Source organism: Passer domesticus, chromosome 34 (genome assembly GCF_036417665.1).
Source record: "Passer domesticus isolate bPasDom1 chromosome 34, bPasDom1.hap1, whole genome shotgun sequence".
Classification (NCBI taxonomy): Eukaryota; Metazoa; Chordata; class Aves; order Passeriformes; family Passeridae; genus Passer; species Passer domesticus.
The window spans coordinates 1,667,623-1,805,979 of record NC_087507.1 but is presented as its reverse complement, the minus strand read 5'-3'; positions in this window follow the sequence as shown (position 1 = coordinate 1,805,979).

Sequence of the window (138,357 nt, the reverse complement as noted above, 5' to 3'; positions counted from 1 at the left end):
CCACAGGCAACTGTGTCTGGTTTGAGAGTGCCAAATGCCTCCTGCAAACTGACATCAGGAACCTGGCCTGGTGAGTTTTGTTTCTCAGGGGAAAGGGCATCGTTCGTGTCCAGGGCCCGGTGGCCCGGAGTGGCCGGCTGCCTGCTGAAATTCCGCATGCTTCAGGATATCTCCCAGATGCAAGGTGCCCCCACAGGCAACTGTGTCTGGTTTGAGAGTGCCAAGTGCCTCCTGCAAACTGACATCAGGAACCTGGCCTGGTGAGTTTTGTTTCTCAGGGCAAAGGGCATCGTTCGTGTCCAGGGCCCGGTGGCCCGGAGTGGCCGGCTGCCTGCTGAAATTCCGCATGCTTCAGGATATCTCCCAGATGCAAGGTGCCCCCACAGGCAACTGTGTCTGGTTTGAGAGTGCCAAATGCCTCCTGCAAACTGACGTCAGGAACCTGGCCTGGTGAGTTTTGTTTCTCAGGGGAAAGGGCATCGTTCGTGTCCAGGGCCCGGTGGCCCGAGGTGGCCGGCTGCCTGCTGAAATTCCGCATGCTTCAGGATATCTCCCAGATGCAAGGTGCCCCCACAGGCAACTGTGTCTGGTTTGACAGTGCCAAGTGCCTCCTGCAAACTGTTGTCAGGAACCTGGCCTGGTGAGTTTTGTTTCTCAGGGGAAAGGGCATCGTTTGTGTCCAGGGCCCGGTGGCCCGGAGTGGCCGGCTGCCTGCTGAAATTCCGCATGCTTCAGGATATCTCCCAGATGCAAGGTGCCCCCACAGGCAACTGTGTCTGGTTTGACAGTGCCAAGTGCCTCCTGCAAACTGACATCAGGAACCTGGCCTGGTGAGTTTTGTTTCTCAGGGGGAAGGGCATCGTTCGTGTCCAGGGCCCGGTGGCCCGGAGTGGCCGGCTGCCTGCTGAAATTCCGCATGCTTCAGGATATCTCCCAGATGCAAGGTGCCCCCACAGGCAACTGTGTCTGGTTTGAGAGTGCCAAGTGCCTCCTGCAAACTGACATCAGGAACCTGGCCTGGTGAGTTTTGTTTCTCAGGGGAAAGGGCATGGTTCGTGTCCAGGGCCCGGTGGCCTGGAGTGGCCGGCTGCCTGCTGAAATTCCGCATGCTTCAGGATATCTCCCAGATGCAAGGTGCCCCCACAGGCAACTGTGTCTGGTTTGAGAGTGCCAAATGCCTCCTGCAAACTGACATCAGGAACCTGGCCTGGTGAGTTTTGTTTCTCAGGGGAAAGGGCATCGTTCTTGTCCAGGGCCCGGTGGCCCGGAGTGGCCGGCTGCCTGCTGAAATTCCGCATGCTTCAGGATATCTCCCAGATGCAAGGTGCCCCCACAGGCAACTGTGTCTGGTTTGACAGTGCCAAGTGCCTCCTGCAAACTGACGTCAGGAACCTGGCCTGGTGAGTTTTGTTTCTCAGGGGAAAGGGCATCGTTCGTGTCCAGGGCCCGGTGGCCCGGAGTGGCCGGCTGCCTGCTGAAATTCCGCATGCTTCAGGATATCTCCCAGATGCAAGGTGCCCCCACAGGCAACTGTGTCTGGTTTGAGAGTGCCAAGTGCCTCCTGCAAACTGACATCAGGAACCTGGCCTGGTGAGTTTTGTTTCTCAGGGGAAAGGGCATCGTTCGTGTCCAGGGCCCGGTGGCCCGGAGTGGCCGGCTGCCTGCTGAAATTCCGCATGCTTCAGGATATCTCCCAGATGCAAGGTGCCCCCACAGGCAACTGTGTCTGGTTTGACAGTGCCAAGTGCCTCCTGCAAACTGACATCAGGAACCTGGCCTGGTGAGTTTTGTTTCTCAGGGGAAAGGGCATCGTTCGTGTCCAGGGCCCGGTGGCCCGGAGTGGCCGGCTGCCTGCTGAAATTCCGCATGCTTCAGGATATCTCCCAGATGCAAGGTGCCCCCACAGGCAACTGTGTCTGGTTTGAGAGTGCCAAGTGCCTCCTGCAAACTGACATCAGGAACCTGGCCTGGTGAGTTTTGTTTCTCAGGGGAAAGGCCATCGTTCGTGTCCAGGGCCCGGTGGCCCGGAGTGGCCGGCTGCCTGCTGAAATTCCGCATGCTTCAGGATATCTCCCAGATGCAAGGTGCCCCCACAAGCAACTGTGTCTGGTTTGACAGTGCCAAGTGCCTCCTGCAAACTGACATCAGGAACCTGGCCTGGTGAGTTTTGTTTCTCAGGGCAAAGGGCATCGTTCGTGTCCAGCGCCCGGTGGCCCGGAGTGGCCGGCTGCCTGCTGAAATTCCGCATGCTTCAGGATATCTCGCAGATGCAAGGTGCCCCCACAGGCAACTGTGTCTGGTTTGAGAGTGCCAAGTGCCTCCTGCAAACTGACATCAGGAACCTGGCCTGGTGAGTTTTGTTTCTCAGGGGAAAGGGCATCATTCGTGTCCAGGGCCCGGTGGCCCGGAGTGGCCGGCTGCCTGCTGAAATTCCGCATGCTTCAGGATATCTCCCAGATGCAAGGTGCCCCCACAGGCAACTGTGTCTGGTTTGAGAGTGCCAAATGCCTCCTGCAAACTGACGTCAGGAACCTGGCCTGGTGAGTTTTGTTTCTCAGGGGAAAGGGCATCGTTCGTGTCCAGGGCCCGGTGGCCCGGGGTGGCCGGCTGCCTGCTGAAATTCCGCATGCTTCAGGATATCTCCCAGATGCAAGGTGCCCCCACAGGCAACTGTGTCTGGTTTGACAGTGCCAAGTGCCTCCTGCAAACTGACATCAGGAACCTGGCCTGGTGAGTTTTGTTTCTCAGGGGAAAGGGCATCGTTCGTGTCCAGGGCCCGGTGGCCCGGAGTGGCCGGCTGCCTGCTGAAATTCCGCATGCTTCAGGATATCTTCCAGATGCAAGGTGCCCCCACAGGCAACTGTGTCTGGTTTGAGAGTGCCAAGTGCCTCCTGCAAACTGACATCAGGAACCTGGCCTGGTGAGTTTTGTTTGTCAGGGGAAAGGGCATCGTTCGTGTCCAGGGCCCGGTGGCCCGGAGTGGCCGGCTGCCTGCTGAAATTCTGCATGCTTCAGGATATCTCCCAGATGCAAGGTGCCCCCACAGGCAACTGTGTCTGGTTTGAGAGTGCCAAGTGCCTCCTGCAAACTGACATCAGGAACCTGGCCTGGTGAGTTTTGTTTCTCAGGGGAAAGGGCATCGTTCGTGTCCAGGGCCCGGTGGCCCGGAGTGGCCGGCTGCCTGCTGAAATTCCGCATGCTTCAGGATATCTCCCAGATGCAAGGTGCCCCCACAGGCAACTGTGTCTGGTTTGAGAGTGCCAAATGCCTCCTGCAAACTGACATCAGGAACCTGGCCTGGTGAGTTTTGTTTCTCAGGGGAAAGGGCATCGTTCGTGTCCAGGGCCCGGTGGCCCGGAGTGGCCGGCTGCCTGCTGAAATTCCGCATGCTTCAGGATATCTCCCAGATGCAAGGTGCCCCCACAGGCAACTGTGTCTGGTTTGAGAGTGCCAAGTGCCTCCTGCAAACTGACATCAGGAACCTGGCCTGGTGAGTTTTGTTTCTCAGGGCAAAGGGCATCGTTCGTGTCCAGGGCCCGGTGGCCCGGAGTGGCCGGCTGCCTGCTGAAATTCCGCATGCTTCAGGATATCTCCCAGATGCAAGGTGCCCCCACAGGCAACTGTGTCTGGTTTGAGAGTGCCAAATGCCTCCTGCAAACTGACGTCAGGAACCTGGCCTGGTGAGTTTTGTTTCTCAGGGGAAAGGGCATCGTTCGTGTCCAGGGCCCGGTGGCCCGGAGTGGCCGGCTGCCTGCTGAAATTCCGCATGCTTCAGGATATCTCCCAGATGCAAGGTGCCCCCACAGGCAACTGTGTCTGGTTTGACAGTGCCAAGTGCCTCCTGCAAACTGTTGTCAGGAACCTGGCCTGGTGAGTTTTGTTTCTCAGGGGAAAGGGCATCGTTTGTGTCCAGGGCCCGGTGGCCCGGAGTGGCCGGCTGCCTGCTGAAATTCCGCATGCTTCAGGATATCTCCCAGATGCAAGGTGCCCCCACAGGCAACTGTGTCTGGTTTGACAGTGCCAAGTGCCTCCTGCAAACTGACATCAGGAACCTGGCCTGGTGAGTTTTGTTTCTCAGGGGGAAGGGCATCGTTCGTGTCCAGGGCCCGGTGGCCCGGAGTGGCCGGCTGCCTGCTGAAATTCCGCATGCTTCAGGATATCTCCCAGATGCAAGGTGCCCCCACAGGCAACTGTGTCTGGTTTGAGAGTGCCAAGTGCCTCCTGCAAACTGACATCAGGAACCTGGCCTGGTTAGTTTTGTTTCTCAGGGGAAAGGGCATCGTTCGTGTCCAGGGCCCGGTGGCCCGGAGTGGCCGGCTGCCTGCTGAAATTCCGCATGCTTCAGGATATCTCCCAGATGCAAGGTGCCCCCACAGGCAACTGTGTCTGGTTTGAGAGTGCCAAATGCCTCCTGCAAACTGACATCAGGAACCTGGCCTGGTGAGTTTTGTTTCTCAGGGGAAAGGGCATCGTTCGTGTCCAGGGCCCGGTGGCCCGGAGTGGCCGGCTGCCTGCTGAAATTCGGCATGCTTCAGGATATCTCCCAGATGCAAGGTGCCCCCACAGGCAACTGTGTCTGGTTTGAGAGTGCCAAATGCCTCCTGCAAACTGACATCAGGAACCTGGCCTGGTGAGTTTTGTTTCTCAGGGGAAAGGGCATCGTTCGTGTCCAGGGCCCGGTGGCCCGGAGTGGCCGGCTGCCTGCTGAAATTCCGCATGCTTCAGGATATCTCCCAGATGCAAGGTGCCCCCACAGGCAACTGTGTCTGGTTTGAGAGTGCCAAGTGCCTCCTGCAAACTGACATCAGGAACCTGGCCTGGTGAGTTTTGTTTCTCAGGGGAAAGGGCATCGTTCGTGTCCAGGGCCCGGTGGCCCAGAGTGGCCGGCTGCCTGCTGAAATTCCGCATGCTTCAGGATATCTCCCAGATGCAAGGTGCCCCCACAGGCAACTGTGTCTGGTTTGAGAGTGCCAAATGCCTCCTGCAAACTGACATCAGGAACCTGGCCTGGTGAGTTTTGTTTCTCAGGGGAAAGGGCATCGTTCGTGTCCAGGGCCCGGTGGCCCAGAGTGGCCGGCTGCCTGCTGAAATTCCGCATGGTTCAGGATATCTCCCAGATGCAAGGTGCCCCCACAGGCAACTGTGTCTGGTTTGAGAGTGCCAAGTGCCTCCTGCAAACTGACATCAGGAACCTGGCCTGGTGAGTTTTGTTTCTCAGGGGAAAGGGCATCGTTCATGTCCAGGGCCCGGTGGCCCGGAGTGGCTGGCTGCCTGCTGAAATTCCGCATGCTTCAGGATATCTCCCAGATGCAAGGTGCCCCCACAGGCAACTGTGTCTGGTTTGACAGTGCCAAGTGCCTCCTGCAAACTGACATCAGCAACCTGGCCTGGTGAGTTTTGTTTCCCAGGGGAAAGGCCATCGTTCGTGTCCAGGGCCCGGTGGCCCGGAGTGGCCGGCTGCCTGCTGAAATTCCGCATGCTTCAGGATATCTCCCAGATGCAAGGTGCCCCCACAGGCAACTGTGTCTGGTTTGAGAGTGCCAAGTGCCTCCTGCAAACTGTCATCAGGAACCTGGCCTGGTGAGTTTTGTTTCTCAGGGGAAAGGGCATCGTTTGTGTCCAGGGCCCGGTGGCCCGGAGTGGCCGGCTGCCTGCTGAAATTCCGCATGCTTCAGGATATCTCCCAGATGCAAGGTGCCCCCACAGGCAACTGTGTCTGGTTTGAGAGTGCCAAGTGCCTCCTGCAAACTGACATCAGGAACCTGGCCTGGTGAGTTTTGTTTCTCAGGGGGAAGGGCATCGTTCGTGTCCAGGGCCCGGTGGCCCGGGGTGGCTGGCTGCCTGCTGAAATTCCGCATGCTTCAGGATATCTCGCAGATGCAAGGTGCCCCCACAGGCAACTGTGTCTGGTTTGAGAGTGCCAAGTGCCTCCTGCAAACTGACATCAGGAACCTGGCCTGGTGAGTTTTGTTTCTCAGGGGAAAGGCCATCGTTCGTGTCCAGGGCCCGGTGGCCCGGAGTGGCCGGCTGCCTGCTGAAATTCCGCATGCTTCAGGATATCTCCCAGATGCAAGGTGCCCCCACAAGCAACTGTGTCTGGTTTGACAGTGCCAAGTGCCTCCTGCAAACTGACATCAGGAACCTGGCCTGGTGAGTTTTGTTTCTCAGGGCAAAGGGCATCGTTCGTGTCCAGCGCCCGGTGGCCCGGAGTGGCCGGCTGCCTGCTGAAATTCCGCATGCTTCAGGATATCTCGCAGATGCAAGGTGCCCCCACAGGCAACTGTGTCTGGTTTGAGAGTGCCAAGTGCCTCCTGCAAACTGACATCAGGAACCTGGCCTGGTGAGTTTTGTTTCTCAGGGGAAAGGGCATCATTCGTGTCCAGGGCCCGGTGGCCCGGAGTGGCCGGCTGCCTGCTGAAATTCCGCATGCTTCAGGATATCTCCCAGATGCAAGGTGCCCCCACAGGCAACTGTGTCTGGTTTGAGAGTGCCAAATGCCTCCTGCAAACTGACGTCAGGAACCTGGCCTGGTGAGTTTTGTTTCTCAGGGGAAAGGGCATCGTTCGTGTCCAGGGCCCGGTGGCCCGGGGTGGCCGGCTGCCTGCTGAAATTCCGCATGCTTCAGGATATCTCCCAGATGCAAGGTGCCCCCACAGGCAACTGTGTCTGGTTTGAGAGTGCCAAGTGCCTCCTGCAAACTGACATCAGGAACCTGGCCTGGTGAGTTTTGTTTCTCAGGGGAAAGGGCATCGTTCGTGTCCAGGGCCCGGTGGCCCGGAGTGGCCGGCTGCCTGCTGAAATTCCGCATGCTTCAGGATATCTTCCAGATGCAAGGTGCCCCCACAGGCAACTGTGTCTGGTTTGAGAGTGCCAAGTGCCTCCTGCAAACTGACATCAGGAACCTGGCCTGGTGAGTTTTGTTTGTCAGGGGAAAGGGCATCGTTCGTGTCCAGGGCCCGGTGGCCCGGAGTGGCCGGCTGCCTGCTGAAATTCCGCATGCTTCAGGATATCTCCCAGATGCAAGGTGCCCCCACAGGCAACTGTGTCTGGTTTGAGAGTGCCAAGTGCCTCCTGCAAACTGACATCAGGAACCTGGCCTGGTGAGTTTTGTTTCTCAGGGGAAAGGGCATCGTTCGTGTCCAGGGCCCGGTGGCCCGGAGTGGCCGGCTGCCTGCTGAAATTCCGCATGCTTCAGGATATCTCCCAGATGCAAGGTGCCCCCACAGGCAACTGTGTCTGGTTTGAGAGTGCCAAATGCCTCCTGCAAACTGACATCAGGAACCTGGCCTGGTGAGTTTTGTTTCTCAGGGGAAAGGGCATCGTTCGTGTCCAGGGCCCGGTGGCCCGGAGTGGCCGGCTGCCTGCTGAAATTCCGCATGCTTCAGGATATCTCCCAGATGCAAGGTGCCCCCACAGGCAACTGTGTCTGGTTTGAGAGTGCCAAGTGCCTCCTGCAAACTGACATCAGGAACCTGGCCTGGTGAGTTTTGTTTCTCAGGGCAAAGGGCATCGTTCGTGTCCAGGGCCCGGTGGCCCGGAGTGGCCGGCTGCCTGCTGAAATTCCGCATGCTTCAGGATATCTCCCAGATGCAAGGTGCCCCCACAGGCAACTGTGTCTGGTTTGAGAGTGCCAAATGCCTCCTGCAAACTGACGTCAGGAACCTGGCCTGGTGAGTTTTGTTTCTCAGGGGAAAGGGCATCGTTCGTGTCCAGGGCCCGGTGGCCCGAGGTGGCCGGCTGCCTGCTGAAATTCCGCATGCTTCAGGATATCTCCCAGATGCAAGGTGCCCCCACAGGCAACTGTGTCTGGTTTGACAGTGCCAAGTGCCTCCTGCAAACTGTTGTCAGGAACCTGGCCTGGTGAGTTTTGTTTCTCAGGGGAAAGGGCATCGTTTGTGTCCAGGGCCCGGTGGCCCGGAGTGGCCGGCTGCCTGCTGAAATTCCGCATGCTTCAGGATATCTCCCAGATGCAAGGTGCCCCCACAGGCAACTGTGTCTGGTTTGACAGTGCCAAGTGCCTCCTGCAAACTGACATCAGGAACCTGGCCTGCTGAGTTTTGTTTCTCAGGGGGAAGGGCATCGTTCGTGTCCAGGGCCCGGTGGCCCGGAGTGGCCGGCTGCCTGCTGAAATTCCGCATGCTTCAGGATATCTCCCAGATGCAAGGTGCCCCCACAGGCAACTGTGTCTGGTTTGAGAGTGCCAAGTGCCTCCTGCAAACTGACATCAGGAACCTGGCCTGGTTAGTTTTGTTTCTCAGGGGAAAGGGCATCGTTCGTGTCCAGGGCCCGGTGGCCCGGAGTGGCCGGCTGCCTGCTGAAATTCCGCATGCTTCAGGATATCTCCCAGATGCAAGGTGCCCCCACAGGCAACTGTGTCTGGTTTGAGAGTGCCAAATGCCTCCTGCAAACTGACATCAGGAACCTGGCCTGGTGAGTTTTGTTTCTCAGGGGAAAGGGCATCGTTCGTGTCCAGGGCCCGGTGGCCCGGAGTGGCCGGCTGCCTGCTGAAATTCGGCATGCTTCAGGATATCTCCCAGATGCAAGGTGCCCCCACAGGCAACTGTGTCTGGTTTGAGAGTGCCAAATGCCTCCTGCAAACTGACATCAGGAACCTGGCCTGGTGAGTTTTGTTTCTCAGGGGAAAGGGCATCGTTCGTGTCCAGGGCCCGGTGGCCCGGAGTGGCCGGCTGCCTGCTGAAATTCCGCATGGTTCAGGATATCTCCCAGATGCAAGGTGCCCCCACAGGCAACTGTGTCTGGTTTGAGTGTGCCAAGTGCCTCCTGCAAACTGACATCAGGAACCTGGCCTGGTGAGTTTTGTTTCTCAGGGGAAAGGGCATCGTTCGTGTCCAGGGCCCGGTGGCCCAGAGTGGCCGGCTGCCTGCTGAAATTCCGCATGCTTCAGGATATCTCCCAGATGCAAGGTGCCCCCACAGGCAACTGTGTCTGGTTTGAGAGTGCCAAATGCCTCCTGCAAACTGACATCAGGAACCTGGCCTGGTGAGTTTTGTTTCTCAGGGGAAAGGGCATCGTTCGTGTCCAGGGCCCGGTGGCCCAGAGTGGCCGGCTGCCTGCTGAAATTCCGCATGGTTCAGGATATCTCCCAGATGCAAGGTGCCCCCACAGGCAACTGTGTCTGGTTTGACAGTGCCAAGTGCCTCCTGCAAACTGACATCAGGAACCTGGCCTGGTGAGTTTTGTTTCTCAGGGGAAAGGGCATCGTTCATGTCCAGGGCCCGGTGGCCCGGAGTGGCTGGCTGCCTGCTGAAATTCCGCATGCTTCAGGATATCTCCCAGATGCAAGGTGCCCCCACAGGCAACTGTGTCTGGTTTGACAGTGCCAAGTGCCTCCTGCAAACTGACATCAGCAACCTGGCCTGGTGAGTTTTGTTTCCCAGGGGAAAGGCCATCGTTCGTGTCCAGGGCCCGGTGGCCCGGAGTGGCCGGCTGCCTGCTGAAATTCCGCATGCTTCAGGATATCTCCCAGATGCAAGGTGCCCCCACAGGCAACTGTGTCTGGTTTGAGAGTGCCAAGTGCCTCCTGCAAACTGTCATCAGGAACCTGGCCTGGTGAGTTTTGTTTCTCAGGGGAAAGGGCATCGTTTGTGTCCAGGGCCCGGTGGCCCGGAGTGGCCGGCTGCCTGCTGAAATTCCGCATGCTTCAGGATATCTCCCAGATGCAAGGTGCCCCCACAGGCAACTGTGTCTGGTTTGAGAGTGCCAAGTGCCTCCTGCAAACTGACATCAGGAACCTGGCCTGGTGAGTTTTGTTTCTCAGGGGGAAGGGCATCGTTCGTGTCCAGGGCCCGGTGGCCCGGGGTGGCTGGCTGCCTGCTGAAATTCCGCATGCTTCAGGATATCTCGCAGATGCAAGGTGCCCCCACAGGCAACTGTGTCTGGTTTGACAGTGCCAAGTGCCTCCTGCAAACTGACATCAGGGACCTGGCCTGGTGAGTTTTGTTTCTCAGGGGAAAGGGCATCGTTCGTGTCCAGGGCCCGGTGGCCCGGAGCGGCCGGCTGCCTGCTGAAATTCCGCATGGTTCAGGATATCTCCCAGATGCAAGGTGCCCCCACAGGCAACTGTGTCTGGTTTGAGAGTGCCAAGTGCCTCCTGCAAACTGACGTCAGGAACCTGGCCTGGTGAGTTTTGTTTCTCAGGGGAAAGGGCATCGTTCGTGTCCAGGGCCCGGTGGCCCGGAGTGGCCGGCTGCCTGCTGAAATTCCGCATGCTTCAGGATATCTCCCAGATGCAAGGTGCCCCCACAGGCAACTGTGTCTGGTTTGACAGTGCCAAGTGCCTCCTGCAAACTGACATCAGGAACCTGGCCTGGTGAGTTTTGTTTCTCAGGGGAAAGGGCGTCGTTCGTGTCCAGGGCCCGGTGGCCCGGGGTGGCTGGCTGCCTGCTGAAATTCCGCATGCTTCAGGATATCTCCCAGATGCAAGGTGCCCCCACAGGCAACTGTGTCTGGTTTGACAGTGCCAAGTGCCTCCTGCAAACTGACATCAGGAACCTGGCCTGGTGAGTTTTGTTTCTCAGGGGAAATGGCATCGTTCGTGTCCAGGGCCCGGTGGCCCGGGGTGGCCGGCTGCCTGCTGAAATTCCGCATGCTTCAGGATATCTCCCAGATGCAAGGTGCCCCCACAGGCAACTGTGTCTGGTTTGACAGTGCCAAGTGCCTCCTGCAAACTGACATCAGGAACCTGGCCTGGTGAGTTTTGTTTCTCAGGGGAAATGGCATCGTTCGTGTCCAGGGCCCGGTGGCCCGGGGTGGCCGGCTGCCTGCTGAAATTCCGCATGCTTCAGGATATCTCCCAGATGCAAGGTGCCCCCACAGGCAACTGTATCTGGTGTGAGAGTGCCAAGTGCCTCCTGCAAACTGACATCAGGAACCTGGCCTGGTGAGTTTTGTTTCTCAGGGGAAAGGGCATCGTTCGTGTCCAGGGCCTGGTGGCCCGGAGTGGCCGGCTGCCTGCTGAAATTCTGCATGGTTCAGGATTATCTCCCAGATGCAAGGTGCCCCCACAGGCAACTGTGTCTGGTTTGACAGTGCCAAGTGCCTCCTGCAAACTGACGTCAGGAAGCTGGCCTGGTGAGTTTTGTTTCTCAGGGGAAAGGGCATCGTTTGTGTCCAGGGCCCGGCGGCCCAGAGTGGCCGGCTGCCTGCTGAAATTCCGCATGCTTCAGGATATCTCCCAGATGCAAGGTGCCCCCACAGGCAACTGTGTCTGGTTTGACAGTGCCAAGTGCCTCCTGCAAACTGACATCAGGAACCGGGCCTGGTGAGTTTTGTTTCTCAGGGGAAATGGCATCGTTCGTGTCCAGGGCCCGGTGGCCCAGAGTGGCCGGCTGCCTGCTGAAATTCCGCATGGTTCAGGATATCTCCCAGATGCAAGGTGCCCCCACAGGCAACTGTGTCTGGTTTGACAGTGCCAAGTGCCTCCTGCAAACTGACATCAGGAACCTGGCCTGGTGAGTTTTGTTTCTCAGGGGAAAGGGCATCGTTCGTGTCCAGGGCCCGGCGGCACAGAGTGGCCGGCTGCCTGCTGAAATTCCGCATGCTTCAGGATATCTCCCAGATGCAAGGTGCCCCCACAGGCAACTGTGTCTGGTTTGACAGTGCCAAATGCCTCCTGCAAACTGACATCAGGAACCTGGCCTGGTGAGTTTTGTTTCTCAGGGGAAAGGGCATCGTTTGTGTCCAGGGCCCGGTGGCCCGGAGTGGCCGGCTGCCTGCTGAAATTCCGCATGGTTCAGGATATCTCCCAGATGCAAGGTGCCCCCACAGGCGACTGTGTCTGGTTTGAGAGTGCCAAGTGCCTCCTGCAAACTGACATCAGGGACCTGGCCTGGTGAGTTTTGTTTCTCAGGGGAAAGGGCATCGTTCGTGTCCAGGGCCCGGTGGCCCGGAGCGGCCGGCTGCCTGCTGAAATTCCGCATGGTTCAGGATATCTCCCAGATGCAAGGTGCCCCCACAGGCAACTGTGTCTGGTTTGAGAGTGCCAAGTGCCTCCTGCAAACTGACGTCAGGAACCTGGCCTGGTGAGTTTTGTTTCTCAGGGGAAAGGGCATCGTTCGTGTCCAGGGCCCGGTGGCCCGGAGTGGCCGGCTGCCTGCTGAAATTCCGCATGCTTCAGGATATCTCCCAGATGCAAGGTGCCCCCACAGGCAACTGTGTCTGGTTTGACAGTGCCAAGTGCCTCCTGCAAACTGACATCAGGAACCTGGCCTGGTGAGTTTTGTTTCTCAGGGGAAAGGGCGTCGTTCGTGTCCAGGGCCCGGTGGCCCGGGGTGGCTGGCTGCCTGCTGAAATTCCGCATGCTTCAGGATATCTCCCAGATGCAAGGTGCCCCCACAGGCAACTGTGTCTGGTTTGACAGTGCCAAGTGCCTCCTGCAAACTGACATCAGGAACCTGGCCTGGTGAGTTTTGTTTCTCAGGGGAAATGGCATCGTTCGTGTCCAGGGCCCGGTGGCCCGGGGTGGCCGGCTGCCTGCTGAAATTCCGCATGCTTCAGGATATCTCCCAGATGCAAGGTGCCCCCACAGGCAACTGTGTCTGGTTTGACAGTGCCAAGTGCCTCCTGCAAACTGACATCAGGAACCTGGCCTGGTGAGTTTTGTTTCTCAGGGGAAATGGCATCGTTCGTGTCCAGGGCCCGGTGGCCCGGGGTGGCCGGCTGCCTGCTGAAATTCCGCATGCTTCAGGATATCTCCCAGATGCAAGGTGCCCCCACAGGCAACTGTATCTGGTGTGAGAGTGCCAAGTGCCTCCTGCAAACTGACATCAGGAACCTGGCCTGGTGAGTTTTGTTTCTCAGGGGAAAGGGCATCGTTCGTGTCCAGGGCCTGGTGGCCCGGAGTGGCCGGCTGCCTGCTGAAATTCTGCATGGTTCAGGATTATCTCCCAGATGCAAGGTGCCCCCACAGGCAACTGTGTCTGGTTTGACAGTGCCAAGTGCCTCCTGCAAACTGACGTCAGGAAGCTGGCCTGGTGAGTTTTGTTTCTCAGGGGAAAGGGCATCGTTTGTGTCCAGGGCCCGGCGGCCCAGAGTGGCCGGCTGCCTGCTGAAATTCCGCATGCTTCAGGATATCTCCCAGATGCAAGGTGCCCCCACAGGCAACTGTGTCTGGTTTGACAGTGCCAAGTGCCTCCTGCAAACTGACATCAGGAACCGGGCCTGGTGAGTTTTGTTTCTCAGGGGAAATGGCATCGTTCGTGTCCAGGGCCCGGTGGCCCAGAGTGGCCGGCTGCCTGCTGAAATTCCGCATGGTTCAGGATATCTCCCAGATGCAAGGTGCCCCCACAGGCAACTGTGTCTGGTTTGACAGTGCCAAGTGCCTCCTGCAAACTGACATCAGGAACCTGGCCTGGTGAGTTTTGTTTCTCAGGGGAAAGGGCATCGTTCGTGTCCAGGGCCCGGCGGCACAGAGTGGCCGGCTGCCTGCTGAAATTCCGCATGCTTCAGGATATCTCCCAGATGCAAGGTGCCCCCACAGGCAACTGTGTCTGGTTTGACAGTGCCAAATGCCTCCTGCAAACTGACATCAGGAACCTGGCCTGGTGAGTTTTGTTTCTCAGGGGAAAGGGCATCGTTTGTGTCCAGGGCCCGGTGGCCCGGAGTGGCCGGCTGCCTGCTGAAATTCCGCATGGTTCAGGATATCTCCCAGATGCAAGGTGCCCCCACAGGCGACTGTGTCTGGTTTGAGAGTGCCAAGTGCCTCCTGCAAACTGACATCAGGAACCTGGCCTGGTGAGTTTTGTTTCTCAGGGGGAAGGGCATCGTTCGTGTCCAGGGCCCGGTGGCCCGGGGTGGCCGGCTGCCTGCTGAAATTCCGCATGCTTCAGGATATCTCCCAGATGCAAGGTGCCCCCACAGGCAACTGTGTCTGGTTTGAGAGTGCCAAGTGCCTCCTGCAAACTGACATCAGGAACCTGGCCTGGTGAGTTTTGTTTCTCAGGGGAAAGGGCATCGTTCGTGTCCAGGGCCCGGTGGCCCAGAGTGGCCGGCTGCCTGCTGAAATTCCGCATGGTTCAGGATATCTCCCAGATGCAAGGTGCCCCCACAGGCAACTGTGTCTGGTTTGAGAGTGCCAAGTGCCTCCTGCAAACTGACGTCAGGAACCTGGCCTGGTGAGTTTTGTTTCTCAGGGGAAAGGGCATCGTTCGTGTCCAGGGCCCGGTGGCCCGGAGTGGCCGGCTGCCTGCTGAAATTCCGCATGCTTCAGGATATCTCCCAGATGCAAGGTGCCCCCACAGGCAACTGTCTGGTTTGACAGTGCCAAGTGCCTCCTGCAAACTGACATCAGGAACCTGGCCTGGTGAGTTTTGTTTCTCAGGGGAAAGGGCGTCGTTCGTGTCCAGGGCCCGGTGGCCCGGGGTGGCCGGCTGCCTGCTGAAATTCCGCATGCTTCAGGATATCTCCCAGATGCAAGGTGCCCCCACAGGCAACTGTGTCTGGTTTGACAGTGCCAAGTGCCTCCTGCAAACTGACATCAGGAACCTGGCCTGGTGAGTTTTGTTTCTCAGGGGAAATGGCATCGTTCGTGTCCAGGGCCCGGTGGCCCGGGGTGGCCGGCTGCCTGCTGAAATTCCGCATGCTTCAGGATATCTCCCAGATGCAAGGTGCCCCCACAGGCAACTGTGTCTGGTTTGACAGTGCCAAGTGCCTCCTGCAAACTGACATCAGGAACCTGGCCTGGTGAGTTTTGTTTCTCAGGGGAAATGGCATCGTTCGTGTCCAGGGCCCGGTGGCCCGGAGTGGCCGGCTGCCTGCTGAAATTCCGCATGCTTCAGGATATCTCCCAGATGCAAGGTGCCCCCACAGGCAACTGTATCTGGTGTGAGAGTGCCAAGTGCCTCCTGCAAACTGACATCAGGAACCTGGCCTGGTGAGTTTTGTTTCTCAGGGGAAAGGGCATCGTTCGTGTCCACGGCCCGGTGGCCCGGGGTGGCCGGCTGCCTGCTGAAATTCCGCATGGTTCAGGATATCTCCCAGATGCAAGGTGCCCCCACAGGCAACTGTGTCTGGTTTGAGAGTGCCAAGTGCCTCCTGCAAACTGACATCAGGAACCTGGCCTGGTGAGTTTTGTTTCTCAGGGGAAAGGGCATCGTTCGTGTCCAGGGCCCGGTGGCCCGGAGTGGCCGGCTGCCTGCTGAAATTCCGCATGCTTCAGGATATCTCCCAGATGCAAGGTGCCCCCACAGGCAACTGTGTCTGGTTTGAGAGTGCCAAGTGCCTCCTGCAAACTGACATCAGGAACCTGGCCTGGTGAGTTTTGTTTCTCAGGGCAAAGGCCATGGTTCGTGTCCAGGGCCCGGTGGCCCGGAGTGGCCGGCTGCCTGCTGAAATTCCGCATGCTTCAGGATATCTCCCAGATGCAAGGTGCCCCCACAGGCAACTGTGTCTGGTTTGACAGTGCCAAATGCCTCCTGCAAACTGACGTCAGGAACCTGGCCTGGTGAGTTTTGTTTCTCAGGGGAAAGGGCATCGTTCGTGTCCAGGGCCCGGTGGCCCGGAGTGGCCGGCTGCCTGCTGAAATTCCGCATGCTTCAGGATATCTCCCAGATGCAAGGTGCCCCCACAGGCAACTGTGTCTGGTTTGACAGTGCCAAGTGCCTCCTGCAAACTGACATCAGGAACCTGGCCTGGTGAGTTTTGTTTCTCAGGGGAAAGGGCATCGTTCGTGTCCAGGGCCCGGTGGCCCGGAGTGGCCGGCTGCCTGCTGAAATTCCGCATGCTTCAGGATATCTCCCAGATGCAAGGTGCCCCCACAGGCAACTGTGTCTGGTTTGAGAGTGCCAAGTGCCTCCTGCAAACTGACATCAGGAACCTGGCCTGGTGAGTTTTGTTTCTCAGGGGAAAGGGCATCGTTCGTGTCCAGGGCCCGGTGGCCCGGAGTGGCCGGCTGCCTGCTGAAATTCCGCATGCTTCAGGATATCTCCCAGATGCAAGGTGCCCCCACAGGCAACTGTGTCTGGTTTGAGAGTGCCAAATGCCTCCTGCAAACTGACATCAGGAACCTGGCCTGGTGAGTTTTGTTTCTCAGGGGAAAGGGCATCGTTCGTGTCCAGGGCCCGGTGGCCCGGAGTGGCCGGCTGCCTGCTGAAATTCCGCATGCTTCAGGATATCTCCCAGATGCAAGGTGCCCCCACAGGCAACTGTGTCTGGTTTGACAGTGCCAAGTGCCTCCTGCAAACTCACGTCAGGAACCTGGCCTGGTGAGTTTTGTTTCTCAGGGGAAAGGGCATCGTTCGTGTCCAGGGCCCGGTGGCCCGGAGTGGCCGGCTGCCTGCTGAAATTACGCATGCTTCAGGATATCTCCCAGATGCAAGGTGCCCCCACAGGCAACTGTGTCTGGTTTGACAGTGCCAAGTGCCTCCTGCAAACTGACATCAGGAACCTGGCCTGGTGAGTTTTGTTTCTCAGGGGAAAGGGCATCGTTCGTGTCCAGCGCCTGGTGGCCCGGAGTGGCCGGCTGCCTGCTGAAATTCCGCATGCTTCAGGATATCTCCCAGATGCAAGGTGCCCCCACAGGCAACTGTGTCTGGTTTGACAGTGCCAAGTGCCTCCTGCAAACTGACATCAGGAACCTGGCCTGGTGAGTTTTGTTTCTCAGGGGAAAGGGCATCGTTCGTGTCCAGGGCCCGGTGGCCCGGAGTGGCCGGCTGCCTGCTGAAATTCCGCATGCTTCAGGATATCTCCCAGATGCAAGGTGCCCCCACAGGCAACTGTGTCTGGTTTGAGAGTGCCAAGTGCCTCCTGCAAACTGACATCAGGAACCTGGCCTGGTGAGTTTTGTTTCTCAGGGGAAAGGGCATCGTTCGTGTCCAGGGCCCGGTGGCCCGGAGTGGCCGGCTGCCTGCTGAAATTCCGCATGCTTCAGGATATCTCCCAGATGCAAGGTGCCCCCACAGGCAACTGTGTCTGGTTTGAGAGTGCCAAATGCCTCCTGCAAACTGACATCAGGAACCTGGCCTGGTGAGTTTTGTTTCTCAGGGGAAAGGGCATCGTTCGTGTCCAGGGCCCGGTGGCCCGGAGTGGCCGGCTGCCTGCTAAAATTCCGCATGCTTCAGGATATCTCCCAGATGCAAGGTGCCCCCACAGGCAACTGTGTCTGGTTTGAGAGTGCCAAATGCCTCCTGCAAACTGACATCAGGAACCTGGCCTGGTGAGTTTTGTTTCTCAGGGGAAAGGGCATCGTTCGTGTCCAGGGCCCGGTGGCCCGGAGTGGCCGGCTGCCTGCTGAAATTACGCATGCTTCAGGATATCTCCCAGATGCAAGGTGCCCCCACAGGCAACTGTGTCTGGTTTGACAGTGCCAAGTGCCTCCTGCAAACTGACATCAGGAACCTGGCCTGGTGAGTTTTGTTTCTCAGGGGAAAGGGCATCGTTCGTGTCCAGGGCCCGGTGGCCCAGAGTGGCCGGCTGCCTGCTGAAATTCCGCATGCTTCAGGATATCTCCCAGATGCAAGGTGCCCCCACAGGCAACTGTGTCTGGTTTGACAGTGCCAAATGCCTCCTGCAAACTGACATCAGGAACCTGGCCTGGTGAGTTTTGTTTCTCAGGGGAAAGGGCATCGTTTGTGTCCAGGGCCCGGTGGCCAAGAGTGGCCGGCTGCCTGCTGAAATTCCGCATGCTTCAGGATATCTCCCAGATGCAAGGTGCCCCCACAGGCAACTGTGTCTGGTTTGAGAGTGCCAAGTGCCTCCTGCAAACTGACATCAGGAACCTGGCCTGGTGAGTTTTGTTTCCCAGGGGAAAGGCCATCGTTCGTATCCAGGGCCCGGTGGCCCGGAGTGGCCGGCTGCCTGCTGAAATTCCGCATGCTTCAGGATATCTCCCAGATGCAAGGTGCCCCCACAGGCAACTGTGTCTGGTTTGAGAGTGCCAAGTGCCTCCTGCAAACTGACATCAGGAACCTGGCCTGGTGAGTTTTGTTTCTCAGGGGAAAGGGCATCGTTCGTGTCCAGGGCCCGGTGGCCCGGAGTGGCCGGCTGCCTGCTGAAATTCCGCATGCTTCAGGATATCTCCCAGATGCAAGGTGCCCCCACAGGCAACTGTGTCTGGTTTGAGAGTGCCAAGTGCCTCCTGCAAACTGACATCAGGAACCTGGCCTGGTGAGTTTTGTTTCTCAGGGGAAAGGGCATCGTTCGTGTCCTGGGCCCGGTGGCCCGGGGTGACCGGCTGCCTGCTGAAATTCCGCATGCTTCAGGATATCTCCCAGATGCAAGGTGCCCCCACAGGCAACTGTGTCTGGTTTGACAGTGCCAAGTGCCTCCTGCAAACTGACATCAGGAACCTGGCCTGGTGAGTTTTGTTTCTCAGGGGAAATGGCATCGTTCGTGTCCAGGGCCAGGTGCCCCGGGGTGGCCGGCTGCCTGCTGAAATTCCGCATGCTTCAGGATATCTCCCAGATGCAAGGTGCCCCCACAGGCAACTGTGTCTGGTTTGACAGTGCCAAGTGCCTCCTGCAAACTGACATCAGGAACCTGGCCTGGTGAGTTTTGTTTCTCAGGGGAAAGGGCATCGTTCGTGTCCAGGGCCCGGTGGCCCGGAGTGGCCGGCTGCCTGCTGAAATTCCGCATGGTTCAGGATATCTCCCAGATGCAAGGTGCCCCCACAGGCGACTGTGTCTGGTTTGAGAGTGCCAAGTGCCTCCTGCAAACTGACATCAGGAACCTGGCCTGGTGAGTTTTGTTTCTCAGGGGAAAGGGCATCGTTCGTGTCCAGGGCCCGGTGGCCCGGAGTGGCCGGCTGCCTGCTGAAATTCCGCATGCTTCAGGATATCTCCCAGATGCAAGGTGCCCCCACAGGCAACTGTGTCTGGTTTGAGAGTGCCAAGTGCCTCCTGCAAACTGACATCAGGAACCTGGCCTGGTGAGTTTTGTTTCTCAGGGGAAAGGGCATCGTTCGTGTCCAGGGCCCGGTGGCCCGGAGTGGCCGGCTGCCTGCTGAAATTCCGCATGGTTCAGGATATCTCCCAGATGCAAGGTGCCCCCACAGGCAACTGTGTCTGGTTTGAGAGTGCCAAGTGCCTCCTGCAAACTGACATCAGGAACCTGGCCTGGTGAGTTTTGTTTCTCAGGGCAAAGGGCATGGTTCGTGTCCAGGGCCCGGTGGCCCGGAGTGGCCGGCTGCCTGCTGAAATTCCGCATGCTTCAGGATATCTCCCAGATGCAAGGTGCCCCCACAGGCAACTGTGTCTGGTTTGACAGTGCCAAGTGCCTCCTGCAAACTGACATCAGGAACCTGGCCTGGTGAGTTTTGTTTCTCAGGGGAAAGGGCATCGTTCGTGTCCAGGGCCCGGTGGCCCGGGGTGGCCGGCTGCCTGCTGAAATTCCGCATGCTTCAGGATATCTCCCAGATGCAAGGTGCCCCCACAGGCAACTGTGTCTGGTTTGACAGTGCCAAGTGCCTCCTGCAAACTGACATCAGGAACCTGGCCTGGTGAGTTTTGTTTCTCAGGGGAAATGGCATCGTTCGTGTCCAGGGCCAGGTGCCCCGGGGTGGCCGGCTGCCTGCTGAAATTCCGCATGGTTCAGGATATCTCCCAGATGCAAGGTGCCCCCACAGGCAACTGTGTCTGGTTTGACAGTGCCAAGTGCCTCCTGCAAACTGACATCAGGAACCTGGCCTGGTGAGTTTTGTTTCTCAGGGGAAAGAGCATCGTTCGTGTCCAGGGCCCGGTGGCCCGGAGTGGCCGGCTGCCTGCTGAAATTCCGCATGCTTCAGGATATCTCCCAGATGCAAGGTGCCCCCACAGGCAACTGTGTCTGGTTTGACAGTGCCAAATGCCTCCTGCAAACTGACATCAGGAACCTGGCCTGGTGAGTTTTGTTTCTCAGGGGAAAGGGCATCGTTTGTGTCCAGGGCCCGGTGGCCCGGAGTGGCCGGCTGCCTGCTGAAATTCCGCATGGTTCAGGATATCTCCCAGATGCAAGGTGCCCCCACAGGCGACTGTGTCTGGTTTGACAGTGCCAAGTGCCTCCTGCAAACTGACATCAGGAACCTGGCCTGGTGAGTTTTGTTTCTCAGGGGAAATGGCATCGTTCGTGTCCAGGGCCCGGTGGCCCGGAGTGGCCGGCTGCCTGCTGAAATTCCGCATGGTTCAGGATATCTCCCAGATGCAAGGTGCCCCCACAGGCGACTGTGTCTGGTTTGAGAGTGCCAAGTGCCTCCTGCAAACTGACATCAGGAACCTGGCCTGGTGAGTTTTGTTTCTCAGGGGAAAGGGCATCGTTCGTGTCCAGGGCCCGGTGGCCCGGAGTGGCCGGCTGCCTGCTGAAATTCCGCATGCTTCAGGATATCTCCCAGATGCAAGGTGCCCCCACAGGCAACTGTGTCTGGTTTGACAGTGCCAAGTGCCTCCTGCAAACTGACATCAGGAACCTGGCCTGGTGAGTTTTGTTTCTCAGGGGAAAGGGCATCGTTCGTGTCCAGGGCCCGGTGGCCCGGAGTGGCCGGCTGCCTGCTGAAATTCCGCATGCTTCAGGATATCTCCCAGATGCAAGGTGCCCCCACAGGCAACTGTGTCTGGTTTGAGAGTGCCAAGTGCCTCCTGCAAACTGACATCAGGAACCTGGCCTGGTGAGTTTTGTTTCTCAGGGCAAAGGGCATGGTTCGTGTCCAGGGCCCGGTGGCCCGGAGTGGCCGGCTGCCTGCTGAAATTCCGCATGCTTCAGGATATCTCCCAGATGCAAGGTGCCCCCACAGGCAACTGTGTCTGGTTTGACAGTGCCAAGTGCCTCCTGCAAACTGACATCAGGAACCTGGCCTGGTGAGTTTTGTTTCTCAGGGGAAAGGGCATCGTTCGTGTCCAGGGCCCGGTGGCCCGGGGTGGCCGGCTGCCTGCTGAAATTCCGCATGCTTCAGGATATCTCCCAGATGCAAGGTGCCCCCACAGGCAACTGTGTCTGGTTTGAGAGTGCCAAGTGCCTCCTGCAAACTGACATCAGGAACCTGGCCTGGTGAGTTTTGTTTCTCAGGGGAAAGGGCATCGTTCGTGTCCAGGGCCCGGTGGCCCGGAGTGGCCGGCTGCCTGCTGAAATTCCGCATGGTTCAGGATATCTCCCAGATGCAAGGTGCCCCCACAGGCAACTGTGTCTGGTTTGACAGTGCCAAGTGCCTCCTGCAAACTGACATCAGGAACCTGGCCTGGTGAGTTTTGTTTCTCAGGGGAAAGGGCATCGTTCGTGTCCTGGGCCCGGTGGCCCGGGGTGGCCGGCTGCCTGCTGAAATTCCGCATGCTTCAGGATATCTCCCAGATGCAAGGTGCCCCCACAGGCAACTGTGTCTGGTTTGACAGTGCCAAGTGCCTCCTGCAAACTGACATCAGGAACCTGGCCTGGTGAGTTTTGTTTCTCAGGGGAAATGGCATCGTTCGTGTCCAGGGCCAGGTGCCCCGGGGTGGCCGGCTGCCTGCTGAAATTCCGCATGGTTCAGGATATCTCCCAGATGCAAGGTGCCCCCACAGGCAACTGTGTCTGGTTTGACAGTGCCAAGTGCCTCCTGCAAACTGACATCAGGAACCTGGCCTGGTGAGTTTTGTTTCTCAGGGGAAAGAGCATCGTTCGTGTCCAGGGCCCGGTGGCCCGGAGTGGCCGGCTGCCTGCTGAAATTCCGCATGCTTCAGGATATCTCCCAGATGCAAGGTGCCCCCACAGGCAACTGTGTCTGGTTTGACAGTGCCAAATGCCTCCTGCAAACTGACATCAGGAACCTGGCCTGGTGAGTTTTGTTTCTCAGGGGAAAGGGCATCGTTTGTGTCCAGGGCCCGGTGGCCCGGAGTGGCCGGCTGCCTGCTGAAATTCCGCATGGTTCAGGATATCTCCCAGATGCAAGGTGCCCCCACAGGCGACTGTGTCTGGTTTGACAGTGCCAAGTGCCTCCTGCAAACTGACATCAGGAACCTGGCCTGGTGAGTTTTGTTTCTCAGGGGAAAGGGCATCGTTCGTGTCCAGGGCCCGGTGGCCCGGAGTGGCCGGCTGCCTGCTGAAATTCCGCATGCTTCAGGATATCTCCCAGATGCAAGGTGCCCCCACAGGCAACTGTGTCTGGTTTGAGAGTGCCAAGTGCCTCCTGCAAACTGACATCAGGAACCTGGCCTGGTGAGTTTTGTTTCTCAGGGGAAAGGGCATCGTTCGTGTCCAGGGCCCGGTGGCCCGGAGTGGCCGGCTGCCTGCTGAAATTCCGCATGCTTCAGGATATCTCCCAGATGCAAGGTGCCCCCACAGGCAACTGTGTCTGGTTTGAGAGTGCCAAGTGCCTCCTGCAAACTGACATCAGGAACCTGGCCTGGTGAGTTTTGTTTCTCAGGGCAAAGGGCATGGTTCGTGTCCAGGGCCCGGTGGCCCGGAGTGGCCGGCTGCCTGCTGAAATTCCGCATGCTTCAGGATATCTCCCAGATGCAAGGTGCCCCCACAGGCAACTGTGTCTGGTTTGACAGTGCCAAGTGCCTCCTGCAAACTGACATCAGGAACCTGGCCTGGTGAGTTTTGTTTCTCAGGGGAAAGGGCATCGTTCGTGTCCAGGGCCCGGTGGCCCGGGGTGGCCGGCTGCCTGCTGAAATTCCGCATGCTTCAGGATATCTCCCAGATGCAAGGTGCCCCCACAGGCAACTGTGTCTGGTTTGAGAGTGCCAAGTGCCTCCTGCAAACTGACATCAGGAACCTGGCCTGGTGAGTTTTGTTTCTCAGGGGAAATGGCATCGTTCGTGTCCAGGGCCCGGTGGCCTGGGGTGGCCGGCTGCCTGCTGAAATTCCGCATGCTTCAGGATATCTCCCAGATGCAAGGTGCCCCCACAGGCAACTGTGTCTGGTTTGACAGTGCCAAGTGCCTCCTGCAAACTGACATCAGGAACCTGGCCTGGTGAGTTTTGTTTCTCAGGGGAAATGGCATCGTTCGTGTCCAGGGCCCGGTGGCCCGGGGTGGCCGGCTGCCTGCTGAAATTCCGCATGCTTCAGGATATCTCCCAGATGCAAGGTGCCCCCACAGGCAACTGTATCTGGTGTGAGAGTGCCAAGTGCCTCCTGCAAACTGACATCAGGAACCTGGCCTGGTGAGTTTTGTTTCTCAGGGGAAAGGGCATCGTTCGTGTCCAGGGCCTGGTGGCCCGGAGTGGCCGGCTGCCTGCTGAAATTCCGCATGGTTCAGGATTATCTCCCAGATGCAAGGTGCCCCCACAGGCAACTGTGTCTGGTTTGACAGTGCCAAGTGCCTCCTGCAAACTGACGTCAGGAAGCTGGCCTGGTGAGTTTTGTTTCTCAGGGGAAAGGGCATGGTTCGTGTCCAGGGCCCGGTGGCCCGGAGTGGCCGGCTGCCTGCTGAAATTCCACATGCTTCAGGATATCTCCCAGATGCAAGGTGCCCCCACAGGCAACTGTGTCTGGTTTGACAGTGCCAAGTGCCTCCTGCAAACTGACATCAGGAACCTGGCCTGGTGAGTTTTGTTTCTCAGGGGAAAGGGCATCGTTCGTGTCCAGGGCCCGGTGGCCCAGAGTGGCCGGCTGCCTGCTGAAATTCCGCATGCTTCAGGATATCTCCCAGATGCAAGGTGCCCCCACAGGCAACTGTGTCTGGTTTGACAATGCCAAATGCCTCCTGCAAACTGACATCAGGAACCTGGCCTGGTGAGTTTTGTTTCTCAGGGGAAAGGGCATCGTTCATGTCCAGGGCCCGGTGGCCCGGAGTGGCCGGCTGCCTGCTGAAATTCCGCATGGTTCAGGATATCTCCCAGATGCAAGGTGCCCCCACAGGCAACTGTGTCTGGTTTGACAGTGCCAAGTGCCTCCTGCAAACTGACATCAGGAACCTGGCCTGGTGAGTTTTGTTTCTCAGGGGAAAGGGCATCGTTCGTGTCCAGGGCCCGGTGGCCCGGAGTGGCCGGCTGCCTGCTGAAATTCCGCATGGTTCAGGATATCTCCCAGATGCAAGGTGCCCCCACAGGCAACTGTGTCTGGTTTGACAGTGCCAAATGCCTCCTGCAAACTGACATCAGGAACCTGGCCTGGTGAGTTTTGTTTCTCAGGGGAAAGGGCATCGTTCGTGTCCAGGGCCCGGTGGCCCGGAGTGGCCGGCTGCCTGCTGAAATTCCGCATGGTTCAGGATATCTCCCAGATGCAAGGTGCCCCCACAGGCAACTGTGTCTGGTTTGAGAGTGCCAAGTGCCTCCTGCAAACTGACATCAGGAACCTGGCCTGGTGAGTTTTGTTTCTCAGGGGAAAGGGCATCGTTTGTGTCCAGGGCCCGGTGGCCCGGAGTGGCCGGCTGCCTGCTGAAATTCCGCATGCTTCAGGATATCTCCCAGATGCAAGGTGCCCCCACAGGCAACTGTGTCTGGTTTGACAGTGCCAAGTGCCTCCTGCAAACTGACATCAGGAACCTGGCCTGGTGAGTTTTGTTTCTCAGGGCAAAGGGCGTCGTTCGTGTCCAGGGCCCGGTGGCCCGGAGTGGCCGGCTGCCTGCTGAAATTCCGCATGCTTCAGGATATCTCCCAGATGCAAGGTGCCCCCACAGGCAACTGTGTCTGGTTTGAGAGTGCCAAGTGCCTCCTGCAAACTGACATCAGGAACCTGGCCTGGTGAGTTTTGTTTCTCAGGGGAAAGGGCATCGTTCGTGTCCAGGGCCCGGTGGCCCGGAGTGGCCGGCTGCCTGCTGAAATTCCGCATGCTTCAGGATATCTCCCAGATGCAAGGTGCCCCCACAGGCAACTGTGTCTGGTTTGAGAGTGCCAAATGCCTCCTGCAAACTGACATCAGGAACCTGGCCTGGTGAGTTTTGTTTCTCAGGGGAAAGGGCATCGTTCGTGTCCAGGGCCCGGTGGCCCGGAGTGGCCGGCTGCCTGCTGAAATTCCGCATGCTTCAGGATATCTCCCAGATGCAAGGTGCCCCCACAGGCAACTGTGTCTGGTTTGACAGTGCCAAGTGCCTCCTGCAAACTGACGTCAGGAACCTGGCCTGGTGAGTTTTGTTTCTCAGGGGAAAGGGCATCGTTCGTGTCCAGGGCCCGGTGGCCCGGAGTGGCCGGCTGCCTGCTGAAATTCCGCATGCTTCAGGATATCTCCCAGATGCAAGGTGCCCCCACAGGCAACTGTGTCTGGTTTGACAGTGCCAAGTGCCTCCTGCAAACTGACATCAGGAACCTGGCCTGGTGAGTTTTGTTAATCAGGGGAAAGGGCATCGTTCGTGTCCAGGGCCCGGTGGCCCGGAGTGGCCGGCTGCCTGCTGAAATTCCGCATGCTTCAGGATATCTCCCAGATGCAAGGTGCCCCCACAGGCAACTGTGTCTGGTTTGAGAGTGCCAAGTGCCTCCTGCAAACTGACATCAGGAACCTGGCCTGGTGAGTTTTGTTTCTCAGGGGAAAGGGCATCGTTCGTGTCCAGGGCCCGGTGGCCTGGAGTGGCCGGCTGCCTGCTGAAATTCCGCATGCTTCAGGATATCTCCCAGATGCAAGGTGCCCCCACAGGCAACTGTGTCTGGTTTGAGAGTGCCAAGTGCCTCCTGCAAACTGACATCAGGAACCTGGCCTGGTGAGTTTTGTTTCTCAGGGGAAAGGGCATCGTTCGTGTCCAGGGCCCGGTGGCCCGGAGTGGCCGGCTGCCTGCTGAAATTCCGCATGGTTCAGGATATCTCCCAGATGCAAGGTGCCCCCACAGGCAACTGTGTCTGGTTTGAGAGTGCCAAGTGCCTCCTGCAAACTGACATCAGGAACCTGGCCTGGTGAGTTTTGTTTCTCAGGGGAAAGGGCATCGTTCGTGTCCAGGGCCCGGTGGCCCTGAGCGGCCGGCTGCCTGCTGAAATTCCGCATGCTTCAGGATATCTCCCAGATGCAAGGTGCCCCCACAGGCAACTGTGTCTGGTTTGAGAGTGCCAAGTGCCTCCTGCAAACTGACATCAGGAACCTGGCCTGGTGAGTTTTGTTTCTCAGGGGAAAGGGCATCGTTCGTGTCCAGGGCCCGGTGGCCCGGAGTGGCCGGCTGCCTGCTGAAATTCCGCATGCTTCAGGATATCTCCCAGATGCAAGGTGCCCCCACAGGCAACTGTGTCTGGTTTGACAGTGCCAAGTGCCTCCTGCAAACTGACATCAGGAACCTGGCCTGGTGAGTTTTGTTTCTCAGGGGAAAGGGCATCGTTCGTGTCCAGGGCCCGGTGGCCCGGGGTGGCCGGCTGCCTGCTGAAATTCCGCATGCTTCAGGATATCTCCCAGATGCAAGGTGCCCCCACAGGCAACTGTGTCTGGTTTGAGAGTGCCAAGTGCCTCCTGCAAACTGACATCAGGAACCTGGCCTGGTGAGTTTTGTTTCTCAGGGGAAAGGGCATCGTTCGTGTCCAGGGCCCGGTGGCCCGGGGTGGCCGGCTGCCTGCTGAAATTCCGCATGCTTCAGGATATCTCCCAGATGCAAGGTGCCCCCACAGGCAACTGTGTCTGGTTTGACAGTGCCAAGTGCCTCCTGCAAACTGACATCAGGAACCTGGCCTGGTGAGTTTTGTTTCTCAGGGGAAATGGCATCGTTCGTGTCCAGGGCCCGGTGGCCCGGGGTGGCCGGCTGCCTGCTGAAATTCCGCATGCTTCAGGATATCTCCCAGATGCAAGGTGCCCCCACAGGCAACTGTATCTGGTGTGAGAGTGCCAAGTGCCTCCTGCAAACTGACATCAGGAACCTGGCCTGGTGAGTTTTGTTTCTCAGGGGAAAGGGCATCGTTCGTGTCCAGGGCCTGGTGGCCCGGAGTGGCCGGCTGCCTGCTGAAATTCCGCATGGTTCAGGATTATCTCCCAGATGCAAGGTGCCCCCACAGGCAACTGTGTCTGGTTTGACAGTGCCAAGTGCCTCCTGCAAACTGACGTCAGGAAGCTGGCCTGGTGAGTTTTGTTTCTCAGGGGAAAGGGCATCGTTCGTGTCCAGGGCCCGGTGGCCCAGAGTGGCCGGCTGCCTGCTGAAATTCCGCATGGTTCAGGATATCTCCCAGATGCAAGGTGCCCCCACAGGCAACTGTGTCTGGTTTGACAGTGCCAAGTGCCTCCTGCAAACTGACATCAGGAACCTGGCCTGGTGAGTTTTGTTTCTCAGGGGAAAGGGCATCGTTCGTGTCCAGGGCCCGGTGGCCCGGAGTGGCCGGCTGCCTGCTGAAATTCCACATGCCTCAGGATATCTCAAAGATGCAAGGTGCCCCCACAGGCAACTGTGTCTGGTTTGAGAGTGCCAAGTGCCTCCTGCAAACTGACATCAGGAACCTGGCCTGGTGAGTTTTGTTTCTCAGGGGAAAGGGCATCGTTCGTGTCCAGGGCCCGGTGGCCCGGAGTGGCCGGCTGCCTGCTGAAATTCCGCATGCTTCAGGATATCTCCCAGATGCAAGGTGCCCCCACAGGCAACTGTGTCTGGTTTGACAGTGCCAAGTGCCTCCTGCAAACTGACATCAGGAACCTGGCCTGGTGAGTTTTATTTCTCAGGGGAAAGGGCATTGTTCGTGTCCAGGGCCCGGTGGCCCAGAGTGGCCGGCTGCCTGCTGAAATTCCGCATGCTTCAGGATATCTCCCAGATGCAAGGTGCCCCCACAGGCAACTGTGTCTGGTTTGACAGTGCCAAATGCCTCCTGCAAACTGACATCAGGAACCTGGCCTGGTGAGTTTTGTTTCTCAGGGGAAAGGGCATCGTTCGTGTCCACGGCCCGGTGGCCCGGAGTGGCCGGCTGCCTGCTGAAATTCCGCATGCTTCAGGATATCTCCCAGATGCAAGGTGCCCCCACAGGCAACTGTGTCTGGTTTGAGAGTGCCAAGTGCCTCCTGCAAACTGACATCAGGAACCTGGCCTGGTGAGTTTTGTTTCTCAGGGGAAAGGGCATCGTTCGTGTCCAGGGCCCGGTGGCCCGGAGTGGCCGGCTGCCTGCTGAAATTCCGCATGCCTCAGGATATCTCAATGATGCAAGGTGCCCCCACAGGCAACTGTGTCTGGTTTGAGAGTGCCAAGTGCCTCCTGCAAACTGACATCAGGAACCTGGCCTGGTGAGTTTTGTTTCTCAGGGGAAAGGGCATCGTTCGTGTCCAGGGCCCGGTGGCCCGGAGTGGCCGGCTGCCTGCTGAAATTCCGCATGCTTCAGGATATCTCCCAGATGCAAGGTGCCCCCACAGGCAACTGTGTCTGGTTTGAGAGTGCCAAGTGCCTCCTGCAAACTGACATCAGGAACCTGGCCTGGTGAGTTTTGTTTCTCAGGGGAAAGGGCATCGTTCGTGTCCAGGGCCCGGTGGCCCGGAGTGGCCGGCTGCCTGCTGAAATTCCGCATGCTTCAGGATATCTCCCAGATGCAAGGTGCCCCCACAGGCAACTGTGTCTGGTTTGAGAGTGCCAAGTGCCTCCTGCAAACTGACATCAGGAACCTGGCCTGGTGAGTTTTGTTTCTCAGGGGAAAGGGCATCGTTCGTGTCCAGGGCCCGGTGGCCCGGAGTGGCCGGCTGCCTGCTGAAATTCCGCATGCTTCAGGATATCTCCCAGATGCAAGGTGCCCCCACAGGCAACTGTGTCTGGTTTGAGAGTGCCAAATGCCTCCTGCAAACTGACATCAGGAACCTGGCCTGGTGAGTTTTGTTTCTCAGGGGAAAGGGCATCGTTCGTGTCCAGGGCCCGGTGGCCCGGAGTGGCCGGCTGCCTGCTGAAATTCCGCATGCTTCAGGATATCTCCCAGATGCAAGGTGCCCCCACAGGCAACTGTGTCTGGTTTGACAGTGCCAAGTGCCTCCTGCAAACTGACGTCAGGAACCTGGCCTGGTGAGTTTTGTTTCTCAGGGGAAAGGGCATCGTTCGTGTCCAGGGCCCGGTGGCCCGGAGTGGCCGGCTGCCTGCTGAAATTCCGCATGCTTCAGGATATCTCCCAGATGCAAGGTGCCCCCACAGGCAACTGTGTCTGGTTTGAGAGTGCCAAGTGCCTCCTGCAAACTGACATCAGGAACCTGGCCTGGTGAGTTTTGTTTCTCAGGGGAAAGGGCATCGTTCGTGTCCAGGGCCCGGTGGCCCGGAGTGGCCGGCTGCCTGCTGAAATTCCGCATGCTTCAGGATATCTCCCAGATGCAAGGTGCCCCCACAGGCAACTGTGTCTGGTTTGAGAGTGCCAAGTGCCTCCTGCAAACTGACATCAGGAACCTGGCCTGGTGAGTTTTGTTTCTCAGGGGAAAGGGCATCGTTCGTGTCCAGGGCCCGGTGGCCCGGAGTGGCCGGCTGCCTGCTGAAATTCCGCATGCTTCAGGATATCTCCCAGATGCAAGGTGCCCCCACAGGCAACTGTGTCTGGTTTGACAGTGCCAAGTGCCTCCTGCAAACTGACATCAGGAACCTGGCCTGGTGAGTTTTGTTTCTCAGGGGAAAGGGCATCGTTCGTGTCCAGGGCCCGGTGGCCCGGAGTGGCCGGCTGCCTGCTGAAATTCCGCATGCTTCAGGATATCTCCCAGATGCAAGGTGCCCCCACAGGCAACTGTGTCTGGTTTGAGAGTGCCAAGTGCCTCCTGCAAACTGACATCAGGAACCTGGCCTGGTGAGTTTTGTTTCTCAGGGGAAAGGGCATCGTTCGTGTCCAGGGCCCGGTGGCCCTGAGCGGCCGGCTGCCTGCTGAAATTCCGCATGCTTCAGGATATCTCCCAGATGCAAGGTGCCCCCACAGGCAACTGTGTCTGGTTTGAGAGTGCCAAGTGCCTCCTGCAAACTGACATCAGGAACCTGGCCTGGTGAGTTTTGTTTCTCAGGGGAAAGGGCATCGTTCGTGTCCAGGGCCCGGTGGCCCGGAGTGGCCGGCTGCCTGCTGAAATTCCGCATGCTTCAGGATATCTCCCAGATGCAAGGTGCCCCCACAGGCAACTGTGTCTGGTTTGACAGTGCCAAGTGCCTCCTGCAAACTGACATCAGGAACCTGGCCTGGTGAGTTTTGTTTCTCAGGGGAAAGGGCATCGTTCGTGTCCAGGGCCCGGTGGCCCGGGGTGGCCGGCTGCCTGCTGAAATTCCGCATGGTTCAGGATATCTCCCAGATGCAAGGTGCCCCCACAGGCAACTGTGTCTGGTTTGACAGTGCCAAGTGCCTCCTGCAAACTGACATCAGGAACCTGGCCTGGTGAGTTTTGTTTCTCAGGGGAAAGGGCATTGTTCGTGTCCAGGGCCCGGTGGCCCAGAGTGGCCGGCTGCCTGCTGAAATTCCGCATGCTTCAGGATATCTCCCAGATGCAAGGTGCCCCCACAGGCAACTGTGTCTGGTTTGACAGTGCCAAATGCCTCCTGCAAACTGACATCAGGAACCTGGCCTGGTGAGTTTTGTTTCTCAGGGGAAAGGGCATCGTTCGTGTCCACGGCCCGGTGGCCCGGAGTGGCCGGCTGCCTGCTGAAATTCCGCATGCTTCAGGATATCTCCCAGATGCAAGGTGCCCCCACAGGCAACTGTGTCTGGTTTGAGAGTGCCAAGTGCCTCCTGCAAACTGACATCAGGAACCTGGCCTGGTGAGTTTTGTTTCTCAGGGGAAAGGCCATCGTTCGTGTCCAGGGCCCGGTGGCCCGGAGTGGCCGGCTGCCTGCTGAAATTCCGCATGCTTCAGGATATCTCCCAGATGCAAGGTGCCCCCACAGGCAACTGTGTCTGGTTTGAGAGTGCCAAGTGCCTCCTGCAAACTGACATCAGGAACCTGGCCTGGTGAGTTTTGTTTCTCAGGGGAAAGGGCATCGTTCGTGTCCAGGGCCCGGTGGCCCGGAGTGGCCGGCTGCCTGCTGAAATTCCGCATGCCTCAGGATATCTCAATGATGCAAGGTGCCCCCACAGGCAACTGTGTCTGGTTTGACAGTGCCAAGTGCCTCCTGCAAACTGACATCAGGAACCTGGCCTGGTGAGTTTTGTTTCTCAGGGGAAAGGGCATCGTTCGTGTCCAGGGCCCGGTGGCCCGGAGTGGCCGGCTGCCTGCTGAAATTCCGCATGCTTAAGGATATCTCCAAGATGCAAGGTGCCCCCACAGGCAACTGTGTCTGGTTTGAGAGTGCCAAGTGCCTCCTGCAAACTGACATCAGGAACCTGGCCTGGTGAGTTTTGTTTCTCAGGGGAAAGGGCATCGTTCGTGTCCAGGGCCCGGTGGCCCGGAGTGGCCGGCTGCCTGCTGAAATTCCGCATGCTTCAGGATATCTCCCAGATGCAAGGTGCCCCACAGGCAACTGTGTCTGGTTTGACAGTGCCAAGTGCCTCCTGCAAACTGACATCAGGAACCTGGCCTGGTGAGTTTTGTTTCTCAGGGGAAAAGGCATCGTTCGTGTCCAGGGCCCGGTGGCCCAGAGTGGCCGGCTGCCTGCTGAAATTCCGCATGCTTCAGGATATCTCCCAGATGCAAGGTGCCCCCACAGGCAACTGTGTCTGGTTTGACAGTGCCAAATGCCTCCTGCAAACTGACATCAGGAGCCTGGCCTGGTGAGTTTTGTTTCTCAGGGCAAAGGGCATGGTTCGTGTCCAGGGCCCGGTGGCCCGGAGTGGCCGGCTGCCTGCTGAAATTCCGCATGCTTCAGGATATCTCCCAGATGCAAGGTGCCCCCACAGGCAACTGTGTCTGGTTTGAGAGTGCCACGTGCCTCCTGCAAACTGACATCAGGAACCTGGCCTGGTGAGTTTTGTTTCTCAGGGGAAAGGGCATCGTTCGTGTCCAGGGCCCGGTGGCCCGGAGTGGCCGGCTGCCTGCTGAAATTCCGCATGCTTCAGGATATCTCCCAGATGCAAGGTGCCCCCACAGGCAACTGTGTCTGGTTTGAGAGTGCCAAGTGCCTCCTGCAAACTGACATCAGGAACCTGGCCTGGTGAGTTTTGTTTCTCAGGGGAAAGGGCATCGTTCGTGTCCAGGGCCCGGTGGCCCGGAGTGGCCGGCTGCCTGCTGAAATTCCGCATGCCTCAGGATATCTCAAAGATGCAAGGTGCCCCCACAGGCAACTGTGTCTGGTTTGACAGTGCCAAGTGCCTCCTGCAAACTGACATCAGGAACCTGGCCTGGTGAGTTTTGTTTCTCAGGGGAAAGGGCATCGTTCGTGTCCAGGGCCCGGTGGCCCGGAGTGGCCGGCTGCCTGCTGAAATTCCGCATGCTTAAGGATATCTCCAAGATGCAAGGTGCCCCCACAGGCAACTGTGTCTGGTTTGAGAGTGCCAAGTGCCTCCTGCAAACTGACATCAGGAACCTGGCCTGGTGAGTTTTGTTTCTCAGGGGAAAGGGCATCGTTCGTGTCCAGGGCCCGGTGGCCCGGAGTGGCCGGCTGCCTGCTGAAATTCCGCATGCTTCAGGATATCTCCCAGATGCAAGGTGCCCCACAGGCAACTGTGTCTGGTTTGACAGTGCCAAGTGCCTCCTGCAAACTGACATCAGGAACCTGGCCTGGTGAGTTTTGTTTCTCAGGGCAAAGGGCATGGTTCGTGTCCAGGGCCCGGTGGCCCGGAGTGGCCGGCTGCCTGCTGAAATTCCGCATGGTTCAGGATATCTCCCAGATGCAAGGTGCCCCCACAGGCAACTGTGTCTGGTTTGACAGTGCCAAGTGCCTCCTGCAAACTGACATCAGGAACCTGGCCTGGTGAGTTTTGTTTCTCAGGGGAAAGGGCATCGTTCGTGTCCAGGGCCCGGTGGCCCGGAGTGGCCGGCTGCCTGCTGAAATTCCGCATGCTTCAGGATATCTCCCAGATGCAAGGTGCCCCCACAGGCAACTGTGTCTGGTTTGAGAGTGCCAAGTGCCTCCTGCAAACTGACATCAGGAACCTGGCCTGGTGAGTTTTGTTTCTCAGGGGAAAGGGCATCGTTCGTGTCCAGGGCCCGGTGGCCCGGAGTGGCCGGCTGCCTGCTGAAATTCCGCATGCTTCAGGATATCTCCCAGATGCAAGGTGCCCCCACAGGCAACTGTGTCTGGTTTGACAGTGCCAAATGCCTCCTGCAAACTGACATCAGGAACCTGGCCTGGTGAGTTTTGTTTCTCAGGGGAAAGGGCATCGTTCGTGTCCAGGGCCCGGTGGCCCGGCGTGGCCGGCTGCCTGCTGAAATTACGCATGCTTCAGGATATCTCCCAGATGCAAGGTGCCCCCACAGGCAACTGTGTCTGGTTTGAGAGTGCCAAGTGCCTCCTGCAAACTGACATCAGGAACCTGGCCTGGTGAGTTTTGTTTCTCAGGGGAAAGGGCATCGTTCGTGTCCAGGGCCCGGTGGCCCGGAGTGGCCGGCTGCCTGCTGAAATTCCGCATGCTTCAGGATATCTCCCAGATGCAAGGTGCCCCCACAGGCAACTGTGTCTGGTTTGAGAGTGCCAAGTGCCTCCTGCAAACTGACATCAGGAACCTGGCCTGGTGAGTTTTGTTTCTCAGGGGAAAGGGCATCGTTCGTGTCCAGGGCCCGGTGGCCCGGAGTGGCCGGCTGCCTGCTGAAATTCCGCATGCTTCAGGATATCTCCCAGATGCAAGGTGCCCCCACAGGCAACTGTGTCTGGTTTGAGAGTGCCAAGTGCCTCCTGCAAACTGACATCAGGAACCTGGCCTGGTGAGTTTTGTTTCTCAGGGGAAAGGGCATCGTTCGTGTCCAGGGCCCGGTGGCCCGGAGTGGCCGGCTGCCTGCTGAAATTCCGCATGCTTCAGGATATCTCCCAGATGCACGGTGCCCCCACAGGCAACTGTGTCTGGTTTGACAGTGCCAAGTGCCTCCTGCAAACTGACATCAGGAACCTGGCCTGGTGAGTTTTGTTTCTCAGGGGAAAGGGCATCGTTTGTGGCCAGGGCCCGGTGGCCCGGAGTGGCCGGCTGCCTGCTGAAATTCCGCATGCTTCAGGATATCTCCCAGATGCAAGGTGCCCCCACAGGCAACTGTGTCTGGTTTGACAGTGCCAAGTGCCTCCTGCAAACTGACATCAGGAACCTGGCCTGGTGAGTTTTGTTTCTCAGGGGAAATGGCATCGTTCGTGTCCAGGGCCCGGTGGCCCGGGGTGGCCGGCTGCCTGCTGAAATTCCGCATGCTTCAGGATATCTCCCAGATGCAAGGTGCCCCCACAGGCAACTGTGTCTGGTTTGACAGTGCCAAGTGCCTCCTGCAAACTGACATCAGGAACCTGGCCTGGTGAGTTTTGTTTCTCAGGGGAAGGGGCATCGTTCGTGTCCAGGGCCCGGCGGCCCGGAGTGGCCGGCTGCCTGCTGAAATTCCGCATGCTTCAGGATATCTCCCAGATGCAAGGTGCCCCCACAGGCAACTGTGTCTGGTTTGACAGTGCCAAGTGCCTCCTGCAAACTGACATCAGGAACCTGGCCTGGTGAGTTTTGTTTCTCAGGGGAAGGGGCATCGTTCGTGTCCAGGGCCCGGCGGCCCAGAGTGGCCGGCTGCCTGCTGAAATTCCGCATGCTTCAGGATATCTCCCAGATGCAAGGTGCCCCCACAGGCAACTGTGTCTGGTTTGACAGTGCCAAATGCCTCCTGCAAACTGACATCAGGAACCTGGCCTGGTGAGTTTTGTTTCTCAGGGGAAAGGGCATCGTTCGTGTCCAGGGCCCGGTGGCCCGGAGTGGCCGGCTGCCTGCTGAAATTCCGCATGCTTCAGGATATCTCCCAGATGCAAGGTGCCCCCACAGGCAACTGTGTCTGGTTTGACAGTGCCAAGTGCCTCCTGCAAACTGACATCAGGAACCTGGCCTGGTGAGTTTTGTTTCTCAGGGGAAATGGCATCGTTCGTGTCCAGGGCCAGGTGGCCCGGGGTGGCCGGCTGCCTGCTGAAATTCCGCATGCTTCAGGATATCTCCCAGATGCAAGGTGCCCCCACAGGCAACTGTGTCTGGTTTGAGAGTGCCAAGTGCCTCCTGCAAACTGACATCAGGAACCTGGCCTGGTGAGTTTTGTTTCTCAGGGGAAAGGCCATCGTTCGTGTCCAGGGCCCGGTGGCCCGGAGTGGCCGGCTGCCTGCTGAAATTCCGCATGCTTCAGGATATCTCCCAGATGCAAGGTGCCCCCACAGGCAACTGTGTCTGGTTTGACAGTGCCAAGTGCCTCCTGCAAACTGACATCAGGAACCTGGCCTGGTGAGTTTTGTTTCTCAGGGTAAAGGGCATCGTTCGTGTCCAGGGCCCGGTGGCCCGGGGTGGCCGGCTGCCTGCTGAAATTCCGCATGATTCAGGATATCTCCCAGATGCAAGGTGCCCCCACAGGCGACTGTGTCTGGTTTGACAGTGCCAAGTGCCTCCTGCAAACTGACATCAGGAACCTGGCCTGGTGAGTTTTGTTTCTCAGGGGAAATGGCATCGTTCGTGTCCAGGGCCCGGTGGCCCGGGGTGGCCGGCTGCCTGCTGAAATTCCGCATGCTTCAGGATATCTCCCAGATGCAAGGTGCCCCCACAGGCAACTGTGTCTGGTTTGACAGTGCCAAGTGCCTCCTGCAAACTGACATCAGGAACCTGGCCTGGTGAGTTTTGTTTCTCAGGGGAAGGGGCATCGTTCGTGTCCAGGGCCCGGCGGCCCGGAGTGGCCGGCTGCCTGCTGAAATTCCGCATGCTTCAGGATATCTCCCAGATGCAAGGTGCCCCCACAGGCAACTGTGTCTGGTTTGACAGTGCCAAGTGCCTCCTGCAAACTGACATCAGGAACCTGGCCTGGTGAGTTTTGTTTCTCAGGGGAAGGGGCATCGTTCGTGTCCAGGGCCCGGCGGCCCAGAGTGGCCGGCTGCCTGCTGAAATTCCGCATGCTTCAGGATATCTCCCAGATGCAAGGTGCCCCCACAGGCAACTGTGTCTGGTTTGACAGTGCCAAATGCCTCCTGCAAACTGACATCAGGAACCTGGCCTGGTGAGTTTTGTTTCTCAGGGGAAAGGGCATCGTTCGTGTCCAGGGCCCGGTGGCCCGGAGTGGCCGGCTGCCTGCTGAAATTCCGCATGCTTCAGGATATCTCCCAGATGCAAGGTGCCCCCACAGGCAACTGTGTCTGGTTTGACAGTGCCAAGTGCCTCCTGCAAACTGACATCAGGAACCTGGCCTGGTGAGTTTTGTTTCTCAGGGGAAATGGCATCGTTCGTGTCCAGGGCCAGGTGGCCCGGGGTGGCCGGCTGCCTGCTGAAATTCCGCATGCTTCAGGATATCTCCCAGATGCAAGGTGCCCCCACAGGCAACTGTGTCTGGTTTGAGAGTGCCAAGTGCCTCCTGCAAACTGACATCAGGAACCTGGCCTGGTGAGTTTTGTTTCTCAGGGGAAAGGCCATCGTTCGTGTCCAGGGCCCGGTGGCCCGGAGTGGCCGGCTGCCTGCTGAAATTCCGCATGCTTCAGGATATCTCCCAGATGCAAGGTGCCCCCACAGGCAACTGTGTCTGGTTTGACAGTGCCAAGTGCCTCCTGCAAACTGACATCAGGAACCTGGCCTGGTGAGTTTTGTTTCTCAGGGGAAAGGGCATCGTTCGTGTCCAGGGCCCGGTGGCCCGGGGTGGCCGGCTGCCTGCTGAAATTCCGCATGATTCAGGATATCTCCCAGATGCAAGGTGCCCCCACAGGCGACTGTGTCTGGTTTGACAGTGCCAAGTGCCTCCTGCAAACTGACATCAGGAACCTGGCCTGGTGAGTTTTGTTTCTCAGGGGAAATGGCATCGTTCGTGTCCAGGGCCCGGTGGCCCGGGGTGGCCGGCTGCCTGCTGAAATTCCGCATGCTTCAGGATATCTCCCAGATGCAAGGTGCCCCCACAGGCAACTGTGTCTGGTTTGACAGTGCCAAGTGCCTCCTGCAAACTGACATCAGGAACCTGGCCTGGTGAGTTTTGTTTCTCAGGGGAAAGGGCATCGTTCGTGTCCAGGGCCCGGTGGCCCGGAGTGGCCGGCTGCCTGCTGAAATTCCGCATGCTTCAGGATATCTCCCAGATGCAAGGTGCCCCCACAGGCAACTGTGTCTGGTTTGACAGTGCCAAGTGCCTCCTGCAAACTGACATCAGGAACCTGGCCTGGTGAGTTTTGTTTCTCAGGGGAAAGGGCATGGTTCGTGTCCAGGGCCCGGTGGCCCGGAGTGGCCGGCTGCCTGCTGAAATTCCGCATGCTTCAGGATATCTCCCAGATGCAAGGTGCCCCCACAGGCAACTGTGTCTGGTTTGACAGTGCCAAGTGCCTCCTGCAAACTGACATCAGGAACCTGGCCTGGTGAGTTTTGTTTCTCAGGGGAAAGGGCATCGTTCGTGTCCAGGGCCCGGTGGCCCGGAGTGGCCGGCTGCCTGCTGAAATTCCGCATGCTTCAGGATATCTCCCAGATGCAAGGTGCCCCCACAGGCAACTGTGTCTGGTTTGAGAGTGCCAAGTGCCTCCTGCAAACTGACATCAGGAACCTGGCCTGGTGAGTTTTGTTTCTCAGGGGAAAGGGCATCGTTCGTGTCCAGGGCCCGGTGGCCCGGGGTGGCCGGCTGCCTGCTGAAATTCCGCATGCTTCAGGATATCTCCCAGATGCAAGGTGCCCCCACAGGCAACTGTGTCTGGTTTGACAGTGCCAAGTGCCTCCTGCAAACTGACATCAGGAACCTGGCCTGGTGAGTTTTGTTTCTCAGGGGAAATGGCATCGTTCGTGTCCAGGGCCCGGTGGCCCGGGGTGGCCGGCTGCCTGCTGAAATTCCGCATGCTTCAGGATATCTCCCAGATGCAAGGTGCCCCCACAGGCAACTGTGTCTGGTTTGACAGTGCCAAGTGCCTCCTGCAAACTGACATCAGGAACCTGGCCTGGTGAGTTTTGTTTCTCAGGGGAAGGGGCATCGTTCGTGTCCAGGGCCCGGCGGCCCGGAGTGGCCGGCTGCCTGCTGAAATTCCGCATGCTTCAGGATATCTCCCAGATGCAAGGTGCCCCCACAGGCAACTGTGTCTGGTTTGACAGTGCCAAGTGCCTCCTGCAAACTGACATCAGGAACCTGGCCTGGTGAGTTTTGTTTCTCAGGGGAAGGGGCATCGTTCGTGTCCAGGGCCCGGCGGCCCAGAGTGGCCGGCTGCCTGCTGAAATTCCGCATGCTTCAGGATATCTCCCAGATGCAAGGTGCCCCCACAGGCAACTGTGTCTGGTTTGACAGTGCCAAATGCCTCCTGCAAACTGACATCAGGAACCTGGCCTGGTGAGTTTTGTTTCTCAGGGGAAAGGGCATCGTTCGTGTCCAGGGCCCGGTGGCCCGGAGTGGCCGGCTGCCTGCTGAAATTCCGCATGCTTCAGGATATCTCCCAGATGCAAGGTGCCCCCACAGGCAACTGTGTCTGGTTTGACAGTGCCAAGTGCCTCCTGCAAACTGACATCAGGAACCTGGCCTGGTGAGTTTTGTTTCTCAGGGGAAATGGCATCGTTCGTGTCCAGGGCCAGGTGGCCCGGGGTGGCCGGCTGCCTGCTGAAATTCCGCATGCTTCAGGATATCTCCCAGATGCAAGGTGCCCCCACAGGCAACTGTGTCTGGTTTGAGAGTGCCAAGTGCCTCCTGCAAACTGACATCAGGAACCTGGCCTGGTGAGTTTTGTTTCTCAGGGGAAAGGCCATCGTTCGTGTCCAGGGCCCGGTGGCCCGGAGTGGCCGGCTGCCTGCTGAAATTCCGCATGCTTCAGGATATCTCCCAGATGCAAGGTGCCCCCACAGGCAACTGTGTCTGGTTTGACAGTGCCAAGTGCCTCCTGCAAACTGACATCAGGAACCTGGCCTGGTGAGTTTTGTTTCTCAGGGGAAAGGGCATCGTTCGTGTCCAGGGCCCGGTGGCCCGGGGTGGCCGGCTGCCTGCTGAAATTCCGCATGATTCAGGATATCTCCCAGATGCAAGGTGCCCCCACAGGCGACTGTGTCTGGTTTGACAGTGCCAAGTGCCTCCTGCAAACTGACATCAGGAACCTGGCCTGGTGAGTTTTGTTTCTCAGGGGAAATGGCATCGTTCGTGTCCAGGGCCCGGTGGCCCGGGGTGGCCGGCTGCCTGCTGAAATTCCGCATGCTTCAGGATATCTCCCAGATGCAAGGTGCCCCCACAGGCAACTGTGTCTGGTTTGACAGTGCCAAGTGCCTCCTGCAAACTGACATCAGGAACCTGGCCTGGTGAGTTTTGTTTCTCAGGGGAAAGGGCATCGTTCGTGTCCAGGGCCCGGTGGCCCGGAGTGGCCGGCTGCCTGCTGAAATTCCGCATGCTTCAGGATATCTCCCAGATGCAAGGTGCCCCCACAGGCAACTGTGTCTGGTTTGACAGTGCCAAGTGCCTCCTGCAAACTGACATCAGGAACCTGGCCTGGTGAGTTTTGTTTCTCAGGGGAAAGGGCATCGTTCGTGTCCAGGGCCCGGTGGCCCGGAGTGGCCGGCTGCCTGCTGAAATTCCGCATGCTTCAGGATATCTCCCAGATGCAAGGTGCCCCCACAGGCAACTGTGTCTGGTTTGACAGTGCCAAGTGCCTCCTGCAAACTGACATCAGGAACCTGGCCTGGTGAGTTTTGTTTCTCAGGGGAAAGGGCATCGTTCGTGTCCAGGGCCCGGTGGCCCGGAGTGGCCGGCTGCCTGCTGAAATTCCGCATGCTTCAGGATATCTCCCAGATGCAAGGTGCCCCCACAGGCAACTGTGTCTGGTTTGAGAGTGCCAAGTGCCTCCTGCAAACTGACATCAGGAACCTGGCCTGGTGAGTTTTGTTTCTCAGGGGAAAGGGCATCGTTCGTGTCCAGGGCCCGGTGGCCCGGGGTGGCCGGCTGCCTGCTGAAATTCCGCATGCTTCAGGATATCTCCCAGATGCAAGGTGCCCCCACAGGCAACTGTGTCTGGTTTGACAGTGCCAAGTGCCTCCTGCAAACTGACATCAGGAACCTGGCCTGGTGAGTTTTGTTTCTCAGGGGAAGGGGCATCGTTCGTGTCCAGGGCCCGGCGGCCCAGAGTGGCCGGCTGCCTGCTGAAATTCCGAATGCTTCAGGATATCTCCCAGATGCAAGGTGCCCCCACAGGCAACTGTGTCTGGTTTGACAGTGCCAAATGCCTCCTGCAAACTGACATCAGGAACCTGGCCTGGTGAGTTTTGTTTCTCAGGGGAAAGGGCATCGTTCGTGTCCAGGGCCCGGTGGCCCGGAGTGGCCGGCTGCCTGCTGAAATTCCGCATGCTTCAGGATATCTCCCAGATGCAAGGTGCCCCCACAGGCAACTGTGTCTGGTTTGAGAGTGCCAAGTGCCTCCTGCAAACTGACATCAGGAACCTGGCCTGGTGAGTTTTGTTTCTCAGGGGAAGGGGCATCGTTCGTGTCCAGGGCCCGGCGGCCCAGAGTGGCCGGCTGCCTGCTGAAATTCCGCATGCTTCAGGATATCTCCCAGATGCAAGGTGCCCCCACAGGCAACTGTGTCTGGTTTGACAGTGCCAAGTGCCTCCTGCAAACTGACATCAGGAACCTGGCCTGGTGAGTTTTGTTTCTCAGGGGAAAGGGCATCGTTCGTGTCCAGGGCCCGGTGGCCCGGAGTGGCCGGCTGCCTGCTGAAATTCCGCATGCTTCAGGATATCTCCCAGATGCAAGGTGCCCCCACAGGCAACTGTGTCTGGTTTGAGAGTGCCAAGTGCCTCCTGCAAACTGACATCAGGAACCTGGCCTGGTGAGTTTTGTTTCTCAGGGGAAAGGGCATCGTTCGTGTCCAGGGCCCGGTGGCCCGGAGTGGCCGGCTGCCTGCTGAAATTCCGCATGCTTCAGGATATCTCCCAGATGCAAGGTGCCCCCACAGGCAACTGTGTCTGGTTTGACAGTGCCAAGTGCCTCCTGCAAACTGACATCAGGAACCTGGCCTGGTGAGTTTTGTTTCTCAGGGGAAATGGCATCGTTCGTGTCCAGGGCCAGGTGGCCCGGGGTGGCCGGCTGCCTGCTGAAATTCCGCATGCTTCAGGATATCTCCCAGATGCAAGGTGCCCCCACAGGCAACTGTGTCTGGTTTGACAGTGCCAAGTGCCTCCTGCAAACTGACATCAGGAACCTGGCCTGGTGAGTTTTGTTTCTCAGGGGAAAGGGCATCGTTCGTGTCCAGGGCCCGGCGGCCCAGAGTGGCCGGCTGCCTGCTGAAATTCCGCATGCTTCAGGATATCTCCCAGATGCAAGGTGCCCCCACAGGCAACTGTGTCTGGTTTGACAGTGCCAAATGCCTCCTGCAAACTGACATCAGGAACCTGGCCTGGTGAGTTTTGTTTCTCAGGGGAAAGGGCATCGTTTGCGTCCAGGTCCCGGTGGCCCGGAGTGGCCGGCTGCCTGCTCAAATTCCGCATGCTTCAGGATATCTCCCAGATGCAAGGTGCCCCCACAGGCAACTGTGTCTGGTTTGACAGTGCCAAGTGCCTCCTGCAAACTGACATCAGGAACCTGGCCTGGTGAGTTTTGTTTCTCAGGGGAAAGGGCATCGTTCGTGTCCAGGGCCCGGTGGCCCGGAGTGGCCGGCTGCCTGCTGAAATTCCGCATGCTTCAGGATATCTCCCAGATGCAAGGTGCCCCCACAGGCAACTGTGTCTGGTTTGAGAGTGCCAAGTGCCTCCTGCAAACTGACATCAGGAACCTGGCCTGGTGAGTTTTGTTTCTCAGGGGAAAGGGCATGGTTCGTGTCCAGGGCCCGGTGGCCCGGAGTGGCCGGCTGCCTGCTGAAATTCCGCATGCTTCAGGATATCTCCCAGATGCAAGGTGCCCCCACAGGCAACTGTGTCTGGTTTGACAGTGCCAAGTGCCTCCTGCAAACTGACATCAGGAACCTGGCCTGGTGAGTTTTGTTTCTCAGGGGAAAGGCCATCGTTCGTGTCCAGGGCCCGGTGGCCCGGAGTGGCCGGCTGCCTGCTGAAATTCCGCATGCTTCAGGATATCTCCCAGATGCAAGGTGCCCCCACAGGCAACTGTGTCTGGTTTGACAGTGCCAAGTGCCTCCTGCAAACTGACATCAGGAACCTGGCCTGGTGAGTTTTGTTTCTCAGGGGAAAGGGCATCGTTCGTGTCCAGGGCCCGGCGGCCCAGAGTGGCCGGCTGCCTGCTGAAATTCCGCATGCTTCAGGATATCTCCCAGATGCAAGGTGCCCCCACAGGCAACTGTGTCTGGTTTGAGAGTGCCAAGTGCCTCCTGCAAACTGACATCAGGAACCTGGCCTGGTGAGTTTTGTTTCTCAGGGGAAAGGGCATCGTTTGTGTCCAGGGCCCGGCGGCCCGGAGTGGCCGGCTGCCTGCTGAAATTCCGCATGGTTCAGGATATCTCCCAGATGCAAGGTGCCCCCACAGGCAACTGTGTCTGGTTTGAGAGTGCCAAGTGCCTCCTGCAAACTGACATCAGGAACCTGGCCTGGTGAGTTTTGTTTCTCAGGGGAAAGGGCATCGTTCGTGTCCAGGGCCCGGTGGCCCGGAGTGGCCGGCTGCCTGCTGAAATTCCGCATGCTTCAGGATATCTCCCAGATGCAAGGTGCCCCCACAGGCAACTGTGTCTGGTTTGAGAGTGCCAAGTGCCTCCTGCAAACTGACATCAGGAACCTGGCCTGGTGAGTTTTGTTTCTCAGGGGAAAGGCCATCGTTCGTGTCCAGGGCCCGGTGGCCCGGAGTGGCCGGCTGCCTGCTGAAATTCCGCATGCTTCAGGATATCTCCCAGATGCAAGGTGCCCCCACAGGCAACTGTGTCTGGTTTGACAGTGCCAAGTGCCTCCTGCAAACTGACATCAGGAACCTGGCCTGGTGAGTTTTGTTTCTCAGGGGAAAGGGCATCGTTCGTGTCCAGGGCCCGGCGGCCCAGAGTGGCCGGCTGCCTGCTGAAATTCCGCATGCTTCAGGATATCTCCCAGATGCAAGGTGCCCCCACAGGCAACTGTGTCTGGTTTGAGAGTGCCAAGTGCCTCCTGCAAACTGACATCAGGAACCTGGCCTGGTGAGTTTTGTTTCTCAGGGGAAAGGGCATCGTTTGTGTCCAGGGCCCGGCGGCCCGGAGTGGCCGGCTGCCTGCTGAAATTCCGCATGGTTCAGGATATCTCCCAGATGCAAGGTGCCCCCACAGGCAACTGTGTCTGGTTTGAGAGTGCCAAGTGCCTCCTGCAAACTGACATCAGGAACCTGGCCTGGTGAGTTTTGTTTCTCAGGGGAAAGGGCATCGTTCGTGTCCAGGGCCCGGTGGCCCGGAGTGGCCGGCTGCCTGCTGAAATTCCGCATGCTTCAGGATATCTCCCAGATGCAAGGTGCCCCCACAGGCAACTGTGGTTTGAGAGTGCCAAGTGCCTCCTGCAAACTGACATCAGGAACCTGGCCTGGTGAGTTTTGTTTCTCAGGGGAAAGGGCATCGTTCGTGTCCAGGGCCCGGTGGCCCGGAGCGGCCGGCTGCCTGCTGAAATTCCGCATGGTTCAGGATATCTCCCAGATGCAAGGTGCCCCCACAGGCAACTGTGTCTGGTTTGAGAGTGCCAAGTGCCTCCTGCAAACTGACATCAGGAACCTGGCCTGGTGAGTTTTGTTTCTCAGGGGAAAGGCCATCGTTCGTGTCCAGGGCCCGGTGGCCCGGAGTGGCCGGCTGCCTGCTGAAATTCCGCATGCTTCAGGATATCTCCCAGATGCAAGGTGCCCCCACAGGCAACTGTGTCTGGTTTGAGAGTGCCAAGTGCCTCCTGCAAACTGACATCAGGAACCTGGCCTGGTGAGTTTTGTTTCTCAGGGGAAAGGCCATCGTTCGTGTCCAGGGCCCGGTGGCCCGGAGTGGCCGGCTGCCTGCTGAAATTCCGCATGCTTCAGGATATCTCCCAGATGCAAGGTGCCCCCACAGGCAACTGTGTCTGGTTTGACAGTGCCAAGTGCCTCCTGCAAACTGACATCAGGAACCTGGCCTGGTGAGTTTTGTTTCTCAGGGGAAAGGGCATCGTTCGTGTCCAGGGCCCGGTGGCCCGGGGTGGCCGGCTGCCTGCTGAAATTCCGCATGATTCAGGATATCTCCCAGATGCAAGGTGCCCCTACAGGCGACTGTGTCTGGTTTGACAGTGCCAAGTGCCTCCTGCAAACTGACATCAGGAACCTGGCCTGGTGAGTTTTGTTTCTCAGGGGAAAGGGCATGGTTCGTGTCCAGGGCCCGGTGGCCCGGAGTGGCCGGCTGCCTGCTGAAATTCCGCATGCTTCAGGATATCTCCCAGATGCAAGGTGCCCCCACAGGCAACTGTGTCTGGTTTGACAGTGCCACGTGCCTCCTGCAAACTGACATCAGGAACCTGGCCTGGTGAGTTTTGTTTCTCAGGGGAAAGGGCATCGTTCGTGTCCAGGGCCCGGTGGCCCGGAGAGGCCGGCTGCCTGCTGAAATTCCGCATGGTTCAGGATATCTCCCAGATGCAAGGTGCCCCCACAGGCAACTGTGTCTGGTTTGACAGTGCCAAGTGCCTCCTGCAAACTGACATCAGGAACCTGGCCTGGTGAGTTTTGTTTCTCAGGGGAAAGGGCATCGTTCGTGTCCAGGGCCCGGTGGCCCGGAGTGGCCGGCTGCCTGCTGAAATTCTGCATGCTTCAGGATATCTCCCAGATGCAAGGTGCCCCCACAGGCAACTGTGTCTGGTTTGAGAGTGCCAAGTGCCTCCTGCAAACTGACATCAGGAACCTGGCCTGGTGAGTTTTGTTTCTCAGGGGAAAGGGCATCGTTCGTGTCCAGGGCCCGGAGGCCCGGAGTGGCCGGCTGCCTGCTGAAATTCCGCATGCTTCAGGATATCTCCCAGATGCAAGGTGCCCCCACAGGCAACTGTGTCTGGTTTGACAGTGCCAAGTGCCTCCTGCAAACTGACATCAGGAACCTGGCCTGGTGAGTTTTGTTTCTCAGGGGAAAGGGCATCGTTCGTGTCCAGGGCCCGGTGGCCCGGAGTGGCCGGCTGCCTGCTGAAATTCCGCATGCTTCAGGATATCTCCCAGATGCAAGGTGCCCCCACAGGCAACTGTGTCTGGTTTGAGAGTGCCAAGTGCCTCCTGCAAACTGACATCAGGAACCTGGCCTGGTGAGTTTTGTTTCTCAGGGGAAAGGGCATCGTTTGTGTCCAGGGCCCGGTGGACAGGAGTGGCCGGCTGCCTGCTGAAATTACGCATGCTTCAGGATATCTCCCAGATGCAAGGTGCCCCCACAGGCAACTGTGTCTGGTTTGAGAGTGCCAAGTGCCTCCTGCAAACTGACATCAGGAACCTGGCCTGGTGAGTTTTGTTTCTCAGGGGAAAGGGCATCGTTCGTGTCCAGGGCCCGGTGGCCCGGAGCGGCCGGCTGCCTGCTGAAATTCCGCATGGTTCAGGATATCTCCCAGATGCAAGGTGCCCCCACAGGCAACTGTGTCTGGTTTGAGAGTGCCAAGTGCCTCCTGCAAACTGACATCAGGAACCTGGCCTGGTGAGTTTTGTTTCTCAGGGGAAAGGGCATCGTTCGTGTCCAGGGCCCGGTGGCCCGGAGTGGCCGGCTGCCTGCTGAAATTCCGCATGCTTCAGGATATCTCCCAGATGCAAGGTGCCCCCACAGGCAACTGTGTCTGGTTTGAGAGTGCCAAGTGCCTCCTGCAAACTGACATCAGGAACCTGGCCTGGTGAGTTTTGTTTCTCAGGGGAAAGGGCATCGTTCGTGTCCAGGGCCCGGTGGCCCGGAGTGGCCAGCTGCCTGCTGAAATTCCGCATGCTTCAGGATATCTCCCAGATGCAAGGTGCCCCCACAGGCAACTGTGTCTGGTTTGAGAGTGCCAAGTGCCTCCTGCAAACTGACATCAGGAACCTGGCCTGGTGAGTTTTGTTTCTCAGGGGAAAGGGCATCGTTCGTGTCCAGGGCCCGGTGGCCCGGGGTGGCCGGCTGCCTGCTGAAATTCCGCATGGTTCAGGATATCTCCCAGATGCAAGGTGCCCCCACAGGCAACTGTGTCTGGTTTGAGAGTGCCAAGTGCCTCCTGCAAACTGACATCAGGAACCTGGCCTGGTGAGTTTTGTTTCTCAGGGGAAAGGGCATCGTTTGTGTCCAGGGCCCGGTGGCCCGGAGTGGCCGGCTGCCTGCTGAAATTCCGCATGCTTCAGGATATCTCCCAGATGCCAGGTGCCCCCACAGGCAACTGTATCTGGTTTGACAGTGCCAAGTGCCTCCTGCAAACTGACATCAGGAACCTGGCCTGGTGAGTTTTGTTTCTCAGGGGAAATGGTATCGTTCGTGTCCAGGGCCCGGTGGCCCGGAGTGGCCGGCTGCCTGCTGAAATTACGCATGGTTCAGGATATCTCCCAGATGCAAGGTGCCCCCACAGGCAACTGTGTCTGGTTTGAGAGTGCCAAGTGCCTCCTGCAAACTGACATCAGGAACCTGGCCTGGTGAGTTTTGTTTCTCAGGGGAAAGGGCATCGTTCGTGTCCAGGGCCCGGTGGCCCGGAGCGGCCGGCTGCCTGCTGAAATTCCGCATGGTTCAGGATATCTCCCAGATGCAAGGTGCCCCCACAGGCAACTGTGTCTGGTTTGACAGTGCCAAGTGCCTCCTGCAAACTGACATCAGGAACCTGGCCTGGTGAGTTTTGTTTCTCAGGGGAAAGGGCATCGTTCGTGTCCAGGGCCCGGTGGCCCGGAGTGTCCGGCTGCCTGCTGAAATTCCGCATGCTTCAGGATATCTCCCAGATGCAAGGTGCCCCCACAGGCAACTGTGTCTGGTTTGAGAGTGCCAAGTGCCTCCTGCAAACTGACATCAGGAACCTGGCCTGGTGAGTTTTGTTTCTCAGGGGAAAGGGCATCGTTCGTGTCCAGGGCCCGGTGGCCCGGAGTGGCCGGCTGCCTGCTGAAATTCCGCATGCTTCAGGATATCTCCCAGATGCAAGGTGCCCCCACAGGCAACTGTGTCTGGTTTGACAGTGCCAAGTGCCTCCTGCAAACTGACATCAGGAACCTGGCCTGGTGAGTTTTGTTTCTCAGGGGAAAGGGCATCGTTCGTGTCCAGGGCCCGGTGGCCCGGGGTGGCCGGCTGCCTGCTGAAATTCCGCATGCTTCAGGATATCTCCCAGATGCAAGGTGCCCCCACAGGCAACTGTGTCTGGTTTGACAGTGCCAAATGCCTCCTGCAAACTGACATCAGGAACCTGGCCTGGTGAGTTTTGTTTCTCAGGGGAAAGGGCATCGTTTGTGTCCAGGGCCCGGTGGCCCGGAGTGGCCGGCTGCCTGCTGAAATTCCGCATGGTTCAGGATATCTCCCAGATGCAAGGTGCCCCCACAGGCAACTGTGTCTGGTTTGACAGTGCCAAGTGCCTCCTGCAAACTGACATCAGGAACCTGGCCTGGTGAGTTTTGTTTCTCAGGGGAAAGGGCATCGTTCGTGTCCAGGGCCCGGTGGCCCGGAGCGGCCGGCTGCCTGCTGAAATTCCGCATGGTTCAGGATATCTCCCAGATGCAAGGTGCCCCCACAGGCAACTGTGTCTGGTTTGACAGTGCCAAGTGCCTCCTGCAAACTGACATCAGGAACCTGGCCTGGTGAGTTTTGTTTCTCAGGGGAAAGGGCATCGTTCGTGTCCAGGGCCCGGTGGCCCGGAGTGGCCGGCTGCCTGCTGAAATTCCGCATGCTTCAGGATATCTCCCAGATGCAAGGTGCCCCCACAGGCAACTGTGTCTGGTTTGACAGTGCCAAGTGCCACCTGCAAACTGACATCAGGAACCTGGCCTGGTGAGTTTTGTTTCTCAGGGGAAAGGCCATCGTTCGTGTCCAGGGCCCGGTGGCCCGGAGCGGCCGGCTGCCTGCTGAAATTCCGCATGCTTCAGGATATCTCCCAGATGCAAGGTGCCCCCACAGGCAACTGTGTCTGGTTTGAGAGTGCCAAGTGCCTCCTGCAAACTGACATCAGGAACCTGGCCTGGTGAGTTTTGTTTCTCAGGGCAAAGGCCATCGTTCGTGTCCAGGGCCCGGTGGCCCGGAGTGGCCGGCTGCCTGCTGAAATTCCGCATGCTTCAGGATATCTCCCAGATGCAAGGTGCCCCCACAGGCAACTGTGTCTGGTTTGAGAGTGCCAAGTGCCTCCTGCAAACTGACATCAGGAACCTGGCCTGGTGAGTTTTGTTTCTCAGGGGAAAGGGCATCGTTCGTGTCCAGGGCCCGGTGGCCCGGAGTGGCCGGCTGCCTGCTGAAATTCCGCATGCTTCAGGATATCTCCCAGATGCAAGGTGCCCCCACAGGCAACTGTGTCTGGTTTGAGAGTGCCAAGTGCCTCCTGCAAACTGACATCAGGAACCTGGCCTGGTGAGTTTTGTTTCTCAGGGGAAAGGGCATCGTTCGTGTCCAGGGCCCGGTGGCCCGGGGTGGCCGGCTGCCTGCTGAAATTCCGCATGCTTCAGGATATCTCCCAGATGCAAGGTGCCCCCACAGGCAACTGTGTCTGGTTTGACAGTGCCAAGTGCCTCCTGCAAACTGACATCAGGAACCTGGCCTGGTGAGTTTTGTTTCTCAGGGGAAATGGCATCGTTCGTGTCCAGGGCCCGGTGGCCCGGAGTGGCCGGCTGCCTGCTGAAATTCCGCATGCTTCAGGATATCTCCCAGATGCAAGGTGCCCCCACAGGCAACTGTGTCTGGTTTGAGAGTGCCAAGTGCCTCCTGCAAACTGACATCAGGAACCTGGCCTGGTGAGTTTTGTTTCTCAGGGGAAAGGGCATCGTTCGTGTCCAGGGCCCGGTGGCCCGGAGTGGCCGGCTGCCTGCTGAAATTCCGCATGCTTCAGGATATCTCCCAGATGCAAGGTGCCCCCACAAGCAACTGTGTCTGGTTTGACAGTGCCAAGTGCCCCCTGCAAACTGACATCAGGAACCTGGCCTGGTGAGTTTTGTTTCTCAGGGGAAAGGGCATCGTTCGTGTCCAGGGCCCGGTGGCCCAGAGTGGCCGGCTGCCTGCTGAAATTCCGCATGGTTCAGGATATCTCCCAGATGCAAGGTGCCCCCACAGGCAACTGTGTCTGGTTTGAGAGTGCCAAGTGCCTCCTGCAAACTGACATCAGGAACCTGGCCTGGTGAGTTTTGTTTCTCAGGGGAAATGGCATCGTTCGTGTCCAGGGCCCGGTGGCCCGGAGTGGCCGGCTGCCTGCTGAAATTCCGCATGCTTCAGGATATCTCCCAGATGCAAGGTGCCCCCACAGGCAACTGTGTCTGGTTTGACAGTGCCAAGTGCCTCCTGCAAACTGACATCAGGAACCTGGCCTGGTGAGTTTTGTTTCTCAGGGGAAATGGCATCGTTCGTGTCCAGGGCCCGGTGGCCCGGGGTGGCCGGCTGCCTGCTGAAATTCCGCATGCTTCAGGATATCTCCCAGATGCAAGGTGCCCCCACAGGCAACTGTGTCTGGTTTGAGAGTGCCAAGTGCCTCCTGCAAACTGACATCAGGAACCTGGCCTGGTGAGTTTTGTTTCTCAGGGGAAGGGGCATCGTTCGTGTCCAGGGCCCGGCGGCCCAGAGTGGCCGGCTGCCTGCTGAAATTCCGCATGCTTCAGGATATCTCCCAGATGCAAGGTGCCCCCACAGGCAACTGTGTCTGGTTTGACAGTGCCAAATGCCTCCTGCAAACTGACATCAGGAACCTGGCCTGGTGAGTTTTGTTTCTCAGGGGAAAGGGCATCGTTTGTGTCCAGGGCCCGGTGGCCCGGAGTGGCCGGCTGCCTGCTGAAATTCCGCATGCTTCAGGATATCTCCCAGATGCAAGGTGCCCCCACAGGCAACTGTGTCTGGTTTGAGAGTGCCAAGTGCCTCCTGCAAACTGACATCAGGAACCTGGCCTGGTGAGTTTTGTTTCTCAGGGGAAAGGGCATCGTTCGTGTCCAGGGCCCGGTGGCCCGGGGTGGCCGGCTGCCTGCTGAAATTCCGCATGGTTCAGGATATCTCCCAGATGCAAGGTGCCCCCACAGGCAACTGTGTCTGGTTTGAGAGTGCCAAGTGCCTCCTGCAAACTGACATCAGGAACCTGGCCTGGTGAGTTTTGTTTCTCAGGGGAAAGGGCATCGTTTGTGTCCAGGGCCCGGTGGCCCGGAGTGGCCGGCTGCCTGCTGAAATTCCGCATGCTTCAGGATATCTCCCAGATGCCAGGTGCCCCCACAGGCAACTGTGTCTGGTTTGACAGTGCCAAGTGCCTCCTGCAAACTGACATCAGGAACCTGGCCTGGTGAGTTTTGTTTCTCAGGGGAAATGGTATCGTTCGTGTCCAGGGCCCGGTGGCCCGGAGTGGCCGGCTGCCTGCTGAAATTCCGCATGCTTCAGGATATCTCCCAGATGCAAGGTGCCCCCACAGGCAACTGTGTCTGGTTTGAGAGTGCCAAGTGCCTCCTGCAAACTGACATCAGGAACCTGGCCTGGTGAGTTTTGTTTCTCAGGGGAAAGGGCATCGTTCGTGTCCAGGGCCCGGTGGCCCGGAGTGGCCGGCTGCCTGCTGAAATTCCGCATGCTTCAGGATATCTCCCAGATGCAAGGTGCCCCCACAGGCAACTGTGTCTGGTTTGAGAGTGCCAAGTGCCTCCTGCAAACTGACATCAGGAACCTGGCCTGGTGAGTTTTGTTTCTCAGGGGAAAGGGCATCGTTCGTGTCCAGGGCCCGGTGGCCCGGAGTGGCCGGCTGCCTGCTGAAATTCCGCATGCTTCAGGATATCTCCCAGATGCAAGGTGCCCCCACAGGCAACTGTGTCTGGTTTGAGAGTGCCAAGTGCCTCCTGCAAACTGACATCAGGAACCTGGCCTGGTGAGTTTTGTTTCTCAGGGGAAAGGGCATCGTTCGTGTCCAGGGCCCGGTGGCCCGGGGTGGCCGGCTGCCTGCTGAAATTCCGCATGCTTCAGGATATCTCCCAGATGCAAGGTGCCCCCACAGGCAACTGTGTCTGGTTTGACAGTGCCAAATGCCTCCTGCAAACTGACATCAGGAACCTGGCCTGGTGAGTTTTGTTTCTCAGGGGAAAGGGCATCGTTTGTGTCCAGGGCCCGGTGGCCCGGAGTGGCCGGCTGCCTGCTGAAATTCCGCATGGTTCAGGATATCTCCCAGATGCAAGGTGCCCCCACAGGCAACTGTGTCTGGTTTGACAGTGCCAAGTGCCTCCTGCAAACTGACATCAGGAACCTGGCCTGGTGAGTTTTGTTTCTCAGGGGAAAGGGCATCGTTCGTGTCCAGGGCCCGGTGGCCCGGAGCGGCCGGCTGCCTGCTGAAATTCCGCATGGTTCAGGATATCTCCCAGATGCAAGGTGCCCCCACAGGCAACTGTGTCTGGTTTGACAGTGCCAAGTGCCTCCTGCAAACTGACATCAGGAACCTGGCCTGGTGAGTTTTGTTTCTCAGGGGAAGGGGCATCGTTCGTGTCCAGGGCCCGGCGGCCCAGAGTGGCCGGCTGCCTGCTGAAATTCCGCATGCTTCAGGATATCTCCCAGATGCAAGGTGCCCCCACAGGCAACTGTGTCTGGTTTGACAGTGCCAAATGCCTCCTGCAAACTGACATCAGGAACCTGGCCTGGTGAGTTTTGTTTCTCAGGGGAAAGGGCATCGTTTGTGTCCAGGGCCCGGTGGCCCGGAGTGGCCGGCTGCCTGCTGAAATTCCGCATGCTTCAGGATATCTCCCAGATGCAAGGTGCCCCCACAGGCAACTGTGTCTGGTTTGAGAGTGCCAAGTGCCTCCTGCAAACTGACATCAGGAACCTGGCCTGGTGAGTTTTGTTTCTCAGGGGAAAGGGCATCGTTCGTGTCCAGGGCCCGGTGGCCCGGGGTGGCCGGCTGCCTGCTGAAATTCCGCATGGTTCAGGATATCTCCCAGATGCAAGGTGCCCCCACAGGCAACTGTGTCTGGTTTGAGAGTGCCAAGTGCCTCCTGCAAACTGACATCAGGAACCTGGCCTGGTGAGTTTTGTTTCTCAGGGGAAAGGGCATCATTTGTCTCCAGGGCCCGGTGGCCCGGAGTGGCCAGCTGCCTGCTGAAATTCCGCATGCTTCAGGATATCTCCCAGATGCAAGGTGCCCCCACAAGCAACTGTGTCTGGTTTGACAGTGCCAAGTGCCCCCTGCAAACTGACATCAGGAACCTGGCCTGGTGAGTTTTGTTTCTCAGGGGAAAGGGCATCGTTCGTGTCCAGGGCCCGGTGGCCCAGAGTGGCCGGCTGCCTGCTGAAATTCCGCATGGTTCAGGATATCTCCCAGATGCAAGGTGCCCCCACAGGCAACTGTGTCTGGTTTGAGAGTGCCAAGTGCCTCCTGCAAACTGACATCAGGAACCTGGCCTGGTGAGTTTTGTTTCTCAGGGGAAAGGGCATCGTTCGTGTCCAGGGCCCGGTGGCCCGGAGTGGCCGGCTGCCTGCTGAAATTCCGCATGCTTCAGGATATCTCCCAGATGCAAGGTGCCCCCACAGGCAACTGTGTCTGGTTTGACAGTGCCAAGTGCCTCCTGCAAACTGACATCAGGAACCTGGCCTGGTGAGTTTTGTTTCTCAGGGGAAATGGCATCGTTCGTGTCCAGGGCCCGGTGGCCCGGGGTGGCCGGCTGCCTGCTGAAATTCCGCATGCTTCAGGATATCTCCCAGATGCAAGGTGCCCCCACAGGCAACTGTGTCTGGTTTGACAGTGCCAAGTGCCTCCTGCAAACTGACATCAGGAACCTGGCCTGGTGAGTTTTGTTTCTCAGGGGAAAGGGCATCGTTCGTGTCCAGGGCCCGGTGGCCCGGAGTGGCCGGCTGCCTGCTGAAATTCCACATGCTTCAGGATATCTCCCAGATGCAAGGTGCCCCCACAAGCAACTGTGTCTGGTTTGACAGTGCCAAGTGCCCCCTGCAAACTGACATCAGGAACCTGGCCTGGTGAGTTTTGTTTCTCAGGGGAAAGGGCATCGTTCGTGTCCAGGGCCCGGTGGCCCAGAGTGGCCGGCTGCCTGCTGAAATTCCGCATGGTTCAGGATATCTCCCAGATGCAAGGTGCCCCCACAGGCAACTGTGTCTGGTTTGAGAGTGCCAAGTGCCTCCTGCAAACTGACATCAGGAACCTGGCCTGGTGAGTTTTGTTTCTCAGGGGAAAGGGCATCGTTCGTGTCCAGGGCCCGGTGGCCCGGAGTGGCCGGCTGCCTGCTGAAATTCCGCATGCTTCAGGATATCTCCCAGATGCAAGGTGCCCCCACAGGCAACTGTGTCTGGTTTGACAGTGCCAAGTGCCTCCTGCAAACTGACATCAGGAACCTGGCCTGGTGAGTTTTGTTTCTCAGGGGAAATGGCATCGTTCGTGTCCAGGGCCCGGTGGCCCGGGGTGGCCGGCTGCCTGCTGAAATTCCGCATGCTTCAGGATATCTCCCAGATGCAAGGTGCCCCCACAGGCAACTGTGTCTGGTTTGAGAGTGCCAAGTGCCTCCTGCAAACTGACATCAGGAACCTGGCCTGGTGAGTTTTGTTTCTCAGGGGAAGGGGCATCGTTCGTGTCCAGGGCCCGGCGGCCCAGAGTGGCCGGCTGCCTGCTGAAATTCCGCATGCTTCAGGATATCTCCCAGATGCAAGGTGCCCCCACAGGCAACTGTGTCTGGTTTGACAGTGCCAAATGCCTCCTGCAAACTGACATCAGGAACCTGGCCTGGTGAGTTTTGTTTCTCAGGGGAAAGGGCATCGTTTGTGTCCAGGGCCCGGTGGCCCGGAGTGGCCGGCTGCCTGCTGAAATTCCGCATGCTTCAGGATATCTCCCAGATGCAAGGTGCCCCCACAGGCAACTGTGTCTGGTTTGAGAGTGCCAAGTGCCTCCTGCAAACTGACATCAGGAACCTGGCCTGGTGAGTTTTGTTTCTCAGGGGAAAGGGCATCGTTCGTGTCCAGGGCCCGGTGGCCCGGGGTGGCCGGCTGCCTGCTGAAATTCCGCATGCTTCAGGATATCTCCCAGATGCAAGGTGCCCCCACAGGCAACTGTGTCTGGTTTGACAGTGCCAAGTGCCTCCTGCAAACTGACATCAGGAACCTGGCCTGGTGAGTTTTGTTTCTCAGGGGAAAGGGCATCGTTTGTCTCCAGGGCCCGGTGGCCCGGAGTGGCCGGCTGCCTGCTGAAATTCCGCATGCTTCAGGATATCTCCCAGATGCAAGGTGCCCCCACAGGCAACTGTGTCTGGTTTGACAGTGCCAAGTGCCTCCTGCAAACTGACATCAGGAACCTGGCCTGGTGAGTTTTGTTTCTCAGGGGAAAGGGCATGGTTCGTGTCCAGGGCCCGGTGGCCCGGAGTGGCCGGCTGCCTGCTGAAATTCCGCATGCTTCAGGATATCTCCCAGATGCAAGGTGCCCCCACAGGCAACTGTGTCTGGTTTGACAGTGCCAAGTGCCTCCTGCAAACTGACATCAGGAACCTGGCCTGGTGAGTTTTGTTTCTCAGGGGAAAGGGCATCGTTCGTGTCCAGGGCCCGGTGGCCCGGGGCGGCCGGCTGCCTGCTGAAATTCCGCATGCTTCAGGATATCTCCCAGATGCAAGGTGCCCCCACAGGCAACTGTGTCTGGTTTGAGAGTGCCAAGTGCCTCCTGCAAACTGACATCAGGAACCTGGCCTGGTGAGTTTTGTTTCTCAGGGGAAAGGGCATCGTTCGTGTCCAGGGCCCGGTGGCCCGGAGTGGCCGGCTGCCTGCTGAAATTCCGCATGCTTCAGGATATCTCCCAGATGCAAGGTGCCCCCACAGGCAACTGTGTCTGGTTTGACAGTGCCAAGTGCCTCCTGCAAACTGACATCAGGAACCTGGCCTGGTGAGTTTTGTTTCTCAGGGGAAAGGGCATCGTTTGTCTCCAGGGCCCGGTGGCCCGGAGTGGCCGGCTGCCTGCTGAAATTCCGCATGCTTCAGGATATCTCCCAGATGCAAGGTGCCCCCACAGGCAACTGTGTCTGGTTTGACAGTGCCAAGTGCCTCCTGCAAACTGACATCAGGAACCTGGCCTGGTGAGTTTTGTTTCTCAGGGGAAAGGGCATGGTTCGTGTCCAGGGCCCGGTGGCCCGGAGTGGCCGGCTGCCTGCTGAAATTCCGCATGCTTCAGGATATCTCCCAGATGCAAGGTGCCCCCACAGGCAACTGTGTCTGGTTTGACAGTGCCAAGTGCCTCCTGCAAACTGACATCAGGAACCTGGCCTGGTGAGTTTTGTTTCTCAGGGGAAAGGGCATCGTTCGTGTCCAGGGCCCGGTGGCCCGGGGCGGCCGGCTGCCTGCTGAAATTCCGCATGCTTCAGGATATCTCCCAGATGCAAGGTGCCCCCACAGGCAACTGTGTCTGGTTTGACAGTGCCAAGTGCCTCCTGCAAACTGACATCAGGAACCTGGCCTGGTGAGTTTTGTTTCTCAGGGGAAAGGCCATCGTTCCTGTCCAGGACCCGGTGGCCCGGAGTGGCCGGCTGCCTGCTGAAATTCCGCATGCTTCAGGATATCTCCCAGATGCAAGGTGCCCCCACAGGCAACTGTGTCTGGTTTGAGAGTGCCAAGTGCCTCCTGCAAACTGACATCAGGAACCTGGCCTGGTGAGTTTTGTTTCTCAGGGGAAAGGGCATCGTTCGTGTCCAGGGCCCGGTGGCCCGGGGTGGCCGGCTGCCTGCTGAAATTCCGCATGCTTCAGGATATCTCCCAGATGCAAGGTGCCCCCACAGGCAACTGTGTCTGGTTTGACAGGGCCAAGTGCCTCCTGCAAACTGACATCAGGAACCTGGCCTGGTGAGTTTTGTTTCTCAGGGGAAAGGGCATCACTTGTCTCCAGGGCCCGGTGGCCCGGAGTGGCCGGCTGCCTGCTGAAATTCCGCATGCTTCAGGATATCTCCCAGATGCAAGGTGCCCCCACAAGCAACTGTGTCTGGTTTGACAGTGCCAAGTGCCCCCTGCAAACTGACATCAGGAACCTGGCCTGGTGAGTTTTGTTTCTCAGGGGAAAGGGCATCGTTCGTGTCCAGGGCCCGGTGGCCCAGAGTGGCCGGCTGCCTGCTGAAATTCCGCATGGTTCAGGATATCTCCCAGATGCAAGGTGCCCCCACAGGCAACTGTGTCTGGTTTGAGAGTGCCAAGTGCCTCCTGCAAACTGACATCAGGAACCTGGCCTGGTGAGTTTTGTTTCTCAGGGGAAAGGGCATCGTTCGTGTCCAGGGCCCGGTGGCCCGGAGTGGCCGGCTGCCTGCTGAAATTCCGCATGCTTCAGGATATCTCCCAGATGCAAGGTGCCCCCACAGGCAACTGTGTCTGGTTTGACAGTGCCAAGTGCCTCCTGCAAACTGACATCAGGAACCTGGCCTGGTGAGTTTTGTTTCTCAGGGGAAATGGCATCGTTCGTGTCCAGGGCCCGGTGGCCCGGGGTGGCCGGCTGCCTGCTGAAATTCCGCATGCTTCAGGATATCTCCCAGATGCAAGGTGCCCCCACAGGCAACTGTGTCTGGTTTGAGAGTGCCAAGTGCCTCCTGCAAACTGACATCAGGAACCTGGCCTGGTGAGTTTTGTTTCTCAGGGGAAGGGGCATTGTTCGTGTCCAGGGCCCGGCGGCCCAGAGTGGCCGGCTGCCTGCTGAAATTCCGCATGCTTCAGGATATCTCCCAGATGCAAGGTGCCCCCACAGGCAACTGTGTCTGGTTTGACAGTGCCAAATGCCTCCTGCAAACTGACATCAGGAACCTGGCCTGGTGAGTTTTGTTTCTCAGGGGAAAGGGCATCGTTTGTGTCCAGGGCCCGGTGGCCCGGAGTGGCCGGCTGCCTGCTGAAATTCCGCATGCTTCAGGATATCTCCCAGATGCAAGGTGCCCCCACAGGCAACTGTGTCTGGTTTGACAGTGCCAAGTGCCTCCTGCAAACTGACATCAGGAACCTGGCCTGGTGAGTTTTGTTTCTCAGGGGAAAGGGCATCGTTCGTGTCCAGGGCCCGGTGGCCCGGAGTGGCCGGCTGCCTGCTGAAATTCCGCATGCTTCAGGATATCTCCCAGATGCAAGGTGCCCCCACAAGCAACTGTGTCTGGTTTGACAGTGCCAAGTGCCCCCTGCAAACTGACATCAGGAACCTGGCCTGGTGAGTTTTGTTTCTCAGGGGAAAGGGCATCGTTCGTGTCCAGGGCCCGGTGGCCCAGAGTGGCCGGCTGCCTGCTGAAATTCCGCATGGTTCAGGATATCTCCCAGATGCAAGGTGCCCCCACAGGCAACTGTGTCTGGTTTGAGAGTGCCAAGTGCCTCCTGCAAACTGACATCAGGAACCTGGCCTGGTGAGTTTTGTTTCTCAGGGGAAAGGGCATCGTTCGTGTCCAGGGCCCGGTGGCCCGGAGTGGCCGGCTGCCTGCTGAAATTCCGCATGCTTCAGGATATCTCCCAGATGCAAGGTGCCCCCACAGGCAACTGTGTCTGGTTTGACAGTGCCAAGTGCCTCCTGCAAACTGACATCAGGAACCTGGCCTGGTGAGTTTTGTTTCTCAGGGGAAATGGCATCGTTCGTGTCCAGGGCCCGGTGGCCCGGGGTGGCCGGCTGCCTGCTGAAATTCCGCATGCTTCAGGATATCTCCCAGATGCAAGGTGCCCCCACAGGCAACTGTGTCTGGTTTGAGAGTGCCAAGTTCCTCCTGCAAACTGACATCAGGAACCTGGCCTGGTGAGTTTTGTTTCTCAGGGGAAGGGGCATCGTTCGTGTCCAGGGCCCGGCGGCCCAGAGTGGCCGGCTGCCTGCTGAAATTCCGCATGCTTCAGGATATCTCCCAGATGCAAGGTGCCCCCACAGGCAACTGTGTCTGGTTTGACAGTGCCAAATGCCTCCTGCAAACTGACATCAGGAACCTGGCCTGGTGAGTTTTGTTTCTCAGGGGAAAGGGCATCGTTTGTGTCCAGGGCCCGGTGGCCCGGAGTGGCCGGCTGCCTGCTGAAATTCCGCATGCTTCAGGATATCTCCCAGATGCAAGGTGCCCCCACAGGCAACTGTGTCTGGTTTGAGAGTGCCAAGTGCCTCCTGCAAACTGACATCAGGAACCTGGCCTGGTGAGTTTTGTTTCTCAGGGGAAAGGGCATGGTTCGTGTCCAGGGCCCGGTGGCCCGGAGTGGCCGGCTGCCTGCTGAAATTCCGCATGCTTCAGGATATCTCCCAGATGCAAGGTGCCCCCACAGGCAACTGTGTCTGGTTTGACAGTGCCAAGTGCCTCCTGCAAACTGACATCAGGAACCTGGCCTGGTGAGTTTTGTTTCTCAGGGGAAAGGGCATCGTTTGTCTCCAGGGCCCGGTGGCCCGGAGTGGCCGGCTGCCTGCTGAAATTCCGCATGCTTCAGGATATCTCCCAGATGCAAGGTGCCCCCACAGGCAACTGTGTCTGGTTTGACAGTGCCAAGTGCCTCCTGCAAACTGACATCAGGAACCTGGCCTGGTGAGTTTTGTTTCTCAGGGGAAAGGGCATGGTTCGTGTCCAGGGCCCGGTGGCCCGGAGTGGCCGGCTGCCTGCTGAAATTCCGCATGCTTCAGGATATCTCCCAGATGCAAGGTGCCCCCACAGGCAACTGTGTCTGGTTTGACAGTGCCAAGTGCCTCCTGCAAACTGACATCAGGAACCTGGCCTGGTGAGTTTTGTTTCTCAGGGGAAAGGGCATCGTTCGTGTCCAGGGCCCGGTGGCCCGGGGCGGCCGGCTGCCTGCTGAAATTCCGCATGCTTCAGGATATCTCCCAGATGCAAGGTGCCCCCACAGGCAACTGTGTCTGGTTTGACAGTGCCAAGTGCCTCCTGCAAACTGACATCAGGAACCTGGCCTGGTGAGTTTTGTTTCTCAGGGGAAAGGCCATCGTTCCTGTCCAGGACCCGGTGGCCCGGAGTGGCCGGCTGCCTGCTGAAATTCCGCATGCTTCAGGATATCTCCCAGATGCAAGGTGCCCCCACAGGCAACTGTGTCTGGTTTGAGAGTGCCAAGTGCCTCCTGCAAACTGACATCAGGAACCTGGCCTGGTGAGTTTTGTTTCTCAGGGGAAAGGGCATCGTTCGTGTCCAGGGCCCGGTGGCCCGGGGTGGCCGGCTGCCTGCTGAAATTCCGCATGCTTCAGGATATCTCCCAGATGCAAGGTGCCCCCACAGGCAACTGTGTCTGGTTTGACAGGGCCAAGTGCCTCCTGCAAACTGACATCAGGAACCTGGCCTGGTGAGTTTTGTTTCTCAGGGGAAAGGGCATCATTTGTCTCCAGGGCCCGGTGGCCCGGAGTGGCCGGCTGCCTGCTGAAATTCCGCATGCTTCAGGATATCTCCCAGATGCAAGGTGCCCCCACAGGCAACTGTGTCTGGTTTGACAGTGCCAAGTGCCTCCTGCAAACTGACATCAGGAACCTGGCCTGGTGAGTTTTGTTTCTCAGGGGAAAGGGCATGGTTCGTGTCCAGGGCCCGGTGGCCCGGAGTGGCCGGCTGCCTGCTGAAATTCCGCATGCTTCAGGATATCTCCCAGATGCAAGGTGCCCCCACAGGCAACTGTGTCTGGTTTGACAGTGCCAAGTGCCTCCTGCAAACTGACATCAGGAACCTGGCCTGGTGAGTTTTGTTTCTCAGGGGAAAGGGCATCGTTCGTGTCCAGGGCCCGGTGGCCCGGAGTGGCAGGCTGCCTGCTGAAATTCCGCATGCTTCAGGATATCTCCCAGATGCAAGGTGCCCCCACAGGCAACTGTGTCTGGTTTGAGAGTGCCAAGTGCCTCCTGCAAACTGACATCAGGAACCTGGCCTGGTGACTTTTGTTTCTCAGGGGAAAGGCCATCGTTCGTGTCCAGGGCCCGGTGGCCCGGAGCGGCCGGCTGCCTGCTGAAATTCCGCATGGTTCAGGATATCTCCCAGATGCAAGGTGCCCCCACAGGCAACTGTGTCTGGTTTGAGAGTGCCAAGTGCCTCCTGCAAACTGACATCAGGAACCTGGCCTGGTGAGTTTTGTTTCTCAGGGGAAAGGGCATCGTTCGTGTCCAGGGCCCGGTGGCCCGGAGTGGCCGGCTGCCTGCTGAAATTCCGCATGCTTCAGAATATCTCCCAGATGCAAGGTGCCCCCACAGGCAACTGTGTCTGGTTTGACAGTGCCAAGTGCCTCCTGCAAACTGACATCAGGAACCTGGCCTGGTGAGTTTTGTTTCTCAGGGGAAAGGGCATCGTTCGTGTCCAGGGCCCGGTGGCCCGGAGTGGCCGGCTGCCTGCTGAAATTCCGCATGCTTCAGGATATCTCCCAGATGCAAGGTGCCCCCACAGGCAACTGTGTCTGGTTTGAGAGTGCCAAGTGCCTCCTGCAAACTGACATCAGGAACCTGGCCTGGTGAGTTTTGTTTCTCAGGGGAAAGGGCATGGTTCGTGTCCAGGGCCCGGTGGCCCGGGGTGGCCGGCTGCCTGCTGAAATTCCGCATGCTTCAGGATATCTCCCAGATGCAAGGTGCCCCCACAGGCGACTGTGTCTGGTTTGACAGTGCCAAGTGCCTCCTTCAAACTGACATCAGGAACCTGGCCTGGTGAGTTTTGTTTCTCAGGGGAAATGGCATCGTTCGTGTCCAGGGCCCGGTGGCCCGGGGTGGCCGGCTGCCTGCTGAAATTCCGCATGCTTCAGGATATCTCCCAGATGCAAGGTGCCCCCACAGGCAACTGTGTCTGGTTTGACAGTGCCAAGTGCCTCCTGCAAACTGACATCAGGAACCTGGCCTGGTGAGTTTTGTTTCTCAGGGGAAAGGGCATCGTTCGTGTCCAGGGCCCGGTGGCCCGGAGCGGCCGGCTGCCTGCTGAAATTCCGCATGCTTCAGGATATCTCCCAGATGCAAGGTGCCCCCACAGGCAACTGTGTCTGGTTTGACAGTGCCAAGTGCCTCCTGCAAACTGACATCAGGAACCTGGCCTGGTGAGTTTTGTTTCTCAGGGGAAAGGGCATGGTTCGTGTCCAGGGCCCGGTGGCCCGGAGTGGCCGGCTGCCTGCTGAAATTCCGCATGCTTCAGGATATCTCCCAGATGCAAGGTGCCCCCACAGGCAACTGTGTCTGGTTTGACAGTGCCAAGTGCCTCCTGCAAACTGACATCAGGAACCTGGCCTGGTGAGTTTTGTTTCTCAGGGGAAAGGGCATCGTTCGTGTCCAGGGCCCGGTGGCCCGGAGTGGCCGGCTGCCTGCTGAAATTCCGCATGCTTCAGGATATCTCCCAGATGCAAGGTGCCCCCACAGGCAACTGTGTCTGGTTTGACAGTGCCAAGTGCCTCCTGCAAACTGACATCAGGAACCTGGCCTGGTGAGTTTTGTTTCTCAGGGGAAAGGGCATCGTTCGTGTCCAGGGCCCGGTGGCCCGGAGTGGCAGGCTGCCTGCTGAAATTCCGCATGCTTCAGGATATCTCCCAGATGCAAGGTGCCCCCACAGGCAACTGTGTCTGGTTTGAGAGTGCCAAGTGCCTCCTGCAAACTGACATCAGGAACCTGGCCTGGTGACTTTTGTTTCTCAGGGGAAAGGCCATCGTTCGTGTCCAGGGCCCGGTGGCCCGGAGCGGCCGGCTGCCTGCTGAAATTCCGCATGGTTCAGGATATCTCCCAGATGCAAGGTGCCCCCACAGGCAACTGTGTCTGGTTTGAGAGTGCCAAGTGCCTCCTGCAAACTGACATCAGGAACCTGGCCTGGTGAGTTTTGTTTCTCAGGGGAAAGGGCATCGTTCGTGTCCAGGGCCCGGTGGCCCGGAGTGGCCGGCTGCCTGCTGAAATTCCGCATGCTTCAGGATATCTCCCAGATGCAAGGTGCCCCCACAGGCAACTGTGTCTGGTTTGACAGTGCCAAGTGCCTCCTGCAAACTGACATCAGGAACCTGGCCTGGTGAGTTTTGTTTCTCAGGGGAAAGGGCATCGTTCGTGTCCAGGGCCCGGTGGCCCGGAGTGGCCGGCTGCCTGCTGAAATTCCGCATGCTTCAGGATATCTCCCAGATGCAAGGTGCCCCCACAGGCAACTGTGTCTGGTTTGAGAGTGCCAAGTGCCTCCTGCAAACTGACATCAGGAACCTGGCCTGGTGAGTTTTGTTTCTCAGGGGAAAGGGCATCGTTCGTGTCCAGGGCCCGGTGGCCCGGGGTGGCCGGCTGCCTGCTGAAATTCCGCATGCTTCAGGATATCTCCCAGATGCAAGGTGCCCCCACAGGCGACTGTGTCTGGTTTGACAGTGCCAAGTGCCTCCTTCAAACTGACATCAGGAACCTGGCCTGGTGAGTTTTGTTTCTCAGGGGAAATGGCATCGTTCGTGTCCAGGGCCCGGTGGCCCGGGGTGGCCGGCTGCCTGCTGAAATTCCGCATGCTTCAGGATATCTCCCAGATGCAAGGTGCCCCCACAGGCAACTGTGTCTGGTTTGACAGTGCCAAGTGCCTCCTGCAAACTGACATCAGGAACCTGGCCTGGTGAGTTTTGTTTCTCAGGGGAAAGGGCATCGTTCGTGTCCAGGGCCCGGTGGCCCGGAGCGGCCGGCTGCCTGCTGAAATTCCGCATGCTTCAGGATATCTCCCAGATGCAAGGTGCCCCCACAGGCAACTGTGTCTGGTTTGACAGTGCCAAGTGCCTCCTGCAAACTGACATCAGGAACCTGGCCTGGTGAGTTTTGTTTCTCAGGGGAAAGGGCATCGTTCGTGTCCAGGGCCCGGTGGCCCGGGGTGGCCGGCTGCCTGCTGAAATTCCGCATGCTTCAGGATATCTCCCAGATGCAAGGTGCCCCCACAGGCAACTGTGTCTGGTTTGACAGTGCCAAGTGCCTCCTGCAAACTGACATCAGGAACCTGGCCTGGTGAGTTTTGTTTCTCAGGGGAAAGGGCATCGTTCGTGTCCAGGGCCCGGTGGCCCGGAGCGGCCGGCTGCCTGCTGAAATTCCGCATGGTTCAGGATATCTCCCAGATGCAAGGTGCCCCCACAGGCAACTGTGTCTGGTTTGAGAGTGCCAAGTGCCTCCTGCAAACTGACATCAGGAACCTGGCCTGGTGAGTTTTGTTTCTCAGGGGAAAGGGCATCGTTTGTGTCCAGGGCCCGGTGGCCCGGAGTGGCCGGCTGCCTGCTGAAATTCCGCATGCTTCAGGATATCTCCCAGATGCAAGGTGCCCCCACAGGCAACTGTGTCTGGTTTGACAGTGCCAAGTGCCTCCTGCAAACTGACATCAGGAACCTGGCCTGGTGAGTTTTGTTTCTCAGGGGAAAGGGCATGGTTCGTGTCCAGGGCCCGGTGGCCCGGAGTGGCTGGCTGCCTGCTGAAATTCCGCATGCTTCAGGATATCTCCCAGATGCAAGGTGCCCCCACAGGCAACTGTGTCTGGTTTGACAGTGCCAAGTGCCTCCTGCAAACTGACATCAGGAACCTGGCCTGGTGAGTTTTGTTTCTCAGGGGAAATGGCATCGTTCGTGTCCAGGGCCCGGTGGCCCGGGGTGGCCGGCTGCCTGCTGAAATTCCGCATGCTTCAGGATATCTCCCAGATGCAAGGTGCCCCCACAGGCAACTGTGTCTGGTTTGACAGTGCCAAGTGCCTCCTGCAAACTGACATCAGGAACCTGGCCTGGTGAGTTTTGTTTCTCAGGGGAAGGGGCATCGTTCGTGTCCAGGGCCCGGCGGCCCAGAGTGGCCGGCTGCCTGCTGAAATTCCGCATGCTTCAGGATATATCCCAGATGCAAGGTGCCCCCACAGGCAACTGTGTCTGGTTTGACAGTGCCAAATGCCTCCTGCAAACTGACATCAGGAACCTGGCCTGGTGAGTTTTGTTTCTCAGGGGAAAGGGCATGGTTCGTGTCCAGGGCCCGGTGGCCCGGAGTGGCCGGCTGCCTGCTGAAATTCCGCATGCTTCAGGATATCTCCCAGATGCAAGGTGCCCCCACAGGCAACTGTGTCTGGTTTGAGAGTGCCAAGTGCCTCCTGCAAACTGACATCAGGAACCGGGCCTGGTGAGTTTTGTTTCTCAGGGGAAAGGGCATCGTTCGTGTCCAGGGCCCGGTGGCCCGGAGTGGCCGGCTGCCTGCTGAAATTCCGCATGCTTCAGGATATCTCCCAGATGCAAGGTGCCCCCACAGGCAACTGTGTCTGGTTTGACAGTGCCAAGTGCCTCCTGCAAACTGACATCAGGAACCTGGCCTGGTGAGTTTTGTTTCTCAGGGGAAATGGCATGGTTCGTGTCCAGGGCCCGGTGGCCCGGAGTGGCCGGCTGCCTGCTGAAATTCCGCATGCTTCAGGATATCTCCCAGATGCAAGGTGCCCCCACAGGCAACTGTGTCTGGTTTGACAGTGCCAAGTGCCTCCTGCAAACTGACATCAGGAACCTGGCCTGGTGAGTTTTGTTTCTCAGGGGAAAGGGCATCGTTCGTGTCCAGGGCCCGGTGGCCCGGGGTGGCCAGCTGCCTGCTGAAATTCCGCATGCTTCAGGATATCTCCCAGATGCAAGGTGCCCCCACAGGCAACTGTGTCTGGTTTGACAGTGCCAAGTGCCTCCTGCAAACTGACATCAGGAACCTGGCCTGGTGAGTTTTGTTTCTCAGGGGAAATGGCATGGTTCGTGTCCAGGGCCCGGCGGCCCGGGGTGGCCGGCTGCCTGCTGAAATTCCGCATGCTTCAGGATATCTCCCAGATGCAAGGTGCCCCCACAGGCAACTGTGTCTGGTTTGACAGTGCCAAGTGCCTCCTGCAAACTGACATCAGGAACCTGGCCTGGTGAGTTTTGTTTCTCAGGGGAAAGGGCATCGTTCTTGTCCAGGGCCCGGTGGCCCGGAGCGGCCGGCTGCCTGCTGAAATTCCGCATGGTTCAGGATATCTCCCAGATGCAAGGTGCCCCCACAGGCAACTGTGTCTGGTTTGAGAGTGCCAAGTGCCTCCTGCAAACTGACATCAGGAACCTGGCCTGGTGAGTTTTGTTTCTCAGGGGAAAGGGCATCGTTCGTGTCCAGGGCCCGGTGGCCCGGAGCGGCCGGCTGCCTGCTGAAATTCCGCATGGTTCAGGATATCTCCCAGATGCAAGGTGCCCCCACAGGCAACTGTGTCTGGTTTGACAGTGCCAAGTGCCTCCTGCAAACTGACATCAGGAACCTGGCCTGGTGAGTTTTGTTTCTCAGGGGAAAGGGCATCGTTCGTGTCCAGGGCCCGGTGGCCCGGAGCGGCCGGCTGCCTGCTGAAATTCCGCATGCTTCAGGATATCTCCCAGATGCAAGGTGCCCCCACAGGCAACTGTGTCTGGTTTGAGAGTGCCAAGTGCCTCCTGCAAACTGACATCAGCAACCTGGCCTGGTGAGTTTTGTTTCTCAGGGGAAAGGGCATTGTTCGTGTCCAGGGCCCGGTGGCCCGGAGTGGCCGGCTGCCTGCTGAAGTTCCGCATGCTTCAGGATATCTCCCAGATGCAAGGTGCCCCCACAGGCAACTGTGTCTGGTTTGACAGTGCCAAGTGCCTCCTGCAAACTGACATCAGGAACCTGGCCTGGTGAGTTTTGTTTCTCAGGGGAAAGGGCATCGTTCGTGTCCAGGGCCCGGTGGCCCGGGGTGGCCGGCTGCCTGCTGAAATTCCGCATGCTTCAGGATATCTCCCAGATGCAAGGTGCCCCCACAGGCAACTGTGTCTGGTTTGACAGTGCCAAATGCCTCCTGCAAACTGACATCAGGAACCTGGCCTGGTGAGTTTTGTTTCTCAGGGGAAAGGGCATCGTTCGTGTCCAGGGCCCGGTGGCCCGGAGTGGCCGGCTGCCTGCTGAAATTCCGCATGCTTCAGGATATCTCCCAGATGCAAGGTGCCCCCACAGGCAACTGTGTCTGGTTTGACAGTGCCAAGTGCCTCCTGCAAACTGACATCAGGAACCTGGCCTGGTGAGTTTTGTTTCTCAGGGGAAAGGCCATCGTTTGTCTCCAGGGCCCGGTGGCCCGGAGTGGCCGGCTGCCTGCTGAAATTCCGCATGCTTCAGGATATCTCCCAGATGCAAGGTGCCCCCACAGGCAACTGTGTCTGGTTTGACAGTGCCAAGTGCCTCCTGCAAACTGACATCAGGAACCTGGCCTGGTGAGTTTTGTTTCTCAGGGGAAAGGGCATCGTTCGTGTCCAGGGCCCGGTGGCCCGGAGTGGCCGGCTGCCTGCTGAAATTCCGCATGCTTCAGGATATCTCCCAGATGCAAGGTGCCCCCACAGGCAACTGTGTCTGGTTTGACAGTGCCAAGTGCCTCCTGCAAACTGACATCAGGAACCTGGCCTGGTGAGTTTTGTTTCTCAGGGGAAAGGCCATCGTTCGTGTCCAGGGCCCGGTGGCCCGGAGCGGCCGGCTGCCTGCTGAAATTCCGCATGCTTCAGGATATCTCCCAGATGCAAGGTGCCCCCACAGGCAACTGTGTCTGGTTTGACAGTGCCAAGTGCCTCCTGCAAACTGACATCAGGAACCTGGCCTGGTGAGTTTTGTTTCTCAGGGGAAAGGGCATCGTTCGTGTCCAGGGCCCGGTGGCCCGGAGTGGCCGGCTACCTGCTGAAATTCCGCATGCTTCAGGATATCTCCCAGATGCAAGGTGCCCCCACAGGCAACTGTGTCTGGTTTGAGAGTGCCAAGTGCCTCCTGCAAACTGACATCAGGAACCTGGCCTGGTGAGTTTTGTTTCCAGGGGAAAGGGCATCGTTCGTGTCCAGGGCCCGGTGGCCCGGGGTGGCCGGCTGCCTGCTGAAATTCCGCATGCTTCAGGATATCTCCCAGATGCAAGGTGCCCCCACAGGCGACTGTGTCTGGTTTGACAGTGCCAAGTGCCTCCTGCAAACTGACATCAGGAACCTGGCCTGGTGAGTTTTGTTTCTCAGGGGAAATGGCATCGTTCGTGTCCAGGGCCCGGTGGCCCGGGGTGGCCGGCTGCCTGCTGAAATTCCGCATGCTTCAGGATATCTCCCAGATGCAAGGTGCCCCCACAGGCAACTGTGTCTGGTTTGACAGTGCCAAGTGCCTCCTGCAAACTGACATCAGGAACCTGGTCTGGTGAGTTTTGTTTCTCAGGGGAAGGGGCATCGTTCGTGTCCAGGGCCCGGCGGCCCAGAGTGGCCGGCTGCCTGCTGAAATTCCGCATGCTTCAGGATATCTCCCAGATGCAAGGTGCCCCCACAGGCAACTGTGTCTGGTTTGAGAGTGCCAAGTGCCTCCTGCAAACTGACATCAGGAACCTGGCCTGGTGAGTTTTGTTTCTCAGGGGAAAGGGCATCGTTCGTGTCCAGGGCCCGGTGGCCCGGGGTGGCCGGCTGCCTGCTGAAATTCCGCATGCTTCAGGATATCTCCCAGATGCAAGGTGCCCCCACAGGCAACTGTGTCTGGTTTGACAGTGCCAAGTGCCTCCTGCAAACTGACATCAGGAACCTGGCCTGGTGAGTTTTGTTTCTCAGGGGAAAGGGCATCGTTCGTGTCCAGGGCCCGGTGGCCCGGGGTGGCCGGCTGCCTGCTGAAATTCCGCATGCTTCAGGATATCTCCCAGATGCAAGGTGCCCCCACAGGCAACTGTGTCTGGTTTGAGAGTGCCAAGTGCCTCCTGCAAACTGACATCAGGAACCTGGCCTGGTGAGTTTTGTTTCTCAGGGGAAAGGGCATCGTTTGTGTCCAGGGCCCGGTGGCCCGGAGCGGCCGGCTGCCTGCTGAAATTCCGCATGCTTCAGGATATCTCCCAGATGCAAGGTGCCCCCACAGGCAACTGTGTCTGGTTTGAGAGTGCCAAGTGCCTCCTGCAAACTGACATCAGGAACCTGGCCTGGTGAGTTTTGTTTCTCAGGGGAAAGGGCATCGTTCGTGTCCAGGGCCCGGTGGCCCGGAGTCGCCGGCTGCCTGCTGAAATTCCGCATGCTTCAGGATATCTCCCAGATGCAAGGTGCCCCCACAGGCAACTGTGTCTGGTTTGACAGTGCCAAGTGCCTCCTGCAAACTGACATCAGGAACCTGGCCTGGTGAGTTTTGTTTCTCAGGGGAAAGGGCATCGTTCGTGTCCAGGGCCCGGTGGCCCGGAGTGGCCGGCTGCCTGCTGAAATTCCGCATGCTTCAGGATATCTCCCAGATGCAAGGTGCCCCCACAGGCAACTGTGTCTGGTTTGAGAGTGCCAAGTGCCTCCTGCAAACTGACATCAGGAACCTGGCCTGGTGAGTTTTGTTTCTCAGGGGAAAGGGCATCGTTCGTGTCCAGGGCCCGGTGGCCCGGGGTGGCCGGCTGCCTGCTGAAATTCCGCATGCTTCAGGATATCTCCCAGATGCAAGGTGCCCCCACAGGCGACTGTGTCTGGTTTGAGAGTGCCAAGTGCCTCCTGCAAACTGACATCAGGAACCTGGCCTGGTGAGTTTTGTTTCTCAGGGGAAATGGCATCGTTCGTGTCCAGGGCCCGGTGGCCCGGGGTGGCCGGCTGCCTGCTGAAATTCCGCATGCTTCAGGATATCTCCCAGATGCAAGGTGCCCCCACAGGCAACTGTGTCTGGTTTGACAGTGCCAAGTGCCTCCTGCAAACTGACATCAGGAACCTGGCCTGGTGAGTTTTGTTTCTCAGGGGAAGGGGCATCGTTCGTGTCCAGGGCCCGGCGGCCCAGAGTGGCCGGCTGCCTGCTGAAATTCCGCATGCTTCAGGATATCTCCCAGATGCAAGGTGCCCCCACAGGCAACTGTGTCTGGTTTGAGAGTGCCAAGTGCCTCCTGCAAACTGACATCAGGAACCTGGCCTGGTGAGTTTTGTTTCTCAGGGGAAAGGGCATCGTTCGTGTCCAGGGCCCGGTGGCCCGGGGTGGCCGGCTGCCTGCTGAAATTCCGCATGCTTCAGGATATCTCCCAGATGCAAGGTGCCCCCACAGGCAACTGTGTCTGGTTTGACAGTGCCAAGTGCCTCCTGCAAACTGACATCAGGAACCTGGCCTGGTGAGTTTTGTTTCTCAGGGGAAAGGGCATCGTTCGTGTCCAGGGCCCGGTGGCCCGGGGTGGCCGGCTGCCTGCTGAAATTCCGCATGCTTCAGGATATCTCCCAGATGCAAGGTGCCCCCACAGGCAACTGTGTCTGGTTTGAGAGTGCCAAGTGCCTCCTGCAAACTGACATCAGGAACCTGGCCTGGTGAGTTTTGTTTCTCAGGGGAAAGGGCATCGTTTGTGTCCAGGGCCCGGTGGCCCGGAGCGGCCGGCTGCCTGCTGAAATTCCGCATGCTTCAGGATATCTCCCAGATGCAAGGTGCCCCCACAGGCAACTGTGTCTGGTTTGAGAGTGCCAAGTGCCTCCTGCAAACTGACATCAGGAACCTGGCCTGGTGAGTTTTGTTTCTCAGGGGAAAGGGCATCGTTCGTGTCCAGGGCCCGGTGGCCCGGAGTCGCCGGCTGCCTGCTGAAATTCCGCATGCTTCAGGATATCTCCCAGATGCAAGGTGCCCCCACAGGCAACTGTGTCTGGTTTGACAGTGCCAAGTGCCTCCTGCAAACTGACATCAGGAACCTGGCCTGGTGAGTTTTGTTTCTCAGGGGAAAGGGCATCGTTCGTGTCCAGGGCCCGGTGGCCCGGAGTGGCCGGCTGCCTGCTGAAATTCCGCATGCTTCAGGATATCTCCCAGATGCAAGGTGCCCCCACAGGCAACTGTGTCTGGTTTGAGAGTGCCAAGTGCCTCCTGCAAACTGACATCAGGAACCTGGCCTGGTGAGTTTTGTTTCTCAGGGGAAAGGGCATCGTTCGTGTCCAGGGCCCGGTGGCCCGGGGTGGCCGGCTGCCTGCTGAAATTCCGCATGCTTCAGGATATCTCCCAGATGCAAGGTGCCCCCACAGGCGACTGTGTCTGGTTTGAGAGTGCCAAGTGCCTCCTGCAAACTGACATCAGGAACCTGGCCTGGTGAGTTTTGTTTCTCAGGGGAAATGGCATCGTTCGTGTCCAGGGCCCGGTGGCCCGGGGTGGCCGGCTGCCTGCTGAAATTCCGCATGCTTCAGGATATCTCCCAGATGCAAGGTGCCCCCACAGGCAACTGTGTCTGGTTTGACAGTGCCAAGTGCCTCCTGCAAACTGACATCAGGAACCTGGCCTGGTGAGTTTTGTTTCTCAGGGGAAGGGGCATCGTTCGTGTCCAGGGCCCGGCGGCCCAGAGTGGCCGGCTGCCTGCTGAAATTCCGCATGCTTCAGGATATCTCCCAGATGCAAGGTGCCCCCACAGGCAACTGTGTCTGGTTTGACAGTGCCAAATGCCTCCTGCAAACTGACATCAGGAACCTGGCCTGGTGAGTTTTGTTTCTCAGGGGAAAGGGCATGGTTCGTGTCCAGGGCCCGGTGGCCCGGAGTGGCCGGCTGCCTGCTGAAATTCCGCATGCTTCAGGATATCTCCCAGATGCAAGGTGCCCCCACAGGCAACTGTGTCTGGTTTGAGAGTGCCAAGTGCCTCCTTCAAACTGACATCAGGAACCTGGCCTGGTGAGTTTTGTTTCTCAGGGGAAAGGGCATCGTTCGTGTCCAGGGCCCGGTGGCCCGGGGTGGCCGGCTGCCTGCTGAAATTCCGCATGCTTCAGGATATCTCCCAGATGCAAGGTGCCCCCACAGGCAACTGTGTCTGGTTTGACAGTGCCAAGTGCCTCCTGCAAACTGACATCAGGAACCTGGCCTGGTGAGTTTTGTTTCTCAGGGGAAAGGGCATCGTTCGTGTCCAGGGCCCGGTGGCCCGGAGCGGCCGGCTGCCTGCTGAAATTCCGCATGCTTCAGGATATCTCCCAGATGCAAGGTGCCCCCACAGGCAACTGTGTCTGGTTTGACAGTGCCAAGTGCCTCCTGCAAACTGACATCAGGAACCTGGCCTGGTGAGTTTTGTTTCTCAGGGGAAAGGGCATCGTTCGTGTCCAGGGCCCGGTGGCCCGGGGTGGCCGGCTGCCTGCTGAAATTCCGCATGCTTCAGGATATCTCCCAGATGCAAGGTGCCCCCACAGGCAACTGTGTCTGGTTTGACAGTGCCAAGTGCCTCCTGCAAACTGACATCAGGAACCTGGCCTGGTGAGTTTTGTTTCTCAGGGGAAAGGGCATCGTTCGTGTCCAGGGCCCGGTGGCCCGGAGCGGCCGGCTGCCTGCTGAAATTCCGCATGGTTCAGGATATCTCCCAGATGCAAGGTGCCCCCACAGGCAACTGTGTCTGGTTTGAGAGTGCCAAGTGCCTCCTGCAAACTGACATCAGGAACCTGGCCTGGTGAGTTTTGTTTCTCAGGGGAAAGGGCATCGTTTGTGTCCAGGGCCCGGTGGCCCGGAGTGGCCGGCTGCCTGCTGAAATTCCGCATGCTTCAGGATATCTCCCAGATGCAAGGTGCCCCCACAGGCAACTGTGTCTGGTTTGACAGTGCCAAGTGCCTCCTGCAAACTGACATCAGGAACCTGGCCTGGTGAGTTTTGTTTCTCAGGGGAAAGGGCATGGTTCGTGTCCAGGGCCCGGTGGCCCGGAGTGGCCGGCTGCCTGCTGAAATTCCGCATGCTTCAGGATATCTCCCAGATGCAAGGTGCCCCCACAGGCAACTGTGTCTGGTTTGACAGTGCCAAGTGCCTCCTGCAAACTGACATCAGGAACCTGGCCTGGTGAGTTTTGTTTCTCAGGGGAAATGGCATCGTTCGTGTCCAGGGCCCGGTGGCCCGGGGTGGCCGGCTGCCTGCTGAAATTCCGCATGCTTCAGGATATCTCCCAGATGCAAGGTGCCCCCACAGGCAACTGTGTCTGGTTTGACAGTGCCAAGTGCCTCCTGCAAACTGACATCAGGAACCTGGCCTGGTGAGTTTTGTTTCTCAGGGGAAGGGGCATCGTTCGTGTCCAGGGCCCGGCGGCCCAGAGTGGCCGGCTGCCTGCTGAAATTCCGCATGCTTCAGGATATATCCCAGATGCAAGGTGCCCCCACAGGCAACTGTGTCTGGTTTGACAGTGCCAAATGCCTCCTGCAAACTGACATCAGGAACCTGGCCTGGTGAGTTTTGTTTCTCAGGGGAAAGGGCATGGTTCGTGTCCAGGGCCCGGTGGCCCGGAGTGGCCGGCTGCCTGCTGAAATTCCGCATGCTTCAGGATATCTCCCAGATGCAAGGTGCCCCCACAGGCAACTGTGTCTGGTTTGAGAGTGCCAAGTGCCTCCTGCAAACTGACATCAGGAACCGGGCCTGGTGAGTTTTGTTTCTCAGGGGAAAGGGCATCGTTCGTGTCCAGGGCCCGGTGGCCCGGAGTGGCCGGCTGCCTGCTGAAATTCCGCATGCTTCAGGATATCTCCCAGATGCAAGGTGCCCCCACAGGCAACTGTGTCTGGTTTGACAGTGCCAAGTGCCTCCTGCAAACTGACATCAGGAACCTGGCCTGGTGAGTTTTGTTTCTCAGGGGAAATGGCATGGTTCGTGTCCAGGGCCCGGTGGCCCGGAGTGGCCGGCTGCCTGCTGAAATTCCGCATGCTTCAGGATATCTCCCAGATGCAAGGTGCCCCCACAGGCAACTGTGTCTGGTTTGACAGTGCCAAGTGCCTCCTGCAAACTGACATCAGGAACCTGGCCTGGTGAGTTTTGTTTCTCAGGGGAAAGGGCATCGTTCGTGTCCAGGGCCCGGTGGCCCGGGGTGGCCAGCTGCCTGCTGAAATTCCGCATGCTTCAGGATATCTCCCAGATGCAAGGTGCCCCCACAGGCAACTGTGTCTGGTTTGACAGTGCCAAGTGCCTCCTGCAAACTGACATCAGGAACCTGGCCTGGTGAGTTTTGTTTCTCAGGGGAAATGGCATGGTTCGTGTCCAGGGCCCGGCGGCCCGGGGTGGCCGGCTGCCTGCTGAAATTCCGCATGCTTCAGGATATCTCCCAGATGCAAGGTGCCCCCACAGGCAACTGTGTCTGGTTTGACAGTGCCAAGTGCCTCCTGCAAACTGACATCAGGAACCTGGCCTGGTGAGTTTTGTTTCTCAGGGGAAAGGGCATCGTTCGTGTCCAGGGCCCGGTGGCCCGGAGCGGCCGGCTGCCTGCTGAAATTCCGCATGGTTCAGGATATCTCCCAGATGCAAGGTGCCCCCACAGGCAACTGTGTCTGGTTTGAGAGTGCCAAGTGCCTCCTGCAAACTGACATCAGGAACCTGGCCTGGTGAGTTTTGTTTCTCAGGGGAAAGGGCATCGTTCGTGTCCAGGGCCCGGTGGCCCGGAGCGGCCGGCTGCCTGCTGAAATTCCGCATGGTTCAGGATATCTCCCAGATGCAAGGTGCCCCCACAGGCAACTGTGTCTGGTTTGACAGTGCCAAGTGCCTCCTGCAAACTGACATCAGGAACCTGGCCTGGTGAGTTTTGTTTCTCAGGGGAAAGGGCATCGTTCGTGTCCAGGGCCCGGTGGCCCGGAGCGGCCGGCTGCCTGCTGAAATTCCGCATGCTTCAGGATATCTCCCAGATGCAAGGTGCCCCCACAGGCAACTGTGTCTGGTTTGAGAGTGCCAAGTGCCTCCTGCAAACTGACATCAGCAACCTGGCCTGGTGAGTTTTGTTTCTCAGGGGAAAGGGCATTGTTCGTGTCCAGGGCCCGGTGGCCCGGAGTGGCCGGCTGCCTGCTGAAGTTCCGCATGCTTCAGGATATCTCCCAGATGCAAGGTGCCCCCACAGGCAACTGTGTCTGGTTTGACAGTGCCAAGTGCCTCCTGCAAACTGACATCAGGAACCTGGCCTGGTGAGTTTTGTTTCTCAGGGGAAAGGGCATCGTTCGTGTCCAGGGCCCGGTGGCCCGGGGTGGCCGGCTGCCTGCTGAAATTCCGCATGCTTCAGGATATCTCCCAGATGCAAGGTGCCCCCACAGGCAACTGTGTCTGGTTTGACAGTGCCAAATGCCTCCTGCAAACTGACATCAGGAACCTGGCCTGGTGAGTTTTGTTTCTCAGGGGAAAGGGCATCGTTCGTGTCCAGGGCCCGGTGGCCCGGAGTGGCCGGCTGCCTGCTGAAATTCCGCATGCTTCAGGATATCTCCCAGATGCAAGGTGCCCCCACAGGCAACTGTGTCTGGTTTGACAGTGCCAAGTGCCTCCTGCAAACTGACATCAGGAACCTGGCCTGGTGAGTTTTGTTTCTCAGGGGAAAGGCCATCGTTTGTCTCCAGGGCCCGGTGGCCCGGAGTGGCCGGCTGCCTGCTGAAATTCCGCATGCTTCAGGATATCTCCCAGATGCAAGGTGCCCCCACAGGCAACTGTGTCTGGTTTGACAGTGCCAAGTGCCTCCTGCAAACTGACATCAGGAACCTGGCCTGGTGAGTTTTGTTTCTCAGGGGAAAGGGCATCGTTCGTGTCCAGGGCCCGGTGGCCCGGAGTGGCCGGCTGCCTGCTGAAATTCCGCATGCTTCAGGATATCTCCCAGATGCAAGGTGCCCCCACAGGCAACTGTGTCTGGTTTGACAGTGCCAAGTGCCTCCTGCAAACTGACATCAGGAACCTGGCCTGGTGAGTTTTGTTTCTCAGGGGAAAGGCCATCGTTCGTGTCCAGGGCCCGGTGGCCCGGAGCGGCCGGCTGCCTGCTGAAATTCCGCATGCTTCAGGATATCTCCCAGATGCAAGGTGCCCCCACAGGCAACTGTGTCTGGTTTGACAGTGCCAAGTGCCTCCTGCAAACTGACATCAGGAACCTGGCCTGGTGAGTTTTGTTTCTCAGGGGAAAGGGCATCGTTCGTGTCCAGGGCCCGGTGGCCCGGAGTGGCCGGCTACCTGCTGAAATTCCGCATGCTTCAGGATATCTCCCAGATGCAAGGTGCCCCCACAGGCAACTGTGTCTGGTTTGAGAGTGCCAAGTGCCTCCTGCAAACTGACATCAGGAACCTGGCCTGGTGAGTTTTGTTTCCAGGGGAAAGGGCATCGTTCGTGTCCAGGGCCCGGTGGCCCGGGGTGGCCGGCTGCCTGCTGAAATTCCGCATGCTTCAGGATATCTCCCAGATGCAAGGTGCCCCCACAGGCGACTGTGTCTGGTTTGACAGTGCCAAGTGCCTCCTGCAAACTGACATCAGGAACCTGGCCTGGTGAGTTTTGTTTCTCAGGGGAAATGGCATCGTTCGTGTCCAGGGCCCGGTGGCCCGGGGTGGCCGGCTGCCTGCTGAAATTCCGCATGCTTCAGGATATCTCCCAGATGCAAGGTGCCCCCACAGGCAACTGTGTCTGGTTTGACAGTGCCAAGTGCCTCCTGCAAACTGACATCAGGAACCTGGTCTGGTGAGTTTTGTTTCTCAGGGGAAGGGGCATCGTTCGTGTCCAGGGCCCGGCGGCCCAGAGTGGCCGGCTGCCTGCTGAAATTCCGCATGCTTCAGGATATCTCCCAGATGCAAGGTGCCCCCACAGGCAACTGTGTCTGGTTTGAGAGTGCCAAGTGCCTCCTGCAAACTGACATCAGGAACCTGGCCTGGTGAGTTTTGTTTCTCAGGGGAAAGGGCATCGTTCGTGTCCAGGGCCCGGTGGCCCGGGGTGGCCGGCTGCCTGCTGAAATTCCGCATGCTTCAGGATATCTCCCAGATGCAAGGTGCCCCCACAGGCAACTGTGTCTGGTTTGACAGTGCCAAGTGCCTCCTGCAAACTGACATCAGGAACCTGGCCTGGTGAGTTTTGTTTCTCAGGGGAAAGGGCATCGTTCGTGTCCAGGGCCCGGTGGCCCGGGGTGGCCGGCTGCCTGCTGAAATTCCGCATGCTTCAGGATATCTCCCAGATGCAAGGTGCCCCCACAGGCAACTGTGTCTGGTTTGAGAGTGCCAAGTGCCTCCTGCAAACTGACATCAGGAACCTGGCCTGGTGAGTTTTGTTTCTCAGGGGAAAGGGCATCGTTTGTGTCCAGGGCCCGGTGGCCCGGAGCGGCCGGCTGCCTGCTGAAATTCCGCATGCTTCAGGATATCTCCCAGATGCAAGGTGCCCCCACAGGCAACTGTGTCTGGTTTGAGAGTGCCAAGTGCCTCCTGCAAACTGACATCAGGAACCTGGCCTGGTGAGTTTTGTTTCTCAGGGGAAAGGGCATCGTTCGTGTCCAGGGCCCGGTGGCCCGGAGTCGCCGGCTGCCTGCTGAAATTCCGCATGCTTCAGGATATCTCCCAGATGCAAGGTGCCCCCACAGGCAACTGTGTCTGGTTTGACAGTGCCAAGTGCCTCCTGCAAACTGACATCAGGAACCTGGCCTGGTGAGTTTTGTTTCTCAGGGGAAAGGGCATCGTTCGTGTCCAGGGCCCGGTGGCCCGGAGTGGCCGGCTGCCTGCTGAAATTCCGCATGCTTCAGGATATCTCCCAGATGCAAGGTGCCCCCACAGGCAACTGTGTCTGGTTTGAGAGTGCCAAGTGCCTCCTGCAAACTGACATCAGGAACCTGGCCTGGTGAGTTTTGTTTCTCAGGGGAAAGGGCATCGTTCGTGTCCAGGGCCCGGTGGCCCGGGGTGGCCGGCTGCCTGCTGAAATTCCGCATGCTTCAGGATATCTCCCAGATGCAAGGTGCCCCCACAGGCGACTGTGTCTGGTTTGACAGTGCCAAGTGCCTCCTGCAAACTGACATCAGGAACCTGGCCTGGTGAGTTTTGTTTCTCAGGGGAAATGGCATCGTTCGTGTCCAGGGCCCGGTGGCCCGGGGTGGCCGGCTGCCTGCTGAAATTCCGCATGCTTCAGGATATCTCCCAGATGCAAGGTGCCCCCACAGGCAACTGTGTCTGGTTTGACAGTGCCAAGTGCCTCCTGCAAACTGACATCAGGAACCTGGCCTGGTGAGTTTTGTTTCTCAGGGGAAGGGGCATCGTTCGTGTCCAGGGCCCGGCGGCCCAGAGTGGCCGGCTGCCTGCTGAAATTCCGCATGCTTCAGGATATCTCCCAGATGCAAGGTGCCCCCACAGGCAACTGTGTCTGGTTTGACAGTGCCAAATGCCTCCTGCAAACTGACATCAGGAACCTGGCCTGGTGAGTTTTGTTTCTCAGGGGAAAGGGCATGGTTCGTGTCCAGGGCCCGGTGGCCCGGAGTGGCCGGCTGCCTGCTGAAATTCCGCATGCTTCAGGATATCTCCCAGATGCAAGGTGCCCCCACAGGCAACTGTGTCTGGTTTGAGAGTGCCAAGTGCCTCCTGCAAACTGACATCAGGAACCGGGCCTGGTGAGTTTTGTTTCTCAGGGGAAAGGGCATCGTTCGTGTCCAGGGCCCGGTGGCCCGGGGTGGCCGGCTGCCTGCTGAAATTCCGCATGCTTCAGGATATCTCCCAGATGCAAGGTGCCCCCACAGGCAACTGTGTCTGGTTTGAGAGTGCCAAGTGCCTCCTGCAAACTGACATCAGGAACCTGGCCTGGTGAGTTTTGTTTCTCAGGGGAAGGGGCATCGTTCGTGTCCAGGGCCCGGCGGCCCAGAGTGGCCGGCTGCCTGCTGAAATTCCGCATGCTTCAGGATATCTCCCAGATGCAAGGTGCCCCCACAGGCAACTGTGTCTGGTTTGACAGTGCCAAATGCCTCCTGCAAACTGACATCAGGAACCTGGCCTGGTGAGTTTTGTTTCTCAGGGGAAAGGGCATGGTTCGTGTCCAGGGCCCGGTGGCCCGGAGTGGCTGGCTGCCTGCTGAAATTCCGCATGCTTCAGGATATCTCCCAGATGCAAGGTGCCCCCACAGGCAACTGTGTCTGGTTTGAGAGTGCCAAGTGCCTCCTGCAAACTGACATCAGGAACCTGGCCTGGTGAGTTTTGTTTCTCAGGGGAAAGGGCATCGTTCGTGTCCAGGGCCCGGTGGCCCGGAGTGGCCGGCTGCCTGCTGAAATTCCGCATGCTTCAGGATATCTCCCAGATGCAAGGTGCCCCCACAGGCAACTGTGTCTGGTTTGAGAGTGCCAAGTGCCTCCTGAAAACTGACATCAGGAACCTGGCCTGGTGAGTTTTGTTTCTCAGGGGAAAGGGCATCGTTTGTCTCCAGGGCCCGGTGGCCCGGAGTGGCCGGCTGCCTGCTGAAATTCCGCATGCTTCAGGATATCTCCCAGATGCAAGGTGCCCCCACAGGCAACTGTGTCTGGTTTGACAGTGCCAAGTGCCTCCTGCAAACTGACATCAGGAACCTGGCCTGGTGAGTTTTGTTTCTCAGGGGAAAGGGCATGGTTCGTGTCCAGGGCCCGGTGGCCCGGAGTGGCCGGCTGCCTGCTGAAATTCCGCATGCTTCAGGATATCTCCCAGATGCAAGGTGCCCCCACAGGCAACTGTGTCTGGTTTGACAGTGCCAAGTGCCTCCTGCAAACTGACATCAGGAACCTGGCCTGGTGAGTTTTGTTTCTCAGGGGAAAGGGCATCGTTCGTGTCCAGGGCCCGGTGGCCCGGAGTGGCCGGCTGCCTGCTGAAATTCCGCATGCTTCAGGATATCTCCCAGATGCAAGGTGCCCCCACAGGCAACTGTGTCTGGTTTGAGAGTGCCAAGTGCCTCCTGCAAACTGACATCAGGAACCTGGCCTGGTGAGTTTTGTTTCTCAGGGGAAAGGGCATCGTTCGTGTCCAGGGCCCGGTGGCCCGGAGTGGCCGGCTGCCTGCTGAAATTCCGCATGCTTCAGGATATCTCCCAGATGCAAGGTGCCCCCACAGGCAACTGTGTCTGGTTTGACAGTGCCAAGTGCCTCCTGCAAACTGACATCAGGAACCTGGCCTGGTGAGTTTTGTTTCTCAGGGGAAAGGGCATCGTTCGTGTCCAGGGCCCGGTGGCCCGGAGCGGCCGGCTGCCTGCTGAAATTCCGCATGCTTCAGGATATCTCCCAGATGCAAGGTGCCCCCACAGGCAACTGTGTCTGGTTTGAGAGTGCCAAGTGCCTCCTGCAAACTGACATCAGGAACCTGGCCTGGTGAGTTTTGTTTCTCAGGGGAAAGGGCATCATTCGTGTCCAGGGCCCGGTGGCCCGGAGTGGCCGGCTACCTGCTGAAATTCCGCATGCTTCAGGATATCTCCCAGATGCAAGGTGCCCCCACAGGCAACTGTGTCTGGTTTGAGAGTGCCAAGTGCCTCCTGCAAACTGACATCAGGAACCTGGCCTGGTGAGTTTTGTTTCTCAGGGGAAAGGGCATCGTTCGTGTCCAGGGCCCGGTGGCCCGGGGTGGCCGGCTGCCTGCTGAAATTCCGCATGCTTCAGGATATCTCCCAGATGCAAGGTGCCCCCACAGGCGACTGTGTCTGGTTTGACAGTGCCAAGTGCCTCCTGCAAACTGACATCAGGAACCTGGCCTGGTGAGTTTTGTTTCTCAGGGGAAATGGCATCGTTCGTGTCCAGGGCCCGGTGGCCCGGGGTGGCCGGCTGCCTGCTGAAATTCCGCATGCTTCAGGATATCTCCCAGATGCAAGGTGCCCCCACAGGCAACTGTGTCTGGTTTGAGAGTGCCAAGTGCCTCCTGCAAACTGACATCAGGAACCTGGCCTGGTGAGTTTTGTTTCTCAGGGGAAAGGGCATCGTTCGTGTCCAGGGCCCGGTGGCCCGGGGTGGCCGGCTGCCTGCTGAAATTCCGCATGCTTCAGGATATCTCCCAGATGCAAGGTGCCCCCACAGGCAACTGTGTCTGGTTTGAGAGTGCCAAGTGCCTCCTGCAAACTGACATCAGGAACCTGGCCTGGTGAGTTTTGTTTCTCAGGGGAAAGGGCATGGTTCGTGTCCAGGGCCCGGTGGCCCGGGGTGGCCGGCTGCCTGCTGAAATTCCGCATGGTTCAGGATATCTCCCAGATGCAAGGTGCCCCCACAGGCAACTGTGTCTGGTTTGAGAGTGCCAAGTGCCTCCTGCAAACTGACATCAGGAACCTGGCCTGGTGAGTTTTGTTTCTCAGGGGAAAGGGCATCATTCGTGTCCAGGGCCCGGTGGCCTGGAGTGGCCGGCTACCTGCTGAAATTCCGCATGCTTCAGGATATCTCCCAGATGCAAGGTGCCCCCACAGGCAACTGTGTCTGGTTTGAGAGTGCCAAGTGCCTCCTGCAAACTGACATCAGGAACCTGGCCTGGTGAGTTTTGTTTCTCAGGGGAAAGGGCATCGTTCGTGTCCAGGGCCCGGTGGCCCGGAGTGGCCGGCTGCCTGCTGAAATTCCGCATGCTTCAGGATATCTCCCAGATGCAAGGTGCCCCCACAGGCAACTGTGTCTGGTTTGACAGTGCCAAGTGCCTCCTGCAAACTGACATCAGGAACCTGGCCTGGTGAGTTTTGTTTCTCAGGGGAAAGGGCATCGTTCGTGTCCAGGGCCCGGTGGCCCGGGGTGGCCGGCTGCCTGCTGAAATTCCGCATGCTTCAGGATATCTCCCAGATGCAAGGTGCCCCCACAGGCGACTGTGTCTGGTTTGACAGTGCCAAGTGCCTCCTGCAAACTGACATCAGGAACCTGGCCTGGTGAGTTTTGTTTCTCAGGGGAAATGGCATCGTTCGTGTCCAGGGCCCGGTGGCCCGGGGTGGCCGGCTGCCTGCTGAAATTCCGCATGCTTCAGGATATCTCCCAGATGCAAGGTGCCCCCACAGGCAACTGTGTCTGGTTTGACAGTGCCAAGTGCCTCCTGCAAACTGACATCAGGAACCTGGCCTGGTGAGTTTTGTTTCTCAGGGGAAGGGGCATCGTTCGTGTCCAGGGCCCGGCGGCCCAGAGTGGCCGGCTGCCTGCTGAAATTCCGCATGCTTCAGGATATCTCCCAGATGCAAGGTGCCCCCACAGGCAACTGTGTCTGGTTTGACAGTTCCAAGTGCCTCCTGCAAACTGACATCAGGAACCTGGCCTGGTGAGTTTTGTTTCTCAGGGGAAAGGGCATCGTTCGTGTCCAGGGCCCGGTGGCCCGGGGTGGCCGGCTGCCTGCTGAAATTCCGCATGCTTCAGGATATCTCCCAGATGCAAGGTGCCCCCACAGGCAACTGTGTCTGGTTTGACAGTGCCAAGTGCCTCCTGCAAACTGACGTCAGGAACCTGGCCTGGTGAGTTTTGTTTCTCAGGGGAAATGGCATGGTTCGTGTCCAGGGCCCGGTGGCCCGGGGTGGCCGGCTGCCTGCTGAAATTCCGCATGCTTCAGGATATCTCCCAGATGCAAGGTGCCCCCACAGGCAACTGTGTCTGGTTTGAGAGTGCCAAGTGCCTCCTGCAAACTGACATCAGGAACCTGGCCTGGTGAGTTTTGTTTCTCAGGGGAAAGGGCATCGTTCGTGTCCAGGGCCCGGTGGCCCGGAGCGGCCGGCTGCCTGCTGAAATTCCGCATGCTTCAGGATATCTCCCAGATGCAAGGTGCCCCCACAGGCAACTGTGTCTGGTTTGAGAGTGCCAAGTGCCTCCTGCAAACTGACATCAGGAACCTGGCCTGGTGAGTTTTGTTTCTCAGGGGAAAGGGCATCGTTCGTGTCCAGGGCCCGGTGGCCCGGAGTCGCCGGCTGCCTGCTGAAATTCCGCATGCTTCAGGATATCTCCCAGATGCAAGGTGCCCCCACAGGCAACTGTGTCTGGTTTGAGAGTGCCAAGTGCCTCCTGCAAACTGACATCAGGAACCTGGCCTGGTGAGTTTTGTTTCTCAGGGGAAAGGGCATGGTTCGTGTCCAGGGCCCGGTGGCCCGGAGTGGCCGGCTGCCTGCTGAAATTCCGCATGCTTCAGGATATCTCCCAGATGCAAGGTGCCCCCACAGGCAACTGTGTCTGGTTTGAGAGTGCCAAGTGCCTCCTGCAAACTGACATCAGGAACCGGGCCTGGTGAGTTTTGTTTCTCAGGGGAAAGGGCATCGTTCGTGTCCAGGGCCCGGTGGCCCGGGGTGGCCGGCTGCCTGCTGAAATTCCGCATGCTTCAGGATATCTCCCAGATGCAAGGTGCCCCCACAGGCAACTGTGTCTGGTTTGAGAGTGCCAAGTGCCTCCTGCAAACTGACATCAGGAACCTGGCCTGGTGAGTTTTGTTTCTCAGGGGAAGGGGCATCGTTCGTGTCCAGGGCCCGGCGGCCCAGAGTGGCCGGCTGCCTGCTGAAATTCCGCATGCTTCAGGATATCTCCCAGATGCAAGGTGCCCCCACAGGCAACTGTGTCTGGTTTGACAGTGCCAAATGCCTCCTGCAAACTGACATCAGGAACCTGGCCTGGTGAGTTTTGTTTCTCAGGGGAAAGGCCATCGTTTGTTTCCAGGGCCCGGTGGCCCGGAGTCGCCGGCTGCCTGCTGAAATTCCGCATGCTTCAGGATATCTCCCAGATGCAAGGTGCCCCCACAGGCAACTGTGTCTGGTTTGAGAGTGCCAAGTGCCTCCTGCAAACTGACATCAGGAACCTGGCCTGGTGAGTTTTGTTTCTCAGGGGAAAGGGCATCGTTCGTGTCCAGGGCCCGGTGGCCCGGAGTGGCCGGCTGCCTGCTGAAATTCCGCATGCTTCAGGATATCTCCCAGATGCAAGGTGCCCCCACAGGCAACTGTGTCTGGTTTGAGAGTGCCAAGTGCCTCCTGCAAACTGACATCAGGAACCTGGCCTGGTGAGTTTTGTTTCTCAGGGGAAAGGGCATCGTTTGTCTCCAGGGCCCGGTGGCCCGGGGTGGCCGGCTGCCTGCTGAAATTCCGCATGCTTCAGGATATCTCCCAGATGCAAGGTGCCCCCACAGGCAACTGTGTCTGGTTTGACAGTGCCAAGTGCCTCCTGCAAACTGACATCAGGAACCTGGCCTGGTGAGTTTTGTTTCTCAGGGGAAAGGGCATGGTTCGTGTCCAGGGCCCGGTGGCCCGGAGTGGCCGGCTGCCTGCTGAAATTCCGCATGCTTCAGGATATCTCCCAGATGCAAGGTGCCCCCACAGGCAACTGTGTCTGGTTTGACAGTGCCAAGTGCCTCCTGCAAACTGACATCAGGAACCTGGCCTGGTGAGTTTTGTTTCTCAGGGGAAAGGGCATTGTTCGTGTCCAGGGCCCGGTGGCCCGGAGCGGCCGGCTGCCTGCTGAAATTCCGCATGCTTCAGGATATCTCCCAGATGCAAGGTGCCCCCACAGGCAACTGTGTCTGGTTTGACAGTGCCAAGTGCCTCCTGCAAACTGACATCAGGAACCTGGCCTGGTGAGTTTTGTTTCTCAGGGGAAAGGGCATGGTTCGTGTCCAGGGCCCGGTGGCCCGGAGTGGCCGGCTGCCTGCTGAAATTCCGCATGCTTCAGGATATCTCCCAGATGCAAGGTGCCCCCACAGGCAACTGTGTCTGGTTTGAGAGTGCCAAGTGCCTCCTGCAAACTGACATCAGGAACCTGGCCTGGTGAGTTTTGTTTCTCAGGGGAAAGGGCATGGTTCGTGTCCAGGGCCCGGTGGCCCGGGGTGGCCGGCTGCCTGCTGAAATTCCGCATGCTTCAGGATATCTCCCAGATGCAAGGTGCCCCCACAGGCAACTGTGTCTGGTTTGAGAGTGCCAAGTGCCTCCTGCAAACTGACATCAGGAACCTGGCCTGGTGAGTTTTGTTTCTCAGGGGAAAGGGCATCGTTCGTGTCCAGGGCCCGGTGGCCCGGGGTGGCCGGCTGCCTGCTGAAATTCCGCATGCTTCAGGATATCTCCCAGATGCAAGGTGCCCCCACAGGCAACTGTGTCTGGTTTGAGAGTGCCAAGAGCCTCCTGCAAACTGACATCAGGAACCTGGCCTGGTGAGTTTTGTTTCTCAGGGGAAATGGCATCGTTCGTGTCCAGGGCCCGGTGGCCCGGGGTGGCCGGCTGCCTGCTGAAATTCCGCATGCTTCAGGATATCTCCCAGATGCAAGGTGCCCCCACAGGCAACTGTGTCTGGTTTGAGAGTGCCGAGTGCCTCCTGAAAACTGACATCAGGAACCTGGCCTGGTGAGTTTTGTTTCTCAGGGGAAGGGGCATCGTTCGTGTCCAGGGCCCGGCGGCCCAGAGTGGCCGGCTGCCTGCTGAAATTCCGCATGCTTCAGGATATCTCCCAGATGCAAGGTGCCCCCACAGGCAACTGTGTCTGGTTTGAGAGTGCCAAGTGCCTCCTGCAAACTGACATCAGGAACCGGGCCTGGTGAGTTTTGTTTCTCAGGGGAAAGGGCATCGTTCGTGTCCAGGGCCCGGTGGCCCGGGGTGGCCGGCTGCCTGCTGAAATTCCGCATGCTTCAGGATATCTCCCAGATGCAAGGTGCCCCCACAGGCAACTGTGTCTGGTTTGAGAGTGCCAAGTGCCTCCTGCAAACTGACATCAGGAACCTGGCCTGGTGAGTTTTGTTTCTCAGGGGAAGGGGCATCGTTCGTGTCCAGGGCCCGGCGGCCCAGAGTGGCCGGCTGCCTGCTGAAATTCCGCATGCTTCAGGATATCTCCCAGATGCAAGGTGCCCCCACAGGCAACTGTGTCTGGTTTGACAGTGCCAAATGCCTCCTGCAAACTGACATCAGGAACCTGGCCTGGTGAGTTTTGTTTCTCAGGGGAAAGGCCATCGTTTTTTTCCAGGGCCCGGTGGCCCGGAGTCGCCGGCTGCCTGCTGAAATTCCGCATGCTTCAGGATATCTCCCAGATGCAAGGTGCCCCCACAGGCAACTGTGTCTGGTTTGAGAGTGCCAAGTGCCTCCTGCAAACTGACATCAGGAACCTGGCCTGGTGAGTTTTGTTTCTCAGGGGAAAGGGCATCGTTCGTGTCCAGGGCCCGGTGGCCCGGAGTGGCCGGCTGCCTGCTGAAATTCCGCATGCTTCAGGATATCTCCCAGATGCAAGGTGCCCCCACAGGCAACTGTGTCTGGTTTGAGAGTGCCAAGTGCCTCCTGCAAACTGACATCAGGAACCTGGCCTGGTGAGTTTTGTTTCTCAGGGGAAAGGGCATCGTTTGTCTCCAGGGCCCGGTGGCCCGGGGTGGCCGGCTGCCTGCTGAAATTCCGCATGCTTCAGGATATCTCCCAGATGCAAGGTGCCCCCACAGGCAACTGTGTCTGGTTTGACAGTGCCAAGTGCCTCCTGCAAACTGACATCAGGAACCTGGCCTGGTGAGTTTTGTTTCTCAGGGGAAAGGGCATGGTTCGTGTCCAGGGCCCGGTGGCCCGGAGTGGCCGGCTGCCTGCTGAAATTCCGCATGCTTCAGGATATCTCCCAGATGCAAGGTGCCCCCACAGGCAACTGTGTCTGGTTTGACAGTGCCAAGTGCCTCCTGCAAACTGACATCAGGAACCTGGCCTGGTGAGTTTTGTTTCTCAGGGGAAAGGGCATTGTTCGTGTCCAGGGCCCGGTGGCCCGGAGCGGCCGGCTGCCTGCTGAAATTCCGCATGCTTCAGGATATCTCCCAGATGCAAGGTGCCCCCACAGGCAACTGTGTCTGGTTTGAGAGTGCCAAGTGCCTCCTGCAAACTGACATCAGGAACCTGGCCTGGTGAGTTTTGTTTCTCAGGGGAAAGGGCATGGTTCGTGTCCAGGGCCCGGTGGCCCGGAGTGGCCGGCTGCCTGCTGAAATTCCGCATGCTTCAGGATATCTCCCAGATGCAAGGTGCCCCCACAGGCAACTGTGTCTGGTTTGAGAGTGCCAAGTGCCTCCTGCAAACTGACATCAGGAACCTGGCCTGGTGAGTTTTGTTTCTCAGGGGAAAGGGCATGGTTCGTGTCCAGGGCCCGGTGGCCCGGGGTGGCCGGCTGCCTGCTGAAATTCCGCATGCTTCAGGATATCTCCCAGATGCAAGGTGCCCCCACAGGCAACTGTGTCTGGTTTGAGAGTGCCAAGTGCCTCCTGCAAACTGACATCAGGAACCTGGCCTGGTGAGTTTTGTTTCTCAGGGGAAAGGGCATCGTTCGTGTCCAGGGCCCGGTGGCCCGGGGTGGCCGGCTGCCTGCTGAAATTCCGCATGCTTCAGGATATCTCCCAGATGCAAGGTGCCCCCACAGGCAACTGTGTCTGGTTTGAGAGTGCCAAGAGCCTCCTGCAAACTGACATCAGGAACCTGGCCTGGTGAGTTTTGTTTCTCAGGGGAAATGGCATCGTTCGTGTCCAGGGCCCGGTGGCCCGGGGTGGCCGGCTGCCTGCTGAAATTCCGCATGCTTCAGGATATCTCCCAGATGCAAGGTGCCCCCACAGGCAACTGTGTCTGGTTTGAGAGTGCCGAGTGCCTCCTGAAAACTGACATCAGGAACCTGGCCTGGTGAGTTTTGTTTCTCAGGGGAAGGGGCATCGTTCGTGTCCAGGGCCCGGCGGCCCAGAGTGGCCGGCTGCCTGCTGAAATTCCGCATGCTTCAGGATATCTCCCAGATGCAAGGTGCCCCCACAGGCAACTGTGTCTGGTTTGACAGTGCCAAATGCCTCCTGCAAACTGACATCAGGAACCTGGCCTGGTGAGTTTTGTTTCTCAGGGGAAAGGGCATCGTTTGTGTCCAGGGCCCGGTGGCCCGGAGTGGCCGGCTGCCTGCTGAAATTCCGCATGCTTCAGGATATCTCCCAGATGCAAGGTGCCCCCACAGGCAACTGTGTCTGGTTTGAGAGTGCCAAGTGCCTCCTGCAAACTGACATCAGGAACCTGGCCTGGTGAGTTTTGTTTCTCAGGGGAAAGGGCATCGTTCGTGTCCAGGGCCCGGTGGCCCGGAGTGGCCGGCTGCCTGCTGAAATTCCGCATGCTTCAGGATATCTCCCAGATGCAAGGTGCCCCCACAGGCAACTGTGTCTGGTTTGACAGTGCCAAGTGCCTCCTGCAAACTGACATCAGGAACCTGGCCTGGTGAGTTTTGTTTCTCAGGGGAAAGGGCATCGTTTGTCTCCAGGGCCCGGTGGCCCGGAGTGGCCGGCTGCCTGCTGAAATTCCGCATGCTTCAGGATATCTCCCAGATGCAAGGTGCCCCCACAGGCAACTGTGTCTGGTTTGACAGTGCCAAGTGCCTCCTGCAAACTGACATCAGGAACCTGGCCTGGTGAGTTTTGTTTCTCAGGGGAAAGGGCATCGTTCGTGTCCAGGGCCCGGTGGCCCGGAGTGGCCGGCTGCCTGCTGAAATTCCGCATGCTTCAGGATATCTCCCAGATGCAAGGTGCCCCCACAGGCAACTGTGTCTGGTTTGAGAGTGCCAAGTGCCTCCTGCAAACTGACATCAGGAACCTGGCCTGGTGAGTTTTGTTTCTCAGGGGAAAGGCCATCGTTCGTGTCCAGGGCCCGGTGGCCCGGAGTGGCCGGCTGCCTGCTGAAATTCCGCATGCTTCAGGATATCTCCCAGATGCAAGGTGCCCCCACAGGCAACTGTGTCTGGTTTGACAGTGCCAAGTGCCTCCTGCAAACTGACATCAGGAACCTGGCCTGGTGAGTTTTGTTTCTCAGGGGAAAGGGCATCGTTCGTGTCCAGGGCCCGGTGGCCCGGAGCGGCCGGCTGCCTGCTGAAATTCCGCATGCTTCAGGATATCTCCCAGATGCAAGGTGCCCCCACAGGCAACTGTGTCTGGTTTGAGAGTGCCAAGTGCCTCCTGCAAACTGACATCAGGAACCTGGCCTGGTGAGTTTTGTTTCTCAGGGGAAAGGGCATCGTTCGTGTCCAGGGCCCGGTGGCCCGGGGTGGCCGGCTGCCTGCTGAAATTCCGCATGCTTCAGGATATCTCCCAGATGCAAGGTGCCCCCACAGGCGACTGTGTCTGGTTTGACAGTGCCAAGTGCCTCCTGCAAACTGACATCAGGAACCTGGCCTGGTGAGTTTTGTTTCTCAGGGGAAATGGCATCGTTCGTGTCCAGGGCCCGGTGGCCCGGAGTGGCCGGCTGCCTGCTGAAATTCCGCATGCTTCAGGATATCTCCCAGATGCAAGGTGCCCCCACAGGCAACTGTGTCTGGTTTGACAGTGCCAAGTGCCTCCTGCAAACTGACATCAGGAACCTGGCCTGGTGAGTTTTGTTTCTCAGGGGAAGGGGCATCGTTCGTGTCCAGGGCCCGGCGGCCCAGAGTGGCCGGCTGCCTGCTGAAATTCCGCATGCTTCAGGATATCTCCCAGATGCAAGGTGCCCCCACAGGCAACTGTGTCTGGTTTGAGAGTGCCAAATGCCTCCTGCAAACTGACATCAGGAACCTGGCCTGGTGAGTTTTGTTTCTCAGGGGAAAGGGCATGGTTCGTGTCCAGGGCCCGGTGGCCCGGAGGGGCCGGCTGCCTGCTGAAATTCCGCATGCTTCAGGATATCTCCCAGATGCAAGGTGCCCCCACAGGCAACTGTGTCTGGTTTGAGAGTGCCAAGTGCCTCCTGCAAACTGACATCAGGAACCTGGCCTGGTGAGTTTTGTTTCTCAGGGGAAAGGGCATCGTTCGTGTCCAGGGCCCGGTGGCCCGGAGTGGCCGGCTGCCTGCTGAAATTCCGCATGCTTCAGGATATCTCCCAGATGCAAGGTGCCCCCACAGGCAACTGTGTCTGGTTTGAGAGTGCCAAGTGCCTCCTGCAAACTGACATCAGGAACCTGGCCTGGTGAGTTTTGTTTCTCAGGGGAAAGGGCATCGTTCGTGTCCAGGGCCCGGTGGCCCGGAGTGGCCGGCTGCCTGCTGAAATTCCGCATGCTTCAGGATATCTCCCAGATGCAAGGTGCCCCCACAGGCAACTGTGTCTGGTTTGAGAGTGCCAAGTGCCTCCTGCAAACTGACATCAGGAACCGGGCATGGTGAGTTTTGTTTCTCAGGGGAAAGGGCATCGTTCGTGTCCAGGGCCCGGTGGCCCGGAGTGGCCGGCTGCCTGCTGAAATTCCGCATGCTTCAGGATATCTCCCAGATGCAAGGTGCCCCCACAGGCAACTGTGTCTGGTTTGAGAGTGCCAAGTGCCTCCTGCAAACTGACATCAGGAACCTGGCCTGGTGAGTTTTGTTTCTCAGGGGAAATGGCATCGTTCGTGTCCAGGTCCCGGTGGCCCGGGGTGGCCGGCTGCCTGCTGAAATTCCGCATGCTTCAGGATATCTCCCAGATGCAAGGTGCCCCCACAGGCAACTGTGTCTGGTTTGAGAGTGCCAAGTGCCTCCTGCAAACTGACATCAGGAACCTGGCCTGGTGAGTTTTGTTTCTCAGGGGAAGGGGCATCGTTCGTGTCCAGGGCCCGGCGGCCCAGAGTGGCCGGCTGCCTGCTGAAATTCCGCATGCTTCAGGATATCTCCCAGATGCAAGGTGCCCCCACAGGCAACTGTGTCTGGTTTGAGAGTGCCAAGTGCCTCCTGCAAACTGACATCAGGAACCTGGCCTGGTGAGTTTTGTTTCTCAGGGGAAAGGGCATCGTTTGTGTCCAGGGCCCGGTGGCCCGGAGTGGCCGGCTGCCTGCTGAAATTCTGCATGGTTCAGGATATCTCCCAGATGCAAGGTGCCCCCACAGGCAACTGTGTCTGGTTTGACAGTGCCAAGTGCCTCCTGCAAACTGACATCAGGAACCTGGCCTGGTGAGTTTTGTTTCTCAGGGGAAAGGGCATGGTTCGTGTCCAGGGCCCGGTGGCCCGGAGTGGCCGGCTGCCTGCTGAAATTCCGCATGCTTCAGGATATCTCCCAGATGCAAGGTGCCCCCACAGGCAACTGTGTCTGGTTTGAGAGTGCCAAGTGCCTCCTGCAAACTGACATCAGGAACCTGGCCTGGTGAGTTTTGTTTCTCAGGGGAAAGGCCATCGTTCGTGTCCAGGGCCCGGTGGCCCGGAGCGGCCGGCTGCCTGCTGAAATTCCGCATGCTTCAGGATATCTCCCAGATGCAAGGTGCCCCCACAGGCAACTGTGTCTGGTTTGAGAGTGCCAAGTGCCTCCTGCAAACTGACATCAGGAACCTGGCTTGGTGAGTTTTGTTTCTCAGGGGAAAGGGCATCGTTCGTGTCCAGGGCCCGGTGGCCCGGAGTGGCCGGCTGCCTGCTGAAATTCCGCATGCTTCAGGATATCTCCCAGATGCAAGGTGCCCCCACAGGCAACTGTGTCTGGTTTGACAGTGCCAAATGCCTCCTGCAAACTGACATCAGGAACCTGGCCTGGTGAGTTTTGTTTCTCAGGGGAAAGGGCATCGTTCGTGTCCAGGGCCCGGTGGCCCGGAGTGGCCGGCTGCCTGCTGAAATTCCGCATGCTTCAGGATATCTCCCAGATGCAAGGTGCCCCCACAGGCAACTGTGTCTGGTTTGAGAGTGCCAAGTGCCTCCTGCAAACTGACATCAGGAACCTGGCCTGGTGAGTTTTGTTTCTCAGGGGAAAGGGCATCGTTCGTGTCCAGGGCCCGGTGGCCCGGAGTGGCCGGCTGCCTGCTGAAATTCCGCATGCTTCAGGATATCTCCCAGATGCAAGGTGCCCCCACAGGCAACTGTGTCTGGTTTGAGAGTGCCAAGTGCCTCCTGCAAACTGACATCAGGAACCTGGCCTGGTGAGTTTTCTTTCTCAGGGGAAAGGGCATCGTTCGTGTCCAGGGCCCGGTGGCCCGGGGTGGCCGGCTGCCTGCTGAAATTCCGCATGCTTCAGGATATCTCCCAGATGCAAGGTGCCCCTACAGGCAACTGTGTCTGGTTTGAGAGTGCCAAGTGCCTCCTGCAAACTGACATCAGGAACCTGGCCTGGTGAGTTTTGTTTCTCAGGGGAAAGGGCATCGTTCGTGTCCAGGGCCCGGTGGCCCGGAGTGGCCGGCTGCCTGCTGAAATTCCGCATGCTTCAGGATATCTCCCAGATGCAAGGTGCCCCCACAGGCAACTGTGTCTGGTTTGAGAGTGCCAAGTGCCTCCTGCAAACTGACATCAGGAACCTGGCCTGGTGAGTTTTGTTTCTCAGGGGAAAGGGCATCGTTCGTGTCCAGGGCCCGGTGGCCCGGAGTGGCCGGCTGCCTGCTGAAATTCCGCATGCTTCAGGATATCTCCCAGATGCAAGGTGCCCCCACAGGCAACTGTGTCTGGTTTGAGAGTGCCAAGTGCCTCCTGCAAACTGACATCAGGAACCTGGCCTGGTGAGTTTTGTTTCTCAGGGGAAATGGCATCGTTCGTGTCCAGGTCCCGGTGGCCCGGGGTGGCCGGCTGCCTGCTGAAATTCCGCATGCTTCAGGATATCTCCCAGATGCAAGGTGCCCCCACAGGCAACTGTGTCTGGTTTGAGAGTGCCAAGTGCCTCCTGCAAACTGACATCAGGAACCTGGCCTGGTGAGTTTTGTTTCTCAGGGGAAGGGGCATCGTTCGTGTCCAGGGCCCGGCGGCCCAGAGTGGCCGGCTGCCTGCTGAAATTCCGCATGCTTCAGGATATCTCCCAGATGCAAGGTGCCCCCACAGGCAACTGTGTCTGGTTTGACAGTGCCAAATGCCTCCTGCAAACTGACATCAGGAACCTGGCCTGGTGAGTTTTGTTTCTCAGGGGAAAGGGCATCGTTTGTGTCCAGGGCCCGGTGGCCCGGAGTGGCCGGCTGCCTGCTGAAATTCCGCATGCTTCAGGATATCTCCCAGATGCAAGGTGCCCCCACAGGCAACTGTGTCTGGTTTGAGAGTGCCAAGTGCCTCCTGCAAACTGACATCAGGAACCTGGCCTGGTGAGTTTTGTTTCTCAGGGGAAAGGGCATGGTTCGTGTCCAGGGCCCGGTGGCCCGGAGTGGCTGGCTGCCTGCTGAAATTCCGCATGCTTCAGGATATCTCCCAGATGCAAGGTGCCCCCACAGGCAACTGTGTCTGGTTTGAGAGTGCCAAGTGCCTCCTGCAAACTGACATCAGGAACCTGGCCTGGTGAGTTTTGTTTCTCAGGGGAAAGGCCATCGTTCGTGTCCAGGGCCCGGTGGCCCGGAGCGGCCGGCTGCCTGCTGAAATTCCGCATGCTTCAGGATATCTCCCAGATGCAAGGTGCCCCCACAGGCAACTGTGTCTGGTTTGAGAGTGCCAAGTGCCTCCTGCAAACTGACATCAGGAACCTGGCCTGGTGAGTTTTGTTTCTCAGGGGAAAGGGCATCGTTTGTGTCCAGGGCCCGGTGGCCCGGAGTGGCCGGCTGCCTGCTGAAATTCCGCATGCTTCAGGATATCTCCCAGATGCAAGGTGCCCCCACAGGCAACTGTGTCTGGTTTGAGAGTGCCAAGTGCCTCCTGCAAACTGACATCAGGAACCTGGCCTGGTGAGTTTTGTTTCTCAGGGGAAAGGGCATGGTTCGTGTCCAGGGCCCGGTGGCCCGGAGTGGCCGGCTGCCTGCTGAAATTCCGCATGCTTCAGGATATCTCCCAGATGCAAGGTGCCCCCACAGGCAACTGTGTCTGGTTTGAGAGTGCCAAGTGCCTCCTGCAAACTGACATCAGGAACCTGGCCTGGTGAGTTTTGTTTCTCAGGGGAAAGGGCATCGTTCGTGTCCAGGGCCCGGTGGCCCGGAGCGGCCGGCTGCCTGCTGAAATTCCGCATGCTTCAGGATATCTCCCAGATGCAAGGTGCCCCCACAGGCAACTGTGTCTGGTTTGAGAGTGCCAAGTGCCTCCTGCAAACTGACATCAGGAACCTGGCCTGGTGAGTTTTGTTTCTCAGGGGAAAGGGCATGGTTCGTGTCCAGGGCCCGGTGGCCCGGAGTGGCCGGCTGCCTGCTGAAATTCCGCATGCTTCAGGATATCTCCCAGATGCAAGGTGCCCCCACAGGCAACTGTGTCTGGTTTGACAGTGCCAAGTGCCTCCTGCAAACTGACATCAGGAACCTGGCCTGGTGAGTTTTGTTTCTCAGGGGAAAGGGCATCGTCCGTGTCCAGGGCCCGGTGGCCCGGAGTGGCCGGCTGCCTGCTGAAATTCCGCATGCTTCAGGATATCTCCCAGATGCAAGGTGCCCCCACAGGCAACTGTGTCTGGTTTGAGAGTGCCAAGTGCCTCCTGCAAACTGACATCAGGAACCTGGCCTGGTGAGTTTTGTTTCTCAGGGGAAAGGGCATGGTTCGTGTCCAGGGCCCGGTGGCCCGGAGTGGCCGGCTGCCTGCTGAAATTCCGCATGCTTCAGGATATCTCCCAGATGCAAGGTGCCCCCACAGGCAACTGTGTCTGGTTTGAGAGTGCCAAGTGCCTCCTGCAAACTGACATCAGGAACCTGGCCTGGTGAGTTTTGTTTCTCAGGGGAAAGGCCATCGTTCGTGTCCAGGGCCCGGTGGCCCGGAGTGGCCGGCTGCCTGCTGAAATTCCGCATGCTTCAGGATATCTCCCAGATGCAAGGTGCCCCCACAGGCAACTGTGTCTGGTTTGACAGTGCCAAATGCCTCCTGCAAACTGACATCAGGAACCTGGCCTGGTGAGTTTTGTTTCTCAGGGGAAAGGGCATCGTTTGTGTCCAGGGCCCGGTGGCCCGGAGTGGCCGGCTGCCTGCTGAAATTCCGCATGCTTCAGGATATCTCCCAGATGCAAGGTGCCCCCACAGGCAACTGTGTCTGGTTTGAGAGTGCCAAGTGCCTCCTGCAAACTGACATCAGGAACCTGGCCTGGTGAGTTTTGTTTCTCAGGGGAAAGGGCATCGTTCGTGTCCAGGGCCCGGTGGCCCGGAGCGGCCGGCTGCCTGCTGAAATTCCGCATGGTTCAGGATATCTCCCAGATGCAAGGTGCCCCCACAGGCAACTGTGTCTGGTTTGAGAGTGCCAAGTGCCTCCTGCAAACTGACATCAGGAACCTGGCCTGGTGAGTTTTGTTTCTCAGGGGAAAGGGCATGGTTCGTGTCCAGGGCCCGGTGGCCCGGAGTGGCCGGCTGCCTGCTGAAATTCCGCATGCTTCAGGATATCTCCCAGATGCAAGGTGCCCCCACAGGCAACTGTGTCTGGTTTGAGAGTGCCAAGTGCCTCCTGCAAACTGACATCAGGAACCTGGCCTGGTGAGTTTTGTTTCTCAGGGGAAATGGCATCGTTCATGTCCAGGGCCCGGTGGCCCGGGGTGGCCGGCTGCCTGCTGAAATTCCGCATGCTTCAGGATATCTCCCAGATGCAAGGTGCCCCTACAGGCAACTGTGTCTGGTTTGAGAGTGCCAAGTGCCTCCTGCAAACTGACATCAGGAACCTGGCCTGGTGAGTTTTGTTTCTCAGGGGAAGGGGCATCGTTCGTGTCCAGGGCCCGGCGGCCCAGAGTGGCCGGCTGCCTGCTGAAATTCCGCATGCTTCAGGATATCTCCCAGATGCAAGGTGCCCCCACAGGCAACTGTGTCTGGTTTGACAGTGCCAAATGCCTCCTGCAAACTGACATCAGGAACCTGGCCTGGTGAGTTTTGTTTCTCAGGGGAAAGGGCATCGTTTGTGTCCAGGGCCCGGTGGCCCGGAGTGGCCGGCTGCCTGCTGAAATTCCGCATGCTTCAGGATATCTCCCAGATGCAAGGTGCCCCCACAGGCAACTGTGTCTGGTTTGACAGTGCCAAGTGCCTCCTGCAAACTGACATCAGGAACCTGGCCTGGTGAGTTTTGTTTCTCAGGGGAAAGGGCATGGTTCGTGTCCAGGGCCCGGTGGCCCGGAGTGGCCGGCTGCCTGCTGAAATTCCGCATGCTTCAGGATATCTCCCAGATGCAAGGTGCCCCCACAGGCAACTGTGTCTGGTTTGAGAGTGCCAAGTGCCTCCTGCAAACTGACATCAGGAACCTGGCCTGGTGAGTTTTGTTTCTCAGGGGAAAGGGCATCGTTCGTGTCCAGGGCCCGGTGGCCCGGGGTGGCCGGCTGCCTGCTGAAATTCCGCATGCTTCAGGATATCTCCCAGATGCAAGGTGCCCCTACAGGCAACTGTGTCTGGTTTGAGAGTGCCAAGTGCCTCCTGCAAACTGACATCAGGAACCTGGCCTGGTGAGTTTTGTTTCTCAGGGGAAAGGGCATCGTTCGTGTCCAGGGCCCGGTGGCCCGGAGTGGCCGGCTGCCTGCTGAAATTCCGCATGCTTCAGGATATCTCCCAGATGCAAGGTGCCCCCACAGGCAACTGTGTCTGGTTTGAGAGTGCCAAGTGCCTCCTGCAAACTGACATCAGGAACCTGGCCTGGTGAGTTTTGTTTCTCAGGGGAAAGGGCATCGTTCGTGTCCAGGGCCCGGTGGCCCGGAGTGGCCGGCTGCCTGCTGAAATTCCGCATGCTTCAGGATATCTCCCAGATGCAAGGTGCCCCCACAGGCAACTGTGTCTGGTTTGAGAGTGCCAAGTGCCTCCTGCAAACTGACATCAGGAACCTGGCCTGGTGAGTTTTGTTTCTCAGGGGAAATGGCATCGTTCGTGTCCAGGGCCCAGTGGCCCGGGGTGGCCGGCTGCCTGCTGAAATTCCGCATGCTTCAGGATATCTCCCAGATGCAAGGTGCCCCCACAGGCAACTGTGTCTGGTTTGAGAGTGCCAAGTGCCTCCTGCAAACTGACATCAGGAACCTGGCCTGGTGAGTTTTGTTTCTCAGGGGAAGGGGCATCGTTCGTGTCCAGGGCCCGGCGGCCCAGAGTGGCCGGCTGCCTGCTGAAATTCCGCATGCTTCAGGATATCTCCCAGATGCAAGGTGCCCCCACAGGCAACTGTGTCTGGTTTGACAGTGCCAAATGCCTCCTGCAAACTGACATCAGGAACCTGGCCTGGTGAGTTTTGTTTCTCAGGGGAAAGGGCATCGTTTGTGTCCAGGGCCCGGTGGCCCGGAGTGGCCGGCTGCCTGCTGAAATTCCGCATGGTTCAGGATATCTCCCAGATGCAAGGTGCCCCCACAGGCAACTGTGTCTGGTTTGAGAGTGCCAAGTGCCTCCTGCAAACTGACATCAGGAACCTGGCCTGGTGAGTTTTGTTTCTCAGGGGAAAGGGCATGGTTCGTGTCCAGGGCCCGGTGGCCCGGAGTGGCTGGCTGCCTGCTGAAATTCCGCATGCTTCAGGATATCTCCCAGATGCAAGGTGCCCCCACAGGCAACTGTGTCTGGTTTGAGAGTGCCAAGTGCCTCCTGCAAACTGACATCAGGAACCTGGCCTGGTGAGTTTTGTTTCTCAGGGGAAAGGCCATCGTTCGTGTCCAGGGCCCGGTGGCCCGGAGCGGCCGGCTGCCTGCTGAAATTCCGCATGCTTCAGGATATCTCCCAGATGCAAGGTGCCCCCACAGGCAACTGTGTCTGGTTTGAGAGTGCCAAGTGCCTCCTGCAAACTGACATCAGGAACCTGGCCTGGTGAGTTTTGTTTCTCAGGGGAAAGGGCATCGTTTGTGTCCAGGGCCCGGTGGCCCGGAGTGGCCGGCTGCCTGCTGAAATTCCGCATGCTTCAGGATATCTCCCAGATGCAAGGTGCCCCCACAGGCAACTGTGTCTGGTTTGAGAGTGCCAAGTGCCTCCTGCAAACTGACATCAGGAACCTGGCCTGGTGAGTTTTGTTTCTCAGGGGAAAGGGCATGGTTCGTGTCCAGGGCCCGGTGGCCCGGAGTGGCCGGCTGCCTGCTGAAATTCCGCATGCTTCAGGATATCTCCCAGATGCAAGGTGCCCCCACAGGCAACTGTGTCTGGTTTGACAGTGCCAAGTGCCTCCTGCAAACTGACATCAGGAACCTGGCCTGGTGAGTTTTGTTTCTCAGGGGAAAGGGCATCGTTCGTGTCCAGGGCCCGGTGGCCCGGAGCGGCCGGCTGCCTGCTGAAATTCCGCATGCTTCAGGATATCTCCCAGATGCAAGGTGCCCCCACAGGCAACTGTGTCTGGTTTGAGAGTGCCAAGTGCCTCCTGCAAACTGACATCAGGAACCTGGCCTGGTGAGTTTTGTTTCTCAGGGGAAAGGGCATCGTTCGTGTCCAGGGCCCGGTGGCCCGGAGCGGCCGGCTGCCTGCTGAAATTCCGCATGCTTCAGGATATCTCCCAGATGCAAGGTGCCCCCACAGGCAACTGTGTCTGGTTTGAGAGTGCCAAGTGCCTCCTGCAAACTGACATCAGGAACCTGGCCTGGTGAGTTTTGTTTCTCAGGGGAAAGGCCATCGTTCGTGTCCAGGGCCCGGTGGCCCGGAGTGGCCGGCTGCCTGCTGAAATTCCGCATGCTTCAGGATATCTCCCAGATGCAAGGTGCCCCCACAGGCAACTGTGTCTGGTTTGACAGTGCCAAATGCCTCCTGCAAACTGACATCAGGAACCTGGCCTGGTGAGTTTTGTTTCTCAGGGGAAAGGGCATCGTTTGTCTCCAGGGCCCGGTGGCCCGGAGTGGCCGGCTGCCTGCTGAAATTCCGCATGCTTCAGGATATCTCCCAGATGCAAGGTGCCCCCACAGGCAACTGTGTCTGGTTTGAGAGTGCCAAGTGCCTCCTGCAAACTGACATCAGGAACCTGGCCTGGTGAGTTTTGTTTCTCAGGGGAAAGGGCATCGTTCGTGTCCAGGGCCCGGTGGCCCTGAGCGGCCGGCTGCCTGCTGAAATTCCGCATGGTTCAGGATATCTCCCAGATGCAAGGTGCCCCCACAGGCAACTGTGTCTGGTTTGAGAGTGCCAAGTGCCTCCTGCAAACTGACATCAGGAACCTGGCCTGGTGAGTTTTGTTTCTCAGGGGAAAGGGCATGGTTCGTGTCCAGGGCCCGGTGGCCCGGAGTGGCCGGCTGCCTGCTGAAATTCCGCATGCTTCAGGATATCTCCCAGATGCAAGGTGCCCCCACAGGCAACTGTGTCTGGTTTGAGAGTGCCAAGTGCCTCCTGCAAACTGACATCAGGAACCTGGCCTGGTGAGTTTTGTTTCTCAGGGGAAATGGCATCGTTCGTGTCCAGGGCCCGGTGGCCCGGGGTGGCCGGCTGCCTGCTGAAATTCCGCATGCTTCAGGATATCTCCCAGATGCAAGGTGCCCCTACAGGCAACTGTGTCTGGTTTGAGAGTGCCAAGTGCCTCCTGCAAACTGACATCAGGAACCTGGCCTGGTGAGTTTTGTTTCTCAGGGGAAGGGGCATCGTTCGTGTCCAGGGCCCGGCGGCCCAGAGTGGCCGGCTGCCTGCTGAAATTCCGCATGCTTCAGGATATCTCCCAGATGCAAGGTGCCCCCACAGGCAACTGTGTCTGGTTTGACAGTGCCAAATGCCTCCTGCAAACTGACATCAGGAACCTGGCCTGGTGAGTTTTGTTTCTCAGGGGAAAGGGCATCGTTTGTGTCCAGGGCCCGGTGGCCCGGAGTGGCCAGCTGCCTGCTGAAATTCCGCATGCTTCAGGATATCTCCCAGATGCAAGGTGCCCCCACAGGCAACTGTGTCTGGTTTGACAGTGCCAAGTGCCTCCTGCAAACTGACATCAGGAACCTGGCCTGGTGAGTTTTGTTTCTCAGGGGAAAGGGCATCGTTCGTGTCCAGGGCCCGGTGGCCCGGAGTGGCCGGCTGCCTGCTGAAATTCCGCATGCTTCAGGATATCTCCCAGATGCAAGGTGCCCCCACAGGCAACTGTGTCTGGTTTGACAGTGCCAAGTGCCTCCTGCAAACTGACATCAGGAACCTGGCCTGGTGAGTTTTGTTTCTCAGGGGAAAGGGCATCGTTCGTGTCCAGGGCCCGGTGGCCCGGAGTGGCCGGCTGCCTGCTGAAATTCCGCATGCTTCAGGATATCTCCCAGATGCAAGGTGCCCCCACAGGCAACTGTGTCTGGTTTGAGAGTGCCAAGTGCCTCCTGCAAACTGACATCAGGAACCTGGCCTGGTGAGTTTTGTTTCTCAGGGGAAAGGGCATCGTTCGTGTCCAGGGCCCGGTGGCCCGGGGTGGCCGGCTGCCTGCTGAAATTCCGCATGCTTCAGGATATCTCCCAGATGCAAGGTGCCCCTACAGGCAACTGTGTCTGGTTTGAGAGTGCCAAGTGCCTCCTGCAAACTGACATCAGGAACCTGGCCTGGTGAGTTTTGTTTCTCAGGGGAAAGGGCATCGTTCGTGTCCAGGGCCCGGTGGCCCGGAGTGGCCGGCTGCCTGCTGAAATTCCGCATGCTTCAGGATATCTCCCAGATGCAAGGTGCCCCTACAGGCAACTGTGTCTGGTTTGAGAGTGCCAAGTGCCTCCTGCAAACTGACATCAGGAACCTGGCCTGGTGAGTTTTGTTTCTCAGGGGAAAGGGCATCGTTCGTGTCCAGGGCCCGGTGGCCCGGAGTGGCCGGCTGCCTGCTGAAATTCCGCATGCTTCAGGATATCTCCCAGATGCAAGGTGCCCCCACAGGCAACTGTGTCTGGTTTGAGAGTGCCAAGTGCCTCCTGCAAACTGACATCAGGAACCTGGCCTGGTGAGTTTTGTTTCTCAGGGGAAATGGCATCGTTCGTGTCCAGGTCCCGGTGGCCCGGGGTGGCCGGCTGCCTGCTGAAATTCCGCATGCTTCAGGATATCTCCCAGATGCAAGGTGCCCCCACAGGCAACTGTGTCTGGTTTGAGAGTGCCAAGTGCCTCCTGCAAACTGACATCAGGAACCTGGCCTGGTGAGTTTTGTTTCTCAGGGGAAGGGGCATCGTTCGTGTCCAGGGCCCGGCGGCCCAGAGTGGCCGGCTGCCTGCTGAAATTCCGCATGCTTCAGGATATCTCCCAGATGCAAGGTGCCCCCACAGGCAACTGTGTCTGGTTTGACAGTGCCAAATGCCTCCTGCAAACTGACATCAGGAACCTGGCCTGGTGAGTTTTGTTTCTCAGGGGAAAGGGCATCGTTTGTGTCCAGGGCCCGGTGGCCCGGAGTGGCCGGCTGCCTGCTGAAATTCCGCATGGTTCAGGATATCTCCCAGATGCAAGGTGCCCCCACAGGCAACTGTGTCTGGTTTGAGAGTGCCAAGTGCCTCCTGCAAACTGACATCAGGAACCTGGCCTGGTGAGTTTTGTTTCTCAGGGGAAAGGGCATGGTTCGTGTCCAGGGCCCGGTGGCCCGGAGTGGCTGGCTGCCTGCTGAAATTCCGCATGCTTCAGGATATCTCCCAGATGCAAGGTGCCCCCACAGGCAACTGTGTCTGGTTTGAGAGTGCCAAGTGCCTCCTGCAAACTGACATCAGGAACCTGGCCTGGTGAGTTTTGTTTCTCAGGGGAAAGGCCATCGTTCGTGTCCAGGGCCCGGTGGCCCGGAGCGGCCGGCTGCCTGCTGAAATTCCGCATGCTTCAGGATATCTCCCAGATGCAAGGTGCCCCCACAGGCAACTGTGTCTGGTTTGAGAGTGCCAAGTGCCTCCTGCAAACTGACATCAGGAACCTGGCCTGGTGAGTTTTGTTTCTCAGGGGAAAGGGCATCGTTTGTGTCCAGGGCCCGGTGGCCCGGAGTGGCCGGCTGCCTGCTGAAATTCCGCATGCTTCAGGATATCTCCCAGATGCAAGGTGCCCCCACAGGCAACTGTGTCTGGTTTGAGAGTGCCAAGTGCCTCCTGCAAACTGACATCAGGAACCTGGCCTGGTGAGTTTTGTTTCTCAGGGGAAAGGGCATGGTTCGTGTCCAGGGCCCGGTGGCCCGGAGTGGCCGGCTGCCTGCTGAAATTCCGCATGCTTCAGGATATCTCCCAGATGCAAGGTGCCCCCACAGGCAACTGTGTCTGGTTTGACAGTGCCAAGTGCCTCCTGCAAACTGACATCAGGAACCTGGCCTGGTGAGTTTTGTTTCTCAGGGGAAAGGGCATCGTTCGTGTCCAGGGCCCGGTGGCCCGGAGCGGCCGGCTGCCTGCTGAAATTCCGCATGCTTCAGGATATCTCCCAGATGCAAGGTGCCCCCACAGGCAACTGTGTCTGGTTTGAGAGTGCCAAGTGCCTCCTGCAAACTGACATCAGGAACCTGGCCTGGTGAGTTTTGTTTCTCAGGGGAAAGGGCATCGTTCGTGTCCAGGGCCCGGTGGCCCGGAGTGGCCGGCTGCCTGCTGAAATTCCGCATGCTTCAGGATATCTCCCAGATGCAAGGTGCCCCCACAGGCAACTGTGTCTGGTTTGAGAGTGCCAAGTGCCTCCTGCAAACTGACATCAGGAACCTGGCCTGGTGAGTTTTGTTTCTCAGGGGAAAGGGCATGGTTCGTGTCCAGGGCCCGGTGGCCCGGAGTGGCCGGCTGCCTGCTGAAATTCCGCATGCTTCAGGATATCTCCCAGATGCAAGGTGCCCCCACAGGCAACTGTGTCTGGTTTGAGAGTGCCAAGTGCCTCCTGCAAACTGACATCAGGAACCTGGCCTGGTGAGTTTTGTTTCTCAGGGGAAAGGGCATCGTTCGTGTCCAGGGCCCGGTGGCCCGGGGTGGCCGGCTGCCTGCTGAAATTCCGCATGCTTCAGGATATCTCCCAGATGCAAGGTGCCCCCACAGGCGACTGTGTCTGGTTTGACAGTGCCAAGTGCCTCCTGCAAACTGACATCAGGAACCTGGCCTGGTGAGTTTTGTTTCTCAGGGGAAATGGCATCGTTCGTGTCCAGGGCCCGGTGGCCCGGGGTGGCCGGCTGCCTGCTGAAATTCCGCATGCTTCAGGATATCTCCCAGATGCAAGGTGCCCCCACAGGCAACTGTGTCTGGTTTGACAGTGCCAAGTGCCTCCTGCAAACTGACATCAGGAACCTGGCCTGGTGAGTTTTGTTTCTCAGGGGAAGGGGCATCGTTCGTGTCCAGGGCCCGGCGGCCCAGAGTGGCCGGCTGCCTGCTGAAATTCCGCATGCTTCAGGATATCTCCCAGATGCAAGGTGCCCCCACAGGCAACTGTGTCTGGTTTGACAGTGCCAAATGCCTCCTGCAAACTGACATCAGGAACCTGGCCTGGTGAGTTTTGTTTCTCAGGGGAAAGGGCATGGTTCGTGTCCAGGGCCCGGTGGCCCGGAGGGGCCGGCTGCCTGCTGAAATTCCGCATGCTTCAGGATATCTCCCAGATGCAAGGTGCCCCCACAGGCAACTGTGTCTGGTTTGAGAGTGCCAAGTGCCTCCTGCAAACTGACATCAGGAACCTGGCCTGGTGAGTTTTGTTTCTCAGGGGAAAGGGCATCGTTCGTGTCCAGGGCCCGGTGGCCCGGAGTGGCCGGCTGCCTGCTGAAATTCCGCATGCTTCAGGATATCTCCCAGATGCAAGGTGCCCCCACAGGCAACTGTGTCTGGTTTGAGAGTGCCAAGTGCCTCCTGCAAACTGACATCAGGAACCTGGCCTGGTGAGTTTTGTTTCTCAGGGGAAATGGCATCGTTCGTGTCCAGGGCCCGGTGGCCCGGAGGGGCCGGCTGCCTGCTGAAATTCCGCATGCTTCAGGATATCTCCCAGATGCAAGGTGCCCCCACAGGCAACTGTGTCTGGTTTGAGAGTGCCAAGTGCCTCCTGCAAACTGACATCAGGAACCTGGCCTGGTGAGTTTTGTTTCTCAGGGGAAAGGGCATGGTTCGTGTCCAGGGCCCGGTGGCCCGGAGTGGCCGGCTGCCTGCTGAAATTCCGCATGCTTCAGGATATCTCCCAGATGCAAGGTGCCCCCACAGGCAACTGTGTCTGGTTTGACAGTGCCAAGTGCCTCCTGCAAACTGACATCAGGAACCTGGCCTGGTGAGTTTTGTTTTCAGGGGAAAGGGCATGGTTCGTGTCCAGGGCCCGGTGGCCCGGAGTGGCCGGCTGCCTGCTGAAATTCCGCATGCTTCAGGATATCTCCCAGATGCAAGGTGCCCCCACAGGCAACTGTGTCTGGTTTGAGAGTGCCAAGTGCCTCCTGCAAACTGACATCAGGAACCTGGCCTGGTGAGTTTTGTTTCTCAGGGGAAAGGGCATCGTTCGTGTCCAGGGCCCGGTGGCCCGGAGTGGCCGGCTGCCTGCTGAAATTCCGCATGCTTCAGGATATCTCCCAGATGCAAGGTGCCCCCACAGGCAACTGTGTCTGGTTTGAGAGTGCCAAGTGCCTCCTGCAAACTGACATCAGGAACCTGGCCTGGTGAGTTTTGTTTCTCAGGGGAAAGGGCATCGTTCGTGTCCAGGGCCCGGTGGCCCGGAGTGGCCGGCTGCCTGCTGAAATTCCGCATGCTTCAGGATATCTCCCAGATGCAAGGTGCCCCCACAGGCAACTGTGTCTGGTTTGAGAGTGCCAAGTGCCTCCTGCAAACTGACATCAGGAACCTGGCCTGGTGAGTTTTGTTTCTCAGGGGAAAGGGCATCGTTCGTGTCCAGGGCCCGGTGGCCCGGGGTGGCCGGCTGCCTGCTGAAATTCCGCATGCTTCAGGATATCTCCCAGATGCAAGGTGCCCCTACAGGCAACTGTGTCTGGTTTGAGAGTGCCAAGTGCCTCCTGCAAACTGACATCAGGAACCTGGCCTGGTGAGTTTTGTTTCTCAGGGGAAAGGGCATCGTTCGTGTCCAGGGCCCGGTGGCCCGGAGTGGCCGGCTGCCTGCTGAAATTCCGCATGCTTCAGGATATCTCCCAGATGCAAGGTGCCCCTACAGGCAACTGTGTCTGGTTTGAGAGTGCCAAGTGCCTCCTGCAAACTGACATCAGGAACCTGGCCTGGTGAGTTTTGTTTCTCAGGGGAAAGGGCATCGTTCGTGTCCAGGGCCCGGTGGCCCGGAGTGGCCGGCTGCCTGCTGAAATTCCGCATGCTTCAGGATATCTCCCAGATGCAAGGTGCCCCCACAGGCAACTGTGTCTGGTTTGAGAGTGCCAAGTGCCTCCTGCAAACTGACATCAGGAACCTGGCCTGGTGAGTTTTGTTTCTCAGGGGAAATGGCATCGTTCGTGTCCAGGTCCCGGTGGCCCGGGGTGGCCGGCTGCCTGCTGAAATTCCGCATGCTTCAGGATATCTCCCAGATGCAAGGTGCCCCCACAGGCAACTGTGTCTGGTTTGAGAGTGCCAAGTGCCTCCTGCAAACTGACATCAGGAACCTGGCCTGGTGAGTTTTGTTTCTCAGGGGAAGGGGCATCGTTCGTGTCCAGGGCCCGGCGGCCCAGAGTGGCCGGCTGCCTGCTGAAATTCCGCATGCTTCAGGATATCTCCCAGATGCAAGGTGCCCCCACAGGCAACTGTGTCTGGTTTGACAGTGCCAAATGCCTCCTGCAAACTGACATCAGGAACCTGGCCTGGTGAGTTTTGTTTCTCAGGGGAAAGGGCATCGTTTGTGTCCAGGGCCCGGTGGCCCGGAGTGGCCGGCTGCCTGCTGAAATTCCGCATGGTTCAGGATATCTCCCAGATGCAAGGTGCCCCCACAGGCAACTGTGTCTGGTTTGAGAGTGCCAAGTGCCTCCTGCAAACTGACATCAGGAACCTGGCCTGGTGAGTTTTGTTTCTCAGGGGAAAGGGCATGGTTCGTGTCCAGGGCCCGGTGGCCCGGAGTGGCTGGCTGCCTGCTGAAATTCCGCATGCTTCAGGATATCTCCCAGATGCAAGGTGCCCCCACAGGCAACTGTGTCTGGTTTGAGAGTGCCAAGTGCCTCCTGCAAACTGACATCAGGAACCTGGCCTGGTGAGTTTTGTTTCTCAGGGGAAAGGCCATCGTTCGTGTCCAGGGCCCGGTGGCCCGGAGCGGCCGGCTGCCTGCTGAAATTCCGCATGCTTCAGGATATCTCCCAGATGCAAGGTGCCCCCACAGGCAACTGTGTCTGGTTTGAGAGTGCCAAGTGCCTCCTGCAAACTGACATCAGGAACCTGGCCTGGTGAGTTTTGTTTCTCAGGGGAAAGGGCATCGTTTGTGTCCAGGGCCCGGTGGCCCGGAGTGGCCGGCTGCCTGCTGAAATTCCGCATGCTTCAGGATATCTCCCAGATGCAAGGTGCCCCCACAGGCAACTGTGTCTGGTTTGAGAGTGCCAAGTGCCTCCTGCAAACTGACATCAGGAACCTGGCCTGGTGAGTTTTGTTTCTCAGGGGAAAGGGCATGGTTCGTGTCCAGGGCCCGGTGGCCCGGAGTGGCCGGCTGCCTGCTGAAATTCCGCATGCTTCAGGATATCTCCCAGATGCAAGGTGCCCCCACAGGCAACTGTGTCTGGTTTGACAGTGCCAAGTGCCTCCTGCAAACTGACATCAGGAACCTGGCCTGGTGAGTTTTGTTTCTCAGGGGAAAGGGCATCGTTCGTGTCCAGGGCCCGGTGGCCCGGAGCGGCCGGCTGCCTGCTGAAATTCCGCATGCTTCAGGATATCTCCCAGATGCAAGGTGCCCCCACAGGCAACTGTGTCTGGTTTGAGAGTGCCAAGTGCCTCCTGCAAACTGACATCAGGAACCTGGCCTGGTGAGTTTTGTTTCTCAGGGGAAAGGGCATCGTTCGTGTCCAGGGCCCGGTGGCCCGGAGTGGCCGGCTGCCTGCTGAAATTCCGCATGCTTCAGGATATCTCCCAGATGCAAGGTGCCCCCACAGGCAACTGTGTCTGGTTTGAGAGTGCCAAGTGCCTCCTGCAAACTGACATCAGGAACCTGGCCTGGTGAGTTTTGTTTCTCAGGGGAAAGGGCATGGTTCGTGTCCAGGGCCCGGTGGCCCGGAGTGGCCGGCTGCCTGCTGAAATTCCGCATGCTTCAGGATATCTCCCAGATGCAAGGTGCCCCCACAGGCAACTGTGTCTGGTTTGAGAGTGCCAAGTGCCTCCTGCAAACTGACATCAGGAACCTGGCCTGGTGAGTTTTGTTTCTCAGGGGAAAGGGCATCGTTCGTGTCCAGGGCCCGGTGGCCCGGGGTGGCCGGCTGCCTGCTGAAATTCCGCATGCTTCAGGATATCTCCCAGATGCAAGGTGCCCCCACAGGCGACTGTGTCTGGTTTGACAGTGCCAAGTGCCTCCTGCAAACTGACATCAGGAACCTGGCCTGGTGAGTTTTGTTTCTCAGGGGAAATGGCATCGTTCGTGTCCAGGGCCCGGTGGCCCGGGGTGGCCGGCTGCCTGCTGAAATTCCGCATGCTTCAGGATATCTCCCAGATGCAAGGTGCCCCCACAGGCAACTGTGTCTGGTTTGACAGTGCCAAGTGCCTCCTGCAAACTGACATCAGGAACCTGGCCTGGTGAGTTTTGTTTCTCAGGGGAAGGGGCATCGTTCGTGTCCAGGGCCCGGCGGCCCAGAGTGGCCGGCTGCCTGCTGAAATTCCGCATGCTTCAGGATATCTCCCAGATGCAAGGTGCCCCCACAGGCAACTGTGTCTGGTTTGACAGTGCCAAATGCCTCCTGCAAACTGACATCAGGAACCTGGCCTGGTGAGTTTTGTTTCTCAGGGGAAAGGGCATGGTTCGTGTCCAGGGCCCGGTGGCCCGGAGGGGCCGGCTGCCTGCTGAAATTCCGCATGCTTCAGGATATCTCCCAGATGCAAGGTGCCCCCACAGGCAACTGTGTCTGGTTTGAGAGTGCCAAGTGCCTCCTGCAAACTGACATCAGGAACCTGGCCTGGTGAGTTTTGTTTCTCAGGGGAAAGGGCATCGTTCGTGTCCAGGGCCCGGTGGCCCGGAGTGGCCGGCTGCCTGCTGAAATTCCGCATGCTTCAGGATATCTCCCAGATGCAAGGTGCCCCCACAGGCAACTGTGTCTGGTTTGAGAGTGCCAAGTGCCTCCTGCAAACTGACATCAGGAACCTGGCCTGGTGAGTTTTGTTTCTCAGGGGAAATGGCATCGTTCGTGTCCAGGGCCCGGTGGCCCGGAGTGGCCGGCTGCCTGCTGAAATTCCGCATGCTTCAGGATATCTCCCAGATGCAAGGTGCCCCCACAGGCAACTGTGTCTGGTTTGACAGTGCCAAGTGCCTCCTGCAAACTGACATCAGGAACCTGGCCTGGTGAGTTTTGTTTCTCAGGGGAAAGGGCATCGTTTGTGTCCAGGGCCCGGTGGCCCGGAGTGGCCGGCTGCCTGCTGAAATTCCGCATGGTTCAGGATATCTCCCAGATGCAAGGTGCCCCCACAGGCAACTGTGTCTGGTTTGACAGTGCCAAGTGCCTCCTGCAAACTGACATCAGGAACCTGGCCTGGTGAGTTTTGTTTCTCAGGGGAAAGGGCATGGTTCGTGTCCAGGGCCCGGTGGCCCGGAGTGGCCGGCTGCCTGCTGAAATTCCGCATGCTTCAGGATATCTCCCAGATGCAAGGTGCCCCCACAGGCAACTGTGTCTGGTTTGACAGTGCCAAGTGCCTCCTGCAAACTGACATCAGGAACCTGGCCTGGTGAGTTTTGTTTCTCAGGGGAAAGGCCATCGTTCGTGTCCAGGGCCCGGTGGCCCGGAGTGGCCGGCTGCCTGCTGAAATTCCGCATGCTTCAGGATATCTCCCAGATGCAAGGTGCCCCCACAGGCAACTGTGTCTGGTTTGACAGTGCCAAATGCCTCCTGCAAACTGACATCAGGAACCTGGCCTGGTGAGTTTTGTTTCTCAGGGGAAAGGGCATCGTTTGTCTCCAGGGCCCGGTGGCCCGGAGTGGCCGGCTGCCTGCTGAAATTCCGCATGCTTCAGGATATCTCCCAGATGCAAGGTGCCCCCACAGGCAACTGTGTCTGGTTTGAGAGTGCCAAGTGCCTCCTGCAAACTGACATCAGGAACCTGGCCTGGTGAGTTTTGTTTCTCAGGGGAAAGGGCATCGTTCGTGTCCAGGGCCCGGTGGCCCTGAGCGGCCGGCTGCCTGCTGAAATTCCGCATGCTTCAGGATATCTCCCAGATGCAAGGTGCCCCCACAGGCAACTGTGTCTGGTTTGACAGTGCCAAGTGCCTCCTGCAAACTGACATCAGGAACCTGGCCTGGTGAGTTTTGTTTCTCAGGGGAAAGGGCATCGTTCGTGTCCAGGGCCCGGTGGCCCGGGGTGGCCAGCTGCCTGCTGAAATTCCGCATGCTTCAGGATATCTCCCAGATGCAAGGTGCCCCCACAGGCAACTGTGTCTGGTTTGACAGTGCCAAGTGCCTCCTGCAAACTGACATCAGGAACCTGGCCTGGTGAGTTTTGTTTCTCAGGGGAAATGGCATGGTTCGTGTCCAGGGCCCGGTGGCCCGGGGTGGCCGGCTGCCTGCTGAAATTCCGCATGCTTCAGGATATCTCCCAGATGCAAGGTGCCCCCACAGGCAACTGTGTCTGGTTTGACAGTGCCAAGTGCCTCCTGCAAACTGACATCAGGAACCTGGCCTGGTGAGTTTTGTTTCTCAGGGGAAAGGGCATCGTTCGTGTCCAGGGCCCGGTGGCCCGGAGCGGCCGGCTGCCTGCTGAAATTCCGCATGGTTCAGGATATCTCCCAGATGCAAGGTGCCCCCACAGGCAACTGTGTCTGGTTTGAGAGTGCCAAGTGCCTCCTGCAAACTGACATCAGGAACCTGGCCTGGTGAGTTTTGTTTCTCAGGGGAAAGGGCATCGTTCGTGTCCAGGGCCCGGTGGCCCTGAGCGGCCGGCTGCCTGCTGAAATTCCGCATGGTTCAGGATATCTCCCAGATGCAAGGTGCCCCCACAGGCAACTGTGTCTGGTTTGACAGTGCCAAGTGCCTCCTGCAAACTGACATCAGGAACCTGGCCTGGTGAGTTTTGTTTCTCAGGGGAAAGGGCATCGTTCGTGTCCAGGGCCCGGTGGCCCGGAGCGGCCGGCTGCCTGCTGAAATTCCGCATGCTTCAGGATATCTCCCAGATGCAAGGTGCCCCCACAGGCAACTGTGTCTGGTTTGAGAGTGCCAAGTGCCTCCTGCAAACTGACATCAGCAACCTGGCCTGGTGAGTTTTGTTTCTCAGGGGAAAGGGCATTGTTCGTGTCCAGGGCCCGGTGGCCCGGAGTGGCCGGCTGCCTGCTGAAGTTCCGCATGCTTCAGGATATCTCCCAGATGCAAGGTGCCCCCACAGGCAACTGTGTCTGGTTTGACAGTGCCAAATGCCTCCTGCAAACTGACATCAGGAACCTGGCCTGGTGAGTTTTGTTTCTCAGGGGAAAGGGCATCGTTCGTGTCCAGGGCCCGGTGGCCCGGAGTGGCCGGCTGCCTGCTGAAATTCCGCATGCTTCAGGATATCTCCCAGATGCAAGGTGCCCCCACAGGCAACTGTGTCTGGTTTGAGAGTGCCAAGTGCCTCCTGCAAACTGACATCAGGAACCTGGCCTGGTGAGTTTTGTTTCTCAGGGGAAAGGGCATCGTTTGTCTCCAGGGCCCGGTGGCCCGGAGTGGCCGGCTGCCTGCTGAAATTCCGCATGCTTCAGGATATCTCCCAGATGCAAGGTGCCCCCACAGGCAACTGTGTCTGGTTTGACAGTGCCAAGTGCCTCCTGCAAACTGACATCAGGAACCTGGCCTGGTGAGTTTTGTTTCTCAGGGGAAAGGGCATGGTTCGTGTCCAGGGCCCGGTGGCCCGGAGTGGCCGGCTGCCTGCTGAAATTCCGCATGCTTCAGGATATCTCCCAGATGCAAGGTGCCCCCACAGGCAACTGTGTCTGGTTTGACAGTGCCAAGTGCCTCCTGCAAACTGACATCAGGAACCTGGCCTGGTGAGTTTTGTTTCTCAGGGGAAAGGCCATCGTTCGTGTCCAGGGCCCGGTGGCCCGGAGCGGCCGGCTGCCTGCTGAAATTCCGCATGCTTCAGGATATCTCCCAGATGCAAGGTGCCCCCACAGGCAACTGTGTCTGGTTTGACAGTGCCAAGTGCCTCCTGCAAACTGACATCAGGAACCTGGCCTGGTGAGTTTTGTTTCTCAGGGGAAAGGGCATCGTTTGTCTCCAGGGCCCGGTGGCCCGGAGTGGCCGGCTACCTGCTGAAATTCCGCATGCTTCAGGATATCTCCCAGATGCAAGGTGCCCCCACAGGCAACTGTGTCTGGTTTGAGAGTGCCAAGTGCCTCCTGCAAACTGACATCAGGAACCTGGCCTGGTGAGTTTTGTTTCCAGGGGAAAGGGCATCGTTCGTGTCCAGGGCCCGGTGGCCCGGGGTGGCCGGCTGCCTGCTGAAATTCCGCATGCTTCAGGATATCTCCCAGATGCAAGGTGCCCCCACAGGCGACTGTGTCTGGTTTGACAGTGCCAAGTGCCTCCTGCAAACTGACATCAGGAACCTGGCCTGGTGAGTTTTGTTTCTCAGGGGAAATGGCATCGTTCGTGTCCAGGGCCCGGTGGCCCGGGGTGGCCGGCTGCCTGCTGAAATTCCGCATGCTTCAGGATATCTCCCAGATGCAAGGTGCCCCCACAGGCAACTGTGTCTGGTTTGACAGTGCCAAGTGCCTCCTGCAAACTGACATCAGGAACCTGGTCTGGTGAGTTTTGTTTCTCAGGGGAAGGGGCATCGTTCGTGTCCAGGGCCCGGCGGCCCAGAGTGGCCGGCTGCCTGCTGAAATTCCGCATGCTTCAGGATATCTCCCAGATGCAAGGTGCCCCCACAGGCAACTGTGTCTGGTTTGAGAGTGCCAAGTGCCTCCTGCAAACTGACATCAGGAACCTGGCCTGGTGAGTTTTGTTTCTCAGGGGAAAGGGCATCGTTCGTGTCCAGGGCCCGGTGGCCCGGGGTGGCCGGCTGCCTGCTGAAATTCCGCATGCTTCAGGATATCTCCCAGATGCAAGGTGCCCCCACAGGCAACTGTGTCTGGTTTGACAGTGCCAAGTGCCTCCTGCAAACTGACATCAGGAACCTGGCCTGGTGAGTTTTGTTTCTCAGGGGAAAGGGCATCGTTCGTGTCCAGGGCCCGGTGGCCCGGGGTGGCCGGCTGCCTGCTGAAATTCCGCATGCTTCAGGATATCTCCCAGATGCAAGGTGCCCCCACAGGCAACTGTGTCTGGTTTGAGAGTGCCAAGTGCCTCCTGCAAACTGACATCAGGAACCTGGCCTGGTGAGTTTTGTTTCTCAGGGGAAAGGGCATCGTTTGTGTCCAGGGCCCGGTGGCCCGGAGCGGCCGGCTGCCTGCTGAAATTCCGCATGCTTCAGGATATCTCCCAGATGCAAGGTGCCCCCACAGGCAACTGTGTCTGGTTTGACAGTGCCAAGTGCCTCCTGCAAACTGACATCAGGAACCTGGCCTGGTGAGTTTTGTTTCTCAGGGGAAAGGGCATCGTTCGTGTCCAGGGCCCGGTGGCCCGGAGTCGCCGGCTGCCTGCTGAAATTCCGCATGCTTCAGGATATCTCCCAGATGCAAGGTGCCCCCACAGGCAACTGTGTCTGGTTTGACAGTGCCAAGTGCCTCCTGCAAACTGACATCAGGAACCTGGCCTGGTGAGTTTTGTTTCTCAGGGGAAAGGGCATCGTTCGTGTCCAGGGCCCGGTGGCCCGGAGTGGCCGGCTGCCTGCTGAAATTCCGCATGCTTCAGGATATCTCCCAGATGCAAGGTGCCCCCACAGGCAACTGTGTCTGGTTTGACAGTGCCAAGTGCCTCCTGCAAACTGACATCAGGAACCTGGCCTGGTGAGTTTTGTTTCTCAGGGGAAAGGGCATCGTTCGTGTCCAGGGCCCGGTGGCCCGGGGTGGCCGGCTGCCTGCTGAAATTCCGCATGCTTCAGGATATCTCCCAGATGCAAGGTGCCCCCACAGGCGACTGTGTCTGGTTTGACAGTGCCAAGTGCCTCCTGCAAACTGACATCAGGAACCTGGCCTGGTGAGTTTTGTTTCTCAGGGGAAATGGCATCGTTCGTGTCCAGGGCCCGGTGGCCCGGGGTGGCCGGCTGCCTGCTGAAATTCCGCATGCTTCAGGATATCTCCCAGATGCAAGGTGCCCCCACAGGCGACTGTGTCTGGTTTGACAGTGCCAAGTGCCTCCTGCAAACTGACATCAGGAACCTGGCCTGGTGAGTTTTGTTTCTCAGGGGAAATGGCATCGTTCGTGTCCAGGGCCCGGTGGCCCGGGGTGGCCGGCTGCCTGCTGAAATTCCGCATGCTTCAGGATATCTCCCAGATGCAAGGTGCCCCCACAGGCAACTGTGTCTGGTTTGACAGTGCCAAGTGCCTCCTGCAAACTGACATCAGGAACCTGGCCTGGTGAGTTTTGTTTCTCAGGGGAAGGGGCATCGTTCGTGTCCAGGGCCCGGCGGCCCAGAGTGGCCGGCTGCCTGCTGAAATTCCGCATGCTTCAGGATATCTCCCAGATGCAAGGTGCCCCCACAGGCAACTGTGTCTGGTTTGACAGTGCCAAATGCCTCCTGCAAACTGACATCAGGAACCTGGCCTGGTGAGTTTTGTTTCTCAGGGGAAAGGGCATGGTTCGTGTCCAGGGCCCGGTGGCCCGGAGTGGCCGGCTGCCTGCTGAAATTCCGCATGCTTCAGGATATCTCCCAGATGCAAGGTGCCCCCACAGGCAACTGTGTCTGGTTTGAGAGTGCCAAGTGCCTCCTGCAAACTGACATCAGGAACCTGGCCTGGTGAGTTTTGTTTCTCAGGGGAAAGGGCATCGTTCGTGTCCAGGGCCCGGTGGCCCGGGGTGGCCGGCTGCCTGCTGAAATTCCGCATGCTTCAGGATATCTCCCAGATGCAAGGTGCCCCCACAGGCAACTGTGTCTGGTTTGAGAGTGCCAAGTGCCTCCTGCAAACTGACATCAGGAACCTGGCCTGGTGAGTTTTGTTTCTCAGGGGAAGGGGCATCGTTCGTGTCCAGGGCCCGGCGGCCCAGAGTGGCCGGCTGCCTGCTGAAATTCCGCATGCTTCAGGATATCTCCCAGATGCAAGGTGCCCCCACAGGCAACTGTGTCTGGTTTGACAGTGCCAAATGCCTCCTGCAAACTGACATCAGGAACCTGGCCTGGTGAGTTTTGTTTCTCAGGGGAAAGGGCATGGTTCGTGTCCAGGGCCCGGTGGCCCGGAGTGGCCGGCTGCCTGCTGAAATTCCGCATGCTTCAGGATATCTCCCAGATGCAAGGTGCCCCCACAGGCAACTGTGTCTGGTTTGAGAGTGCCAAGTGCCTCCTGCAAACTGACATCAGGAACCTGGCCTGGTGAGTTTTGTTTCTCAGGGGAAAGGGCATCGTTCGTGTCCAGGGCCCGGTGGCCCGGAGTGGCCGGCTGCCTGCTGAAATTCCGCATGCTTCAGGATATCTCCCAGATGCAAGGTGCCCCCACAGGCAACTGTGTCTGGTTTGAGAGTGCCAAGTGCCTCCTGCAAACTGACATCAGGAACCTGGCCTGGTGAGTTTTGTTTCTCAGGGGAAAGGGCATCGTTTGTCTCCAGGGCCCGGTGGCCCGGAGTGGCCGGCTGCCTGCTGAAATTCCGCATGCTTCAGGATATCTCCCAGATGCAAGGTGCCCCCACAGGCAACTGTGTCTGGTTTGACAGTGCCAAGTGCCTCCTGCAAACTGACATCAGGAACCTGGCCTGGTGAGTTTTGTTTCTCAGGGGAAAGGGCATGGTTCGTGTCCAGGGCCCGGTGGCCCGGAGTGGCCGGCTGCCTGCTGAAATTCCGCATGCTTCAGGATATCTCCCAGATGCAAGGTGCCCCCACAGGCAACTGTGTCTGGTTTGACAGTGCCAAGTGCCTCCTGCAAACTGACATCAGGAACCTGGCCTGGTGAGTTTTGTTTCTCAGGGGAAAGGGCATCGTTCGTGTCCAGGGCCCGGTGGCCCGGAGTGGCCGGCTGCCTGCTGAAATTCCGCATGCTTCAGGATATCTCCCAGATGCAAGGTGCCCCCACAGGCAACTGTGTCTGGTTTGACAGTGCCAAGTGCCTCCTGCAAACTGACATCAGGAACCTGGCCTGGTGAGTTTTGTTTCTCAGGGGAAAGGGCATCGTTCGTGTCCAGGGCCCGGTGGCCCGGAGTGGCCGGCTGCCTGCTGAAATTCCGCATGCTTCAGGATATCTCCCAGATGCAAGGTGCCCCCACAGGCAACTGTGTCTGGTTTGACAGTGCCAAGTGCCTCCTGCAAACTGACATCAGGAACCTGGCCTGGTGAGTTTTGTTTCTCAGGGGAAAGGGCATCGTTCGTGTCCAGGGCCCGGTGGCCCGGAGCGGCCGGCTGCCTGCTGAAATTCCGCATGCTTCAGGATATCTCCCAGATGCAAGGTGCCCCCACAGGCAACTGTGTCTGGTTTGAGAGTGCCAAGTGCCTCCTGCAAACTGACATCAGGAACCTGGCCTGGTGAGTTTTGTTTCTCAGGGGAAAGGCCATCGTTCGTGTCCAGGGCCCGGTGGCCCGGAGTGGCCGGCTGCCTGCTGAAATTCCGCATGCTTCAGGATATCTCCCAGATGCAAGGTGCCCCCACAGGCAACTGTGTCTGGTTTGAGAGTGCCAAGTGCCTCCTGCAAACTGACATCAGGAACCGGGCATGGTGAGTTTTGTTTCTCAGGGGAAAGGGCATCGTTCGTGTCCAGGGCCCGGTGGCCCGGAGTGGCCGGCTGCCTGCTGAAATTCCGCATGCTTCAGGATATCTCCCAGATGCAAGGTGCCCCCACAGGCAACTGTGTCTGGTTTGAGAGTGCCAAGTGCCTCCTGCAAACTGACATCAGGAACCTGGCCTGGTGAGTTTTGTTTCTCAGGGGAAATGGCATCGTTCGTGTCCAGGTCCCGGTGGCCCGGGGTGGCCGGCTGCCTGCTGAAATTCCGCATGCTTCAGGATATCTCCCAGATGCAAGGTGCCCCCACAGGCAACTGTGTCTGGTTTGAGAGTGCCAAGTGCCTCCTGCAAACTGACATCAGGAACCTGGCCTGGTGAGTTTTGTTTCTCAGGGGAAGGGGCATCGTTCGTGTCCAGGGCCCGGCGGCCCAGAGTGGCCGGCTGCCTGCTGAAATTCCGCATGCTTCAGGATATCTCCCAGATGCAAGGTGCCCCCACAGGCAACTGTGTCTGGTTTGACAGTGCCAAGTGCCTCCTGCAAACTGACATCAGGAACCTGGCCTGGTGAGTTTTGTTTCTCAGGGGAAAGGGCATCGTTTGTGTCCAGGGCCCGGTGGCCCGGAGTGGCCGGCTGCCTGCTGAAATTCTGCATGGTTCAGGATATCTCCCAGATGCAAGGTGCCCCCACAGGCAACTGTGTCTGGTTTGACAGTGCCAAGTGCCTCCTGCAAACTGACATCAGGAACCTGGCCTGGTGAGTTTTGTTTCTCAGGGGAAAGGGCATGGTTCGTGTCCAGGGCCCGGTGGCCCGGAGTGGCCGGCTGCCTGCTGAAATTCCGCATGCTTCAGGATATCTCCCAGATGCAAGGTGCCCCCACAGGCAACTGTGTCTGGTTTGAGAGTGCCAAGTGCCTCCTGCAAACTGACATCAGGAACCTGGCCTGGTGAGTTTTGTTTCTCAGGGGAAAGGCCATCGTTCGTGTCCAGGGCCCGGTGGCCCGGAGCGGCCGGCTGCCTGCTGAAATTCCGCATGCTTCAGGATATCTCCCAGATGCAAGGTGCCCCCACAGGCAACTGTGTCTGGTTTGAGAGTGCCAAGTGCCTCCTGCAAACTGACATCAGGAACCTGGCCTGGTGAGTTTTGTTTCTCAGGGGAAAGGCCATCGTTCGTGTCCAGGGCCCGGTGGCCCGGAGTGGCCGGCTGCCTGCTGAAATTCCGCATGCTTCAGGATATCTCCCAGATGCAAGGTGCCCCCACAGGCAACTGTGTCTGGTTTGACAGTGCCAAATGCCTCCTGCAAACTGACATCAGGAACCTGGCCTGGTGAGTTTTGTTTCTCAGGGGAAAGGGCATCGTTTGTCTCCAGGGCCCGGTGGCCCGGAGTGGCCGGCTGCCTGCTGAAATTCCGCATGCTTCAGGATATCTCCCAGATGCAAGGTGCCCCCACAGGCAACTGTGTCTGGTTTGAGAGTGCCAAGTGCCTCCTGCAAACTGACATCAGGAACCTGGCCTGGTGAGTTTTGTTTCTCAGGGGAAAGGGCATCGTTCGTGTCCAGGGCCCGGTGGCCCTGAGCGGCCGGCTGCCTGCTGAAATTCCGCATGCTTCAGGATATCTCCCAGATGCAAGGTGCCCCCACAGGCAACTGTGTCTGGTTTGACAGTGCCAAGTGCCTCCTGCAAACTGACATCAGGAACCTGGCCTGGTGAGTTTTGTTTCTCAGGGGAAAGGGCATGGTTCGTGTCCAGGGCCCGGTGGCCCGGAGTGGCCGGCTGCCTGCTGAAATTCCGCATGCTTCAGGATATCTCCCAGATGCAAGGTGCCCCCACAGGCAACTGTGTCTGGTTTGAGAGTGCCAAGTGCCTCCTGCAAACTGACATCAGGAACCTGGCCTGGTGAGTTTTGTTTCTCAGGGGAAAGGCCATCGTTCGTGTCCAGGGCCCGGTGGCCCGGAGCGGCCGGCTGCCTGCTGAAATTCCGCATGCTTCAGGATATCTCCCAGATGCAAGGTGCCCCCACAGGCAACTGTGTCTGGTTTGAGAGTGCCAAGTGCCTCCTGCAAACTGACATCAGGAACCTGGCCTGGTGAGTTTTGTTTCTCAGGGGAAAGGCCATCGTTCGTGTCCAGGGCCCGGTGGCCCGGAGTGGCCGGCTGCCTGCTGAAATTCCGCATGCTTCAGGATATCTCCCAGATGCAAGGTGCCCCCACAGGCAACTGTGTCTGGTTTGACAGTGCCAAATGCCTCCTGCAAACTGACATCAGGAACCTGGCCTGGTGAGTTTTGTTTCTCAGGGGAAAGGGCATCGTTTGTCTCCAGGGCCCGGTGGCCCGGAGTGGCCGGCTGCCTGCTGAAATTCCGCATGCTTCAGGATATCTCCCAGATGCAAGGTGCCCCCACAGGCAACTGTGTCTGGTTTGAGAGTGCCAAGTGCCTCCTGCAAACTGACATCAGGAACCTGGCCTGGTGAGTTTTGTTTCTCAGGGGAAAGGGCATCGTTCGTGTCCAGGGCCCGGTGGCCCTGAGCGGCCGGCTGCCTGCTGAAATTCCGCATGCTTCAGGATATCTCCCAGATGCAAGGTGCCCCCACAGGCAACTGTGTCTGGTTTGACAGTGCCAAGTGCCTCCTGCAAACTGACATCAGGAACCTGGCCTGGTGAGTTTTGTTTCTCAGGGGAAAGGGCATCGTTCGTGTCCAGGGCCCGGTGGCCCGGGGTGGCCAGCTGCCTGCTGAAATTCCGCATGCTTCAGGATATCTCCCAGATGCAAGGTGCCCCCACAGGCAACTGTGTCTGGTTTGACAGTGCCAAGTGCCTCCTGCAAACTGACATCAGGAACCTGGCCTGGTGAGTTTTGTTTCTCAGGGGAAATGGCATGGTTCGTGTCCAGGGCCCGGTGGCCCGGGGTGGCCGGCTGCCTGCTGAAATTCCGCATGCTTCAGGATATCTCCCAGATGCAAGGTGCCCCCACAGGCAACTGTGTCTGGTTTGACAGTGCCAAGTGCCTCCTGCAAACTGACATCAGGAACCTGGCCTGGTGAGTTTTGTTTCTCAGGGGAAAGGGCATCGTTCGTGTCCAGGGCCCGGTGGCCCGGAGCGGCCGGCTGCCTGCTGAAATTCCGCATGGTTCAGGATATCTCCCAGATGCAAGGTGCCCCCACAGGCAACTGTGTCTGGTTTGAGAGTGCCAAGTGCCTCCTGCAAACTGACATCAGGAACCTGGCCTGGTGAGTTTTGTTTCTCAGGGGAAAGGGCATCGTTCGTGTCCAGGGCCCGGTGGCCCGGAGCGGCCGGCTGCCTGCTGAAATTCCGCATGGTTCAGGATATCTCCCAGATGCAAGGTGCCCCCACAGGCAACTGTGTCTGGTTTGACAGTGCCAAGTGCCTCCTGCAAACTGACATCAGGAACCTGGCCTGGTGAGTTTTGTTTCTCAGGGGAAAGGGCATCGTTCGTGTCCAGGGCCCGGTGGCCCGGAGCGGCCGGCTGCCTGCTGAAATTCCGCATGCTTCAGGATATCTCCCAGATGCAAGGTGCCCCCACAGGCAACTGTGTCTGGTTTGAGAGTGCCAAGTGCCTCCTGCAAACTGACATCAGCAACCTGGCCTGGTGAGTTTTGTTTCTCAGGGGAAAGGGCATTGTTCGTGTCCAGGGCCCGGTGGCCCGGAGTGGCCGGCTGCCTGCTGAAGTTCCGCATGCTTCAGGATATCTCCCAGATGCAAGGTGCCCCCACAGGCAACTGTGTCTGGTTTGACAGTGCCAAATGCCTCCTGCAAACTGACATCAGGAACCTGGCCTGGTGAGTTTTGTTTCTCAGGGGAAAGGGCATCGTTCGTGTCCAGGGCCCGGTGGCCCGGAGTGGCCGGCTGCCTGCTGAAATTCCGCATGCTTCAGGATATCTCCCAGATGCAAGGTGCCCCCACAGGCAACTGTGTCTGGTTTGAGAGTGCCAAGTGCCTCCTGCAAACTGACATCAGGAACCTGGCCTGGTGAGTTTTGTTTCTCAGGGGAAAGGGCATCGTTTGTCTCCAGGGCCCGGTGGCCCGGAGTGGCCGGCTGCCTGCTGAAATTCCGCATGCTTCAGGATATCTCCCAGATGCAAGGTGCCCCCACAGGCAACTGTGTCTGGTTTGACAGTGCCAAGTGCCTCCTGCAAACTGACATCAGGAACCTGGCCTGGTGAGTTTTGTTTCTCAGGGGAAAGGGCATGGTTCGTGTCCAGGGCCCGGTGGCCCGGAGTGGCCGGCTGCCTGCTGAAATTCCGCATGGTTCAGGATATCTCCCAGATGCAAGGTGCCCCCACAGGCAACTGTGTCTGGTTTGACAGTGCCAAATGCCTCCTGCAAACTGACATCAGGAACCTGGCCTGGTGAGTTTTGTTTCTCAGGGGAAAGGCCATCGTTCGTGTCCAGGGCCCGGTGGCCCGGAGCGGCCGGCTGCCTGCTGAAATTCCGCATGCTTCAGGATATCTCCCAGATGCAAGGTGCCCCCACAGGCAACTGTGTCTGGTTTGACAGTGCCAAGTGCCTCCTGCAAACTGACATCAGGAACCTGGCCTGGTGAGTTTTGTTTCTCAGGGGAAAGGGCATCGTTTGTCTCCAGGGCCCGGTGGCCCGGAGTGGCCGGCTACCTGCTGAAATTCCGCATGCTTCAGGATATCTCCCAGATGCAAGGTGCCCCCACAGGCAACTGTGTCTGGTTTGAGAGTGCCAAGTGCCTCCTGCAAACTGACATCAGGAACCTGGCCTGGTGAGTTTTGTTTCCAGGGGAAAGGGCATCGTTCGTGTCCAGGGCCCGGTGGCCCGGGGTGGCCGGCTGCCTGCTGAAATTCCGCATGCTTCAGGATATCTCCCAGATGCAAGGTGCCCCCACAGGCGACTGTGTCTGGTTTGACAGTGCCAAGTGCCTCCTGCAAACTGACATCAGGAACCTGGCCTGGTGAGTTTTGTTTCTCAGGGGAAATGGCATCGTTCGTGTCCAGGGCCCGGTGGCCCGGGGTGGCCGGCTGCCTGCTGAAATTCCGCATGCTTCAGGATATCTCCCAGATGCAAGGTGCCCCCACAGGCAACTGTGTCTGGTTTGACAGTGCCAAGTGCCTCCTGCAAACTGACATCAGGAACCTGGTCTGGTGAGTTTTGTTTCTCAGGGGAAGGGGCATCGTTCGTGTCCAGGGCCCGGCGGCCCAGAGTGGCCGGCTGCCTGCTGAAATTCCGCATGCTTCAGGATATCTCCCAGATGCAAGGTGCCCCCACAGGCAACTGTGTCTGGTTTGAGAGTGCCAAGTGCCTCCTGCAAACTGACATCAGGAACCTGGCCTGGTGAGTTTTGTTTCTCAGGGGAAAGGGCATCGTTCGTGTCCAGGGCCCGGTGGCCCGGGGTGGCCGGCTGCCTGCTGAAATTCCGCATGCTTCAGGATATCTCCCAGATGCAAGGTGCCCCCACAGGCAACTGTGTCTGGTTTGACAGTGCCAAGTGCCTCCTGCAAACTGACATCAGGAACCTGGCCTGGTGAGTTTTGTTTCTCAGGGGAAAGGGCATCGTTCGTGTCCAGGGCCCGGTGGCCCGGGGTGGCCGGCTGCCTGCTGAAATTCCGCATGCTTCAGGATATCTCCCAGATGCAAGGTGCCCCCACAGGCAACTGTGTCTGGTTTGAGAGTGCCAAGTGCCTCCTGCAAACTGACATCAGGAACCTGGCCTGGTGAGTTTTGTTTCTCAGGGGAAAGGGCATCGTTTGTGTCCAGGGCCCGGTGGCCCGGAGCGGCCGGCTGCCTGCTGAAATTCCGCATGCTTCAGGATATCTCCCAGATGCAAGGTGCCCCCACAGGCAACTGTGTCTGGTTTGACAGTGCCAAGTGCCTCCTGCAAACTGACATCAGGAACCTGGCCTGGTGAGTTTTGTTTCTCAGGGGAAAGGGCATCGTTCGTGTCCAGGGCCCGGTGGCCCGGAGTCGCCGGCTGCCTGCTGAAATTCCGCATGCTTCAGGATATCTCCCAGATGCAAGGTGCCCCCACAGGCAACTGTGTCTGGTTTGACAGTGCCAAGTGCCTCCTGCAAACTGACATCAGGAACCTGGCCTGGTGAGTTTTGTTTCTCAGGGGAAAGGGCATCGTTCGTGTCCAGGGCCCGGTGGCCCGGAGTGGCCGGCTGCCTGCTGAAATTCCGCATGCTTCAGGATATCTCCCAGATGCAAGGTGCCCCCACAGGCAACTGTGTCTGGTTTGACAGTGCCAAGTGCCTCCTGCAAACTGACATCAGGAACCTGGCCTGGTGAGTTTTGTTTCTCAGGGGAAAGGGCATCGTTCGTGTCCAGGGCCCGGTGGCCCGGGGTGGCCGGCTGCCTGCTGAAATTCCGCATGCTTCAGGATATCTCCCAGATGCAAGGTGCCCCCACAGGCGACTGTGTCTGGTTTGACAGTGCCAAGTGCCTCCTGCAAACTGACATCAGGAACCTGGCCTGGTGAGTTTTGTTTCTCAGGGGAAATGGCATCGTTCGTGTCCAGGGCCCGGTGGCCCGGGGTGGCCGGCTGCCTGCTGAAATTCCGCATGCTTCAGGATATCTCCCAGATGCAAGGTGCCCCCACAGGCGACTGTGTCTGGTTTGACAGTGCCAAGTGCCTCCTGCAAACTGACATCAGGAACCTGGCCTGGTGAGTTTTGTTTCTCAGGGGAAATGGCATCGTTCGTGTCCAGGGCCCGGTGGCCCGGGGTGGCCGGCTGCCTGCTGAAATTCCGCATGCTTCAGGATATCTCCCAGATGCAAGGTGCCCCCACAGGCAACTGTGTCTGGTTTGACAGTGCCAAGTGCCTCCTGCAAACTGACATCAGGAACCTGGCCTGGTGAGTTTTGTTTCTCAGGGGAAGGGGCATCGTTCGTGTCCAGGGCCCGGCGGCCCAGAGTGGCCGGCTGCCTGCTGAAATTCCGCATGCTTCAGGATATCTCCCAGATGCAAGGTGCCCCCACAGGCAACTGTGTCTGGTTTGACAGTGCCAAATGCCTCCTGCAAACTGACATCAGGAACCTGGCCTGGTGAGTTTTGTTTCTCAGGGGAAAGGGCATGGTTCGTGTCCAGGGCCCGGTGGCCCGGAGTGGCCGGCTGCCTGCTGAAATTCCGCATGCTTCAGGATATCTCCCAGATGCAAGGTGCCCCCACAGGCAACTGTGTCTGGTTTGAGAGTGCCAAGTGCCTCCTGCAAACTGACATCAGGAACCTGGCCTGGTGAGTTTTGTTTCTCAGGGGAAAGGGCATCGTTCGTGTCCAGGGCCCGGTGGCCCGGGGTGGCCGGCTGCCTGCTGAAATTCCGCATGCTTCAGGATATCTCCCAGATGCAAGGTGCCCCCACAGGCAACTGTGTCTGGTTTGAGAGTGCCAAGTGCCTCCTGCAAACTGACATCAGGAACCTGGCCTGGTGAGTTTTGTTTCTCAGGGGAAGGGGCATCGTTCGTGTCCAGGGCCCGGCGGCCCAGAGTGGCCGGCTGCCTGCTGAAATTCCGCATGCTTCAGGATATCTCCCAGATGCAAGGTGCCCCCACAGGCAACTGTGTCTGGTTTGACAGTGCCAAATGCCTCCTGCAAACTGACATCAGGAACCTGGCCTGGTGAGTTTTGTTTCTCAGGGGAAAGGGCATGGTTCGTGTCCAGGGCCCGGTGGCCCGGAGTGGCCGGCTGCCTGCTGAAATTCCGCATGCTTCAGGATATCTCCCAGATGCAAGGTGCCCCCACAGGCAACTGTGTCTGGTTTGAGAGTGCCAAGTGCCTCCTGCAAACTGACATCAGGAACCTGGCCTGGTGAGTTTTGTTTCTCAGGGGAAAGGGCATCGTTCGTGTCCAGGGCCCGGTGGCCCGGAGTGGCCGGCTGCCTGCTGAAATTCCGCATGCTTCAGGATATCTCCCAGATGCAAGGTGCCCCCACAGGCAACTGTGTCTGGTTTGAGAGTGCCAAGTGCCTCCTGCAAACTGACATCAGGAACCTGGCCTGGTGAGTTTTGTTTCTCAGGGGAAAGGGCATCGTTTGTCTCCAGGGCCCGGTGGCCCGGAGTGGCCGGCTGCCTGCTGAAATTCCGCATGCTTCAGGATATCTCCCAGATGCAAGGTGCCCCCACAGGCAACTGTGTCTGGTTTGACAGTGCCAAGTGCCTCCTGCAAACTGACATCAGGAACCTGGCCTGGTGAGTTTTGTTTCTCAGGGGAAAGGGCATGGTTCGTGTCCAGGGCCCGGTGGCCCGGAGTGGCCGGCTGCCTGCTGAAATTCCGCATGCTTCAGGATATCTCCCAGATGCAAGGTGCCCCCACAGGCAACTGTGTCTGGTTTGACAGTGCCAAGTGCCTCCTGCAAACTGACATCAGGAACCTGGCCTGGTGAGTTTTGTTTCTCAGGGGAAAGGGCATCGTTCGTGTCCAGGGCCCGGTGGCCCGGAGTGGCCGGCTGCCTGCTGAAATTCCGCATGCTTCAGGGTATCTCCCAGATGCAAGGTGCCCCCACAGGCAACTGTGTCTGGTTTGACAGTGCCAAGTGCCTCCTGCAAACTGACATCAGGAACCTGGCCTGGTGAGTTTTGTTTCTCAGGGGAAAGGGCATCGTTCTTGTCCAGGGCCCGGTGGCCCGGAGTGGCCGGCTGCCTGCTGAAATTCCGCATGCTTCAGGATATCTCCCAGATGCAAGGTGCCCCCACAGGCAACTGTGTCTGGTTTGACAGTGCCAAGTGCCTCCTGCAAACTGACATCAGGAACCTGGCCTGGTGAGTTTTGTTTCTCAGGGGAAAGGGCATCGTTCGTGTCCAGGGCCCGGTGGCCCGGAGCGGCCGGCTGCCTGCTGAAATTCCGCATGCTTCAGGATATCTCCCAGATGCAAGGTGCCCCCACAGGCAACTGTGTCTGGTTTGAGAGTGCCAAGTGCCTCCTGCAAACTGACATCAGGAACCTGGCCTGGTGAGTTTTGTTTCTCAGGGGAAATGGCATCGTTCGTGTCCAGGGCCCGGTGGCCCGGGGTGGCCGGCTGCCTGCTGAAATTCCGCATGCTTCAGGATATCTCCCAGATGCAAGGTGCCCCCACAGGCAACTGTGTCTGGTTTGAGAGTGCCAAGTGCCTCCTGCAAACTGACATCAGGAACCTGGCCTGGTGAGTTTTGTTTCTCAGGGGAAAGGGCATCGTTCGTGTCCAGGGCCCGGTGGCCCGGGGTGGCCGGCTGCCTGCTGAAATTCCGCATGCTTCAGGATATCTCCCAGATGCAAGGTGCCCCCACAGGCAACTGTGTCTGGTTTGAGAGTGCCAAGTGCCTCCTGCAAACTGACATCAGGAACCTGGCCTGGTGAGTTTTGTTTCTCAGGGGAAAGGGCATGGTTCGTGTCCAGGGCCCGGTGGCCCGGGGTGGCCGGCTGCCTGCTGAAATTCCGCATGGTTCAGGATATCTCCCAGATGCAAGGTGCCCCCACAGGCAACTGTGTCTGGTTTGAGAGTGCCAAGTGCCTCCTGCAAACTGACATCAGGAACCTGGCCTGGTGAGTTTTGTTTCTCAGGGGAAAGGGCATCATTCGTGTCCAGGGCCCGGTGGCCCGGAGTGGCCGGCTACCTGCTGAAATTCCGCATGCTTCAGGATATCTCCCAGATGCAAGGTGCCCCCACAGGCAACTGTGTCTGGTTTGAGAGTGCCAAGTGCCTCCTGCAAACTGACATCAGGAACCTGGCCTGGTGAGTTTTGTTTCTCAGGGGAAAGGGCATCGTTCGTGTCCAGGGCCCGGTGGCCCGGAGTGGCCGGCTGCCTGCTGAAATTCCGCATGCTTCAGGATATCTCCCAGATGCAAGGTGCCCCCACAGGCAACTGTGTCTGGTTTGACAGTGCCAAGTGCCTCCTGCAAACTGACATCAGGAACCTGGCCTGGTGAGTTTTGTTTCTCAGGGGAAAGGGCATCGTTCGTGTCCAGGGCCCGGTGGCCCGGGGTGGCCGGCTGCCTGCTGAAATTCCGCATGCTTCAGGATATCTCCCAGATGCAAGGTGCCCCCACAGGCGACTGTGTCTGGTTTGACAGTGCCAAGTGCCTCCTGCAAACTGACATCAGGAACCTGGCCTGGTGAGTTTTGTTTCTCAGGGGAAATGGCATCGTTCGTGTCCAGGGCCCGGTGGCCCGGGGTGGCCGGCTGCCTGCTGAAATTCCGCATGCTTCAGGATATCTCCCAGATGCAAGGTGCCCCCACAGGCAACTGTGTCTGGTTTGACAGTGCCAAGTGCCTCCTGCAAACTGACATCAGGAACCTGGCCTGGTGAGTTTTGTTTCTCAGGGGAAGGGGCATCGTTCATGTCCAGGGCCCGGCGGCCCAGAGTGGCCGGCTGCCTGCTGAAATTCCGCATGCTTCAGGATATCTCCCAGATGCAAGGTGCCCCCACAGGCAACTGTGTCTGGTTTGACAGTGCCAAGTGCCTCCTGCAAACTGACATCAGGAACCTGGCCTGGTGAGTTTTGTTTCTCAGGGGAAAGGGCATCGTTCGTGTCCAGGGCCCGGTGGCCCGGGGTGGCCGGCTGCCTGCTGAAATTCCGCATGCTTCAGGATATCTCCCAGATGCAAGGTGCCCCCACAGGCAACTGTGTCTGGTTTGACAGTGCCAAGTGCCTCCTGCAAACTGACGTCAGGAACCTGGCCTGGTGAGTTTTGTTTCTCAGGGGAAATGGCATGGTTCGTGTCCAGGGCCCGGTGGCCCGGGGTGGCCGGCTGCCTGCTGAAATTCCGCATGCTTCAGGATATCTCCCAGATGCAAGGTGCCCCCACAGGCAACTGTGTCTGGTTTGAGAGTGCCAAGTGCCTCCTGCAAACTGACATCAGGAACCTGGCCTGGTGAGTTTTGTTTCTCAGGGGAAAGGGCATCGTTCGTGTCCAGGGCCCGGTGGCCCGGAGCGGCCGGCTGCCTGCTGAAATTCCGCATGCTTCAGGATATCTCCCAGATGCAAGGTGCCCCCACAGGCAACTGTGTCTGGTTTGAGAGTGCCAAGTGCCTCCTGCAAACTGACATCAGGAACCTGGCCTGGTGAGTTTTGTTTCTCAGGGGAAAGGCCATCGTTCGTGTCCAGGGCCCGGTGGCCCGGAGTCGCCGGCTGCCTGCTGAAATTCCGCATGCTTCAGGATATCTCCCAGATGCAAGGTGCCCCCACAGGCAACTGTGTCTGGTTTGAGAGTGCCAAGTGCCTCCTGCAAACTGACATCAGGAACCTGGCCTGGTGAGTTTTGTTTCTCAGGGGAAAGGGCATGGTTCGTGTCCAGGGCCCGGTGGCCCGGAGTGGCCGGCTGCCTGCTGAAATTCCGCATGCTTCAGGATATCTCCCAGATGCAAGGTGCCCCCACAGGCAACTGTGTCTGGTTTGAGAGTGCCAAGTGCCTCCTGCAAACTGACATCAGGAACCGGGCCTGGTGAGTTTTGTTTCTCAGGGGAAAGGGCATCGTTCGTGTCCAGGGCCCGGTGGCCCGGGGTGGCCGGCTGCCTGCTGAAATTCCGCATGCTTCAGGATATCTCCCAGATGCAAGGTGCCCCCACAGGCAACTGTGTCTGGTTTGAGAGTGCCAAGTGCCTCCTGCAAACTGACATCAGGAACCTGGCCTGGTGAGTTTTGTTTCTCAGGGGAAGGGGCATCGTTCGTGTCCAGGGCCCGGCGGCCCAGAGTGCCCGGCTGCCTGCTGAAATTCCGCATGCTTCAGGATATCTCCCAGATGCAAGGTGCCCCCACAGGCAACTGTGTCTGGTTTGACAGTGCCAAATGCCTCCTGCAAACTGACATCAGGAACCTGGCCTGGTGAGTTTTGTTTCTCAGGGGAAAGGCCATCGTTTGTGTCCAGGGCCCGGTGGCCCGGAGTGGCCGGCTGCCTGCTGAAATTCCGCATGCTTCAGGATATCTCCCAGATGCAAGGTGCCCCCACAGGCAACTGTGTCTGGTTTGAGAGTGCCAAGTGCCTCCTGCAAACTGACATCAGGAACCTGGCCTGGTGAGTTTTGTTTCTCAGGGGAAAGGGCATCGTTCGTGTCCAGGGCCCGGTGGCCCGGAGTGGCCGGCTGCCTGCTGAAATTCCGCATGCTTCAGGATATCTCCCAGATGCAAGGTGCCCCCACAGGCAACTGTGTCTGGTTTGAGAGTGCCAAGTGCCTCCTGCAAACTGACATCAGGAACCTGGCCTGGTGAGTTTTGTTTCTCAGGGGAAAGGGCATCGTTTGTCTCCAGGGCCCGGTGGCACGGAGTGGCCGGCTGCCTGCTGAAATTCCGCATGCTTCAGGATATCTCCCAGATGCAAGGTGCTCCCACAGGCAACTGTGTCTGGTTTGAGAGTGCCAAGTGCCTCCTGCAAACTGACATCAGGAACCTGGCCTGGTGAGTTTTGTTTCTCAGGGGAAAGGGCATGGTTCGTGTCCAGGGCCCGGTGGCCCGGAGTGGCCGGCTGCCTGCTGAAATTCCGCATGCTTCAGGATATCTCCCAGATGCAAGGTGCCCCCACAGGCAACTGTGTCTGGTTTGACAGTGCCAAGTGCCTCCTGCAAACTGACATCAGGAACCTGGCCTGGTGAGTTTTGTTTCTCAGGGGAAAGGGCATTGTTCGTGTCCAGGGCCCGGTGGCCCGGAGCGGCCGGCTGCCTGCTGAAATTCCGCATGCTTCAGGATATCTCCCAGATGCAAGGTGCCCCCACAGGCAACTGTGTCTGGTTTGACAGTGCCAAGTGCCTCCTGCAAACTGACATCAGGAACCTGGCCTGGTGAGTTTTGTTTCTCAGGGGAAAGGGCATGGTTCGTGTCCAGGGCCCGGTGGCCCGGAGTGGCCGGCTGCCTGCTGAAATTCCGCATGCTTCAGGATATCTCCCAGATGCAAGGTGCCCCCACAGGCAACTGTGTCTGGTTTGAGAGTGCCAAGTGCCTCCTGCAAACTGACATCAGGAACCTGGCCTGGTGAGTTTTGTTTCTCAGGGGAAAGGGCATGGTTCGTGTCCAGGGCCCGGTGGCCCGGGGTGGCCGGCTGCCTGCTGAAATTCCGCATGCTTCAGGATATCTCCCAGATGCAAGGTGCCCCCACAGGCAACTGTGTCTGGTTTGAGAGTGCCAAGTGCCTCCTGCAAACTGACATCAGGAACCTGGCCTGGTGAGTTTTGTTTCTCAGGGGAAAGGGCATCGTTCGTGTCCAGGGCCCGGTGGCCCGGGGTGGCCGGCTGCCTGCTGAAATTCCGCATGCTTCAGGATATCTCCCAGATGCAAGGTGCCCCCACAGGCAACTGTGTCTGGTTTGACAGTGCCAAGAGCCTCCTGCAAACTGACATCAGGAACCTGGCCTGGTGAGTTTTGTTTCTCAGGGGAAATGGCATCGTTCGTGTCCAGGGCCCGGTGGCCCGGGGTGGCCGGCTGCCTGCTGAAATTCCGCATGCTTCAGGATATCTCCCAGATGCAAGGTGCCCCCACAGGCAACTGTGTCTGGTTTGAGAGTGCCGAGTGCCTCCTGAAAACTGACATCAGGAACCTGGCCTGGTGAGTTTTGTTTCTCAGGGGAAGGGGCATCGTTCGTGTCCAGGGCCCGGCGGCCCAGAGTGGCCGGCTGCCTGCTGAAATTCCGCATGCTTCAGGATATCTCCCAGATGCAAGGTGCCCCCACAGGCAACTGTGTCTGGTTTGACAGTGCCAAATGCCTCCTGCAAACTGACATCAGGAACCGGGCCTGGTGAGTTTTGTTTCTCAGGGGAAAGGGCATCGTTTGTGTCCAGGGCCCGGTGGCCCGGAGTGGCCGGCTGCCTGCTGAAATTCCGCATGCTTCAGGATATCTCCCAGATGCAAGGTGCCCCCACAGGCAACTGTGTCTGGTTTGAGAGTGCCAAGTGCCTCCTGCAAACTGACATCAGGAACCTGGCCTGGTGAGTTTTGTTTCTCAGGGGAAAGGGCATCGTTCGTGTCCAGGGCCCGGTGGCCCGGAGTGGCCGGCTGCCTGCTGAAATTCCGCATGCTTCAGGATATCTCCCAGATGCAAGGTGCCCCCACAGGCAACTGTGTCTGGTTTGACAGTGCCAAGTGCCTCCTGCAAACTGACATCAGGAACCTGGCCTGGTGAGTTTTGTTTCTCAGGGGAAAGGGCATCGTTTGTCTCCAGGGCCCGGTGGCCCGGAGTGGCCGGCTGCCTGCTGAAATTCCGCATGCTTCAGGATATCTCCCAGATGCAAGGTGCCCCCACAGGCAACTGTGTCTGGTTTGACAGTGCCAAGTGCCTCCTGCAAACTGACATCAGGAACCTGGCCTGGTGAGTTTTGTTTCTCAGGGGAAAGGGCATCGTTTGTGTCCAGGGCCCGGTGGCCCGGAGTGGCCGGCTGCCTGCTGAAATTCCGCATGCTTCAGGATATCTCCCAGATGCAAGGTGCCCCCACAGGCAACTGTGTCTGGTTTGAGAGTGCCAAGTGCCTCCTGCAAACTGACATCAGGAACCTGGCCTGGTGAGTTTTGTTTCTCAGGGGAAAGGGCATCGTTCGTGTCCAGGGCCCGGTGGCCCGGAGTGGCCGGCTGCCTGCTGAAATTCCGCATGCTTCAGGATATCTCCCAGATGCAAGGTGCCCCCACAGGCAACTGTGTCTGGTTTGACAGTGCCAAGTGCCTCCTGCAAACTGACATCAGGAACCTGGCCTGGTGAGTTTTGTTTCTCAGGGGAAAGGGCATCGTTCGTGTCCAGGGCCCGGTGGCCCGGAGCGGCCGGCTGCCTGCTGAAATTCCGCATGCTTCAGGATATCTCCCAGATGCAAGGTGCCCCCACAGGCAACTGTGTCTGGTTTGAGAGTGCCAAGTGCCTCCTGCAAACTGACATCAGGAACCTGGCCTGGTGAGTTTTGTTTCTCAGGGGAAAGGGCATCGTTCGTGTCCAGGGCCCGGTGGCCCGGAGTGGCCGGCTGCCTGCTGAAATTCCGCATGCTTCAGGATATCTCCCAGATGCAAGGTGCCCCCACAGGCAACTGTGTCTGGTTTGACAGTGCCAAGTGCCTCCTGCAAACTGACATCAGGAACCTGGCCTGGTGAGTTTTGTTTCTCAGGGGAAAGGGCATCGTCCGTGTCCAGGGCCCGGTGGCCCGGAGTGGCCGGCTGCCTGCTGAAATTCCGCATGCTTCAGGATATCTCCCAGATGCAAGGTGCCCCCACAGGCAACTGTGTCTGGTTTGAGAGTGCCAAGTGCCTCCTGCAAACTGACATCAGGAACCTGGCCTGGTGAGTTTTGTTTCTCAGGGGAAAGGGCATCGTTCGTGTCCAGGGCCCGGTGGCCCGGGGTGGCCGGCTGCCTGCTGAAATTCCGCATGCTTCAGGATATCTCCCAGATGCAAGGTGCCCCCACAGGCGACTGTGTCTGGTTTGACAGTGCCAAGTGCCTCCTGCAAACTGACATCAGGAACCTGGCCTGGTGAGTTTTGTTTCTCAGGGGAAATGGCATCGTTCGTGTCCAGGGCCCGGTGGCCCGGGGTGGCCGGCTGCCTGCTGAAATTCCGCATGCTTCAGGATATCTCCCAGATGCAAGGTGCCCCCACAGGCAACTGTGTCTGGTTTGAGAGTGCCAAGTGCCTCCTGCAAACTGACATCAGGAACCTGGCCTGGTGAGTTTTGTTTCTCAGGGGAAGGGGCATCGTTCGTGTCCAGGGCCCGGCGGCCCAGAGTGGCCGGCTGCCTGCTGAAATTCCGCATGCTTCAGGATATCTCCCAGATGCAAGGTGCCCCCACAGGCAACTGTGTCTGGTTTGAGAGTGCCAAATGCCTCCTGCAAACTGACATCAGGAACCTGGCCTGGTGAGTTTTGTTTCTCAGGGGAAAGGGCATGGTTCGTGTCCAGGGCCCGGTGGCCCGGAGGGGCCGGCTGCCTGCTGAAATTCCGCATGCTTCAGGATATCTCCCAGATGCAAGGTGCCCCCACAGGCAACTGTGTCTGGTTTGAGAGTGCCAAGTGCCTCCTGCAAACTGACATCAGGAACCTGGCCTGGTGAGTTTTGTTTCTCAGGGGAAAGGGCATCGTTCGTGTCCAGGGCCCGGTGGCCCGGAGTGGCCGGCTGCCTGCTGAAATTCCGCATGCTTCAGGATATCTCCCAGATGCAAGGTGCCCCCACAGGCAACTGTGTCTGGTTTGAGAGTGCCAAGTGCCTCCTGCAAACTGACATCAGGAACCTGGCCTGGTGAGTTTTGTTTCTCAGGGGAAAGGGCATCGTTCGTGTCCAGGGCCCGGTGGCCCGGAGTGGCCGGCTGCCTGCTGAAATTCCGCATGCTTCAGGATATCTCCCAGATGCAAGGTGCCCCCACAGGCAACTGTGTCTGGTTTGAGAGTGCCAAGTGCCTCCTGCAAACTGACATCAGGAACCGGGCATGGTGAGTTTTGTTTCTCAGGGGAAAGGGCATCGTTCGTGTCCAGGGCCCGGTGGCCCGGAGTGGCCGGCTGCCTGCTGAAATTCCGCATGCTTCAGGATATCTCCCAGATGCAAGGTGCCCCCACAGGCAACTGTGTCTGGTTTGAGAGTGCCAAGTGCCTCCTGCAAACTGACATCAGGAACCTGGCCTGGTGAGTTTTGTTTCTCAGGGGAAATGGCATCGTTCGTGTCCAGGTCCCGGTGGCCCGGGGTGGCCGGCTGCCTGCTGAAATTCCGCATGCTTCAGGATATCTCCCAGATGCAAGGTGCCCCCACAGGCAACTGTGTCTGGTTTGAGAGTGCCAAGTGCCTCCTGCAAACTGACATCAGGAACCTGGCCTGGTGAGTTTTGTTTCTCAGGGGAAGGGGCATGGTTCGTGTCCAGGGCCCGGCGGCCCAGAGTGGCCGGCTGCCTGCTGAAATTCCGCATGCTTCAGGATATCTCCCAGATGCAAGGTGCCCCCACAGGCAACTGTGTCTGGTTTGACAGTGCCAAGTGCCTCCTGCAAACTGACATCAGGAACCTGGCCTGGTGAGTTTTGTTTCTCAGGGGAAAGGGCATCGTTTGTGTCCAGGGCCCGGTGGCCCGGAGTGGCCGGCTGCCTGCTGAAATTCTGCATGGTTCAGGATATCTCCCAGATGCAAGGTGCCCCCACAGGCAACTGTGTCTGGTTTGACAGTGCCAAGTGCCTCCTGCAAACTGACATCAGGAACCTGGCCTGGTGAGTTTTGTTTCTCAGGGGAAAGGGCATGGTTCGTGTCCAGGGCCCGGTGGCCCGGAGTGGCCGGCTGCCTGCTGAAATTCCGCATGGTTCAGGATATCTCCCAGATGCAAGGTGCCCCCACAGGCAACTGTGTCTGGTTTGAGAGTGCCAAGTGCCTCCTGCAAACTGACATCAGGAACCTGGCCTGGTGAGTTTTGTTTCTCAGGGGAAAGGCCATCGTTCGTGTCCAGGGCCCGGTGGCCCGGAGCGGCCGGCTGCCTGCTGAAATTCCGCATGCTTCAGGATATCTCCCAGATGCAAGGTGCCCCCACAGGCAACTGTGTCTGGTTTGAGAGTGCCAAGTGCCTCCTGCAAACTGACATCAGGAACCTGGCCTGGTGAGTTTTGTTTCTCAGGGGAAAGGGCATGGTTCGTGTCCAGGGCCCGGTGGCCCGGAGTGGCCGGCTGCCTGCTGAAATTCCGCATGCTTCAGGATATCTCCCAGATGCAAGGTGCCCCCACAGGCAACTGTGTCTGGTTTGACAGTGCCAAATGCCTCCTGCAAACTGACATCAGGAACCTGGCCTGGTGAGTTTTGTTTCTCAGGGGAAAGGGCATCGTTTGTGTCCAGGGCCCGGTGGCCCGGAGTGGCCGGCTGCCTGCTGAAATTCCGCATGCTTCAGGATATCTCCCAGATGCAAGGTGCCCCCACAGGCAACTGTGTCTGGTTTGAGAGTGCCAAGTGCCTCCTGCAAACTGACATCAGGAACCTGGCCTGGTGAGTTTTGTTTCTCAGGGGAAAGGGCATCGTTCGTGTCCAGGGCCCGGTGGCCCTGAGCGGCCGGCTGCCTGCTGAAATTCCGCATGGTTCAGGATATCTCCCAGATGCAAGGTGCCCCCACAGGCAACTGTGTCTGGTTTGAGAGTGCCAAGTGCCTCCTGCAAACTGACATCAGGAACCTGGCCTGGTGAGTTTTGTTTCTCAGGGGAAAGGGCATGGTTCGTGTCCAGGGCCCGGTGGCCCGGAGTGGCCGGCTGCCTGCTGAAATTCCGCATGCTTCAGGATATCTCCCAGATGCAAGGTGCCCCCACAGGCAACTGTGTCTGGTTTGAGAGTGCCAAGTGCCTCCTGCAAACTGACATCAGGAACCTGGCCTGGTGAGTTTTGTTTCTCAGGGGAAATGGCATCGTTCGTGTCCAGGGCCCGGTGGCCCGGGGTGGCCGGCTGCCTGCTGAAATTCCGCATGCTTCAGGATATCTCCCAGATGCAAGGTGCCCCTACAGGCAACTGTGTCTGGTTTGAGAGTGCCAAGTGCCTCCTGCAAACTGACATCAGGAACCTGGCCTGGTGAGTTTTGTTTCTCAGGGGAAGGGGCATCGTTCGTGTCCAGGGCCCGGCGGCCCAGAGTGGCCGGCTGCCTGCTGAAATTCCGCATGCTTCAGGATATCTCCCAGATGCAAGGTGCCCCCACAGGCAACTGTGTCTGGTTTGACAGTGCCAAATGCCTCCTGCAAACTGACATCAGGAACCTGGCCTGGTGAGTTTTGTTTCTCAGGGGAAAGGGCATCGTTTGTGTCCAGGGCCCGGTGGCCCGGAGTGGCCGGCTGCCTGCTGAAATTCCGCATGCTTCAGGATATCTCCCAGATGCAAGGTGCCCCCACAGGCAACTGTGTCTGGTTTGACAGTGCCAAGTGCCTCCTGCAAACTGACATCAGGAACCTGGCCTGGTGAGTTTTGTTTCTCAGGGGAAAGGGCATCGTTCGTGTCCAGGGCCCGGTGGCCCGGAGTGGCCGGCTGCCTGCTGAAATTCCGCATGCTTCAGGATATCTCCCAGATGCAAGGTGCCCCCACAGGCAACTGTGTCTGGTTTGAGAGTGCCAAGTGCCTCCTGCAAACTGACATCAGGAACCTGGCCTGGTGAGTTTTGTTTCTCAGGGGAAAGGGCATGGTTCGTGTCCAGGGCCCGGTGGCCCGGAGTGGCCGGCTGCCTGCTGAAATTCCGCATGCTTCAGGATATCTCCCAGATGCAAGGTGCCCCCACAGGCAACTGTGTCTGGTTTGAGAGTGCCAAGTGCCTCCTGCAAACTGACATCAGGAACCTGGCCTGGTGAGTTTTGTTTCTCAGGGGAAAGGGCATCGTTCGTGTCCAGGGCCCGGTGGCCCGGGGTGGCCGGCTGCCTGCTGAAATTCCGCATGCTTCAGGATATCTCCCAGATGCAAGGTGCCCCTACAGGCAACTGTGTCTGGTTTGAGAGTGCCAAGTGCCTCCTGCAAACTGACATCAGGAACCTGGCCTGGTGAGTTTTGTTTCTCAGGGGAAAGGGCATCGTTCGTGTCCAGGGCCCGGTGGCCCGGAGTGGCCGGCTGCCTGCTGAAATTCCGCATGCTTCAGGATATCTCCCAGATGCAAGGTGCCCCCACAGGCAACTGTGTCTGGTTTGAGAGTGCCAAGTGCCTCCTGCAAACTGACATCAGGAACCTGGCCTGGTGAGTTTTGTTTCTCAGGGGAAAGGGCATCGTTCGTGTCCAGGGCCCGGTGGCCCGGAGTGGCCGGCTGCCTGCTGAAATTCCGCATGCTTCAGGATATCTCCCAGATGCAAGGTGCCCCCACAGGCAACTGTGTCTGGTTTGAGAGTGCCAAGTGCCTCCTGCAAACTGACATCAGGAACCTGGCCTGGTGAGTTTTGTTTCTCAGGGGAAATGGCATCGTTCGTGTCCAGGTCCCGGTGGCCCGGGGTGGCCGGCTGCCTGCTGAAATTCCGCATGCTTCAGGATATCTCCCAGATGCAAGGTGCCCCCACAGGCAACTGTGTCTGGTTTGAGAGTGCCAAGTGCCTCCTGCAAACTGACATCAGGAACCTGGCCTGGTGAGTTTTGTTTCTCAGGGGAAGGGGCATCGTTCGTGTCCAGGGCCCGGCGGCCCAGATTGGCCGGCTGCCTGCTGAAATTCCGCATGCTTCAGGATATCTCCCAGATGCAAGGTGCCCCCACAGGCAACTGTGTCTGGTTTGACAGTGCCAAATGCCTCCTGCAAACTGACATCAGGAACCTGGCCTGGTGAGTTTTGTTTCTCAGGGGAAAGGGCATCGTTTGTCTCCAGGGCCCGGTGGCCCGGAGTGGCCGGCTGCCTGCTGAAATTCCGCATGGTTCAGGATATCTCCCAGATGCAAGGTGCCCCCACAGGCAACTGTGTCTGGTTTGAGAGTGCCAAGTGCCTCCTGCAAACTGACATCAGGAACCTGGCCTGGTGAGTTTTGTTTCTCAGGGGAAAGGGCATGGTTCGTGTCCAGGGCCCGGTGGCCCGGAGTGGCTGGCTGCCTGCTGAAATTCCGCATGCTTCAGGATATCTCCCAGATGCAAGGTGCCCCCACAGGCAACTGTGTCTGGTTTGACAGTGCCAAGTGCCTCCTGCAAACTGACATCAGGAACCTGGCCTGGTGAGTTTTGTTTCTCAGGGGAAAGGCCATCGTTCGTGTCCAGGGCCCGGTGGCCCGGAGCGGCCGGCTGCCTGCTGAAATTCCGCATGCTTCAGGATATCTCCCAGATGCAAGGTGCCCCCACAGGCAACTGTGTCTGGTTTGAGAGTGCCAAGTGCCTCCTGCAAACTGACATCAGGAACCTGGCCTGGTGAGTTTTGTTTCTCAGGGGAAAGGGCATCGTTTGTGTCCAGGGCCCGGTGGCCCGGAGTGGCCGGCTGCCTGCTGAAATTCCGCATGCTTCAGGATATCTCCCAGATGCAAGGTGCCCCCACAGGCAACTGTGTCTGGTTTGAGAGTGCCAAGTGCCTCCTGCAAACTGACATCAGGAACCTGGCCTGGTGAGTTTTGTTTCTCAGGGGAAAGGGCATGGTTCGTGTCCAGGGCCCGGTGGCCCGGAGTGGCCGGCTGCCTGCTGAAATTCCGCATGCTTCAGGATATCTCCCAGATGCAAGGTGCCCCCACAGGCAACTGTGTCTGGTTTGACAGTGCCAAGTGCCTCCTGCAAACTGACATCAGGAACCTGGCCTGGTGAGTTTTGTTTCTCAGGGGAAAGGGCATCGTTCGTGTCCAGGGCCCGGTGGCCCGGAGCGGCCGGCTGCCTGCTGAAATTCCGCATGCTTCAGGATATCTCCCAGATGCAAGGTGCCCCCACAGGCAACTGTGTCTGGTTTGAGAGTGCCAAGTGCCTCCTGCAAACTGACATCAGGAACCTGGCCTGGTGAGTTTTGTTTCTCAGGGGAAAGGGCATCGTTCGTGTCCAGGGCCCGGTGGCCCGGAGTGGCCGGCTGCCTGCTGAAATTCCGCATGCTTCAGGATATCTCCCAGATGCAAGGTGCCCCCACAGGCAACTGTGTCTGGTTTGACAGTGCCAAGTGCCTCCTGCAAACTGACATCAGGAACCTGGCCTGGTGAGTTTTGTTTCTCAGGGGAAAGGGCATCGTCCGTGTCCAGGGCCCGGTGGCCCGGAGTGGCCGGCTGCCTGCTGAAATTCCGCATGCTTCAGGATATCTCCCAGATGCAAGGTGCCCCCACAGGCAACTGTGTCTGGTTTGAGAGTGCCAAGTGCCTCCTGCAAACTGACATCAGGAACCTGGCCTGGTGAGTTTTGTTTCTCAGGGGAAAGGGCATCGTTCGTGTCCAGGGCCCGGTGGCCCGGGGTGGCCGGCTGCCTGCTGAAATTCCGCATGCTTCAGGATATCTCCCAGATGCAAGGTGCCCCCACAGGCGACTGTGTCTGGTTTGACAGTGCCAAGTGCCTCCTGCAAACTGACATCAGGAACCTGGCCTGGTGAGTTTTGTTTCTCAGGGGAAATGGCATCGTTCGTGTCCAGGGCCCGGTGGCCCGGGGTGGCCGGCTGCCTGCTGAAATTCCGCATGCTTCAGGATATCTCCCAGATGCAAGGTGCCCCCACAGGCAACTGTGTCTGGTTTGACAGTGCCAAGTGCCTCCTGCAAACTGACATCAGGAACCTGGCCTGGTGAGTTTTGTTTCTCAGGGGAAGGGGCATCGTTCGTGTCCAGGGCCCGGCGGCCCAGAGTGGCCGGCTGCCTGCTGAAATTCCGCATGCTTCAGGATATCTCCCAGATGCAAGGTGCCCCCACAGGCAACTGTGTCTGGTTTGACAGTGCCAAATGCCTCCTGCAAACTGACATCAGGAACCTGGCCTGGTGAGTTTTGTTTCTCAGGGGAAAGGCCATCGTTCGTGTCCAGGGCCCGGTGGCCCGGAGGGGCCGGCTGCCTGCTGAAATTCCGCATGCTTCAGGATATCTCCCAGATGCAAGGTGCCCCCACAGGCAACTGTGTCTGGTTTGAGAGTGCCAAGTGCCTCCTGCAAACTGACATCAGGAACCTGGCCTGGTGAGTTTTGTTTCTCAGGGGAAAGGGCATCGTTCGTGTCCAGGGCCCGGTGGCCCGGAGTGGCCGGCTGCCTGCTGAAATTCCGCATGCTTCAGGATATCTCCCAGATGCAAGGTGCCCCCACAGGCAACTGTGTCTGGTTTGAGAGTGCCAAGTGCCTCCTGCAAACTGACATCAGGAACCTGGCCTGGTGAGTTTTGTTTCTCAGGGGAAAGGGCATCGTTCGTGTCCAGGGCCCGGTGGCCCGGAGTGGCCGGCTGCCTGCTGAAATTCCGCATGCTTCAGGATATCTCCCAGATGCAAGGTGCCCCCACAGGCAACTGTGTCTGGTTTGACAGTGCCAAGTGCCTCCTGCAAACTGACATCAGGAACCTGGCCTGGTGAGTTTTGTTTCTCAGGGGAAAGGGCATGGTTCGTGTCCAGGGCCCGGTGGCCCGGAGTGGCCGGCTGCCTGCTGAAATTCCGCATGCTTCAGGATATCTCCCAGATGCAAGGTGCCCCCACAGGCAACTGTGTCTGGTTTGACAGTGCCAAGTGCCTCCTGCAAACTGACATCAGGAACCTGGCCTGGTGAGTTTTGTTTTCAGGGGAAAGGGCATGGTTCGTGTCCAGGGCCCGGTGGCCCGGAGTGGCCGGCTGCCTGCTGAAATTCCGCATGCTTCAGGATATCTCCCAGATGCAAGGTGCCCCCACAGGCAACTGTGTCTGGTTTGAGAGTGCCAAGTGCCTCCTGCAAACTGACATCAGGAACCTGGCCTGGTGAGTTTTGTTTCTCAGGGGAAAGGCCATCGTTCGTGTCCAGGGCCCGGTGGCCCGGAGTGGCCGGCTGCCTGCTGAAATTCTGCATGGTTCAGGATATCTCCCAGATGCAAGGTGCCCCCACAGGCAACTGTGTCTGGTTTGACAGTGCCAAGTGCCTCCTGCAAACTGACATCAGGAACCTGGCCTGGTGAGTTTTGTTTCTCAGGGGAAAGGGCATGGTTCGTGTCCAGGGCCCGGTGGCCCGGAGTGGCCGGCTGCCTGCTGAAATTCCGCATGCTTCAGGATATCTCCCAGATGCAAGGTGCCCCCACAGGCAACTGTGTCTGGTTTGAGAGTGCCAAGTGCCTCCTGCAAACTGACATCAGGAACCTGGCCTGGTGAGTTTTGTTTCTCAGGGGAAAGGCCATCGTTCGTGTCCAGGGCCCGGTGGCCCGGAGCGGCCGGCTGCCTGCTGAAATTCCGCATGCTTCAGGATATCTCCCAGATGCAAGGTGCCCCCACAGGCAACTGTGTCTGGTTTGAGAGTGCCAAGTGCCTCCTGCAAACTGACATCAGGAACCTGGCCTGGTGAGTTTTGTTTCTCAGTGGAAAGGCCATCGTTCGTGTCCAGGGCCCGGTGGCCCGGAGTGGCCGGCTGCCTGCTGAAATTCCGCATGCTTCAGGATATCTCCCAGATGCAAGGTGCCCCCACAGGCAACTGTGTCTGGTTTGACAGTGCCAAATGCCTCCTGCAAACTGACATCAGGAACCTGGCCTGGTGAGTTTTGTTTCTCAGGGGAAAGGGCATCGTTTGTCTCCAGGGCCCGGTGGCCCGGAGTGGCCGGCTGCCTGCTGAAATTCCGCATGCTTCAGGATATCTCCCAGATGCAAGGTGCCCCCACAGGCAACTGTGTCTGGTTTGAGAGTGCCAAGTGCCTCCTGCAAACTGACATCAGGAACCTGGCCTGGTGAGTTTTGTTTCTCAGGGGAAAGGGCATCGTTCGTGTCCAGGGCCCGGTGGCCCTGAGCGGCCGGCTGCCTGCTGAAATTCCGCATGGTTCAGGATATCTCCCAGATGCAAGGTGCCCCCACAGGCAACTGTGTCTGGTTTGAGAGTGCCAAGTGCCTCCTGCAAACTGACATCAGGAACCTGGCCTGGTGAGTTTTGTTTCTCAGGGGAAAGGGCATCGTTCGTGTCCAGGGCCCGGTGGCCCGGAGTGGCCGGCTGCCTGCTGAAATTCCGCATGCTTCAGGATATCTCCCAGATGCAAGGTGCCCCCACAGGCAACTGTGTCTGGTTTGAGAGTGCCAAGTGCCTCCTGCAAACTGACATCAGGAACCTGGCCTGGTGAGTTTTGTTTCTCAGGGGAAATGGCATCGTTCGTGTCCAGGGCCCGGTGGCCCGGGGTGGCCGGCTGCCTGCTGAAATTCCGCATGCTTCAGGATATCTCCCAGATGCAAGGTGCCCCTACAGGCAACTGTGTCTGGTTTGAGAGTGCCAAGTGCCTCCTGCAAACTGACATCAGGAACCTGGCCTGGTGAGTTTTGTTTCTCAGGGGAAGGGGCATCGTTCGTGTCCAGGGCCCGGCGGCCCAGAGTGGCTGGCTGCCTGCTGAAATTCCGCATGCTTCAGGATATCTCCCAGATGCAAGGGGCCCCCACAGGCAACTGTGTCTGGTTTGACAGTGCCAAATGCCTCCTGCAA